At 37.5% G+C, this 144,179-nt stretch overlaps 1 non-coding gene across 1 annotated transcript; it reads left to right on the forward strand.

The window, feature by feature from the left end:
• The first annotated feature begins 36,825 nt into the window (after positions 1-36,825).
• LOC141715440 (small nucleolar RNA R71) lies at positions 36,826-36,932 on the forward strand. Its single transcript, XR_012572204.1, has one exon. It is a non-coding gene; the product is annotated as a small nucleolar RNA R71 (small nucleolar RNA).
• The last annotated feature ends 107,247 nt before the right edge of the window (positions 36,933-144,179 follow it).

Raw genomic sequence — 144,179 nt, forward strand, 5'->3', positions numbered from 1 at the left:
CATCACTGTTACATGCTAAGGGTAATAACAATGACTATTGAATAAAGTAGTAATGAAGTTATGATTCATGTGTGTTTAATATTGTTAATTCAAGTAATAATTCAAGTGTTTTATTCTCGTAGTTAATTGTAGTTAATAATTAGTTAATCAACCTTAAGTGTTATTGTCTTGACATTGAGAAGTAATCATACATTGGTGAGTAAGTGTTAATTGAACATAATTAGTCAGAGTCTCTGTGGGAACGGACTAGAAATTATTCTATATTACTTGCGAACGCATATACTTGCATGAATTATTAGGTCATGCTTTGTGCCTAACTAGTTTTTAGCACCGCTGCCGGGGACTCGGTATTAATTTGTTTAGTTTATGTACTTGCCATTAGTGGTCATTAGGACTCATTGATTAAGTCTTGTTACTTATTATTTCCGGTTGTGTTTCAGGTACTCTAGCGAGCGTTTATGCAAACACGTTCTCGCACTCGCAAGAAGACTTTAGATACGGCTGAGGAGACAGACTCAGTTCTTGATATTCCGGAGAAGATAGATTTTGAAGATTCAGATAAAGAGAGTGAGCAGAAAGAACCGGTAATCATGGGTGATCGTATAGTTCCAGCAGATCCAGCTCTTATGGACTTTTCTCGGCCTAAAATTGATGAAATTCAGTCAAGCATCCTTCATCCGGCTATTCAGGCTAATACTTTTGAAATCAATTTGGACACTATTCAGATGGTGCAGAATTCTGCTTCTTTCAGAGGTGTTGCGACTGAAGACCCCAACATGCATATCAGGAATTTTGTCGAGATCTGTAGTACTTTCAAATATAATGGTGTTACTGATGTGGCTATCAAGCTGAGGCTTTTCCCATTCTCTCTGAGGGATAAAGCTAAGGACTGGTTATATTCTGAACCAGCTGGGTCCATCACTATATGGCAAGATCTTGTGCAAAAGTTTTTGGTGAAGTTTTATCCAATGGCCAAGACTGCAGCTATGAGGAGTGCTCTTACTCAGTTTGTGCAGCAACCAACAGAATCTATGTGCGAGGCATGGCAGCGCTATAAGGAGATATTGAGAAAGTGTCCACATCATGGTATGCCTGACTAGATGGTGATCACTGGGTTCTACAATGGTTTGGGGGCCCAATCTCGGCCCATGATCGATGCAGCAGCTGGAAGCGCCTTGTGGACCAAAAGCTATACTAAAGCCTATAATCTTATTGAAACTATGGCTGCAAATGAGCATCAAAACCCAACTCAAAGGATGATGCCTGGGAAGGTAGCATGTATTCTGAAAGTTGATGCAGCCACAGCTATGGCAGCGCAGCTCCAAACGCTGTCTATGAAGGTCGATTCTTTAGCCAACTATAGAGTCAATCAGATAGCTATGGTCTGTGAGCTTTGTGCATGCTCTCATGCTACGGATCAGTGTTCTCTTGTTAATGAATTTGTTCAGTATGTGAATAATTATCAGCGACCGCAGCAGCCTGTGCCAGCTACTTATCATCCTAATAACAGAAATCATCCCAATTTCAGCTGGAGCAATATTCAGAATACTGTTCAGCAACCATATCAGCAAGGTGCAAGTAAACAGTTTAATCCACCTAGATTCACGCAACCTCAGCAATATGCTCAAAGGCAATCATATCCTCAACAAGGAGGTGCTGCTCCACCTTCTAGTGCTGATTTCGAGGAGCTAAAGCTGTTGTGCAAAAGTTAGGTTATTTCCATCAAGACCTTGGAAAATCAAATCGGTCAAATAGCCAATGCCATGCTCAATCGTCAACCTGGCACACTTCCCAGCGATACTGAAGTGCCAGGAAGGAAGGAAGCTAAAGAGCAAGTCAAAGCTATTACCTTAAGATCTGGAAAAGTTGCTAATGCTGAAAAAGCAAAAGATGGAGAAGCTGAAGTTGTAAGTGAAGAAGAAAAGCAAAAGGAGAAAGAGGTGGAACCAAGGAAGACTACTGTTGAACACACTCTGCCTGAGGGTAATACAGGGGAGAAACAACTCTATCCTCCACCACCTTTTCCTAAGAGATTGCAAAAACAAAAGCTGGACAAGCAATTCGGTAAGTTTCTGGAGGTGTTCAAGAAACTTCACATCAACATACCCTTTGCTGAGGCTCTGGAGCAAATGCCTAGTTATGCGAAATTCATGAAGGGTATTCTTTCAAGGAAGGTGAAACTGGATGACCTTGATACCGTTGCTCTAACGGAAGAGTGCAGTGTTGTGCTGCAACAAAAATTACCTCCAAAGCTTAAAGATCCAGGTAGCTTCACCATTCTTTGCACCATTGGCACGTTGTCTTTCGAAAAGTGCCTTTGAGATTTGGGAGAAAGCATCAATTTGATGCCGTTGTCTATCTTCAAAAAGCTGAATTTGCCTAATCCAAAGCCCACCTACATATCTCTAGAATTGGCTGATCGTTGTATTACATACCCACGAGGCATCATGGAGGACGTGTTAGTAAAGGTGGATAAGCTCATCTTTCCTGCAGACTTTGTGATTCTGGATTTCGAGGAAGATAAGAAGATTCCTATAATCTTGGGAAGACCTTTCTTGGCTACAGGCCGTACCTTGATAGATGTGCAAAAAGGTGAACTTTCTATGAGGGTGCAAGATCAGGATGTGATATTCAATGTATTCAACGCGATAAAATTCCCTACAGAAGATGAGGAGTGGTTCAAGGTGGATTTGATTGATTCTGCGGTAACTTCAGAACTTGATCATGTGCTAAGGTCTGATGCCTTAGAAAAAGCCTTAGTGGGGGAATTTGATAATGAAGATGAGGAAGGCAATGAGCAACTACAATATCTAAATACTTCTCATTGGAGGTGAAAGTTAGACATGCCATTTGAATCTCTTGGTAATACTGATCTCAAGAATGCTGAGGGAAAGCTCAAACCATTTATTAAGGAAGCACCTACTTTGGAGCTTAAACCATTGCCTGAACACTTGAGGTAAGCTTTTTTAGGTGATGCATCTACTTTGCCTGTTATTATTGCATCTGACCTTTCAGGTAGTGATGAGGACAAACTCTTGAGGATCTTGAGAGAATTCAAATCGGCCATCGGATGGACTATAGCAGATATAAAAGGGATCAGCCCTTCATACTATATGCATAAAATTCTGCTAGAAGAAGGTAGTAAGCCAACTGTTGAGCAACAGCGAAGACTTAATCCTATCATGAAAGAAGTTGTGAAGAAAGAAATTCTAAAGTGTCTGGATGCAGGAATCATATATCCTATTTCTGTCAATTCCTGTGTGAGCCCCGTGCAATGTGTACATAAGAAAGGAGGTATAACTGTGGAAGAAAATGAGAAGAACGAGCTCATCCCCACTCGAACAGTCACAAGATGGAGGGTATGCATGGATTACAGAAAGTTGAACAAAGCCACAAGGAAGGATCACTTCCCTCTTCCATTTATTGATCAGATGCTTGACAGGTTGGCTGGTCATGAGTATTATTGTCTTCTGGACGACTATTCAGGTTAGAATCAGATTTGCATTGCACCAGAAGATCAAGAAAAGACTAATTTCACTTGTCCATTTGGCACGTTTGCTTTTCGCAGAGTTTTGTTTGGCTTATATGGTGCCCCTGTCACTTTTCAGAGATGCATGATGGCTATATTCCCTGATATGATTGGAAATAATGTCGAAGTGTTTATGGACGACTTCTCTGTCTTTCGACATTCATTTGATGAATGTTTGAATAATCTTCGTTCAGTGCTCAAAAGGTGTATGGAAACTAATTTGGTGCTCAATTGGGGAAAATGTCACTTTATGGTGCAACAAGGCATCATTATTGGGCATAAAGTCTCTAGCAAGGGCCTTGAGGTGGATAAAGCCAAGGTAGAAGTTATTGAAAATCTTCCGCCACCTATTTCTGTGAAAGGAATCCGTAGTTTTCTTGGTCATGCGGGTTTTTATCGGCGTTTCATCAAGGACTTCTCTAAGATATCCAAGCCACTGTGCAACTTGCTCGAGAAAGATGTGCCTTTCAAATTTGATGATGAATGCTTGGAGGCATTTGAGACTCTCAAGAAGAGGTTAATAACTGTGCTAGTTATTACGGCACCTGATTGGACAGAACCTTTTGAGATGATGTGTGATGTGAGTGATTATGCAGTGGGAGCAGTTCTTGGGCAGCGCAAGAATAATCTTTTTCATGTGGTCTACTATGCTAGTAAGACGCTTAATGGAGCTCAAATGAACTACACCACTACTGAGAAGGACCTCTTAGCTATAGTCTTTGGTTTCGAAAAATTTCGATCTTATCTGCTTGGGACAAAGGTGACAGTATTCACTGATCACGCTGCCATTCGCTATCTGGTCTCAAAGAAAGATTCGAAGCCTAGACTTATTCGTTGGGTGCTCTTGCTACGGGAATTTGAGTTAGAGATCAAGGATCGAAAAGGTATTGAGAATCAAGTAGCTGACCATCTCTCTAGATTAGAAAATCCCGATTCGACTTCACATGATAAGACATTGATCAACGAATCTTTTCCGGATGAGCAGTTGTTCGCAGTTTAGGAGGAAGAATCATGGTTTGCAGACATTGTGAACTATTTGGTTAGCAATATAATGCCTCATAATATGAATGCGGTTCAAAAGAAGAAGTTTCTGCATGAGGTGAAGTGGTACATGTGGGATGAACCATATTTGTTTAGACAAGGAGCTGACCAGATCATCAAGAGATGTATCCCATTCTGTGAGATGGAGGGGATATTACGAGACTGCCATTCTACAGTTTATGGTGGACATTATGGTGGTGAAAAGACAGCAACTCGTATTTTACAAGCAGGTTTTTTCTGGCCTACGTTGTTTAAGGATGCACATCAGTTCATTTTAGGGTGTGATCGTTGCCAGAGAATTGGGAATCTTACTAGAAAGGATGAAATGCCTTTAAATGTGATGCTTGAAGTTGAGGTCTTCGATGTTTGGGGAATCGATTTCATGGGATCATTTATCTCATCCTGTACTAATCAGTACATCTTGCTGGCAGTCGATTATGTCTCGAAATTGGTAGAAGTCAAGGCTCTACCGACGAATGATGCAAAGGTAGTGTTAAGTTTTCTCCATAAGCAAATATTCACAAGGTTTGGAATGCCACGAGTAATCATAAGTGATGAGGGGTCGCATTTCTACAATCGTAAGTTCATTTCTATGATGCAACGCTACAATGTGAATCATCATATTGCTACTGCCTATCATCCGCAAACTAATGGTCAAGCTGAAGTGTCTAATAGAGAGATCAAGCGCATTCTAGAGAAAGTTGTTTGTCCGTCAAGGAAATATTGGTCTTTAATGCTCGATGAAGCTGTTTGGGCCTATAGAACAGCATACAAGACTCCACTTGGGATGTCCCCATTTCAACTTGTCTATGGTAAGGGATGTCATTTACCTGTGGAGCTTGAGCATAAGGCTTATTGGGCATTGAAGAAGTTTAACCTTGATCTAGATATGGCTGGGAAGAAGCGAATGCTTCAGTTAAATGAGCTTGATGAATTTCGACTGCAAGCGTAAGAGAACAACAAAATGTACAAGGAAAAAGTAAAAAGGTGGCACGACAGGAAACTATCTTCTAAGTCATTCGTGCCGGGGCAACAAGTTCTTTTATTCAACTCTCGTCTCCGACTTTTTCTTGGAAAGTTGAAATCAAGGTGGTCTGGACCTTTTATCGTCAAAACTGTGTTTCCACATGGAGCGGTGGAGATTTTTGAGAACGATCCGGGCCAAGCATTCAAGGTTAATGGTCAGAGATTGAAGCACTATTATGGGGACACGGCAAACCGGGAAGTGGTTAGTGCCATTTTATTGTCAACTTGATCGAAGTACTCTACGTCAAGTTAATGACGTAAAAGAAGCGCTTCTTGGGAGGCAACCCAAGATTTGAGACTATAGTAACCTTTAGAAGTTAGTACTCTATCCAAAAACCCAAAAAAAATCAGAAAAAACAAAGGCAGAAAATTATTTTTCCAGAAACCTCCCAGGCACCCGCCTGGAATCCGGGGTGGCCGCTTGGGAGCTGGGGCGCCCGCCTGGAACCCTGGGGCGGCCGCTTGGAACCCGACTGCCAGAAAATTCTTTACTGCCTTATAAAAAAAATAGTAAAACACAAAAAATAAAAACCCACAGCCATAACCCATTAACCCACGATTTTTCTCCCACAAACCCCACTCCTAATCAATTTCTAAACCTAAATCTTACCCTATATATACACAAAACCCCTCCATATACACTCCCATATACTTTCAACTTAAAAACTCTCTCCTACACACAAATCTCAAACACTTATTCTCAATTTCAATGGCCCCTAAGAGATCTCGAACTGTTGATAACAGCAGCACCATTTCTACTGCTGATTCTTCGAGGGGTACTGCTGCAAGGCCCCGTTTGGTGGACAGGGCTGCTGAGGAGGAGTATGCTTGGCTTCTGACTAAGCCGATTCTGAAGGAGAGGGGATTTTTGCCATCGGGGAGGGATGGTGAGTTATTGCCGATGATTGCAGAGAAGGGGTGGATTATCTTTTGTGAGTCTCCTAAGGCGGTTCCGATGAGTGTGGTTCACGAGTTTTATGTGAACGCCAAGGTCGACAAGAATGGGTATACGGTTGTTCGTGGGCTTACGGTTGATTATCAGGCCGAGGCAATTCGCCGTGTTATTGGGCAGCGTCAGAGGAAGCCCCAGGAGGAGAATTGGAACGAGAAGACCCCCGAGGATTTTGATCAGATTTGATTATTGCTACTCTGTCTGTCGGGCATGGTGTGGAAGTTTAAGACGGGATCTAACGAGTATCGTTCTTTTCCGGCTGTTGCAATAAACAGGTATGCCTTGCATGGACTGCCTTTATTTGTGCTAATATTTTACCTTCTTCGCATGCACATGAGGTTACAGTTGACAGAGCCAGGTTGTTATGGGGGATCTTGAATGAGGAGTATTATGTGGACCTTGGTGAGTTCATCTACCAAGGGATTTTGAAGTTTTTGAGGGGGAGGTCGCATAGCAACATCCCTTATGCCTCTATCATCACAAAGATGTGCAAGGCAGTTGGAGTCCACTGGCCTTCTTGATAGGGATAAATAAATCCTGATTATATAATTAAATATTGCAAGGTATGGGCTGCTGGGCCCAATAAGAAGATGTATGACATTCAGGCCAGAAAGGTTAACATGCTGATCAGGCCTGATGGACCAGATCAGGCCTGATGAAACAAAGAAGGCCCAAAAACCCTGATTATTAATTAATTTCATAATTAATTAATAAGGGGAAAATCAGCTATTGAGAAGAGTCCCGATAAGGATATAAGTCCTTACAGATTAGCCTCAAGGGGACCTAAAAGGATAAGGAATCAGTTTCCTACTATCTAGGACTCCAAAGTCCATTCTAATTATGAGACTTGCCCACCAAGTCTCCTATACCAAGTCCAATTCAAGGACTCCCAACATCTATATAAAGGGCATCACCCCACACATCAGAACTACGTCTTTTAGCTTGATTCTCTAATTCACAGAGATACGTAGGCATCTCGTAAAGGCAGAGGTAAGCTACGAAACACGAGAGCAGCCAAATCGAGCCTTGAAGCTCACGTTCCTTTTTATTAAATACAGCGAATAATAACCTTAGTTTTTTATCCATAACATTTAGCGCCGTCTATGGGAAAGCACAACAACAACCATGGAGAGAACACGGAGAACAATTAGAGCTCTGGAGGAAGGAACACCATCAGGGACAACTCAGGTGATTTTGTCAACCGTGGAGATTCCTCCCCATTCAACTTATGCATCTACTCAAGGGGAAGCCCAGATAGGGGCAACTCAACCTCAGCCACAAGGGACAACTCCCCCGACTATTCAAGGTACGAATCCTCAAGTTCAACAAGTACATGTACCTGTGAATTCTCGACCCGTCGGGTATGAATATTCAACTATTGTTACTACTAACCCCCCTTATGGGATGCCCCTTCACCCTGAGGTTGGAGGAAGTGGATATGCTGGGCGTAGTGAAGCACGAGGGCAGTCGCCCCCCTATATACGAGGTTTGGCTCCTATCCCCGAGGATCGAGAATTTTCTGGTCCTTACACTGAGAGAGACTCTGAATCTTCGGATGATGAAGTGGCCCCGAGAAGGAGGCATCCTGGCAAAGAGCCAATGGCCGATGGAAGGCAACGCCCTCAAAGCACCCCAGGGGCGAATCCCCAAGAAGTGCAGGAAAGGATCAGGGCTCATAAGGCTGAGATCCAAAGGCTGAAGCGTGATTTGGAGGCTCACCAGGCCACCAGACCCCAGATACCTTCTAGGGGGAGAAATCCTCCTCCTGTCATAGACCTGGATGGTCCGGTACGAAGGAGGGATGTCGTCCCAAGAACTGATCCAAGCAATCTCCTTCCCCTTGGAGATCCTGATGATCCAACTCCACCCTTCACAGAAGAGATAATGAATGCCCATATCTCAAGGAAATTCAAGATGCCCACTATCAAAGCCTATGATGGCACGGGAGACCCCGCTAATCATGTTAGGACATTCTCTAATGCACTGTTGCTGCAACCCGTGAATGATGCTATAAAGTGTCGGGCCTTTCCTCAAACCCTGTCGGGTATGGCTCAAAGATGGTACAGTCGCTTGCCCCCAAACTCTATTGGATCATTCAGAGAATTAAGTCAGGCTTTTATTAAGCAATTCATCAGTGGAAGAGTCCATGAGAAAAGTTCAGCATCTCTTATGAGTCTTGTGCAGGGAGCTAAGGAATCCTTGAGAGATTACCTGAATCGTTTCACAAAGGAGGCTTTAAAAGTCCCGGACCTTGATGATAAGGTAGCCATGATAGCACTGCAACAAGGAACTATGGACGAGTTTTTCAAGATGTCCTTGGCCAAACGTCCCCCTGAAAGCATGTTGCAGCTCCAAGAGAGGGCAGGGAAGTATATCAAGGTTGAAGAAAGTATGAGGAAGACCGTAGTAAGTAATGAGCCCACTGGAGGCAAGAAGCGGAAAACTGATTTAAAATATATTGCAAAGGACAAATATCCTAGAACCGAACAAAACCCTGATTCAACCCCCAAGAAGGGAGGACCTGGGCAAAAGTTCACTGAATACGCTAAGCTGAATGCTCCTAGAAGTCAGATTTTGATGGAGATTGAGAAAGATAGAGATATTCGCTGGCCTAAGCCCTTGAAGGCTGATCTCGCCAAGCTAGATAAGAGCAAGTATTGCAGGTTTCACAAGGATGTTGGCCATGACACCGATGAGTGTAGGCAGTTGAAAGACGAAATTGAGTTTTTGATTCGAAAAGGAAGATTGAATAAGTATACTGGAGATGGAGGGGACAAAAACAATAATGGAAGGAAGAACTTTGAAGATCGTAGGAGGGACCAAGACGATAAGGGGCGGAATCCCCAATATAGAGGGCCGGTTATAAATGCAATTTTTGGAGGACCGCGACGCCCTCGAGGACCTGTGATAAACACGATCTTTGGAGGTCCAACTGCTGCTGGATTGTCCAAAAATTCCAGAAAGGCATATACTAGGGAGGTTATGCATATTGTTGGAGAAGCCCCGAAGAGGGCCAGGACAGAGGTAACATTGGCTTTTGATGATTCTGACCTAGAGGGTGTGAAGTTCCCTCATGACGACCCGCTGGTCATAACACCGATAATAGGAAATAGCCCGATTAAGAGGGTCCTTGTGGATAATGGTGCTTCTGTGGATATCTTGCTCTACGACACCTTTCTAAGGATGGGGTATAATGACTCTCAGTTGACACCAACCGACATGCCGATATATGGATTTGCTGGAGTAGAATGTCCTGTGGAAGGGATAATCAAATTGCCAACCACCATAGGTACGGAACCAAGGCAAGAAATGTAGATGCTGGATTTTGTGGTGGTAAAGGCTAGTTCAACTTATAATGCTATCATGGGGAGAACAGAGATACATGCCTTCAAGGCAGTCCCCTCTTCCTACCATTCAGTCATGAAGTTTGCCACCCGAAATGGGATTGGAGAAGAGAGAGGAGATCAAAAAATGGCTAGAAGCTGTTATATGGCCTCTTTGAGAGCAGATGGAGTCGGGGGCGGGTTCTTCCCATTGAGGATATGGATGTCCGAGAAAATGATGAGAAGAGAGGAAAGCCAGCAGAAGACTTGGTTTCGATTCCTTTAGACCCCGAGAATCCTGAGAAGATGACTTTTATTGGAGCCACATTAGAGGAGCCCCTTAGAGGGAAGTTGGTGAAATTTTTGCAAGAAAATAGTGATGTGTTTGCTTGGTCAGCAGCTGATATGCCAGGCATAGACCCGGGGCTGATTACTCATAAGTTAAACGTGGATCCAAGCAGGAAGACAGTGAAACAAAATAAAAGAAATTTTGCCCCCGAAAGATAAGAGGCTATAAAACAGGAAGTAGAAAAGCTCTTAGAGGCTGGTTTCATTGAGGAGATTTAATTTCCGGAATGGTTGGCAAACCCTGTAATGGTGAAGAAGGCTAATGGGAAGTGGAGGATGTGTATAGACTTCACTGACATGAATGATGCATGCCCTAAAGACTATTTTCCATTGCCAAGGATTGATACTTTGATTGACGCCACTGCTGGGCATGAGATGCTGAGTTTCATGGATGGATTTAGCGGATACAACCAGATCAAAATGCATAAGGATGACATTTCAAAGGTATCATTCATCACTGACTTTGGTGTTTATTATTATCTTGTTATGGCATTTGGTCTTAAGAATGCAGGAGCCACCTATCAAAGGTTGGTAAATAAAATTTTTAAGGACCTTATTGGAAAGACTATGGAAGTCTATGTTGATGACATGTTAGTCAAGAGTCTAGTAAAGACTGATCATATAACCCATTTGAGGGAAGCTTTTGAGGTCCGGAGGTACCACAAGATGATGTTGAATCCTACGAAGTGTGCCTTCGGAGTAGGATCTGGGAAATTCTTGGGATTGATGGTCTCAAAGAGAGGAATTGAGGCTAACCCCGATAAAATAAAGGCGATCCTGGACATGGAACCACCAAAAACTGTCAAGGATGTTCAGAAGCTCACAGGAAGGGTTGCTGCGCTGGGACGATTCATCTCCAAGTCAGGAGACAAGTGTCTATCATTCTTTAAGTCACTAAAAAATATTAAGGACTTTGTATGGAGTGAGGAAAATCAGAAGGCTTTCGAAGAATTGAAGAAATATATGGTGCAGGCCCCGTTGTTGGCCAAGCCATCTTTGAATGAAGTTTTATTCTTGTACTTGGCTGTTTCAGAGAGCGCCTTGAGTGCAGTGTTGGTTAAGGAGGAGCTGAAAGTCCAGAAACCCGTATATTATGTTAGCAAAATTCTGCATGGTGCTGAATTGAATTATTCAACTATTGAGAAATTAGCTCTAGCCTTGGTAATGGCTTCAAGGAAACTGCGTCCTTACTTCCAGGCTCATCAGATTGAGGTACTAACAAATCAGCCACTAAGAAATATCATTCACAGTCCCAAGGCAAGTGGGAGATTGATTAAGTGGGCAATAGAGTTGGGAGAGTTCGATCTCAAGTATAAGCCACGTACGGCCATAAAAACCCAGACACTAGCTGACTTCGTGGTAGAATGTACCATACCCAACCAAGAAGTCGGGGGGCAGGAAGATACCATACCTCAAGATAAGGGAGTCGATAATGGGGATAGAGAGAAGGATGATAAGGAGAAAGAATATTGGGTTCTCTATTTTGATGGAGCATCAAAAACAAATTCCAGTGGAGCAGGGTTGGTTTTGCAAAGCCCTGATGGGTTCTTAATTGAGTATGCTATGAAGCTAGACTTCCCAACCACAAATAATGAGGCAGAGTATGAAGCCCTGATAACTGGCCTTGGTCTAGCTGGGACACTTAGAATCAAAAACTTAAAGGTCCGTGGAGACTCGAAGCTGATCATATCCCAGGTAAAGGGAGAATTTGAGGCAAGGGATGATACGATGGCTAAGTATGTCCGCCTAGTAAGGGCCGTGATGACCCAGTTTAATGAATGCCATGTTGAACACATTCCAAGGGAAGAAAATGCTAAGGCAGATGCGCTATCAAAGTTTGCTTCATCTGAGATTGAAGAAAGTTCAGGAAGTGTGTACTTCCATGTTTTGAAGACACGAAGCATAGATGTTAAGCTTGTGGCTCCCATAGGCCTGGGGACGTCATGGATTGATCCTATCAAGGCTCACATTCAAACCGGTTGGTTACCAAGTGATGCAACTGAGGCACGGAAGTTAACTGTTCGAGCACTAAGGTACTCTTTGATAGATGGGATTCTTTACAAAAGATCTTTCATGGTTCCCTACTTGAGGTGTCTCAGGCCCGATGAGGCACGCTTGGCTCTTGAAGAAGTGCATGAAGGCATTTATGGACAACACTTGGGGGGCAGGGCTTTGGCTCATAAGATAACTCGTTTAGGCTTTTATTGGCCAGAAATGATGGCTGATGCCAAAGAATATGTGAAGAAATGTGACCGCTGTCAGAAGCATGCACCTGTTGTTAGACAACCCCCCGAGATGCTGACCTCTATCAACTCGCCCATTCCTTTTGCTATGTGGGGAATGGATATTTTGGGGCCTTTTCCCATGGCCACAGCACAAAGGAAGTTTCTGATTGTAGCCATTGATTATTTCACCAAGTGGATCGAAGCCAAACCCTTGGCCAAGATCACAACTAAGCAGGTCGCACAATTCTTGTGGGAAAACATTATGTGCCGATATGGAATTCCCCGTATCCTCGTCACTGACAATGGAACACAATTCAACAATGAGGAATTCAAGAAGTATTATGAAGAAAATGAAATTGAGTTACGGTTCAGCTCTGTGGCTCACCTACAAGCCAATGGGCAAGCGGAAGTAGCAAATCGAATAATCCTGGATGGACTAAAAAAGAGGATAGAGAAGTCAAGAAATAATTGGGTGGATGAGATACTTCCCATATTATGGGCCTATAGGACTACCTGCAGAGTCACGACAGGAGCGACGCCCTTCATGTTGGCATATGGGGCAGAAGCAGTAGTTCCAGTGGAGATATCACATTCCTCTCCAAGGATTCGGGCTTTCAATGCAGAAGAAAATGAGGAAGGGCGGAGGTTAGCCCTGGATCTAATTTATGAAGTGCGAGATGAGGCACATGCAAAGATAGTGGAATACCAGAAAAAAGCTTCATTTTACTACAACCTAAGGGTTAAAGAGAGATTCTTCAAGCAAGGAGATTTGGTATTAAGGAAAGTGGAAGCTTCTGGTGTAGGACAGAAAGGAAAACTTGCTCCAAATTGGGAAGGGCCGTACAGAGTCAAGAGCATTCAGGGTAGAGGAACCTACAAGCTGGAGACTACGGATGGTTTTGAAGTCCCGAGAACCTGGCACGCACAGAAACTGAAGGTTTATCATGTGTAAGATAGTCGAAGTACGATTCTCACTTGTGATTGTGACAAGTAGGTTTAAAAGCACCTTGAAGCTTTGCTTGCATAGGATTTTATATTCCAATAGAATTGACATTGTCTAGTTATTATTGATTAGGGTCGAACCCATGCTATGTAAGGTTTTGGAAAACCAGACTTTATATTAAAGAGTTTGAAATTATTTCAATCTAAGAATGTTTAAAGTTCAAATGCATATTAAGTATTGTAAAGATAAAGTAGAAAGAGGCAAGTAAGGAAAGCAACATATGTAATAACCCCGAAGGGTAACAAGTCCTGACATAAACAAAGTTCACATATTGTCTAGAAAGAAGAAATACATAAAAAAAAACTTAGGTCTCGGAAGGCTCGGATTCTTCGGAACCACTATCCGAAGACTCCTCGGACGTCTCAGTCGTCCCCTCAGAAGTCCCCGTAAAGGTTCCATCAGAACCGCCTTCAGATGCTTTGGATGATGCGGGAGACACTGGATTCTGAGGTGCAGCCCTTGGAGGCTCTTCCACCCTGACCTTCTTCACAGCAGGTGCAGAATCTTCTTCGGAAGAAGTCTCCTCCTCCCCAGAGCTGGACTCGAGTTCTTTCCTCTTGAGGCCTGGGCTCCCTGAAGGGCCATCTTTGATCAAATCAACCAGCTTGTCAGTAACACCCCCAAGCTCCGGAACTCGTACAAGGCAAGGAAAGGAGGACTGCTCAAGGATTTCTGGAAATTCATCTTCGACGGCCTCCACAGCAGCATCCCAGCCTTCTTTATAGCTAACTGGGTGTAGGAGGGCATCGTGCTCCACCATCAAGTCTTTGAACTCCCGGGTGTCCATCCAGCCGTCAAAGGCTTTATCCTTCTGAGCCTTCAGAATAACAATTTCAGCCCGGGCCGTTTCCAGGTCAGAAGTGGAAGAGGCCAGTTGAGCTTCAAGGGCCTCTATTCTCTGGTTGGCCTCCTCCAACTTCTTATTAGCATCCTCTAGGCCAACCTTCCAAGCCTTAGCTTGGTGAATCGCCCCTTGGAAATGGGCGTTGGCCTGCAAGAGAAGCAGCAAAAGCATGAGAAAAGAAACGTGAAAAAGGCAAGTATAAAGGGCAATAGGAAAAGGACGTACCGTCGCTAAAGCCTGGGCTCCGAAAAGCTCATTCCCCTCTAAGTCCTGTTGAAGGACAAAGTCTTGATAGTCCACCGGGGAGATGGAATGCTTGGACCATTCCTTGGACAACGCCGTGCTGCCAACGATTGAATCCTTGCCCCGGATCCCCCAAGCAGGTTTAAAATAGGCCCCTGGCCTCTGCTTGGTGCGCAAAACCTGGCTGGGGCCTTCCTCGCCCGGTTCCATTGCTTGAAGAAGGAACTCAGGGAAGCGGTCACCAAGGCGTGGGTCTTTAAAGACCTTTCCAGCCCTCTTCATCCTGGTTGTCTCCAGGTCTTTAGGCTTGGTAGCCTCCTCAATCTTCTCAGCCACTGCAACAAGCGAAGTAAGTTGAAAAATCAGCGGAATAGAAAATGACGGAAATAAAAATGAGGTAAGAAAGGGAACTTACTTTTCTTAGGGACGGGCGAGAGGTCGCGTTCTACCAGGACGGTCTCCCGGATAAGATCCCAAGAATGGGAAGTCCCGTTATCTTGCGTAAGGAGGTTGAAAGCTCTAACCTCCTCCTCAGACAAAGTTATATCATTTGGGCTCCCATCGACGACCAGCCCAAAAGACGACCGAAATAGGGTGCCCCAATCTCCACCCTCCCGAACGACGAACAAAAAATCTTTTTCCACCCCAAGTTGTTGTCAGGGATGGACTTCCCATTCACAATGTGGGGAATAGTGGGGCGCTGGTTTAGAGAAACCCAACCCGGACTTTTATCAGGGCTGTTTTTGAACTGGAAAATTTTCCTGAAAACAGCAACAGAAGTAGGGACCTTGTGCTTGGCACATTGTGACAGGTAGCACAGAATAAGCCTCCAAGAATTGGGGGGGAGTTGGCAAGGGCTGATGCCCACATCAGCCAGTAACAAGGGAATGAATGGATGAAAAGGGAGTCTGATACCTGTCCTTAGAGTATCCCTATAGACGCATAGTGCGTCCTTTTTCCACTGGCAAGCCCTGTCAGCCGGACCCGCAAGAACCAGCTTAAAAGGTTCCTTGATTTTGAAGCAGCTGCTCAACTTTTCCAGCTCCTTGGGATCCCGTAAAGCGCTCATATGATTGTGCACGTCCAGATGCGCATCAGACGGGTACTCGTCCCCTCGAGTGTTGATCATGTCGATTAAAGAAGTGTACCGAGATCGAATAGGAAATTCATTGGACTTTCTAGCCACGTTCATCTTGGCCAGGCAAGTCATTTTTTTGTCAGCCATCTGAAAAAAAGGGGGGGCATGTAGACATGCTATCTTAAAAAGGCACACAATGGAAAAATAGACACAAAAAGCAAATGGAGGAATTTTACCTGAAGAAGCGCTCCTAAAAAAGGCTTTGAGCTCCGACTTGCTGTTATTGCTCTGAGAATCTTAGCAGGAGGAGAAAGAAGAAAACTTAGAAATGAGAAGGTGAGGAGTAGTAGCCTCTCCTCAGTCCTTTATATAATAGGAAAAGGAAGTTGAAGGGACGAAAGCCCATTAAGGACAAAGGCCCATAGGAAAAAGCCCAGAAAAAGGAATATTCCAGAATATTCCTAGGAATTCTAGAGGATTCTAAATAGGGTATATTAAGCCCAGATCAATGTTAAGCCCATTAAGATTTGGAAAAGCCCAATAAAAGAGGCCCAGTAAGATTTGGAAAAGCCCAATAAAAGAGGCCCAGTAAGATTTGGAAAAGCCCAATAAAAGAGGCCCACTAAGATTTGGAAAAGCCCAATAAAAGAGGCCCAATAAGATTTGGAAAAGCCCAATAAAAGATGCTCAGTAAAATTTAATAAGGCCCAATAAAGAAGGCCAGTCCCAAATCCAATTAGGATTTGGAAAATACAATACCCTAAATTAAAGCCAAATGAAGAAGGCTAGTGGAAGACCAGAATCCAGGTCGAAATTCAGGTCATGAATCCTGCCCGAAATCATTCGAGCAGACACCCGAAAATAACGGGAAAAAAGACCAGAATCCAGGTCGAAATTCAGGTCGTGAATCCTCCCCGAAATTTTTCGAGCAGATACCCGAAAATAATGGGAAAAAAGACCAGAATCCAGGTCGAAATTCAGGTCGTAAATCTTGCCCGAAATTTTTCGAGCAGACACCCGAAAATTACTGGAATAGCAAGACTGAATTGAGGTCGAAACCTCGACCAGGAACGAGGTCAAAGGAATCAAGCATTTTTCAAAAATGGGGATTAAAAAACACAGAAAAAACCCTGGTCGAAGATCGACTAGGATCCTGGTCGAAAACCAGGTCATGGATCCTAGTCGAAATCCTTCGACCAGGATGCATCAGAATCAAAGAGTTCTCGAGCAGGATCCAGGTCGAAGTATCGACTAGAATTCTAGTCGAAATCCTAGTCGATAGGCTCAAGTCCAGGAATAAAAAGGGGGGATGTATTCGACCTAGATCCATGTCGAAAGATCGACTAGGATCCTGGTCGAATTCCAGGTCGTGGATCCTAGTCGAACTCCTTCGACCAGGATTGCAAGGCTGCCCCTTACTTCGACTAGGATCCTATCCTGGTCGAAAAAGGGCTGGAAATCTGAAAAATCCCAAAAAATTAGGGAAAATCCAGAAATTAAGGATAAATCCCAGAAAATTAGTAAAAAATCCAGAAATTAAGGATAAATCCCAGAAAATTAGTAAAAAATCCAGGAAAATAAGGATAAAACCTAGAAATTAAAGGAAAAATCCAGAAAGTTAGAGAAAAATCCCGGAATTAAGGGAAAAGTTCCTGGGAATTAAGACAATTCCTGAATAAAAGGAACAATCGTTGTAAACGTGTAGGTCGCTCCACACTTTACGCAAAAACGAAACCCTACAAGGGAATGAACAGACTTAACTTTTGCGAAACCTAACCAACGTTTCCCAAAAGTTGGGGGCAAATGATATGGATAAATAAATCCTGATTGTATAATTAAATATTGCAAGGTATGGGCTGTTGGGCCCAATAAGAAGATGTATGACATTCAGACGAGAAAGGTTAACAAAGAAGGCCCAAAAACCCTGATTATTAATTAATTTCGTAATTAATTAATAAGGGGAAAATTAGCTATTGAGAAGAGTCCCGATAAGGATATAAGTCCTTACAGATTAGCCTCAAGGGGACCTAAAAGGATAAGGAATCAGTTTCCTACTATCTAGGACTTCAAAGTCCATTCTAATTATGAGACTTGCCCACCAAGTCTCCTATACCAAGTCCAATTCAAGGACTCCCAACATCTATATAAAGGGCCTCACCCCACACATCAGAACTACGTCTTTTGGCTTGATTCTCTAATTCACAGAGATACGTAGGCATCTCGTAAAGGCAGAGTTAAGCTACGAAACACGAGAGCAGCCAAATCGAGCCTTGAAGCTCACGTTCCTTTTTATTAAATACAGCGATGTTATGGATAAAAAACTAAGGTTATTACTTGCTGTATTTAATACTAAGATTCGGGAGCTCAAGGCCTTTAATGGCTGCTCTCGTGTTTCGTGACTCAATCTGCCTTTACGAGATGCCTACGTATCTCTGTGAATTAGAGAATCAAGCCAAAAAACGTAGTTCTGATTGGTGGGGGTGAGACCCCTTATATAGATGTTGGGAGTCCTTGAATTGGACTTGGTATAGGAGACTTGGTGGGCAAGTCTCATAATTAGAATGGACTTTGGAGTCCTAGATAGTAGGAAACTGATTCCTTATCCTTTTAGGTCCCCTTGAGGCTAATCTCCAAGGATTTATATCCTTATCGGGACTTTTTCAACATCTGATTTGTCCCTTATTAATTAATTACGAAATTAATTAATAATCAGGGCTTTTGGGCCTTTTTTATTCCATCAGGCCTGATCTGGTCCATCAGGCTTAACCTTTCTGGTCTGAGTATCATATATCTTTTTATTGGGCCTAGCAGCCCACAGCTTGTACAATTAATGCAGTATTTAATTATACAAGCATAATTTATTTATCCCTATCATTTGCCCCCCAACTTTTGGGAAACATTGATTAGGTTTCGCAGAAGTTAAGTCTATTCGTTCCCTTACAGGGTTTCGTTTTTCCGTAAAGTGTGGAGCGACCTACACATTTACAATGAATTTTTCCTTTTATTCAGGAATTATCTTAATTTCCAGGAATTTTTCCCTTATTTCCGGGATTTTTTCCTAATTTTCTGGGATTTTTCCCTAATTTTCTGGGATTTTCCCTAATTTTCTGGGATTTTCCCTAATTTTCTGGGATTTTTCCCTAATTTTCTGGGATTTTCCCTAATTTTCTGGGATTTTTCCCTAATTTTCTGGGATTTTCCCTAATTTTCTGGGATTTTCCCTAATTTTCTGGGATTTTCCCTAATTTTCTGGGATTTTCCCTAATTTTCTAATTTCCAGCCCTTTTTTTACCAGGATCCTAGTCGAAATTTCGACCTGGATCCTAGTCGAAAATAGGGGTCAGCCTTGCCATCCTGGTCGAAAGAATTCGACTAGGATCCATGACCTGGAATTCGACCAGGATCCTAGTCGAAATTTCGACCTGGATCTAGGACCTGGAATTCGACCAGGATCCTAGTCGAAAATTCGACCTGGATCTAGGTCGAAAATTCCACCTTCTTTTTTTTTTTAGCTTCTTGCCATGAGCCTATCGACTTGGATTTCGACTAGGATTCTAGTCGATATTTCGACCTGAATCCTGTTCGAAAATTCTTTGATTTTCTTGCTTCCTGGTCGAAGGATTTCGACTAGAATTCACGACCTGGAATTCGACCAGGATCCTAGTCGAACTTCGACCTGAGTTTTTAATCCCTTTTTTTTGAAAGATGCTTGGTTTATTTGACCTCATTCCTGGTCGAAGTTTCGACCTCAATTCAGTCCCGTTATTCCAGCTTCTTGCCATGAGCTTATCGACTAGGATTTCGACTAGGATTCTAGTCGATATTTCGACCTGAATCCTGTTCGAAAATTCTTTGATTTTCTTCTTCCTGGTCGAAGGATTTCGACTAGGATTCACGACCTGGAATTCGACCTGGATTCTGGTCTTTTTTCCCTTTATTTTCGGGTGTCTGCTCGAAAGATTTCGGGCAGGATTCACGACCTGGAATTCGACCTGGATTCTGGTCTTTTTTACCCGTTATTTTCGGGTGTCTGCTCGAAAGATTTCGGGCAGGATTCACGACCTGGATTTCGACCTGGTTCCTGGTCTTCCACTAGCCTTCTTTATTTAGCTTTAATTTAAGATATTGTATTTTCCAAATCCTAATTGGATTTGGGCCTGGCCTTTTTTGTTGGGCCTTATTAAATTTTACTGAGCCTCTATTATTGGGCTTTTCCAAATCTTATTGGGCCTCTTTTATTGGGCCTTTTCAAAATCTTATTGGGCCTCTTTTATTGATCTGGGCTTAATACACCCTGTTTAGAATGCTCTAGAATTCCTAGGAATATTCTGGAATATTCTTTTTCCTGGGCTTTTTCCTATGGGCTTTTGTCCTCAATGGGCTTTTCGTCCCTTCAACTTCCTTTTCCTCTTATATAATGGAATGAGGAAAGGCTATTACTCCTCACTTTCTCATTTCTTAGTTTTCTTCTTCATCTTCCTGCTAAGATTCTCAGAGGAATAACAGCAAGTCGGAGCTCAAAGCCTTTTTTAGGAGCGCTTCTTCAGGTAAGATTCCTCCCTTTGCTTTTCGTGTCTATTTTTCCATTGTGTGCCACTTTAAGATAGCCTATTTACGTGCCCCTTACTTTTTTCAGATGGCTGACAAAAGAATGACCCGTTTGGCCAAGATGAACGTGGCTAGAAAGTCCAACGATTTTCCTATTCGATCGAGGTATACTTCCTTAATCGACATGATCAACACTCGAGGGGACGAGTATCCGTCTGATGCGCATCTGGACGCGCACGATCATATCAGTGCTTTACGGGATCCCAAGGAGCTGGAAAAGTTGAGCAGCTGCTTCAAAATTAAGGAGCCTTTTAAGCTGGTTCTTGCGGGTCCGGCCGACAGGGCCTGTCAGTGGAAGAAGGACGCGCTATGCGTCTATAGGGATACTCTAAGGGCAGGTATTAGACTCCCTTTTCATCCATTCATTCCTTTGCTACTGGCTGATGTGGGCATCAGCCCTTGCCAACTTCCCCCTAATTCCTGGAGGTTGATTCTGTGCTATCTGTCGTAATGCGCCAAGCACAACGTCCCCACATCTGTTGCTGTCTTCAGGAAGATTTTTCAGTTCAAAAACAGCCCTGATAAAAGTTCGGGTTGGGTTTCTATCAACCAGCGCCCCACTATCCCCCATATCGTGAATGGGAAGTCCATCCCTGACAACAACTTGGGGTGGAAGAAAGATTTTTTGTTTGTTATTTGGGAAGGTGGAGATTGGGGCTCCCTGTTTCGATCATCCTTTGGGCTGGTCGTGGACGGGAGCCCGAATGACATAACTTTGTCTGAGGAGGAGGCTAGAGGTTTCAACCTCCTTACGCAAGACAACGGCACTTCCCATTGTTGGGACCTTATCCGGGAGACCGTCCTGGTAGAACGCGGCCTTTCGCCCGTTAATAAGAAAAGTAAGTTCCCTTTCTTATCTCCTTTATTTCCTGCACTTTTATTTCATTGATTTTCAACTGACTTTGTTTGTTGCAGTGGCTGAGAAGATTGAGGAGGCTACCAAGCCGAAGGACCTGGAGACAACCAGGATGAAGAGGGCTGGGAAGGTCTTTAAAGACCCTCGACTTGGTGATCGCTTCCCTGAGTTCCTCCTTCAGGCAATGGAGCCAAGCGAGGAAGGCCCCAGCCAAGTTTTGCGCACCAAGCAGAGGCCAGGGGCCTATTTTCAACCTGCCTGGGGGATCCGGGGCAAGGACTCTATCGTGGGCAGCACGGCGCTGTCCAAGGAATGGTCTAAGCATTCCATCTCCCCGGTGGAGTATCAAGATTTTGTCCTTCAACAGGACTTAGAGGGGAATGAGCTATTTGGAGCCCAGGCTCTGGCGACGGTACGTCCTTTACTTATGCTCTTCTTACTTATTTTTCCACGTTTCTTTTCTGAACTTTCGCTGTTTCTCTTGCAGGCTAACGCCCATTTCCAGGGGGCAATCCACCAAGCTAAAGCTTGGAAGGTTGGCCTGGAAGATGCCAACAAGAAGTTGGAAGAGGCCAACCAAAAAATAGAGGCCCTTGAAGCTCAACTGGCCTCTTCCACTTCTGACCTAGAGACGGCCCGAGCCGAAAATGTCATTCTGAAGGCGCAGAAGGACAAAGCCTTTGATGGCTGGATGGACACCCAAGAATTCAAGGACTTGATGGTGGAGCATGATGCCCTTCTTCACCCAGTTAGCTATAAAGAGGGCTGGGATGCTGCTGTGGAGGCCATCCAGGATGAGTTTCCCGAGGTCCTTGAGCAGTCTCCCTTTCCTTGCCCTGTGCGGGTTCCAGAGCTTGGAGGGGTTACTGAGAAGCTTGTTGTTATGATCAAGGACGGAGAGGAGGAAGATTCTTCCGAAGAGGAGTTCGAGCCTGTCGCTAAGAAGGCCAGGGTGGAAGAGCCTCCAAAAGCAACGCCTCAACAGCCAGCATCTCCTGCAGAGGGAACTTCTACAGGGACTTCGGAGGGGACAACCGAGACGTCCGAAGGAACGACCGAGACTTCCGAGGAGACTTCAGATAGTGGTTCTGAGGAATCTCAGCCTTCCAAGGCCTAACTTTTTGTATATCTTCTATTTGAACTTCATTCATATCTAAACTTGTCACCCTTCGGGGTTATATTTCATATGTTGCTTTTCTTCTTTCTGTTTTAACTTTACAATCTTAATACGCATTTGAACTTTAAACATCCTTAGATAGAAATAATTTCAAACTCTTTAATATGAAGTCTGGTTTTCCAAAACCTTACACAGTATGGCTTCGACCCTAATCAATAATAACTAGACAATGTAAATTCTACTGGAATATAAAATCCTACGCAAGCAAAGCTTCATGGTGCTTTTAAACCTACTTGTCAATGACAAGTGAGAATCGTACTTCACCTATCTTACACGTAGTAAACCTTCAGGTTTTATGCGTGCCAGGTCCTCGGGACTTCAAAACCTTCCATAGTTTCCAGCTTGTAGGTTCCTCTACCCTGAACGCTCTTGACTCTGTACGGCCCTTCCCAATTTGGGGCAAGCTTTCCTTTCTGTCCAACACCAGAAGCCTCTATTTTTCTCAAGACTAGATCTCCTTGTTTAAAAAATCTCTCTTTAACCCTTAGGTTGTAATAGAATGAAGCCTTTTTCTGATATTCTACTATCTTGGCATGTGCCTCATCTCGCACTTCATCAATTAGATCCAGGGCTAACCTCTGCCCTTCCTCATTTTCTACAGCATTGAAAGTCTGAATCCTTGGAGAGGAATGTGATATCTCCACGGGAACTACTGCTTCTGCCCCATATGCCAACATGAAAGGAGTTGCTCCTGTCGTGACTCTACAGGTAGTCCTATAGGCCCATAATATTGGAAGTATCTCATCCACCCAATTATTTCTTGACTTCTCGATCCTCTTTTTTAGTCCATCCAGGATTATCCGATTTGCTACCTCTGCTTGCCCATTGGCTTGCGGGTGAGCCACAGAGGTGAATCGTAACTCAATTTCATTTTCTTCAAAATACTTCTTGAATTCCTCATTGTTGAATTGTGTTCCATTGTCAGTGACGAGGATACGGGGAATTCCATATCGGCACATAATGTTTTCCCACAGGAATTGTGCCACCTGCTTAGTTGTGATTTTGGCCAAGGGTTTGGCTTCGATCCACTTGGTGAAATAATCAATGGCTACAATCAGAAATTTCCTTTGTGTCGTGGCCATAGGAAAAGGCCCTAGAATATCCATCCCCCACATGGCAAAGGGAATAGGCGAGTTGATAGAGGTCAGCATCTCGGGGGGTTGTCTAACAACTGGTGCATGCTTCTGACAGCGATCACACTTCTTCACATATTCTTTGGCATCAGCCATCATTTCTGGCCAATAGAAGCCTAAATGAGTTATCTTATGAGCCAAGGCCCTGCCCCCCAAGTGTTGTCCACAAATACCTTCATGCACTTCTTCAAGAGCCAAGCGTGCCTCATCGGGCCTGAGACACCTCAAGTAGGGAACCACGAAAGATCTTTTGTAAAGAATCCCATCTATCAAAGAGTACCTTAGTGCCCGAACAGTTAACTTCCGTGCTTCAGTTGCATCACTTGGCAACCAACCGGTCTGAATGTGAGCCTTGATGGGATCCATCCATGACGTCCCCAAGCCTATGGGAGCCAGCAGCTTAACATATATGCTTCGTGTCTTCAAAACACGGAAGTACACACTTCCTGAACTTTCTTCAATCTCAGACGAAGCGAACTTTGATAGCGCATCTGCCTTAACATTTTCTTCCCTTGGAATGTGTTCAACATGGCACTCATTAAATTGGGTCATCACAACCCTTACTAGGCGGACATACTTAGCCATCGTATCATCTCTTGCCTCAAATTCTCCCTTTACCTGGGATATGATCAACTTCGAGTCTCCACGGACCTTTAAGTTTTTGACTCTAAGTGTCCCAGCTAGACCAAGGCCAGCTATCAGGGCTTCATACTCTGCCTCATTGTTTGTGGTTGGAAAATCTAGCTTCATCGCATACTCAATTAAGAACCCATCAGGGCTTTGCAAAACCAACCCTGCTCCACTGGAATTTGTTTTTGATGCTCCATCAAAATAGAGAACCCAATATTCTTTCTCCTTGTCATTCTTCTTCCTGTCCCCATTGTCGACTCCCTTGTCTTGAGGTATGGTATCTTCCTGCCCCCCAACTTCTTGGTTGGGTATGGTACATTCCACCATGAAGTCAGCTAGTGTCTGGGCTTTTATAGCCGTACGTGGCTTATACTTGAGATCAAACTCTCCCAACTCTATTGCCCACTTAATCAGTCTCCCACTTGCCTTGGGACTGTGAATGATATTTCTCAGTGGCTGATTTGTTAGCACTTCAATCTGGTGAGCTTGAAAATAAGGACGCATCTTTCTTGAAGCCATTACCAAGGCTAAAGCGAATTTCTCTATAGTTGAATAATTCAACTCAGCACCATGCAAAATTTTGCTGACATAGTATACGGGTTTCTGGACTTTCAGTTCTTCCTTAACCAAAACCGCGCTCAAGGCGCTCTCTAAAACAGCCAAGTACAAGAATAAAATTTCACTTAGAACTGCCTTGGCCAACAATGGGGCCTGGGCCATATACTTCTTTAACTCTTCAAATGCCTTCTGGTTTTCCACATTCCATACAAAGTCTTTGATGCTCTTTAGCGATTTGAAGAATGACAAACACTTTTCCCCCGACTTGGAGATGAATCGTCCTAGCGCAGCAACCCTTCCTATAAGCTTCTGAACATCCTTAACAGTTTTTGGTGGTTCCATGTCCAGGATCGCCTTTATCTTATCCGGGTTAGCCTCAATTCCCCTCTTTGAGACCATCAGTCCCAAGAATTTTCCAGATCCTACTCCGAAAGCACACTTCGTCGGATTCAACATCATCTTGTGGTACCTCAGGACCTCAAAAGCTTCCCTTAAATGGGCTATATGATCAGTCTTTACTAGACTCTTGACTAAGATGTCATCAACATAGACTTCCATAGTCTTACCAATAAGATCCTTAAAAATTCTATTCACCAACCTTTGATAGGTGGCTCCTGCATTCTTGAGACCAAACGCCATAACAAGATAACAATAAACACCAAAGTCAGTGATAAATGATACCTTTGGAATGTCATCCTTATGCATTTTGATCTGGTTGTATCCGCTAAACCCATCCATGAAACTCAGCATCTCATGTCCAGCGGTGGCATCAATCAAAGTATCAATTCTAGGCAGCGGAAAACAGTCTTTGGGGCATGCATCATTCAGATCGGTGAAGTCTATACACATCCTCCACTTTCCATTAGCCTTCTTCACCATTACAGGGTTTGCTAACCACTCCGAAAATTGAATCTCCTCAATGAAACCAGCCTCTAAGAGCTTTTCCACTTCCTGCTTTATAGCCTCTTGTCTTTCCGGGGCAAAATTTCTTTTCTTTTGTTTCACTGTCTTCCGGCTTGGATCTACGTTTAGCTTGTGAGTAATTAACTCCGGGTCTATGCCTGGCATATCAGCTGCTGACCATGCAAACACATCACTATTTTCTTGCAAAAATTTCACTAACTTTCCTCTAAGGGGCTCCTCTAATGTGGCTCCAATGAAAGTCGTCCTCTCAGGATTCTCGGGGTCTAAAGGAACCGAAACCAATTCTTCTGCTGGCCTTCCTCTATTCTCATCATTTTCTCGAACATCCATATCTTCAATAGGAAGAACCTGCCCCCCGACTCCATCTGCCCTCAAAGAGGCCACATAACAGCTTCTAGCCATTTTTTGATCTCCTCTCTCTTCTCCAATCCCGTTTCGGGTGGGAAACTTCATGACTGAATGGTAGGAAGAGGGGACTGCCTTGAAGGCATGTATCCCTGTTCTCCCCATGATAGCATTATAAGTTGAACTAGCCTTTACCACCACGAAATCCAGCATCTGCGTTGCTTGCCTTGGCTCCGTACCTATGGTGGTTGGCAATTTGATTATCCCTTCCACAGGACATTCTACTCCAGCAAATCCATATATCGGCATGTCGGTTGGTGTTAACTGGGAGTCGTTATACCCCATCCTTAGAAAGGTGTCGTGGAGCAAGATATCCACAGAAGCACCATTATCCACAAGGACCCTCTTAACCGGGCTATTTCCTATTATTGGTGTTATGACCAGCGGGTCGTCATGGGGAAACTTCACACCCTCTAGGTCGGAATCATCAAAAGCCAATGTTACTTCTGTCCTGGCCCTCTTCGGGGCTTCTCCAACAATATGCATAACCTCTCTAGTATATGCCTTTCTGGAATTTTTGGACAATCCAGCAGCAGTTGGACCTCCAAAGATCGTGTTTATCACAGGCCCTCGAGGTCTCGGCCCTCCATAAATGGTGTTTATAACTGGTCCTCTAGGCTGGGGGTTTCGCCCCTGATCGTCTTGGTCCCTCCTACGATCCTCAAAGTTCTTCCTTCCATTATTATTCCTATCCCCTCCTTCTCCAGTGTATTTGTTCAATCTTCCTTTTCGAATGAGGAACTCAATTTCATCTTTCAATTGCCTACACTCATCGGTGTCATGGCCAACATCTTTGTGAAACCTGCAATACTTGCTCTTATCTAGCTTGGCGGGATCGGCCTTCAAGGGCTTAGGCCAGCGAACATCTCTGTCTTTCTCAATCTCCATCAAAATCTGACTTCTAGGAGCATTAAGCTTAGCGTATTCAGTGAACTTTTGCCCAGGTCCTCCCTTCTTGGGGGTTGAATCAGGGTTTTGTTCGGTTCTAGGATATTTGTCCTTTGCAATATATTCTAAATCAGTTTTTCGCTTCTTGCCTCCAGTGGGCTCATTACTTACTACGGTCTTCCTCATGCTTTCTTCCACCTTGATATACTTCCCTGCCCTCTCTTGGAGTTGCAACATGTTTTCAGGGGGACGTTTGGCCAAGGACATCTTGAAAAACTCATCCCTGATTCCTTGTTGTAGTGCTATCATGGCTACCTTATCATCAAGGTCCGGGACTTTTAAAGCCTCCTTTGTAAAACGATTCAGGTAATCTCTCAAGGATTTCTTAGCTCCCTGCACAAGACTCATAAGGGATGCTGAACTTTTGTCATGGACTCTTCCACTGATGAATTGCTTAATAAAAGCCTAACTTAATTCTCTGAACGATCCAATAGAATTTGGGGGCAGGCGACTGTACCATCTTTGAGCCATACCCGACAGGGTTTGAGGGAAGGCCCGACACTTTATAGAATCATTCACGGGTTGCAGCAGCAGTGCATTAGAGAATGTCCTAACATGATTTGTGGGGTCTCCCGTGCCATCATAGGCTTTGATAGTGGGCATCTTGAATTTCCTTGAGATATGGGCATTCATTATCTCTTCTGTGAAGGGTGGACTTGGATCATCAGGATCTCCAAGGGGAAGGAGATTGCTTGGATCAGTTCTTGGGACAACAGCCCTTCTTCTTACCGGACCATCCAGGTCTATGACAGGAGGAGGATTTCTCCCCCTAGGAGGTATCTGGGGTCTGGTGGCCTGGTGAGCCTCCAAATCACGCCTCAGCCTTTGGATTTCAGCCTCATGAGCCCTGATCCTTTCCTGCACTTCTTGGGGATTCGCCCCTGGGGTGCTTTGGGGGCGTTGCCTTCCATCGGCCATTGGCTCTTTTCCAGGACGCCTCCTTCTCGGGGCCACTTCATCATCCGAAGATTCGGAGTCTCTCTCAGTATAAGGACCAGAAAATTCCCGATCCTCAGGAATAGGACCCAAACCTCGTATATAGGGGGGTGACTGCCCTCGTGCTTCGCCTCGCCCAGCATATCCGCTTCCTCCAACCTCAGGGCGAAGGGGCATCCCATAAGGGGGGTTAGTAGTAACAACAGTTGAATATTCATACCCGACGGGTCGAGAATTCACAGGTATATGTACTTGTTGAACTTGAGGATTTGTACCTTGAATAGTCGGGGGAGTTGTCCCTTATGGCTGAGGTTGAGTTGCCCCTGTCTGGGCTTCCCCCTGAGTAGATGCATAAGTTGAATGGGGAGGAACCTCCACGGTTGATGAAATCACCTGGGTTGTCTCTGATGGTGTTCCTTCCTCTAGAGCTCCAATTATTCTCCGTGTTCTCGCCATGGTTGTTGTTGCTTTTCCCACAGACGGCGCCAAATGTTATGGATAAAAAAACTAAGGTTATTACTTGCTATATTTAATACTAAGATTCGGGAGCTCAAGGCCTTTAATGGCTGCTCTCGTGTTTCGTGACTCAATCTGCCTTTACGAGATGCCTACGTATCTCTGTGAATTAGAGAATCAAGCCAAAAAACATAGTTCTGATTGGTGGGGGTGAGACCCCTTATATAGATGTTGGGAGTCCTTGAATTGGACTTGGTATAGGAGACTTGGTGGGCAAGTCTCATAATTAGAATGGACTTTGGAGTCCTAGATAGTAGGAAACTGATTCCTTATCCTTTTAGGTCCCCTTGAGGCTAATCTCCAAGGATTTATATCCTTATCGGGACTCTTTTCAACATCTGATTTGTCCCTTATTAATTAATTACGAAATTAATTAATAATCAGGGCTTTTGGGCCTTTTTTATTCCATCAGGCCTGATCTGGTCCATCAGGCTTAACCTTTCTGGTCTGAGTATCATATATCTTTTTATTGGGCCTAGCAGCCCACAGCTTGTACAATTAATGCAGTATTTAATTATACAAGCATAATTTATTTATCCCTATCAAGCGAATAATAACCTTAGTTTTTTATCCATAACACTTCTTATGAGCAGCTGCAGATACTTGCCGCTCCTATTGATTCATCAACGCTGAATGCGATACAGGATTGGACGAGTGGAGAGCCCGAGGAGCATGGTTTGGGATATCGTCTTCCAGGGGGACGTCCAGCAACTGGTGCTATGATGTCTAGGCCCAGTGAGGCTCATGATGAGGCAGGTTCTTCTAGAGCCCAGGGAGTTGATGGTTCAGGGATGGCTGATGTCCAGTACAGGAGGCTTTTCAGGAGGATGGATGCGATGTATGAGTCGCAGAGTAGGTTTGTACAAGAGCTCACCCTAGCACTTGGGACTGCTTTCAGAGGCCTTGGAGCTGACATCCAGTGGCCAGTTTTTGGTGAGGACTCTGCTTATCCTCCTCTTGACACTCCACCCTCTGAGGTTGATGATAATGATTCTTCTGAGTAGGTATACCCTGTGTTCCTTTCTATTACCTTCACTGGGGACAGTGAAGATTTTAAGTTTGGGGGTGGTAGTCAAGGAACATATTTGTGTGTATGTCATGTAGTTGCATATTCATGATAGTTTAGTTCAAATAGTTGCATATTTTTGCCATATAGTTTTTTTATTATTATTTTATAGCTTTATTTATCATGTCATTCAGCTCATGCATATACCATGATCCCTTTTGCGTTACTTTACTGATTGATTTGTGATATTGATGCGAGTGTAGTGATAGTGTTAGAGTGATGTTGAATCTTGTAGGTTGACATGCATGCTAGAAACACTTGTAATTTCACTAAGTCTTAGATTATGCTTAAGGACTAAATTGTTTTCATGGTTTGATGGTTTTTGAGGTTAATCTATTGATTATGCTTAAAATTTATGATAGGCTCTTAATGATAAAAGGCATGAAAAGATAAAATTGGAGTAAAAAATTAGAATTCATTGCTAGTTGTGGCTAGGCGTCAATTGGCTAGTAGCCGGCTCGTATTTTATGCGAGTAGTCTAGGGTTGAGCAAGATGGAGCGAAACGTACTTGCTCAGAAATTTGAAAAAAAAGGAAAAAAAGAAGAAAAAAAAGAAAAAATATGGTTTAATGTATAATTGATCACTAGTGAGCTCTTTGGTATTCGAGTTATTAAGTTCTTAGGGGACTTTATGCCTAGTGACCTAAGGCTTTTATAGTCTGGGATCCGCTAACCTAACGCTCGTTAAATGCATGCCATTGCATAAGTCTTTTGTGGACCTCACTCATTGCACGATCAAATAAGCATTTGTTTATTGTGTTGAATAAAAACATGATTCCGTAATAAGATCCAGTGATCTTGAAGTGTTATAAATCATTTTGTGTCTATAATTTATTCTTCGTATAATCATGTGATTGCCTTGAGGGTAATTGAGTTATTATAATTGATCTAATTTCGAAGCATATCTGTTAAGCATTCGCACACACCACATATCTAATTGTATGTTAGCTTGATCTTTAGTCGCCTAATTACATTTGTTGAGATGTTATGTGTTGGTTGGTTTAGTCATTGCGAGGGGGATCGTTGCATTTCATGTAGTTTGCATTCATACATGTTTTTGTTTTGTTTTTGAGTCTGTGACGCTTGAGGACAAGCATCGATTTAAGTTTGGGGGTATGATAAGTGGCATTTTATACCACTTAGAACGTCTTATATGGCTTGAATTGATTTCTTGAAATCAAGTATTTTGTGTATTTGATGCGTTTTTCTAGTGTTTTTGCATTTCAGGGTATAACTTGCGTAAGTAGGAAGAATTCATCAAAATAAGCCCAGGGAAGTACTTGGAATCGGTTGCGTGAAGTTATGCGAAGAAATCGGCATAATCAGGTCAAGAATGAAGAATTTTCCAGAAGTGTCCTAAGCGCCCGCCTGGAGATCTGGGGCGGCCGCTTGGAAGCTGAGGCGCCTTCCTGGGAAGCTGGGACGGCCGCCTGGGGTTGAGATTTTTAATTCTGCTTTTTATAATTCATGTTCTACTGGAATTCTGAGACGGCTGATTCTTGTGGACTTCTATATAAGTAATCTTCAGAGACGTTTCACGATATGAAGTGTGGCGCCCTCCAAACCCGGGTCAGAAGTTTGGGGTCCACGACACTTACACAATATATAAACCTGTATATGGAATATTCTTTGCAATGACCCTGCTTTACATAACCACGGATTGTAACAGGTTAAAGTATAAAAACAAGCCACAACCTTAACTTTTATTACAACGTACCAAATCCCAACTAATTTAATTTACATCTGATAATGAAATTATTCTTACAATCTTACTATCTCACTACCGTAGTAAGCTCCTGCTAGCTCGATCCAACTCAATCTAAAATCCTAGCTTGTACATTGAACTGGGAAACCCCGTTATCAACCGTATCCTTCCTAACTGTAGAATACATAAAGATTCACAAGAGTGAGCTAACTAGCTCAGCAAGTCACAATAATAATAATTGAGGTTAATCAATGATCAAACGAGATGATTCAGAGGAATTAAGATTCTTGTTAAACAATCATTAGAATTGGATATTCATTTTAAATTTTAAAACCAAGGTTAGGCTACTGATCAGTCACGCACTAACCCCGAGCAAGGCACACAGCTCTACTCTACGAACTGGATCCAAGGCACACATTGGCCTAATTCAACCATGAATCTGGTCTGACCACGAATCTAGTCCACATAAAGAAAACTATCCAATTCTAAAGCAGTTCAATATGATAAACAATATAATTCAATAAAACAAGATCATAATTAACAGTAATAAAACATTTGTATAAGAGCATGGTAAAAATTCATGGGTACCATGAGGGTATGTCAAAGTATATAAAAGAAATGGCCTTCAGCCAGTAGGGGAATCGATTATTGGAGGAACAATGATTTTATAAGGTTTAGTTCTTTGATGTCACAAGGTATGGTTGAGTATAAAAGTTTCTGTATGTTTAAACAATTATGTTCCAGTGTTTGGTATATGATGGGTATATATTTGTGGAGTAGTATCGTATTTGTGTGGTTTAGTATCTGATAAACCAACAAGAAATGGTTCACAAAGAATAAGGCTTACGGCTCAAAAATCAAATGATGTGGCTCAGGTTCAAGGCTGAAGGATTCAAAGTATTTACAATATAAAACAGAGCTATTTTGAATACTTAACAATATGTTACGGGAAACTTAGAAATATTTGCATCATATCTCGAAAAAGGTTTAGAAGTACTTGCCTTATCACAATCGATTCCAATTTCACTTGTACTCGTCAAATGACTCTCTTCAACAACCACTCGTCTACTTTTCCTATGCCTCGATTCTATTTTCTGATCACTTGCTGTATTTTCTACATGTCGGTTCCATTTTCTGATCACCTGCTTTCCTTTCCTACGCCTTGCTTACTCTGCTAGGCATCATAAGTATCTATCAATATTCATCTCACATTATTCTAACCGTCACATGGACGTCATAAGGTTTTATCTACCCTTCGTTTTACCCAAATCCGATTTACGGATTAAAAGTTATGCTAAAACAAGTAAACACTGATCACATAGACCGACAGCCAAACAAATAAGTCATATATAACACATAACACGTCAAACAATCAATGAAATTTCATTTATAAGGAAGTTTGGGGTCATCAACAGTCTTTCGGGTATTTAATATGATTTTTAAAACATTTTTCGGAGTCAAAACGGGTCGTTGGATCAATTTTAAAGCAATAAACAAGGTTCGGTTTGCCAAATCTGGCTTCAAAACAATTTTATAATAATTATCGAGCCTTAAAAACAATTTAAAATAATATTTTAAAGCTCAAAACTATTTTTCGGAATTTTTAAATCATTTATAAATAATTAAATCTAATTAAATAATTAATTAAAAATCAATTAATAATTAATTAAATCAATTAATCAATTAATTTTTGAATTAATTGACCAATTAATCAATTAATTATTAACTAAAATTAATTAACTAATTAATTCAGATTTATATTTGAATTGAAAATAATTTTCGAAATTTAAATAATGATTTTAGGAAATTAAAAATGAATTTTAGAATTTAAATAATGGAATTTTTGAATTATTTATAAAAAGAAAATCCAGAAACAGGTTACTAATTTTTGATTTAGGAAAAATAGAATCAAACCCGGGTCGAAACCGGGTTGAGGCGCGGGTCAAGACAGGGAAATGGGTTGGCAAGAACACAGGCTGATTTCCAGAATCCGGCGGGTTTTTGTCAACTCCGGCGGCCTTAATCTGCCTAAAAACTGATGGGTTGAGTTCGTTTCCTAACAGAGATTCATTCAGATTCTTCCCAGAAGCACAAATCAGTCAACAAACAACATCAACAATTGCCCAGTCGAACTTTCGGCCAAAAACCGTCCAGACACGCGAAGAACTCCGGCGACAATTTTAAAAGTTAACTCCGTACTTATCAGGTATCGTTTGTGATGTGTGAACGCATGGTTCGATTGTAAATTTGATAAGGAACACAAAGCACCCATCAAGATCAACTGAAAACCCCTAACATAGATTCCCCTAAATCGAGTTGAAAACATTCAAAGCAATATAAACCCTAATTCTGAAATTCGAAAATCAAACTTAAAATTGGGCATGTTATTGAACTCCAAATCAGTCATATGACATATGAAAATCATCAGGAAAACAAGTTCTACAACATGCAAGCATCAAATCATTCAAACAATCACCCGTACAAAAATTCATAATTTAAATCATTAATAATTCGCATTAAAAATAGTTTGTAGAGAATTACCACTTGATTCTGTAGTGGTTTTGATGAAATATTCTTAAAGTACAAATCAACAGCTTCGTTTTGAGTATAAGCACGCCAAAATCCTATATCGATAACGCCTCCGGATTTGAGTTTGATTATGAAGAACAAAATATAATTATAGTATTTTATCTGTAAAAATTCTGTAAATACTATTTGCAAATGATTTCTCGTACAAAATAAAATACGGTAAAGGGTATTTATAATTTCAGAAAATTAGTATCCCGTTGGATCATCACGGATATAAAATAGTACATTTATTTATAAAAACAGATCCAAACGGTACCGGTTTTCGGGATAATTATCCAAATCAGTACAATTTGTACTGCGGTCTTGGTCTCAGCGCCTGGTTACAAGTATTACGAGATGATAATTATAGTAGTTTAATAAAAAGATCTTGTTTATCGAAAATACGGGTTTTATCGATTTACCGAAACAAATTTTGTATCGAATATATTACGCCGGGACCCGCACGGGAAAAACCGTACGCCGGATTAAAAAAGTCAAAACATGAAAAATGCTCAGAATATTGCAATTAGGTTAGGAAGGAGTTTTCGGAAGAGTTTCGGGTTATAAAAACGTAAAAACGGTTGAGGTCGGCTGGTTCCTGATTACCTAAAATAATTTGTAATTACTCGGAAAAAGAAATTATAAAGTCCATAAATGTCCAATAAAATCATAAATCATCATAAAAATAAATAGGAAGATATAAAAATTATCTATATTTTATTTTGGACATATAAAAATTAAAATACTCAAATTATATCATATTACATATCCAAACACAGATTCCACTTCACAGATAATTCACCAAAATTCATATAATAATCACATAATATTTATTTATTAACAAAAATAATTACACCTCGTATCCCCGATATTACATGAAGTAACAAGCAAGGAGCAAGGAGAGAAGATTAAGAAGACCGTTTTAGCACACCGTAACGAAGAAGAGGAAGAATACGATTTCTTGTGATTCTTTTATTCGTTGTAACAGTGGATGCTAGTTTTCTTTACTTTGAACTTATTTACTCTTGTGACGTACTCTGGTTTTAATAAGTATTTTATTAGTTTATATTGTCGTGTTATTATTATGTTTTCATATGACCATGGTGATGATGAGTTCTATCATGGGCTAATCGTGATCATGGGTCATAGCGGATTTACTATGGGTTTCTCTAAGTTAATTGTTTAATACCTAGGTGTGTGATGATTGTATGATATCTAGAATAGGTTGTGCTTATTCGTCTTATGTGCGTCGCGAACATATAAGATAGCATGTTAATCTCTTGTGAAGCGACAGTGAATCTTGAGATTTAGAACTTGCCATGCTAGCATAGGTTCATGTACGTGTATGCATGATTAGTGGGTAACTCTAACCGTTTTACTTGCCCTGTGTAATCATAATGAATAACTTGCGCTTAAATCGTTATGTTGTCAAATTCTGTAGACATATAGGGTCTCAAAATAATTGATGCCTATTCAACTTCTATCTTAATTGTTGATATTTGGTAGAATGGTACTAGTACAACGAAAGTTGGCTTTTATCAGTTTCGTGTTGTTCGATTAATATCATCACCGTTACATGCTAAGGGTAATAACAATGACTATTGAAGGAAGTAGTAATGAAGTTATGATCTCATGTGTGTTAAATATTGTTAATTCAAGTAATAATTTAATTGTTTTATTCTCGTAGTTAATTGTAGTTAACAATTAGTTAATCAACCTTAAGTGTTATTGTCTTGACATTGAGAAGTAATCATACATTGGTGAGTGAGTGTTAATTGAACATAATTAGTCAGAGTCTCTGTGGGAATGAACTAGAAATCGTTCTATATTACTTGAAAATGCGTATACTTGCGTGAATTATTAGTGCATGCTTTGTGCCTAACAGCTCCCAAGTCACATAAACACTTGTCGAATGATAAGTTTCCGATGGTGCAAGGAATAGTGAAGCTTCCAAGATCTTTAAGCTTCGGAGGCAACTTCTGTTGTAGCACAACACTGCATTCCTCCGTAAGAGCAACAGTCTCTAAGTCATCGAGCTTCACTTTCCAAGAGAGAATACCTTTCATAAACTTCGCATAGCTAGGCATCTGTTCAAGAGCTTCAGTGAAAGGTATGTTGATGTGAAGTTTCTTGAACACCTCCAGAAACTTAATAAATTGCTTATCCAACTTTTGCTTCTGCAGCCTCTTAGGAAAATGAGGTGGAGGATAGACCTGTTTCTCCCCTGTATTACCCTCAGGAGGAGTGTGTTCCACAGTTTTCTTCTTTGATTCCACCTCGACATCCTTCTGCACCACTTTTTCAGCCACAACTGCATTTTCTAAAACTTGAGATTTTTCAGGCTCTTTGTCTTGCTGAATTTGGGGGCTTGCGACCTTTCCAGACCTCAAGGTGATGGCGTTCACCTGTTCTTCAACTTCCCTCTTGCCTGGATTGGCTTCCGTATCACTAGGAAGTATTCCCGGTGGTCGATTCAATAAGGCATTAGCAATTTGCCCTATTTGGTTCTCCAGAGTCTTGATAGAAACATCCTAGCTTTGGCATATAAGAGCCTGATTTTTGCATATAAACCGCAACTCCTCCAATTCAGATTTTTCATTCGAAGATAGACCTGTACCATGAGTTTGTTGTTGAAGTTAGAGTTGTTGTATTGGTGCAAATTGTTGCTGAAAATCAGGAGAATTGAATTGCTTATTTCCAAACTTCTGGTATGGCTGTTGCATCGCATTCTGATTGTTGCTCAAACTGACATTAGGATAATTCCAGTTGTCAGGATGATAAGTGGCAGGAACTGGCTGCTGTAATCTCTGAAAGTTGCTCATAAACTGAGCTGAGTCACTGGATATACCGCATTGCTCTGTCGCAAGCGGACCTGCACACAGCTCACAAACACTAGTTATCTGCTTAACATTATAGCTAGCCAGAGAATCGATCTTCATAGACAACGCCTTTAGTTGAGCATTGATAGCCGTAGCTGTATCCACTTCAAGAACTCCTGCTACCTTGCCATATGGCAATCTCTGGGTTGGATACTGATATTCATTAGCAGCCATCAGTTCAATTAGATCATAAGCTTTCTCATATCTCTTTGCCCATAATGCTCCACCTGATGTTGCGTCGAGCATGGGTCTTGATTGTGCTCCCAACCCGTTATAGAAACAATTGATGATCATCCAATCAGGCATTCCATGATGAGGATACTTCCTACGCATCTCCTTGTAGCACTCTCAAGCTTCACATAGAGATTCTCCCGATTGCTGCGCAAATTGAGTAAGAGTGTTTCTGATTGCAGCTGTCTTCGCCATAGGGAAGAATTTAGTAAGAAACTTCTGAGCAAGATCCTCTCAAGTGGTGATAGAACCTGCTGGTAGAGAATGTAACCAGAACTTAGCTTTATCCCTCAGAGAGAATGGGAAAAGCATCAGCTTTATAACATCTTCAGAAATACCACTGAACCTGAAGGTGTCGCAGATCTCTACGAAATCCCTTATGTGCGTATTGGGATCTTCCGTTGGAGCACCCCCAAACTGAACTGAATTCTGTACCATCTGAATTATACCAGGCTTGATCTCAAAGGTATTAGCTGTGATAGATGGCCTGACAATGCTAGATTGAATGTCATTGATCTTGGGTTGAGAAAAATCCATCAAGGCTTTCGTTCGTGTTGCTGGATCTCCTATTGTAATGAATACCTGAAACACAACAAGTAAACCATGAAAGTAAAAGAGTCCGAGTCAGTGAACTTTAACAACCACTAATAATAAGCACATAAACAAAAAATTAACACCGAGTCCCCGGCAGCGGCGCCAAAAACTTGTTAGGGCAAAAACACGCGCTAAAATTATACGCAAGTATACGCGTTCGGAAGTAGTATAAGTTATAAATCAGATTCGTTCCCACAGAGACTCTTTTTAGATAACTTAAGATTATGCACCTATGCAACAATGGTATGGATATCGTTCAATGCTAAGATAAATAACAAATTGAGTTTTGATTAACTAAGAGATTATACTAATTAACATTAACTAAGAATAAAAGTGATTGAATTAACTATATGAGACAAACATGGGATTCTAACTTCATTACTACTTCATTCAAAGTCATTGTTCTTAACCTTAGTATGTGATGGTGATGACAACTAATCAGATAACACGAAACTAGTAAACGCCAACTTTCGTTGTACAAATACCCTACTACCAGACATCCACAAAAGAGATAGAAGCTGAATAGACACCAATTATGTTGAGACCCTATATGTCTATAGAATTTGACAACATAAAGGTTTAATGCGCAAGTTATCGTGATTACATAGGGCATGTAAGATGGTTAAAATTACCTACGAATCACGCATAGTAAATACACGAACCTATGCTAGCATGGCAAGTTCTAAGTCTCTATATTCATCGTCACTTTAATAGAGATTAACACGCTATCTTATATGTTAGCTACACACATAAGACGAATAAGCACAACCAATACTAGGATATCAATCAATCACCACACACCCAGATATTGAAATAAATTAACGACAGAAATCCATAAGTAAATCCATTAGCACCCCACCATAACGATTAGTTCATAACCGAACTCATCGTCACCATGGGTTCCAATGAAAGCATGATAATAAACAATATAAGAGTATAAGGTTCAAGAATAAATTGAAAACAAGCATTCAAGTATCAACTATATTAAAGAAAACAAAAATCTTCTTCTCCGTAGCCTTCTCGTGCTCTCTAGGTCTTCTTATTGCTCTCCCCTTGCTCCTTGTTGTTAAAAACGTGTTTTCATTGATATATATAGGCTCCCGGATGACCAGGACTCTCAAAATCTTCAATTTCGACTAAAATCAGGATTCTGGTGCAGAAACAGGGTGCAGGTGCGTTATTTTCGGCCGCGGCCACGCTGGAATATTGATTTCAGCGGAGAGGGCGCGCTGGTTCTGGCGCGGCCGTGCTGGCCTTCTGGAAAATTTCTGACATTTCTTTATTTGGCCACGCGAAGATAACGAGATTCTCTACAACTTGAGAATGTACTAGGCTTCCAATTCTGATAGTTTTTCAGTATAATTCTTTGAAAAGCTTCTTTCTTCCTTTAATTGATGCGTGAAATGCAATAACACGTCAAAAATACCAACAACTTGAGTCCAAAACACCAACTTAAGCTTGTAATGAAGCGTTCTAAGTAGATATAAAATCCACTTATTAGTTGTTTCAAATCATTTATATTCGGAGTTGTAAGCATCCTTTTACGGTTTAATTTTTTAATAACAAGAATTATTCGGTGAATCTCCCGTGTTTGTTTATTTCATTTTTGAGTTTTATTTTCCGTTGCAATTAATTTTAGAAAATGAATAACATACATCACCCCCCCCCCGCTGTATGTACCTTTTGGACCGAATAATTGGTATCAGAGCTTATTGATCGATATATAGATCCGATCTGTTAGATTAGCAAGTTTTGTTGTTGATTTTGGTTGTACGGAGTCTGGGAGTGCTTTCGGTGTGTAGATCTGATTTTGGATTTGTTGGTTTTGACTTGACTAGTTTGGTATTGTTGACTGACTGGGTTATCATATTTTGAGACGGTATATTACGAATTTTTCTCAGATCTAAAAAGATGAGTTCTCAGAAAGTTAGTAGTACAAGGTTCCTCAGTTCGATTAATCGAGATATAACCTATGGAAAAAGAAAATGCTATTGTATATTCGGGCGTCAAATCCAGAGTATATGAGAGCATTAAGAGAAGGAAGATATGTGTCGATGAAAGATCATCCTGAGTTGCCTAATTTGAGAATGTCATGTCCTGAAGCAGAATGGAGTGCTCGTGACAAAGAATTGATAGCTCTGGATGAAGGCCTGCAGCTTATTTTGGTAGATTCGATGGATGATGATATGAGTCACCAAATTATGGTCTGTGAGAGTGCCAGGCACATGCGGGAGACCATAGAACTGCTTATGGAAGGAACTGAAGATGTTAGGCAGAATCGATTGGATATTTTGATTTCACAATATGAGGCTTTTAAGTCCTTTCCTGGATAAAGTATCACTCAGGTCTTTGAAAGACTGAACAAGCTGTTAAATGAATTAAGTATTCATGGCAAGACTTATCCTCAGAGAGAAGTCAACATGAAGTTTATGCTTGTCCTACCTCACCATCTAGAGAACAAGGCTTCATCTGTTCGTGAGCGTGTTGACTTTGAAACCATGACACTTGAGAAGTTGTATGGTAAGCTGAAGAGTCATGAAATGGAACAAGAAAAAGGAAGATCATCTATGGTGGTGGTATAGTTGATAGCAAAAATTATGAACTACTCAAGACAACTGCTCTTGTAGCCAGTGGAATCAAAGAGCTTGACATTACTGCTGAAAAGCCTAAGACTAAAGATGAAACGCTCTTTGAAGCTGAGATGGATGATGGAAACCTCTCTAGGAATCCAAGTGACTACTACACCACTGAGGAGCTACAAAGTATGGAAGATCCCACTATGGCCAACTCAGTTGGGATGTTCAGTAACATCAGGTTTAGAAGGAAGCAAGGCTTTAGAGGTTCTGGAAGCAGCAACCGTGGTCATAGGTTAAGTTCATCTTCTGGATCAGGTTACAAGACAGGGATGGTTTATAGAAGCAAGTTCAGATGCTATAATTGTGATAAGGTTGAGCAATTTGCCACTGAATGTAGGAAGTCTCAACAAACAAGGGATAAAGGCAAAGCTTATCAGAAGAAGGACTCAGGTACCTCAAGGAAGTATCTAGTGAAATCTTACATAGCTGAGGGGAAGAGCTGGGATGACACTAAAAATGAAGAAGAACAATATGGAAATATAGCATTGATGGCAAAATCTTCTTCTCATGTAACCTTTCCAAATATTCGTGCTTTACCTCCAGATAACTTGTGTGAGAATGAACACTGTGTCGCTTTCAGGAAGACTGTCCTAGTTTATGGAAAAGTTGTTTCTCATCACTATCTTAAAGCACGATGCAATACAAAGGAATGCATTGAACAACATGATGTCATAAAAGAAGTGTATAAATATGTTAGTACTACACTAAGATGTACTATGCGTGATGTCGAAGACCTTAAAGTAGAACTAAAGAAAGTTTAAGATGAAAATGATAAGTTAGTTCTAGATAGGGTCAGTGTTGAGAATTTTAAGCAAACCAATAGATATTTAGAGCTTAAGATTACTAAGCACCTTGAGACAGAGGAAGAGCTTAAGAACAAGAATGCAGAATTAGAAACTAAATTGCATGCTTTTGCTGATTCTGTAAATCTTGCTAAGAAGCTCATAGCTGATGAAGTAGTAGGTGGAAAGATTGGGATAGGCCTAGAATACGATGAACTTAGAAAAGCTTCTAAGAAACGAGTAGTTGAAAATGAGCCTGTAGAAAAATTTGTTAATCCCTCTGGTACACCTCATGTTCTTAAGGAAGCTAAGAAGCCTCTATTTAAGAAAGCTATTATTGAGCCCTTTGATGATAATTAATATTTATATTCATCATGAGATCCTTGTTAAGGATCTCGAGCTCTCAAGGAGACAAAAGGCAAAGAAACCTATGTCTGTTGCTAGTGACTCTGACTTATCTTTCGTCGGACTAGGTTTTACTTCCAAGACTAAGAAGAATAGAAATAGAAATGGAAGGATAGGAACTAATGGCCCTAGGAAGTTATGTAATAACTGTGGTTCTGCTGGTCACCTTACTCATGCTTGTAGATAGGTTAAAGTAGACAATGTTAAGAATGCTTATGTGCATAACATGACTAACATGCCTAAAGTTTCTAACTGTGATAAATCTGTTTGCATGCCATGTGTAGTATCTTTCATGCACACTTATCTTGATTCCACACACTCACATAATACATCTCATGATCACGATAAGCATGTTAGTAAGAACACTGGTAGATCAAAGACTGTAAGCCCTCCTAAAGCTAGGAAAGTGGCACCTGTCACCAAGCTCAAAAGCAAGTATGTTGGTGCTTCTGAAAGTGACAAGGAAACAGTCAATGATAAAGCAAAAACTGTTAAGCCTGTCAATCCTGTTAAGAGAAACGTTATATATTCAAATGCTTCTAAGTCTTCTGGACCCGTCTTAGTTTGGGTAACAAAGAAAACTTAATCACTTTTGTTTTCAGGGCATTAAGTGTTAGGCGGAAAACAAGCGCTAATAATTCACGCAAGTATACGCATTCACAAGTAATATAGAATAATTTCTAGTTCATTCCCACAGAGACTCAGACTAATTATGTTCAATTAACACTTACTCACCATGTATGATTACATCTCAATGTCAAGACAATAACACGTAGATTTGATTAACTAATTATTAACTATAATTAACTATGAGAATTAAACACTTAATTGACACTTGAATTAACAATATTAAACACACATGAGATCATAACTTCATTACTACTTCCTTCAATAGCTATTGTTATTACCCTTAACATGTAACGGTGATGATATTAATCGAACAACATGAAACTGATAAAAACCAACTTTCGTTGTACTAATACCATTCTACCAAACATCCACAATTAAGATAGAAGTTGAATATGCATCAATTATGTTTAGACCCTATATGTCTACAGAATTTGACAACATAACGATTTAAGCGCAAGTTATTCCTTATGATTACACAGGGCAAGTAAAATGGTTAGAGTTACCCACTAATCATGCATACACATACATGAACCTATGCTAGCATGGCAAGTTCTAAACCTTAAGATCCATTGTCGCTTCACAAGAGACTAACACCCTATATTATATGTTCACGACGCATATAAGATGAATAAGCACAACCGATACTAGATATCATACAATCATCACACACTAAGGTATTAAACAACTAACTAAAGAATTCCATAGTAAATCCGTTACGACCCCATGATCATGATTAGCCCATGATTGAACTCATCGTCACCATGGGTTCATATGAAAACATGATAATAACACATAAAAATAACTAATAAAATTACTTATATAAAACCAGAGTACGTCACAAGAGTAATAAGGTTCAAAGTAAAGAAAACTAGCATCCACTGATACAACGAATAAAAGAATCACAAGAAAATTATGCTTCCTCTTCTTCGTTGTGATGTGCTAAAACGGTCTTCTTCCTTCTCTCCTTGCTCCTTGATTGATACCACGATTCTTCACACGTGAAACATCTCTGAAAACTACTTATATAGAAGCCCCACAAGTCCCAGCTATCTCAGAAGTCGGAAGTCCAACAGAAATAGAACTCTCAAAATCATGATTTTATTTCACGACCCGGAGCGGCCGCCCAACAATTCTGAGTGGGCGCCCAGCTTCCTGAGCGGGCGCCCAGCCAGGCTGAGCGGGCGCCCAGCACATCACTGGAAAATTAATTATTTTGATCCTGTTTTCTGCTGCGTTCTGCTCCTAACTTCCCACTTGCAATGCCAAGCACTCCCTTAGGCTTATTCCTGATGAAATCTCTCCACAAATGCAAGTAATACCCTGAAATGCACAAACACTAGAAAATCACATCAAATACACAAAATACTTGATTTCAAGACATCAATTCAAGCCATTATAAGACGTTCTAAGTGGTATAAAATTCTCTGGAGTCAAAGGCTTACAGAGTGTATGTGATTAGTGATCAAAAGGTTGTGGAAAGCCTTAAAGTAACAGTTGATAATACCAAGCTCCCTAGTATTCAAAAGGAAGATGAAAGTGATAATCTTGATGTTGAAGATCTTTCTAATGAAGAAGATGAACCTGAAGTTGTTCCAGAAAATAATCAAAATGGTAATGATCCTGATGATCATAATTCTGATGCAGACTCTGAAGGTAATGGTCATGAGATAAGTAATGATAGTCTCACTATCTCAAGTAATAGTCCTCAAGCTTCATATTCTGGAGATCAAGCTAGCAACAACTCAGGGGAAGCAGAACAAGGAGAAGAACAAGAATCCAGTAGTCAGACACAACACAATTCTGGAAATGCTGAGTCATCGAGGGGTAGTCTATCAAGACATAGAGTATGGAGTAAAGACCACCCTCGGAACTTGATAATTAGTATCCTGATAGTGGAGTCAAGGCTAGAAGAGTAACAGCAAATGAATGTTTCTATTCTGGGTTTCTATCTCAAATGGAGCCAAAGAAAGTAGATAAAGCTTTTGGGGATCCTGATTGGGTGATTGCTATGCAAGAGAAACTCAATCAGTTCGAAAGACAGAAAGTGTGGAAGCTTGTACCCAGACCTAAAGACAAATCAGTGATTGGCATAAAATGGGTTTTCAGAAACAATCTTGATGAAGATGGAGTAGTAATAAGAACAAGGCGAGACTGTTGCTAAGCGATATACTCCAGAAGAAGGGATTGACTACGATAAAACCTTCGCACCAGTTGCTAGACTTGAAGCCATCGGGATGTTCTTAGCATTTGCACAATATTCAAACTTTAAGGTATATCAGATGGATGTGAAAAGTGCTTTCTTGAATGGTGAGCTTGAAGAAGAGGTCTATGTGGAGCAACCCATGGCTTCATAGATCCCGAGTTTGAAGATTTTGTCTATTTTCTCTTCAAGGCTCTTTATGGTCTAAAGAAAGCGCCGAGAACATGGTATGACACTCTCTCAGAATTTCTACTTGAAAATGTTTTCACTATAGCTGTCATAGATAAAACTCTGTTTCATAAGAATCATAAAAATAATATCATACTTGTGCAAGTCTATATTGACGACATTATATTTGGGTCTACGAATGATGCACTTTGTGCAAGGTTTGCTAAGCTTATGGAGAGTAGGTATGAGATTAGTATGATGGGTGAGATGAACTTCTTTCTTGGACTACAAGTGAGTCAAATTTCAGATGGTATCTTCATTTGTCAAACGAAGTACATCAGAGATCTTTTGAAGAAATATCAGTTGGAAGATTTAACACCTGCTAAGACTCCGATGGCAACTGCCACAAAACTTGATCAAGACATGTCTGGTAAGAAGATGGACATCACTTATTATCGAGGCATGATTGGATCATTACTCTACCTGACTGCGAGTCGTCCAGATATTATGTTTGCTACATGCTTATGTGCATGGTTCCAAGCTGATCCAAAATAATCTCATCTGATAGCCGTCAAAAGAATTTTCAAGTATCTGAAAGGTACACCTAATCTAGGTATCTGGTATCCTAAAGATACGAGCTTTGATCTTATTGGCTATACAGATTCTGATTACGCTGGTTGTAAGATTGATCAGAAGAGTACTTTATGAAGCTTTCAGTTTCTTGGGAGAAGATTGGTTTCTTGGTTTAGTAAGAAGCAGCATTCAATTTCTAATTCTATTGCTAAAGGTGAATACATTGTTGCTGGAAGCTGCTGTTCTCAAATCCACTGGATGAGAAACCAATTATGAGACTATGGACTTTATTTGAAGAATATTCCCATCTATTGTGACAACACAAGTTCCATAGCAATCTCAAATAATCATGTTCAGCATTCAAGGACCAAACATATTGATATAATGTATCATTTCATTCGACAGCATATAACGAATGGTATTGTGGAACTTCATTATATTCCCACAACGGACCAAATTACAGACATTTTCATGAAGCCACTTGATGAAGTTACCTTCAATAAGTTGGTTAGTGAATTTGGCATGTTGAATTTGTCTAATTAATTGGAAATCAACAAATGTAATTTGGTGCGGGTAAACTTACCACCCCTATGATGATGCTTTGAGGGGAAAGTATGTTTACATATCTATTTCATTATATATATATCCATGTTTGTAAACTTGTTTTGAAGCTAACTGATTACCATGTGTTACATGTTATATGCTAGTGGTAAGTAAGTTAAAATTTTTGATGCAATATATGAGTTGTTTGAATATTTACATGCTATATGTTTACTCTGACGTAAATACTCATGATATAGATATTTATTTTAGCACACACACACATCTCAATATTGTTTGCACTCTGATTTAAGATCCTGTAATATCTTTTATGATTCTATCATAACTCTGATTTATAGGTTTAGATCCTGCACAACTAGCTTGAGTACTATGAACATATTCTGCGTGATTGTATCATGTTTTCTGAGTAATTCTGTATGATTTTTGAGTTTCAGACCCTAGGTAACTCCGACAACAAATTCCTTGGTCACTCTGATTCTCTGTTTATACTAGAATAACTATGTTTATCTTGTGCTAAAATAAATATGCAGCATAACTAGTGATAGTTGTAATTTGATTGTGTTAGGAGTAGATTTTAATTGGTTTAGTCTTGTGATTGACTAATCAAATGGTGCATACTTGTTGGATATACTATTGGCATAAATGATTGATTGTATGACTTATGTGTTGATCATGTATGTAACTCTTATGATCTTGCTTGCGTATACTCTGTTCTGGATATTAAATCTTGATATATTTATTATACTCTGATTATCTTATGCAAGTTTTACAAGTTTGGAACAATGTTCACTCCCTTTCCTCTATAGTGTTTATTTGTATTGGACAAACTTGAACTATTTTGAGCTAATGAGATTTGATTGAGTAGCATTGTCAAAAGAATCAGAAAGCCTGATCATATGAGACATCCTTCATAAATCCATATTGTTGTAAGTAAAGGTAAAAATCTTTGGTTATGAAATCACTCTGTTCTTGATCATTAAATTCTATGATATTTTACTTCGGATGTTTGTAATCTTCAACACCCTCAGTGGTTTTAGGAACTGACTATGAGCCTATCATACCTTATAGGTTCTAGCCAAAGTCATTAAAACCAAACACTTCCCAAACAATATTCCATTACCTTACTCTGATATATTCCCCATATTTTATTCTGATTCACTTAATTTTGTTGAGATATCAACTCAGTGATTAGACAAAATTACCATTTGGTATTGGAGTTGTGTTGAGAATGAGGGAGATAGTGCCAAGAAGAACCACATAAGGAAGGAAAGGTCGAACCTACAGCTTTGTCTCTCATAAAGAAGTGGATTATTTATAACCCGAGACATCTGTTAGTCCATCTGTATTCTCTCAAAAGAATATAGAGCTGAAAAAGGCATATAAACAGTTACTAGGTACATTCTCCCAACAAAATGTTATCTATTGAAAATTCGCTTGTCAGCCAGGGCATCTGTATAAGAGTCACTACCCCTTGATTAAAATATTTCCAATGCACACGTGAGATTTACACACACAAGGAAGGTATTGACGTAACAATCGTTGTTAAACCATATCAAGGTCAATGGCAATGGTTGAATCCTGGATCATGTTTTTGCCCTTTATCTCTGATCATTAATGAGAACATATGGTCCTGGAAGTTGCTCGATCTTAATTCTCAGATCCCAGTCTATGATATGTGAAATGATCTTAGACTCTGATTTTTGGGTTAAGATCTTAGAGACTCTGATAAGTCCTCACAGACTTTAGAAGAAAATCTTTGATCCCTAATGGCATATCGTTGATCATTGGTTATCTTCCCAGAATTCAAATCTGGAAATAATTTTGACTTTGTCAAAATTGCAGCTCGTAAATAAGGACTCAGATATTATCTGACGAGTTTATGAGGTATACTTCTTCATGGAAGTTGAGGGATATCAGGAATTCTACCACTTAAAAGAATCTTAATTTCCCCTCTCAAAAGGAACATTTATAAATCTCTTGACTGAGAGTTTCCATCCTTGAAGGTGGAAGGCTACTTTTCTATGAAAAGGATTTTCTCGCAGGTACACTTGGATGTTTGGAGTTTTGAGTGAGTGACACACTGTGAGACTGAGTGACAAACACTTGAGTGTAGAGTGGAGTGAAACACAATGTGAGATCACTAAACAGAAATTACACACTTGCACTGTGAGAAATGGTTACCAAATAATCTCTTCACTTGGTTGGTTGATCTTAAGGTTTTACTCTGAATATATTTTAAAGGATTACTCAACTAAGGGGGAGAGATTATAAAGAGATTATGGTCTAATAGTCTTTCTGAAACTAAGAAGAGGGATTTCTAACTTTATTGTACTAAGGAAGGGATTCTTCATCTTGGGGGAGAGATTATTGGGTTTCGATTCTAAGTTCCAAAATGTTTTCTATGTGCTTTATGTGTAATATCCGGGATATATCATGTAATTATTTTGCTATTAAATAATTATTATATGTGTTCAGTATCTATTCTGTGAATTAATTATTAAATGTTATCTGTATTTGGCTATTCAAAAATAATATTAATTGAGTATTTTAATTTTTATATGTCCAAAATAAAATATAGATAATTGTCATATCTTCCTAATTATTTTTATGATGATTTATGAATTTATAAGAATCATATGAAATTTATAAAATCTTTTTCCGGGTAATTAAAATCTATTTTATAAAAACGGGAACCAACCGACGTCGCCCGTTGTTACCTTTTTGGAACCCGAAACTCTTCCGAGAACTCCTTCCTAACCTAATTGTAATATTCCAGGCATTCTCCATGTTTCGACTTTTTCGATCCGGCGTACGGTTTGTCCTGTGCGGGTCCCGGCGCAACATTTTCGATACAATATTCGTTTCGGTAAATCAATAAAACTCGTATTTTCGATAAACGGGAGCTTTTTATTAAACTATCATAATATCACTTCATAGTACGTGTAACCAGGCGCTGAGACCAAGACCGTAGTACAAATTGTACTGATTTGGATAATTATCCCGAAAACCGATACCGTTTGGATCAGCTTTTATAAATAAACGTACCGTTTAATATTTGGAATGATCCAACGGGATACTAATTTTCCGTAAATATAAATAGCTTTTACCCGTATTTTATTTTGTATCAAAATCATTTGCAGACACATAATTATATAATTTTCAGAGAAAAACCCTAATTTCATAAACTGTTCAAAGAATTAAACAAGCTTTTGGAGGTGTTATTGAATTCGGTTTGGAAAGCTCGAGTAACCAATCTGAAGGTCTTGAAGAGCTCTACCAGATTCTGTAATCCATATACCTGCAGAAATCAAGGTTATTTTTCTATAATTTTATTTATTTTTGAATTAATTTTAGTAAAAATATGAATTTTTGTTCGGATGATTGTTTGTATGATTTGATAATTGCATGTTGTAGAGCTTGTTTTCCTGATGATTTTGATATATTATACGTCTGATTTGGAGTTCAATAACATGTTCAAATTTGAGTTTGATTTTCGAATTTTAAAATTAGGGTTTATAACCCGTATGAATGTTCTTAATTGAAATTTGGGGGTTTCTTATTCTGGAATAGATTGATGTTGTGATATAGTGGGTTGTGTTCTCTGTGAAATTTGCAATCCAGTCGTATAAGTTTCATGAATCAACGAGGTCTGTAGAGAAGGGAGTTGTGTTTTGAATATTTCCGAAGTTCGCCGGAAACTGGCAAACTTCACGGCCAAATTCCGGCCAATTCAGGGACTGTTAGGTTGATTTGTTGGCATGGGTGTGTTCCTGGTGAAGTGTAGTTGTGATCTGGAGGTGGTGGTGGCCTGAGCACCCCTGGATCGTGTTCTCCGGCGAGACAGTGTGTTTTCCGGCGACCCCCTGTAAAAATTGCAGTTTGGTACCTGAACTTTTAGGGACAATATAGTTAGGTCCCGGAAGTTTCCAGACTGTGCAAATTTAGGATTCCTGTTTTAAAAATGTTTAAAAATCATATTTCCTATTTATTTTTATTAGAAAAATTTGTTTTTAATTTCTGAAAATTCTAAAAACTATTATTTTAATTCCGGAAATTATTTTTAATTCAAAAATAAATCTGAATTATTTAGTTAATTAATTTCAGTTAATTTTTAATTGATTAATTGATCAATTAATTCGAAAATTAATTGATTAATTGATTTAATTAATTATTAATTGATTTTAATTAATTATTAATTGATTTTAATTAATTATTTAATTAGATTTAATTATTTAAAAATGATTTAAAAATTCTGAAAAATAGTTTCGAGCTTTAAAATATTATTCTAAATTATTTCCAAGGCTCGATAATTATTATAAAATGGTTTCGAAGCCAGAATTGGCTAACCGAACCCTGTTTATTAACCCGAAATTGATCCAACGACCCGTTTTAATTCCGAATTTTTTTTTAAAATCATTTTAAATACCAGAAAGCCTATTTATGACCCGAAACTTCTTTATAAATGATATGTCGTTGATTATGTGATGTATTATGTGTTATATGTGATTTTTTGGTTGACTATCGGTCTCTATATTCGATGTGTACTTGTTTATTGCATAACTTTCAATCCGTTAATCGGATTTGGGTGAAACGAAGGGTAGATAGAAGTATGTGTTGAATAGAATCGTATGAGTTGATTATTGATAGATGCTTATGATATATGAGCAGAAGAGGAAAAATGTAGGAAAGGGAAACAGGTAGTTGAGGAGTAAGGCAGTTGAGATTGGAAGCGAGTACAGTGTAGTAAGCTAACACCAGGCAAGTGTTCTGAACTTTCTCAAGATATTGTAGTGATTGATAGTCTTGTTCTAAATTGCAAGTGCTTTGAAGTACTAAAACCCAAACCCTGATTCCAGTTTTGATCTTGAGCCGTAAACCTAATTCTTTCTAGACCATTGATTGTTGTATACCTAAACCCGAACCACAAATATAAAATATCATTCTGCAAATACATACAAACTATATACCAAACCCTGAATCGAATTATCTTCACACTCAAACCATTGTATCCTACGCTTTGAAAGGAAAAATCCTTGAAACCTTGAAATACTGATTCCTTTGTTATCCAATTCTTTCATTACCCAATAGCTAAGCTTTGAAAATGCCATATTGATCCTCATGAACTCTGAAACCATTTCATTATGAAACATCCAATGTTGTTAATGATTCTATTTATTGTTTATTATTTCTTATTCTGTTATTATGCTAGAATTGGATTGATTTTATAAAAATTGTGGACCAGATTCGTGGTCAGACCATATGATGGTCAAATTAGGCCAATGTGTGCCTTGGATCCAGTAGTTAGAGCAATGCTGTGTGCTTTGCTCGGGGTTAGTGCGTGACTGATCAACAGCCTAACCTTGGTTTTTAAAATGAAAGTATAATGTCCAATTCTAAATCATAATTCATTGTTCACTTGATATCGTAACCATTTTCACCTGATGATCATTATTCTCAGTTTTGTCATTGTGACTTGCTGAGCTAGTTAGCTCATTTGTGCGATGTTGTTTATGTTCTTTTCCAGTTAAGAAGGAACAGGTTGGTAACGAGGATCCCCAGTCCAGCACGAGAGTTAGGGGTTCAGGTTGATCGAGCTGAGCTAGTAGGCTTCTTTTGGGATAATATAAGTTTGTAAAAGTTTATAATAATGTTTAATATTCAGTTCTGAGTTTGGATAGTTGGGATTTGAACGGTTTGTAATATAAGTGTGTGTTCGGCTTGTGTGCATACTTTGACCTGTTGCGGTCCGTGGTAGTTGGTAAGTAGGGTCACTGCATATTATTATTATCTTTATTATTATTATAAGCAGGTTATAAATAAGGTGTGTGTGTGGACCCCAAACTTCTGACCCGGGTTTGGAGGGCGCCACAGGTTTGGTATCAGAGCTACAGGTTATAAGTCACTGACACAAGCCTAGGTTGACGGGAATGGGTAGAGGGTTAGGATTAGGAGTAAGGAATAGAATGATAGAACATCGAGAGGTTGAGTGTTACGGTATAACCGGTATTAGTATAATTCGCGTCGTGGTTCGAGATTCTTATATTGTGATATGATTTCAGATAGCAGCGATGGCTGACTCTTTTATTCCCGTATCAGCTGATCACTCAAAGCCTTCAGTTGGAGCACCATCATCGGATCCACATCCTGTTATTCCACCAGCATTGGCTATTCTACCTCCACCGGTGTTGCAGCCCGTACCACTGCAGGCTATTCCACCCCCAGGCTTGAGGCCACCTATCAGAGGACCCCCACCAGCTGATTCAGATTCCACTGGGCACTCAGTTGCGAGTTCCCCATTTCAGTCCACATTGCCCCCAGTTCCTTATTACCGGTATGAGGCTCTTCTATTGGAGCGTGATTCCTTGTTGGCTCAGATCAGAGAGCTACAGCATATCATCAGGACTACAGATGTTGACCGTGGTGTGAGGGAGCTTCGAGAGGAGATTCATGTGACATGGAGGGTTCTTGAGGCTAGGCTACATGGAGCTACACTACCTGGAAGAGGCCCTGATGCACTGATGGGCTGGGCTACTGAGGTGATGGAGGACTTTGAGAGGCTGACAGGACCAGAGTTTCCTTGGAGCTGAGTCAGAGATTCAGAGATGGAGATACTGGGTAGTGTTGTATGGTTGTATAGTATGTACAGTAGTGTGTAGTGTGTATCAGTAAGCTTTTGAGTTGTATTTACAGACTAGCTATGTTGACTAGTGAGTAGGTTGTTGTACCCTTTTGCTTTTACTTTCGAAGCGTCTTTACGCTTGTACTACCCAAAACTTTTGATCTATATATATCAGTACCTTTTTCTTTCCATTACTGTCATTTCCTTTATTGCACCTGTTTTACTTTACTTTATTTATTGCACCAGTTATACCCTGTAATACCATGTACCCTGTTTTCCATAACTGCTTATATTCTGTAAAGAAGCATGCAATTTACTTAGTTATAACTGTTTTCAAAAAGAGATATTTCTGTTTTACAAAACTTTTCTTTTATGCAAAAGATTTGATTCAAAAGCTAAATAAGTTGTTTGATTCTATACAGAAAATGCCTTCCAGAAGAAATACCCACACCAACACCCAGAATGAAGAAACCAACAACAACAACAATAACAACCAAGATGATACAAACCTGAATGTGAACCCAGGACCCATAGACCCAGCAATAGCCCATATTCTTCAAATTTTGGCCCAACAAACAGTTCACCTGGCACAACAACAACAAAGGCAGACCAATCCCCAGGTAACCTTCAAAACTTTTTAGGCAGTAAACCCACCAGAATTCAAGGGTTCCTTGGAGCTGATTGAAGTAAATGTGTGGTTAAAGGAAATAGAGAAGGCATTTACCTTGGTAAAAGTGAAAGAGGAGCAAAAGGTTGAGTTTGCAAGTTACTATTTGAAGAATGAGGCCACCTATTGGTGGGAGATGTTGAAGACATTGGAAGGTACAAATGCTATTACTTGGGAGAGGTTTAAGGAATTGTTTCTAGAAAAGTATTTTCCTCAATTTGTCCAGGGTCAGTTGGAGCTGAAGTTTTTAGAGTTGAAGCAAGGAACTATGTCGGTGGCAGATTATGAAAGTAAGTTTGAAGAATTGTCAAGGTATGTGCCGTCGTATGTGGATACTGACAGGAAGAAAGCTAAGAGATTCCAGCAAGGCTTGAAGCCATGGATCAGAGGGAAGGTAGCTATTTTTGGAATTGGAGACCTATGCAGGAGTGGTACAGAAGGCCATGATCGCGGAGACAGAGAGTGAGATGTCACAGAAGGAGAAGGAAAGTAAGAAAAGGAAAGTTGAGGGAAGTGAGGGTCAATTACAACAAGGGAAGTTTCCAAATTTTAAGAAGGGCAAGTTTCAGCCAGGGAGAAATTTTAATTTCAGGAGACAGAATGCAGGCGACGGAGGCCAAGGCAACCGTCCAGTTAATGTGAATCAGCCAAATCAGTAGAGACTAACTTTTCCAGATTGTCAAGTTTGTGGAAAGAAGCATGGAGGAGTTTGTAATAAGTTGAATGTGGTATGTTTCAAATGCAACCAGAAAGGGCACTATTTGAGGGAGTGCCGAAATCAGCCAGCAAAAGAGCCAGCAAATAAGGATCAGTCTATCCGGAATCCAACAACGAAGGTTCCAGCCATTGGATTTACGTGCTTCAAATGTGGAAAGCCAGGACATATGGCCAGGGATTGCAAGACACCAGCCCCAGTCAGTAATGCATTGAGGATTATGGGATCTACCCCAATAGTGAATGAGACTCCAAGGGCTAGAGTTTTTGACATGTCTGTGAAGGATGCTATCCAAGATATGGATGTCGTGGCAGGTACGCTTAATGTGAATTCTTTATGTGCCAAAGTGTTAATAGATTCGGGAGCAACTCGATCGTTTGTTTCACAGGATTTTTTTAGTAAGTTAAATTGTCCAGTTGAGTATTTAAATGAAATAATGACTGTGGAATTAGCAAATCAAGAATGTACATCTGTTAATCAAGTTTGTAGGAATTGTGAGATTGAGATCTCTGGTAGTAAATTTTATGTAGATTTGATACCATTTAAGTTAGGAGAATTTGACGTTATATTAGGGATGGATTGGTTATCTAAGCATGATGCCCAGATAGATTGTCGAAATAAGAAGGTAATGGTAAAAATGCCAGACGAAAGGGTAGTAACGTTCAAGGGCCAGAAGCAAGTAAAGAAGTTCTTAACAATGATTCAAGCTAAGAAGTTATTACGGCAAGGATGCGAGCATTTCGTAGCATATGTGATCGATAGAAGTCAGGAACCAGCAAAAATTGAAGATATTCCAGTAGTAAATGAATTTTGAGACGTGTTTCCCGACGAATTACCAGGACTTCCTCCAGATAGAGAAATTGAATTTGTGATCAACTTAGCACCTGGAACAGAACCAGTATCCAAGGCCCCGTATAGAATGGCGCTCGTTGAGATGAAAGAGTTAGCAAAGCAATTGCAAGAGCTGTTAGAGAAAGGTGTAATCAGACCCAGTGTGTCCCCGTGGGGAGCACCGGTATTATTTGTCAAGAAGAAAGATGGAAGCATGAGACTGTGCATTGACTATAGGGAGCTCAATAAGCTTACAATCAAGAACAAGTATCCGTTACCTAGAATCGACGATTTGTTTGACCAATTGAAGGGAGCCATGTATTTCTCCAAAATTGATTTAAGATCGGGATATCATCAACTGAAGATCAAGTCAGAAGATATACCAAAGACAGCTTTCCGAACAAGGTACGGACATTATGAATTTTTAGTAATGTCTTTTGGATTGACCAATGCCCCGACAACATTTATGGACCTGATGAACAAAATTTTCAAGGAATATTTGGACAAGTTCGTTATTGTATTTATAGACGATATTTTTATCTATTCAAAGACGGAAGAGGATCATGCGGAACATTTAAGAACAGCTTTGGAGATTTTAAGGAAAAAGAAGTTATATGCTAAATTCTCGAAGTGTGAGTTTTGGCTACAGGAAGTTTAGTTCTTAGGACACATAGTTAGTAATGAAGGGATCAAAGTGGACCCGACAAAGATCGAGGCAATTACGAATTGGAGAGACCGAGAACACCCACCGAGGTAAGAAGTTTCTTGGGATTGGCAGGATATTATCGACGATTCGTCTAGAATTTCTCAAGAATTGCAACACCATTAACAAAGCTTACACGAAAGAATGAAAAGTTTATATGGAACGATAAGTGCGAAGAGAGTTTTCAGGAGTTGAAGCGAAGATTAATCACGGCACCTATTTTGTCACTTCCAGACGATCAAAGGAATTTCGTAATTTATAGCGATGCTTCTCACAAAGGATTAGGATGTGTTCTAATGCAGCACGACAAGGTGATTGCGTATGCGTCAAGGAAATTAAAACCAGACGAACAGAAGTATCCTACTCATGATTTGGAGCTAGCAGCCATAGTGTATGCTTTAAAGATCTGGAGACATTACCTTTATGGAGAGAAGTGTGAGATTTATACGGATCACAAAAGTTTGAAGTATATATTCACCCAGAAGGAACTTAATATGAGGCAAAGGAGATGGTTAGAATTGATCAAAGATTATGATTGCTCGATTAATTATCATCCCGGTAAAGCGAACGTTGTAGCGGACGCGTTAAGTCGGAAGGAAAGGTTAAATGAGTTATCAGTACCTGAAGAGATATATAAGGAATTTCAGAGATTGGAATTGGAGATTAGAGTTTGCAAGCCTGAAGAAGTGAAAGTGTACAGTATGACTTTCCAGCCGGAGTTGCTGGAGAAAATAAAGAAAGGTCAGAAAGATGTAATGGATCAAGACATAAATCGTTTGGTAGGTGAAAAGTTATGCACGCAAAAGGATGATCAAGGTATTCTGAGGTTTTCATCTAGAATTTGGATTCCACCACTGACGGAGCTGAAAAATGAAATTTTACAAGAGGCACATAGTTCAAGATATTCCATCCATCCAGGGAGTACCAAAATGTACAGAGATTTAAAGAAGAATTATTGGTGGCCAGACATGAAGAGGGAAATTGTGGAATGGGTTAGCAAATGTTATACCTGTCAGAGAGTTAAAGCAGATCATCAGAGACCAAGTGGATTGTTACAGCCATTGGAGATTCCAGAGTGGAAGTGGGAACATATTGCCATGGATTTTATAGTTGGATTACCAAGGACAAGGGCTAATCATGATGCCATTTGGGTTATAGTGGATAGACTTACCAAGTCAGCTCATGTTTTGCCTATAAATGAAAGATTTTCGCTCGACAAGTCAGTCCATATGTACCTGAAGGAAATTGTAGTTCGTTATGGAGTTTCTGTGTCTATCGTATCTGATCGAGATCCAAGATTTAACTCGAGATTTTGGAAGAGTTTTCAAGAATATTTGGGAACAAGACTGAATATGAGTACGGCCTATCACCCCCAGACGGATGACCAAAGTGAAAGAACGATCCAGACAATCGAGGACATATTACGCGTTTGTGCTATTGATTTCAAAGGAAATTGGGACGAACATTTACCCCTGGTAGAGTTTGCTTATAACAACAGTTATCACGCCAGTATTGGTATGCCACCCTATGAAGCCCTTTATGGACACAAATGCAGATCTCCAGTATATTGGGATGAAGTAGGAGAACGCAAGATACTTGGACCTGAACTGGTACAGCAGACAAAGGAAGTTGCTGAAATTATCCAGAAGAGATTGATAGCCGCACAAGATCGTCAGAGGAAATACGCAGACCAGTCAAGGAAAGACATGGAATTTGAAGAAGGAAGCTTGGTATTACTGAAAGTATCACCGTGGAAATGACTAACAAGGTTTGGGAAGAAAGGAAAGCTAAGTCCAAGATATGTCGGACCTTTTGAGATCCTAAAGCGCGTTGGCAAAGTAGCTTACGAGTTGGCATTACCACCGCATATGGAGCATATTCACAATGTTTTTCACGTATCAATGCTTAAGAAGTACAATCCAGACTCCAGGCATATAATAGAATATGAGCCAATAGAGCTTCAGGCGGATTTGTCATATGTAGAAAGTCTGATAGAGATTCTAGAGGAGAGAGAGAAAGTATTAAGAAATAAAGTGGTAAAGTTAGTAAGAGTTTTGTGGAGAAACCCAAAGGTTGAAGAGTCAACCTGGGAGTTAGAAAGTGATATGAGAGAAAAGTACCCTCATTTGTTTTCTTAGGAGATTCTGAGGATAGAATCCTTTTAAGGGGGAAGGATGTAATATCCGGGATATATCATGTAATTATTTTGCTATTAAATAATTATTATATGTGTTCAGTATCTATTCTGTGAATTAATTGTTAAATGTTATCTATATTTGGATATTCAAAAATAATATTAATTGAGTATTTTAATTTTTATATATCCAAAATAAAATATAGATAATTGTCATATCTTCCTAATTATTTTTATGATGATTTATGAATTTATAAGAATCATATGAAATTTATAAAATCTTTTTCCGGGTATTTAAAATCTATTTTATAAAAACGGGAACCAACCGACGTCACCCGTTGTTACATTTTTGGAACCCGAAACTCTTCCGAGAACTCCTTCCTAACCTAATTGTAATATTCCGGGCATTTTCCATGTTTTGACTTTTTCGATCCGACGTACGGTTTGTCCTGCGCGGGTCCCGGCGCAAGATTTTTGATACAATATTCGTTTCAGTAAATCAATAAAACTCGTATTTTCGATAAACGGGAGCTTTTTATTAAATTATCACAATATCATTTCGTAGTACGTGTAACCAGGCGCTGAGACCAAGACCGCAGTACAAATTGTACTGATTCGGATAATTATCCCCAAAACCGATACCGTTTGGATCAGTTTTTATTAATATAAACGTACCGTTTTATATCCGGAATGATCCAACGGGATACTAATTTTCCGTAAATATAAATAGCCTTTACCCGTATTTTATTTCGTATCAAAATCATTTGCAGACAGATAATTATATAATTTTCAGAGAAAAACCTTAATATCATAAACTGTTCTAAGAATCAAACAAGCTTTTGGAGGTGTTATTGAATTCGGTTTGGAAAGCTCGAGTAACCAATCTGAAGGTCTTGAAGAGCTCTACCAGATTCTGTAATCCATACACCTGCAGAAATCAAGGTTATTTTTCTATAATTTTATTTATTTTTGAATTAATTTTAGTAAAAATATGAATTTTTGTTCGGATGACTGTTTGTATGATTTGATGATTGCATGTTGTAGAGCTTGTTTTCCTGATGATTTTGATATATTATACGTCTGATTTGGAGTTCAATAACATGTTCAAATTTGTGTTTGATTTTCGAATTTTAAAATTAGGGTTTATAACCCGTATGAATGTTCTTAATTGAAATTTGGGGATTTCTTATTCTATAATAGATTGATGTTGTGATATACTGGGTTGTGTTCTCTGTGAAATTTGCAATCCAGTCATATAAGTTTCATGAATCAACGAGGTCTGTAGAGAAAGGAGTTGTGTTTTGAATATTTCCGAAGTTCGCCGGAAGCTAGCAAACTTCACGGCCAAATTCCGGTCAACTCAGGGACTGTTAGGTTGATTTGTTGGCATGGGTGTGTTCCTGGTGAAGTGTAGTTGTGATCTGGAGGTGGTGGTGGCCTGAGCACACCTGGATCGTGTTCTCCAGCGAGATAGGGTATTTTCCGGCGACCCCCTGTAAAAATTGCAGTTTGGTTCCTAAACTTTTGGGGAAGATACAGTTAGGTTCCTGAAGTTTCCAGACTGTGCAAATTTAGGATTCATGTTTTAAAAATGTTTAAAAATCATATTTCCTATTTATTTTTATTAGAAAAATTCGTTTTTAATTTCTGAAAATTCTAAAAACTATTATTTTAATTCCGAAAATTATTTTTAATTCAAAAATAAATCTGAATTATTTAGTTAATTAATTTCAGTTAATTTTTAATTGATTAATTGATTTTAATTAATTATTTTATTAGATTTAATTATCTAAAAATAATTTAAAAATTCCGAAAAATAGTTTCGAGTTTTAAAATATTATTCTAAATTATTTCCAAGGCTCGATAATTATTATAAAATGGTTTCGAAGCCAGAATTGGCTAACCGAACCCTGTTTATTAACCCGAAATTGATCCAACGACCCGTTTTAATTCCGAAAAATATTTTAAAAATCATTTTAAATACCAGAAAGCCTATTTATGACCCGAAACTTCTTTATAAATGATATGTCGTTGAATATGTGATGTATTATGTGTTATATGTGATTTGTTGGTTGACTGTCGGTCTTAATATTCGATGTGTACTTGTTTATTGCATAACTTTCAATCCGTTAATCGGATTTGGGTGAAACGAAGGGTAGATAGAAGTATGTGTTGAATAGAATCGTATGAGTTGATTATTGATAGATGCTTATGATATGTGAGCAGAAGAGGCAAAATGTAGGAAAGGGAAACAGGTAGTTGAGGAGTAAGGCGGTTGAGATTGGAAGCGAGTACAGTGTAGTAAGCTAACACCAGGCAAGTGTTCTGAACTTTCTCAAGATATTATAGTGATTGATAGTCCTGTTCTAAATTGCAAGTGCTTTGAAGCACTAAAACCCAAACCCTGATTCCAGTTTTGATCTTGAGCCGTAAACCTAATTCTTTCTAGACCATTGATTGTTGTATACCTAAACCCGAACCACAAATATACAATATCATTCTGCAAATACATACAAACTATATACCAAACCCTGAATCGAGTTATCTTCACACTCAAACCATTGTATCATACGCTTTGAAAGGCAAAATCCTTGAAACCTTGAAATACTGATTCCTTTGTTATCCAATTCTTTCATTACCTAACAGCTAAGCTTTGAAAATGCCATATTGATCCTCATGAACTCTGAAATCATTTCATTATGAAATATCCAATGTTGTTAATGATTCTGTTTATTGTTTATTATTGCTTATTCTGTTATTATGCTAGAATTGGATTTTTTTTATAAAAATTGTGGGCCAGATTCGTGGTCAGACCATATGATGGTCAAATTAGGCCAATGTGTGCCTTGAATCCAGTAGTTAGAGCAATGTTGTGTGCTTTGCTCGGGGTTAGTGCGTAACTGATCAGCAGCCTAACCTTGGTTTTTAAAATGAAAGTATAATGTCCAATTCTAAATCATAATTCATTGTTCACTTGATATCGTAACCATTTTCACCTGATGATCATTATTCTCAGTTTTGTCATTGTGACTTGCTGAGCTAGTTAGCTCATTTGTGCGATGTTGTTTATGTTCTTTTCCAGTTAAGAAGGAACAGGTTGGTAACGAGGATCCCCAGTCCAGGCGCGAGAGCTAGGGGTTCAGGTTGATCGAGCTGAGCTAGTAGGCTTCTTTTGGGATAATATAAGTTTGTAAAAGTTTGTAATAATGTTTAATACTCAGTTCTGAGTTTGGATAGTTGGGATTTGAACGGTTTGTAATATAAGTGTGTGTTCGGCTTGTGTGCATACTTTAACCTGTTGTGGTCCGTGTTAGTTGGTAAGTAGGGTCACTGCATATTATTATTATCTTTATTATTGTTATAAGCAAGTTATAAATAAGGTGTGTGTGTGGACCCCAAACTTTTGACCTGGGTTTGGAGGGCGCCACATTATGGGAAGATCTGAAGATTATTGAAGACAATATTTGGAAGACGTATCTATCTGCAACTTTACATAAGGGAGAGAAGAATCTATTCTCTGCTGAAGCTGAATGTGTATAGAAGATGCGGTAGATAAAAGATAGCATTATTTCCAAGTCTATGATTGAAAGTTGAAAACTGATTGAAGATTTTTGGTTATGGTTAGTTGAGTTATCCTCCAAACAGTTGCTTCTCCATTATTATTTGACCGTCAGGTGTAACAGTCAAATAGGGGGAGATTGTTGAGCAAGATTGAAGCTGTATGTATAACCCAACAATACTGGTTTGGATAACTCAACATAGAACAAGGACTTTGAAATAATCTATGTTCCACTAGAATCACTATATATTGTCTATTGGTCATATACACAAAAGGTTTTGTTAACTGCAGTGAAGAAGACGTCAACAGTGATCCGTATGAAGTTCATTAATATGTTCAGGCATCAGAGGAATAAGGTGGAGTCATTCGAAGCAGTTATCAGAATCAATGTGAAGACCTCAAGGGTTCCTAGTGAAGTTGGTTATATTTGGTAGAAGACTTAATAATGGTTTGCGGGTATAATACGAAGGCCTGAGAGCGAAACTAGTCGTCTGTGAACCAGACCCGTGCACTAAACGTCAGTGATCCATGAAAGGAAACGGAGTATTATTTTTAGAAATACTGTTAAGTGGTTTTTGTACTCGAGAAGACTGAAATATTTTAAGGTACAAAATCCCGAAGATTAGAAGGCATGAAGATTCAAAGGAGTACAACCCAAGGATTTACAGGATTTATTTTTAATTAATGGCTGATTTTTTATTAAATAAATAAATGAAAATTAATTCATTTATTTATTTAATTTTATATCACAATTAACTTTAAAATAAATAAATTAATAATTGTTTTTTATTAAATGAATAAATGAAATTCAAATCATTTTTTTATTTAATTTAATATCAATATTTTTTATGAAAAATAAAATAATATTTGATTTTTAATCAAATACATAAATAAAATCAAATTTTATTTATTTATTGATTTTTAAATATCAAATATTTAATTATTTTTTTAATCCTACCAGATTTTTAATTTGCATGCATGTTCTCTCGGGTGTTGTTGTTTGTAAATAAAAGAAAATAAAAAAATACAACGAATTGAAATCAGAAAATGGCAGCTCGGGAATTGCATGCATGTAGTAGATGAGATTCATTTGAACAAAAGAAATGAACAAACAAGTACAAAAGAAGACAGAATTGGCAGGTTTGTGCGGATTTAATCTGGTGCAAGGACCTGCGCGTGGCAAGCACTCTCGTGCTGATTGGTTCTCAGCCGTGCGTGACTCACTACTCCTGGATGCACCATTTTGTTATCTCGCGTATAGGACCTATGTGAACTCAGAGTTGTTATTTGCAAGCGTACGAGGACCCACGTGAACAGATTGGTGTTCTTCTAATACACATTCGCAAGTAAAAAGATGGAAGGAAAGGACTATCTACTTCAACAGGGTCGTACTAAATAAGGAGGAGAAAAATTCCTAAGTGTTGTACTATTAAAACACGAGTCGCAAGTAACTAAAATAAATTTAAGGAAATATACTCTCTTGAAAAACAAAGGTCGCAGGTAATCCTTTGCCTTCATTTGTCTTGCCTTCATTTGTCTTGCGTAAAGATCACTTTATTTTTTCTAAGGCATATACATGGAAATATTGGGCGCAAGTAAATTGATATCCTAGGGGTCGCAACTAAGTATATTGTTGTTAGTCCCTTAACAATATAACAAGAATTACAGAAGGGGCGTTGAATGGAATTCTTGAACTTTTTTCTTAAAATAAAAATGTTCAAACTCGAATACAAATATAACTATTTTGATTAGCATAATGCGGAATAAAAACTTAAGTGAATCAAAACATAAGTAATTAAAAACAAGAGTTTTTAAAAACTTTCTGGTGGATTTAAACAATTCCACCAGAGATATATATTATATTGAGAGAACTCTGTGTGCAAGAATGCTCACAGCTGCTTACAAATTTTAACTACTGAGAATACAGAGAAATGCTAATAATTCTGCTTACAAATGTTTCTCACTTTATTTTGTATCTCAGATCTTAGTTTCTATTTGCTACTTCTTGGTTTATATATTACTAAGATTACAAAGTCAAAAGATAGAATCATTATAAAAACTATCATTTTTTATGCTTTGCTACTTTGTTCTCTATTACCCAGTTAATAGACTTCCTCATTCCATTTGCATACATCTCGACGCATGTGACCAGTTGTCACTGTCAACTGATGTTTGAATTCTTTATCCGTTAGGTTCATGATCATCCGTCGAGTTAATGATCATCCGTTGGATTGTTGATCATCCGTCGGGTGCCTTGTAGATTATCCGTCGGGTAGCAATCAGGCACTTGACTTCATTTCACTTATGCGGAATTACAAGACATCATCTATGTACAATTAATCAACCTATTATGCATATCTAGTTAAAGTCAACATGACTTATATGCTACTACAGAATCTATACAAAGGTGTATGCAGAAATGTGCTACAGACTCATTATTACATAAGCTACTCACTCGATGGATAATAAATCATTATCCGTCGGGACTATAAAGATTTATTCGTCGGGACTAAAATTCTTATCCGTCGAGTGCTACATTATTTCACTAAGTAAAATCTACTTAGGTGTTTTGTTTGTGAAATCATCAAGTACACAACATATGCACAACAATCTCCCCCAATTTATGTCTACTGGAATTGTAGCCATAAATTAAGAGATACTTGATGATAACAAAACATCCTAAACATACAGCTTTAAAGAAAAGTAGATAATACTGAAAGTGCTTCAATTAATCAAAATGTACAAAGTTCGGCTTACAGTCATTTTCAAGATGCTCCTCTAGCCTGAGCAGATTTATCTAGTTCCTTGAAAGTCTGGATCTTCTTCCAAGCTTTCTGTTGTTTTCATCAATCTGATTTTGGAGCTGCCTGTGGAATTCCAGTTCATCAGATTCTGAGAGATTTAGCTTTTCTTGCATTTCCAAGAGAGTCTCATTGCTAGAGATGCTCAATTGGTCTTCTAATATGAAGAATCTTCTCACACCTTTGTCATCCATGAACTCCATCAGCCAGTAGGGCCTTAGATGCACTCTTCTCCCTGTGTATGGGATGATTAGAGTCTTTGGGAGTGCATCTTTAGCTCTAACACTCCTTAGTTCTTCAATCTTCTTCAATACTAGTCTTCTTGCAGTGACATTGAATCCAAAGTTCTTCTCGAAGGATGAATAAACTTTAATCAGTACAGCTTGGCTCTCTTGAAGAATCCTGTGAAGTGGCCACTGAATCTCCCTTCCTCCTTTGTACTTGAACACTAACCTTTCAGGTAGGTTTCAGTATGCATCAATTCCCCTCACTTCATCCAGTTCATCCAGATAGAGGTTTAGATCAGAAAATTCTTTGATGTCACACAAGTACAAGTAGTCTCCCATGTTGACTTTGGGTTGAGCTTTAACTACATATTTGGATTTGAGAGGTGACAGCTTCACTTTCTTGACTGCCCTTGACTTTGTTCTTTTTGGCTTGCTAAGGATTGGTAGACTGAAGTCAGGAATTGGTATGTTATCCCATTCTATTGGCTCATCCTTGGGCACAATAGGTTCACCATGAATATTCCTGTAGGGATCCACCACTCTTATATCTTCAAATACCACAGAGGGCTTTGATGTTTGAGTTGTAGCTGGTGTGGGTTCCTTAGGAAATTGATCTTCCAATTCCTTGTCAACAGTATCCAGTTTCCTTTTTGTTCTTTTAGCCAATTCTTTCTTTCTTGGAGATTTCTTCAGTTCTTCAACTTGCTTCCTTGATTCAGTAGCTTCAGATGGTTGTGAGGGAATTTGTTGAGATGAATTCACAGCCTGTAGCTTGGCCAAGATAGCAATCTGCTCTTTCTTTTGTTTAGTCTTCTTTGCATCTAGAGCAACTTGCTTCTTTTTCTGCTTCAATCTGGCTTTTTCTTCTCTCTTTGCTTGAGCAAATTGTGGATGTCCAGCTACCACACAAATTTCCTTCCCATTTTTGAATATCTTAGCAATTCTTACTTTTAAAGCTGAATCAGCTGGATCTTTATAGAAGGCAATTGATCTTGACATAAGCTTCTTCTCATCAGGTTTGGGTGTCTCATACACAGTTTCCAAGGGGTTCTTCAAGGATGATTTTGAATAGTTTGCCCTTGGTTTAAGAATCATTTCAGCCTTTGGAGACTTGATGCAGGAAGATTGTCCTCTTTCCAGATAGTTCATGCTCATCTCATTCACACTGATTTGCTTGACATGAGAGTGATGGATGGCTGACTTAACTGGCTCCTTGACAAGTTGGAATTTCTTCTGTATCTTCTCATCAATCTTTTCCCAGTTAATCAACCTCAACTTTTCTTTCTCAGCAGCTTTCAAGTTGGCTGCTGCTGCTTGAATCAGATCTATACCATCTGCAACTGGTGGCTTTGAGACAGTAATTGTAGGCATAATTACTTTAGTGATTTATATCTGAAGCGTCTCCCCCTTACTTGGTCCTTTCTCCCCTTTTTGTTATCATCAAGTTGAGGAGTCAAGCCTTGTGCTTTAGCCAGTTGCATTAGAAGATTGGTCTGAGACTGTTGATTTTGAAGAATGGTGGCCACATAGTCTTCAATAACTTGAACTCTATTCTCCAATTTGGACAGCTTCTTTTCAGCATCAGATTCTCTTCTCAGTCTCAGTAATAGATCCTGCATGGTACCATAGGGCATGATTGAATCCAGCTTCTCAAAATTGTAGGTCTTCAAGTCAGCTAAATCTTTTTTGAGCTCATCCACACTTAGATTCTGTCTTAATTATTGCAGCTTCATGAGATGTAGAGAATCTAGGTGGGCTTGAAGAATAGCCTTGGTACCAGCATTTGAGGTGTTCTGAATGGTCTTTTGGATAAACATGATTTGTTTGACTAAGGATACATTGAATTGTCCTGGTGTAGACTCCTTTGTCAATGCCCATTCAGGTAGATCTGGAATAGAACTTGGGCCTTCATCTCCCTCTAAGTTCATGCTTCCATCAAATGAAATAGAGTTATCATCATTAGAATTTACTCCAAATTCCTCAGATGGCTCACCAACTGTAGGAGGCATCAAATTGACAGCAACTTTATTCCTTTGTAGAGATTCTGAAGTATGGACTAGATTCAAAGTCTTTTCTACCTCCTAATTGCCCTGAGCAGCCAACAGTTGATAGGCTGACACAGGATGAGTAAAAGTGTCAGCATCGAAGGAAATGTTATGAATTACAGCTTTATAATGTTGCTGAAATTATCTTTCCTTTTCAGCATCATCCACAATCATTGACTCATGAGCAATGGTTGGATCCACCCTTATACCCTCTGTACCTGCTTTTTTCTCATGTTCTCTCTTTTGTTGCATCAGGGTCTCACCCTGGCTCCCCACCCTCACACCCTCACCTTCACCTACTAAGGTGGGACTCCTCTCACTCCCTTTTGCCAATCCTGAAGAAATGGATTGCAGATTTTCAATCATTTCCTCTCTTTTTGCCTGGGAGCAACCCAGCCTCTCACTCAAGACACTCTCCTCTCTCAATCCTAAGAGTGACTGTACAACCACTAAATCTTCTGCACTTGAAATAATTGAAATTTGAAGCTGTGCAGAGATACTCGACGGATGAGTGATATCCGTCGAGTGAGTGGTAATGTTATCCGAGGGATAACTACTGTTAGGCTTATTCGTCGGGATACAATCACTACTCGGCGGATGAGCAATATCCGTCGAGAGAGTAGAAATGAATGAGTTAGGAAGAGAAACTATTATTGACTATGTGCTGATTAAAGATATTTTGGTCACAGATGTCACATTAGTTTCTGAAAGAATTGGCAAGTGAGCCAACAAATCATCTAAAAGATGATGCTCACTTGCACTAGATTTTGGCTTCCCCAACAGAGTTAAAGAAAGGGAATCAGGAATTGATGTGTTTATCATATCCACATCCAGAGAGTTTGTTGGTGAGTATGGTGTATGAGGTGCTTCTATAACTAGAGATTTTGGCTGTGACTCCACATTTATTGGAGCCACATCAAACTGAACTTGAGAAGGTGCAGTGACTGTGTCTTTAGCACCAGTTTGCACAATGTGTGTACCCTGTGCATCCCCAGAGATTTTAGATTTCTTCTTTCTTGTATAAGTTTGGGGTGAGCTTGTGTCCCTAACCCTCTTAGCCTGTGCTCTTGGTTGAGAGCTTTGTTCAATAACTACATCCTTTTGGGAAGATGCAGCTAGAAGTGAGCTTTTATCCTTTTAAGCACTGCAGTTTTTTGGGAAACTGCAGTGTGGCTAGGCTGGGATTCACTCAACTCTCCAACCTTATTCTTGGGGTTTCTTTGATGTTCACCCCTTCCCTCACCTGACTTTCCCTCCTTCACACTCCCCTCTTTTGCTTTTGTGGATTTTTCAACTGGCATCTTTTGAGAGATACCTGAGGGGGTTTTCTTTGATTTAGATTTGGAAATTGTAATAGGTTTGGCAGCTTTGGTAGGCAACTTTTTGGTCATTGGTACAGTTGCCATAGCTACTCCTGAATTCAAAGAAATTGTGGAGGTTGGAATAGTTGTAGGGATGGATGAACTTACCTCACTTGCCTGAGGTGCCTGCATTACAGGAAAGTAGAACATTGGCACATCCTTGTGATGATTGGCCCTGTTCAAATCTGCAATGACTCTTCTCTCTTGAACCCAACAATTCAATTTGCTGTTAGGGTTCTCAAGCACAATCTCTTCACAGAGGTGGTTAGCCAATAACATGAAAAATCTAGCATAATACACATTTTTGCCTCTTTTAGCTAACTCACCCAATTTAAAACCTAACTCAAATAGGACAAGGTCACTAAAATTGTAAAATTTATCTGTAACTAGCATGTATAGCATGTTAAGCATGGAAATATTCACTTAATCAAAATTACTGATTTTTCCAGAGAAAACCTTAGTAACTACATCACACATGAAACTCCACTCCTTCCTAAGACCCATTCTCCTAATATCACTCAGTTTAGAAGTAGGAAGTGCATAATGCATGAAATTAAGAATATTGATAATATCAGTGTCATTGTGTGGTGAAGTCACATTGTTATCAGGAATTTTGAAACATGCTTTATCACATCACTATTGATACATAATTCTTTACCTTTGATGGTTAGAGTGATGGTCTTGTCAATAGAGTTGTAGATAGCAGTGGTCCACATCTCTTCAACAACTTCATAGAAGATTGTGGGTGATTCCAGCATGGCGTAATTGAGCTTGCAATTCTTCACGAAGTCCATCATCTTGTGGTAGTCCTCTGATTGCTGAATACCCTTATTGACTAATGTAGTGAAATTATTCTTCTCATAAATGAACCCAGTTTGAGACATAATCTTTACTACAGGTGCCATTGTTAGAGAATGAAAGCTTGAAGAGAAGGAGAGTAAGTGCTTGAGAGAGAATGAAATAAGAGCAGTGGAATTTGAGAATGATAAAAGAAAAAACAATTGCAATGAAATAAGCTTTTATACTATCTCAAAAATAACTGATATAAATAATAAAGTAAAATAAAGTAACCAATAGAAATTGCCTAAAATAGCCGTTTTAAAAATAAACTGTAAAAATTCCAACTATTATTCGTCGTGTAATGCTTACAAACTGTAAGTATACTCGATGGATAATGTACAGGGAATTAACGGCTGAGATTAAGATAATTCGACGGATGAGGATAAACTGTTATCCATCGAGACATAAAATATTCCAGAAAAGAAATTGATTTTTATTAACAAATTGTATATCGACGGATGACCAAACTCGATGGATAAGGGTCATCCGTCGAAATGTAAATTTTGACTTAGCCAAAATTTCATCCAAGACTGAAGAATCAATTAAATTTCAGGCTGCATATCAACTTGCAAAATAACTCAGATAGATTTAAGAGTAATTAAGCATACCTAACTCACTTACCAACCTTGAAAAGGTGGATTCATCCAGTGGCTTGGTAAAGATATCTGCAAGTTGCTTCTCACTTGGAACAAAATGTAGTTCCACAGTACCATTCATTACATGTTCCCTTATGAAATAATACTTAATATCTATGTGCTTTGTCCTTGAATGCTGCACTGGATTTTTAGTGATGGCAATTGCACTTGTGTTATCACAGAAAATTGGAATCCTCTCAACTTGCAAACCATAGTCCAGCAATTGATTTTTCATCCATAAAATATGTGCACAACAACTTCCAGCAGCAATATATTCTGCTTTAACTGTAGAAGTAGAAACTGAATTTTGCTTTTTACTGAACCAGGACACAAGCTTGTTTCCTAGGAATTGACAGGTTCCTGTTGTACTCTTTCTATCAATTCTACAACCTGCATAATCTGTATCTGAATAACCAGTTAGATCAAAACCAGAGTCTCTAGGGTACCAAATGCCAAGGTTTAGTGTTCCTTTGAGATATCTGAAAATTCTCTTAATAGCTATTAAGTGAGATTCTCTAGGATCAGCCTGAAATCTAGCACATAAACATGTAGCAAACATTATATCTGGCCTACTAGCTGTTAAGTATAGAAGTGAGCCAACCATGCCTCTATAACTTGAAATATCCACAGACTTTTCAGTAGTGTTTAATTCAAGCTTAGTTGCAGTGGCCATGGGAGTTTTTGCAGATGTGCAATCCATTAGATCAAACTTCTTTAAAAGATCAAAAATATATTTAGTTTGACTAATGAATATTCCATCACTAACTTGCTTAACTTATAAACCAAGAAAGTAAGTTAGTTCTCCCATCATACTCATTTCATACTTACTTTGCATCAATTTGGCAAACTTTTTGCAAAGTTTCTCATCTGTAGAGCTAAAAATAATATCATCTACATAAATTTGAACAAGTATACTAGAGCCATTAACATATCTGAAAAATAAAGTTTTATCTACAGTACCTCTTGTGAAGTGATTTTCCAAAAGGAACTTTGATAAAGTATCATACCACGCTCTAGGTGCTTGCTTTAGTCCATAAAGTGCTTTCAAAAGATAATAGACATATTCTGGAAAATTTGGATCTTCAAAACCAGGAGGTTGACTGACATATACTTCTTCCTCCAAATCTCCATTCAGAAAGGCACTTTTGTTATCCATTTGATAGACCTTGAAATTGGCATGGGCGGCATAGGCTATGAAAATTCTGATGGTTTCAAGTCGTGCAACAGGAGCAAATGTTTCATCAAAATCTATTCCTTCTTGCTGACAATAGCCCTTAGCAACCAATCTAGCTTTGTTCCTGACTACTATGCCATTTTCATCCATCTTGTTTCTGAATACCCACTTGGTGTCTATTGGATTCTTTCCTTTAGGCTTGGGTACCAGCTTCCATACATTATTCCTTTCAAATTGGTTTAGCTCCTCCTGCATAGCTAAAATCCAATCAGGATCCAACAAAGCTTCTTCTACCTTCTTTGGTTCTTCCTTGGAAAGAAAGCTGCTGTATAGACATTCTTCCTGAGTTGCTCTTCTTGTTTGAACTCTAGAAGAAACATCACCAATGATAAGCTCAAAGGGGTGATATTTTGTCCATTTCCTTTGTTGAGGTAGATTAGCTCTAGATGAAGAAACCTCATTGTTGTCTTGATGTGTGATTGAGTTTTGATTGTCAGAAACTCCCCCTGAGTTTGTGGATCTTTGATTTGAGAAAGGGGAACTTTCTATAGGTGATCTGTCTTGACCTCCTGCTCCTTTTGATAACCCGACGGATGGTGAATTTTGAGTACCGACGGATGGGGCAGGTTGTCTCCCGACGGATAACGCAGATTGCCTCCCGATGGATAAAGCATTATGCAACTCGACATATGTTGAGTTTTGTGCTTCATTGGTAGTAGATTTATCTGCATTATCCTTAGACACTGTTTCCTGATCACTTTCATCATCACTGTCATCACTAACCATCTCCACATTGTCAAATTTGAGGCTCTCATGGTAATCTCCATCTTTCAGTCCTTCAATCTTTTTATCATCAAACACAACATGTATAGATTCCACAACAATGTTTGTTCTTAGATTGTAGACTCTATATGCTTTACCAACAGCATATCCAACAAAAATTCCTTCATCTGCTTTAGCATCAAACTTCCCATTTTGATCAGTTTGATTTATCAGAATATAGCATTTACAACCAAAGACATGAAGAAAGTTTAGAGTTGGTTTCTTGTTCTTGAACAATTGATAGGGAGTCATGCATCTTGCTAGATTAACCAGAGAAATGTTCTGAGTGTAGCATGCAATATTTACAGCTTCAGCCCAGAAATATGTTGGTAGTTTAGATTCTTCAAGCATTGTCCTTGCAGCTTCAATAAGTGATCTGTTCTTCCTTTCCACTACTCCATTCTGTTATGGAGTCCTTGCTGCTGAAAACTCATGCAGAATCCCATTTTCCTCATAAAATGCTCTCATGACAGAATTCTTGAACTCAGTTCCATTATCACTCCTGATTCTTCTAACTTTGAAATCAGGATGATTGTTGACTTGCCTTATGTGATTGATGATGATTTCACTAGCCTCATCTTTAGACTTTAGGAAATATGTCCAAGAGAACTTTGAGAAATCATCTACAATTACTAGGCAAAATCTTTTCCTTGAGATGGACAATACATTGACTGGTCCAAACAAATCCATGTGAAGCAGTTGCAAAGGCTCTTCAATTGTTGAATCAAGTTTCTTCCTGAATGATGCTTTAATCTGCTTCCCTTTTTGGCAGGCATCACATAGTCCATCCTTTGAAAACTCCACTAGAGGAATGCCTCTTACCAGTTCTTTCTTTACCAGCTCATTCATGGTCTTGAAGTTTAAATGGGATAGCTTCTTGTGCCATAGCCAACTTTCATCTTGACTTGCTTTACTGAGAAGACAAGTTACAGATTATGTATTAGATGAGTAGAAATCAGCTAGATACACATTTCCTCTTCTCACACCAGTGAGAACCACTTTGTTGCTTCTTTTATTAGTCACAACACAGGCTTCTGAGTTGAAGGTTACTGAATTGCCTTTGTCACAAAGCTGGCTGATACTCAACAGATTGTGTTTGAGACCATCCACTAAGGCAACCTCCTCAATGATGACATTTTCCTTTGAAATCAAGCCATATCCCACAGTATAACCTTTGCTATCATCTCCAAAAGTAATACTTGGGCCAGCTCTCTCCTTGAACTCTGTGAGCAGGGTAGAATCACCAGTCATGTGTCTTGAACAACCACTATCCAAGTACCAAAGATTCTTTCTGTTTCCCTGCACACATCAAAATCAAATCAAGTTGATTTTGGTACCCAAGTTTCCTTGGGTCCTACCTTGTTAGCTTTCTTTTTCTGTTTCTTAGGTCTTATCTCATTTGACTTAGGAATTTCAGATTCATCCCTAGTCATTTGGGTTGGACCTTTGAAACCATTCATTGTAACAGAATTATCATGCATATTATGACTAACAGGAAATGGCATGCTTGGTGTAAACATGTTATTCCAGTAAGGCATGCTAAATGGCATTTGTGGCATACTATATGCAGCATAATAAGGATTAGGTGCAAATGGCATATTAGCAAACTGTGCATTCATGTTCTGTGAGGCATAGCATTAACAGGCATGGGAGGCATGGCGTTCATGTTAGGAAATTGAGACTGAACAGACATGGGAGTAGGCATGGCAGATTTGCAATTAATAGATAAATGATTTACACTACCACACTTGACACGGATTTTTCTAGGAGCATATTTATCAGGTGTGTAGTTATTGTGTTTGTTAATCCCTACTTTACCATTCCTATTGTTTTTCCTTTTAGTCTCTGTTTTTACCTCAATTTTCTCAACTCTGTCACTTAACTGTTTGACAGTCATGTGACCAACATTAGCCTTTTTCCCTTTCTTAACTTGATTGACTCTCCTGAAACAAAGTTCTTGGAAATAGATCCATACTTCTCATTTAGCTTAATTAGTTTGGCTTTGCTAATGGGCTTGCTCACAGCCGACGGATGAGGATTTTCATCATTCGACGGATAACACTTTTTGTTATCCGACGGATAGTCCTCATCATCCGTCGAGTCTACATCTGTTAGCAGTCCATCTACCAAATTAGGTTCTAGTTTCTCTTTTTTCTTTTTCCAGGCTTCATCACAGAAAGACTCAATTCCTTGAACTTTGGTGATTTGAGCATGGACATCCCTGGATGTTTTTCATGCTTTAATCACCTCTTGTTCACGCTCGAGCTGCTTCTTTAAAATCTCTTCCTTTTTCAAGGACTCAGTTAATTCCTCCTTGGCAATCTTACACTCAATTCTTAATTTCTCAAAATCAATAAACTGAGACTCAAGCACATTATTCCTCTCACTTAAAAACAAATTGTTTTCTTTGATTTTAGCATTTTCTTTAGTAAGAGACTTAAGTGTAACACGTAAATGATATAATTCTGTAGACATGTCATTTATGGCATCATTACACTCAGCTTTAGATAAATGTGCAAGGTTTGTAGTAATTCCCTGATTGCTTGAGGAACTTGTCTCTGTCTCATCAGACTTGGTCATTAGGGCTAGATTGACATAGCTGACATCTTCATCTTCATTCAGACCATCTGCTGCCCAGTCATTTTCTTGTGTAATAAAAGCCCTTTCCTTTTGTTTGAGTAGATCAAAGTATTTTTGCTTATAATCCACAGACTCAAACTTTTTCTTACTGGAATCTGACTTTCTACACTCATTGGCAAAATGCCCTGCCAAGCCACATTTGAAACATTTGAATTTTGACTTATCCACCATGTTTCTATTTGGCTTGGCTGCTCCAAAGTTCTTCTTGAACTTGAGCTTGGAAAATCTCCTGGAAAGAAATGCTAGGTGCTCATCAATGTCCTCCATGTCATCTTGGCTCAATGAATCTTCACTTTCTACTACAAGCCCCTTGCCCTTGTTCTCACAGACCTTTGAAGTTGACTCAACAACTTCCATCTTCACTTCCTTCTCCTTTTCCAACTCAACAACTAGTGCAATAGATCCTCCTTTCTTCTTTCCTCTCTCCATCCTTTTATCCTGCTCTATTTCAAGCTCATAGGTTTTCAGGATGCCATACAGTCTCTCCAAAGTAAACTCCTTATAATCTTGTGAGTTTCTTAATGAGACTATCATTGGTTTCCATTCCTTTGGAAGAGATCTAAGGAATTTCAGATTAGAGTCTTTAGTCTGATAGACTCTTCCATGCAACTTAAGAGCATTTAGTAGTTTTTGAAATCTACTAAAAATGTCAGTGAGAGACTCACTTTCCTCATTGTGAAAATGCTCATATTGTTGAATCAAGAGCTGCATCTTATTTTCTCTAACTTGCTCAGTGCCATCACAGATTATCTGTATAGTATCCTAGACTTCCTTGGCAGTTTTGCAGTTGATAATGTTGTCAAACATGTCTGCATCAACTCCATTAGACAGAATATTCATGGCCTTTTTATCCTTCCTGACTTGTTCAATGTCAGGATCAGACCATTCATGCCTTGGCTTGGGGACTGATGGCTTGTTTCCTCTTGCAGCTCTCATTGGAACATGAGGGCCTCTTTCTATGCAGTCCACATAGGCCTCATCTTGAGAAAGCATATGAAGATGCATCTTTACCTTCCAATGATGGTAATTATCTTTATCCACAAAAGGAATCTTGACTCCAACATCCTTCTTGTTCATCTTGCTGAATTGTTTTGATCTTTAAACTCTTTATAAGTTAAGAGCTTGCTCTGATACCAATTGTTAGTCCCTTAACAATATAGCAAGAATTACAGAAGGGGGGTTGAATGGAATTCTTGAACCATTTTCTTAAAATAAAAATGTTCAAACTCGAATACAAATATAAGTGTTTTGATTAGCATAATGCGGAATAAAAACTTAAGTGAATCAAAACATAAGTAATTAAAAACCAGAGTCTTTAAAAACTTTCTGGTGGATTTAAACAATTCCACCAGAGATATATATTATATCGAGAGAACTCTGTGTGCAAGAATGCTCACAGCTGCTTACAAATTTTAACTACTGAGAATACAGAGAAATGCTAATAATTCTGCTTACAAATGTTTCTCACTTTTTTTTGTATCTCAGATCTTAGTTTCTATTTGCTACTTCTTGGTTTATATATTAGCAAGATTACAAAGTCAAAAGATAGAATCATTATAAAAACTATCAGTTTTTATGCTTTGCTACTTTGTTCTCTATTACCCAGTTAATAGGCTTCCTCTTTCCATTTGCTTACATCTCGACGCATGTGACTAGTTGTCACTGTCAACTGATGTTTGAATTCTTTATCCGTTAGGTTCATGATCATCCGTCGAGTTAATGATCATCCGTTGGATTGTTGATCATCCGTCGGGTGCTTTGTAGATTATCCGTCGGGTTGCAATCAGGCACTTGACTTCATTTCACTTATGCAGAATTACAAGACATCATCTATGTACAATTAATCAACCTATTCTGCATATCTAGTTAAAGTCAACATGACTTATATGCTACTACAGAATCTATACAAAGGTGTATGCAGAAATGTGCTACAGACTCATTATTACATAAGCTACTCACTCGATGGATAATAAATCATTATCCGTCGGGACTATAAAGATTTATCCGTCGGGACTAAAATTCTTATCCGTCGAGTGCTACATTATTTCACTAAGTAAAATCTACTTAGGTGTTTGTTTGTGAAATCATCAAGTACACAACATATGCACAACAATTGTGCAGCCAGTGGTCGCAAGTAAATCAAATGTAAGCTATGCAATTTAAATTGCTTGGTCCTGGTGTTGCCACGTGTCCTTCTTCTCTCTCCAACTTACCACTCTATATTATATATAGAAGCAAATTGAAATTGAATCTCTCCATTTTTACAACAGTGCGGAGATTTTGCAAAAATTATCTCAGCACTCTTGAAAGCTTAATTTGATAAGGAAAGGTCATGTCAAATTTGTTCCACACCATTTAAATCCTTACAAACTTATAACAGTCATTATTTAAAGCTTCTTTGATTGTATTTAATATCATTTGATAAGAGTTTTATATTCTTAGACTGATAGATAGAACCCTAGATTGATAGTTATTGTTCTTGGTTCTCTCTATATTTGTTGCTTCAAATCATTTATATTCAGAGTTGTATGCAAACTTTTACGGTTTAATTTCTTAATAACAAGAATTATTCCGTGAATCTCCTTGTGTTTGTTAATTTCAGAAAATGAATAACATACATTCACCCTCCCTCTGTATGTACCTTTTGGACCTAACAGATTGGGTTAGTTAAGTTCGAGGATATCAAGCATGTCAGTATAACTAATTAGGTTATTCTATTACTGTAGATCCCAGTTGAAGTTGGCGAGGACTAAAGTCAGTCAAACGCAACTACCCTAGGAATCCCGAGAAATCGGCGCAAGGCAAGTACCCCTGACCATACTATTATGGTTCAGTATATATGAATAAACTGTTGTTTTATTATCAAACAGGAACATAAACGTTTTAAGTTATGTATCCCCCTGTAGTTATAACTAAATGTTTTAAATCTGTTTTGGGGAAAAGTAACTTCAAAAAGGTACCTATCTCTGAATGAAAATGATTTATGAACCAATTTTATGTGTGTTGTTAAATGAACAGTTTTAAACTGAGATAGGTACAAGTGATTTGAAAGCTGGATAAAAACGATCAGATATTGGATACATAGGGGCCAGAGTGGCCTATTGAAGTTGCATAAGTGACTAATTTGGTTGCGCGAACTACATAAAGATTAGTCCAGCAGGTTAGAGACCTAGCTAGTCTCCGAGTTCCGGAACAGGTTTATGGGATGGCAGTTGGAGCCGTCTGATGTTGATAGCCTGATCATCTGTCTTCACATATCCACTTCGTATCTGATTTGGCTTTGTGATTCCCGTAACGAAGCAAGTGATATATACAGTTGATTTATAAATGTGAATAGCATGCTAAAATTGGACTCTGGTATTTACACAGCACATAACTACGTTGTTTTATTAAGAGCATGCTAATTAGTGATATCCAATCTTATTATTATTTTGACAGAGATTTGAAATGATTTACAGGCTATTGTTTTCATATTGTTTTATAGTTATGTTCCTATAATTGTTTACATTACTGTTTTACTCTGATATTCATATGTTGGTACTGCTGAGCGATTATATGCTCACCCTTGCAACCTGTTATATATATATCGTAGATGCCTAGAAGATCTATCAGACCTGGTCAGAACAGAGTTTTAGCCCCTTCCGGTCCCGGCTCCTCTGAGGTAGTTTGTATCAAACCATGTGCGGTCTGATGAGTTGCTGAATAAGTTAGTGTGTCAGACTTTTTAATAAATGGTTGTGTAATAGTGGGAAGCCTAAATCATATTTGAACCTGGATCGGATCTTGGTTTTGGGGTCGCGTTAGTGTAATAATAATAATTTCTTAGTTTATAATTATGATTTGTTATATTTGGTGACATCAACTCCTGACCCCGGGGTTGAGGTCATCACATAAGAGATGTTTGCGGTCATATTGTAACATCCCCGAATCCGGGGTCAGGATTGGGTGTCACCAAACAATATTTACATAATATAAACCTGTATATTAAAGAAAATATGCAGATGACCCCTCAATTCCGGATCGTTTACAAGTTATGGTATGAAGCAAGAATCTAACCTTCTAAAATTTATATCAACTAATTACAATTTTATACCTCTTTACTAACTTCCTTGTCTTATTCATTCTGACATCTCCAACTTCTCGCAGCTGGGATTTCTCCAATTTTGTTATCTACTAAGAGTTATTCACTTTAATCCTCATTTGAAACTGAAAGAAATAAGAATTCACAAAGCAAGAGTGAGCTGAAAATGCCCAGCAAGTAACATAACTAATTTCCAGGTATCAATATCAAAAGAAATTTTCGGACACAATCTTTAAATAATTTATAAACATTTTGATATATTTGAAGTAGTCGAGCGAATAAAACACTGGCCTTTATTTACCCTCGATAATAAATCAAAAGTAATGAGTAGTTCACTGATTGATTACCTGAAATAATTCTTTGTCCGGTTTTGTAATCATAAAACTTTTCAAGAAGGAATGCGGTTGTTAGGTCACACAACACTGTAGAAGGGGGTTGAATACAGTGTTTATACAATCAAATCGATTTCAACATAAGTATGTAACAAAGATCAAGTATATTCAATAAACTCTGTTATAATATGAATTGTTGTTCTCTCTCAGTGATGAACAAATATCACTACGAGCTGCTAGGTTACAATGTATAATCTTCTCGATAATGATAACACATATAGTGTAAATCCTAAGACTGTGTTTATATAGTACACAGTTACAAGATATATTCTAATTGATATGGAATATAATTTTGTCTCCTAAAATATATCAATCATATATCTTCTACAAGTCTTCTAGTCCTCTAACTCTTTTAATGCATATCTTCTATTGTTTTAGTCTCGATCTTCTCCTGTAAATTAGCTTCATTCCTTAACTGAAAGTCTTCCCGCACTTAAGTACTGATATGTATCTTAAGTTTTGATATTAAGCTCTGACTTCAGTAAGTCCTGATTTCAGTAAGTCCTGATATGTCCTGTTGTTAAGTTCTGAAAACTAAACACAAATCATATTAGACATGACATCTCAAATATATCTAACAATCTTCCCCAACTTGTAAATTATGTAAAATATACAAGTTAATAGATTTGATGATGTCAAAAACATTTGAAGTACAAATACAGTAAGAGTTTAACTAGATAACTAACTACAACTTACAGTCCTTGTAGCTTTTACCAATCTCACTGAGTCAATCTGAATCCAAAGTGATTCTTGACAAAGTTTGATATCAGCTTTTCTTCTTTATTCCTCAGGACTTGAGCTATTGTAATCTTGACTTGCTTTATCTCTTCATCTTGACTTCCAATCTGGTAGATTGCAGTCCTTAAAGCAGAGATATGGTTTCTTTCTAAACCATCACCCAGTCTTATTACCCTTGGATGAGAATAATCTTCATTGTAGCATAGACATTTCTTTTTCAGTATCACTTCTAGTTTAGCAGAATCCTTCTTCATTGGAATTTCACTTCCATCATCTTCAACTATGTTAGGAATGAATTATGTAACCCTTGAACCAAAAATTCTTGCTTTATCTCTTATGGTCTTCAATATGAAATTTGACCATCTCCTGGTAATATCAGACTTTACCTCTAAAAGATAATGAAAGAATTGAAGTTCTTTCAGTGATTTGTTTAGCATATCTGATTCTGACATTTGATATGTCCTTCCATCTTCAAGAAATAGAATCAGATTTTCTTTGACATTATGCTTATCATGAGCATCCAGTACCACTTGAACAGAGATAACCTTATCAAGGTATTTCTGTGTAACATCTTCAAGAGGTCTGTCAGTTAATAAAAATGGATCTCTAGTAGCAACTTCAACTCCTGTCTTGATCTTAGCTTCACCAGAACCTAGTCCAGCCCTGTTTCTTGGTTCTCTAGCATTTAACCCAATAGTCATGAAATCAGACAGTAATTGGCTTTTCTTTGGATCTGATGGTTTGACATTTTTCCATAGAAGTTTCTTTTTGTCAGCTACTTTCATCTTGTCTAAATCAACTTGAGCTATGTCAGAGGTTGATGTCTTGATGACTTTATCAGAACTTGCTGTTTCTTCTGTAGCTTGCTGTCCTTCACTCTGAACAACTTGAGCCTTGTCAGAGGTTGTCTTGGATTCTTCAGTTATCTTCCTTCTTTTCAGAGTTTGAACATCTTCATCTTTAACAAGAGTATCATCATGAACTTGAACCAGTTTGCACATAGGTTTTATCAGGATTTGAGGAATTTTCATCTTTTGTGGCTTTATTGTTTCATCAACTTTTCTCTTTCCTTTATATTTGGGATCAATCTCAATCTGTGATCTTGTTTTGGGCTTTGATGCCTCAGTATTTGATTTCTCCTTGATCACAATGCCTTTTTTCTTAGGCCTTGGAGGTTTCTTTGCAACAGAAGCTTTAGACTTTAGATTTGTCTTCTCAGCTTTAAATATAGCTTTTTCCTCCTTGAGATTTTCTAAATCCATTCCAGGATTATGCTTTAGAAATAATTTTCTAGCAATCTTTTCATCAAGTGTCTGAATCTTGGGATCTTTGTAGTAGACAGTAGTCTGCTTTCCCTTGAGCTTCAGAGTTTGCAAAAACTTCTGAGAGTCTTTACTTCCTCCTTGAATCAGAACATCAGAACTTGAATCAGATTTTGAGTATCAGTACTTGCTATCAGATTTTGAGTTTGAGCAGCTTCAGAACTTATCTTCTTTTGAGTAGAAGATTTTCTTGCATCAGAGATTTGTTTCCTAGAAGAAACCTTGCTGCTTTGCCCTTGACCTTGATCTTTTCCATGACCTTTACTCTTATCATAGTTTCCCTGGTCATCACCTTTGTCATCCTTCTTCTTCAGTATTAGAGTAGGTGAGCATTTAGACTTAACTACCTTATCCCCCTTTTTGGCATCATCAGGTAGTACAAGAGAGAGAAGAAGTTCAACTGAAGATTGAATTTCATCCAATTGAGCTTGTTGAGAAGCTTGATTTTTCAGGACATCATTAGTTTGGGCATGTTGCTTCTCCTAAACTTTCTCAATTGCTTCAACTTTTTCAGAAATAGGTCTGATAAAACTCTTTTTATCAAGTTTGGTCTCCATATCCAGCTTTTCAGCTTTTTCAAGAAGTTTGTCAACCTTTTTATGAGTTGTAGAGTGCTGACCTTGAAGAGTCTTGACACTTAGAGCTGTGACTTTGAGTTGAGTCTTGAAATCAGAATTTGTCATCAACTCATCAGCTTTAGCAAAATGCTCTGTCAGAACTTTAGAGCTAAGAATGAAATCAGTTTCATTCCACTTCTTGGTCCACTCAACACCTCTGTGATTTTCTTCCCAAGAAACAAGAGCATCCTCTTTTGCAAATTTTTCAATGAGTGCTTCCTTTCCAAGAATAGGAGCTGGAGTATCTACATAAACACTGTCTCCAAAACTAGAAGAAGACTCATTATCATTTGATAACACAAGAGTGTGTGAGGCTATTGGAGATTCTGGAACAACTTCATCTAAATTCTGAGCATCAGAATTTATATCCAGAATTTGTGTTGTTGGTGTAGATGCTAGCTTAGCATTTAGGATTTGAGAATTAACTGTAGATGGCTGAGCTGCTGTTGGAGCTTCCAAATAAAAAATAGTTGGAATGTGCAGCCTATGGATGTCAATTTCAGGACTTAATCATGAATATTCAACTGTTGTCGCTTTGACTGGAGAGGCAGGAGGTGTGATCACTGTTTCAGGATCAGTGTCTTCAGCCTGTGTTGGAGGTGGAAAAGATTCAATCACAATTGGCTTTGAGATCAGAGATTCCCGATCCCCCTCCTCAGCTTCTTTAGTGTCCTCAGATGGAGGCTTAGCCATGTGCCTTCCTGCCCTCATTTTCTTTAATCTTCTAGATAGTGAAGGAGTTTCTTGATCAGCATCAGAACTTATAGTTCTCTTTCTCTTCAAATTACCAGAACCCTCAGCTTCAGTATTTATCTGATGGGTTGACCCTTCAACTTCTATTTCTTTCTGAAAAACCACAATTTCAGCTTCCACAGTCACAGGTTCTAATGCATGAACCTGTGCTTCTTCATCATCTGATTCATCCCTTAAAATCATCCTTCTTCTCCTTGATGGAGATGTAGGAACAGATTTAGCTCTTTTAGGCTTTGAGGATGAAGGTCTGATGGTAGGTGCTGATGGTTGTTGTTGTGAGGATTGAGCTGGTTGGAAGTATGTTCTGATGGTAGGTTGAGTTGGTTGAGGTTTAGAGGTGGTTGGTTGTGTAGGTGCTGATGGAGGTTGGGATGGTTGGACATCAGGATATATGGTAGAATAGGTGATTGGGTCAGAGTTTACTAAAATCTGTTTGACTGATTGTGGAATTTGGAGGGGTCTCAAAAAAGTTTTCTTATTATCAGTAGATAATAAGTCAGTCAAAGCTCTTTTAGCAAGTTTAAATGGTGAAATCAACTCACTTGCTAATTTGGGTGCATCAGAGCAACAGAAACTGTAAATAAGTTGACAGAATCTAGAAAAATAAAGTGTATTCCTATCTTTTATCATCCTATCACCTATGAATCCAAGTACAGTATTAGCATAATCAAAATGAGATTGAGTAATTAGAGCATACCCAATTTGCTGACTAAGGATTGGAATAGCATCAAAGTTTGAGCACTTGTTGGCAAAGGCTCTTGTGATGTAGTCAAAGAAGAAACTCCACTCCCTCCTGATATGGGGTCTCTTTAGTTGTCCAAGCTTTGCCAAAGTCTTTTCATAGCCCAGATTGCTCATCATCTGTTGAAGAGCAGGCTCCTCAACTGTTGAACTGTAAACACAGTTTTCTGGCAGATGGAGTGCTTGTCGAACTGTGGCCAAAGTCACCACATATGTGCATCCTCCCCTGTTGTAAATATGATGCTTGGGGACCAATTAGCACCACTATCATCATAAACTCCCGACCTCCAGAACTCCAGTACCTGAGTCCCTGAGATTACTTCAGGTTGGGTCAAAGCATACCCAATCTCACTTCCAGATAGAAAATCTTGGATGAAGTGAAGTTCTGATGGTGCTTCATCCTTGCTCAGAATAGCCAAGTAGTTGTTAGGAACAAACTTAGCTCCATTGAAAATGATATCTTTGGGTGCCATTTCTGTAAGAAATAAGTGAGAAAATAGAGTGTACACAAGGTGTTTGATAAAAGGCCTGTAAGAAAATAGCTCAGAGAATATTAGAGAGAGAGAGAGAATAAGAGAGATTAAACATAAGAAAAGTAGGTAAAAGATTGTAAAATCTTTTAACTCTCATATATACTCTCTCCACTCAACAGCTCTTTTTGGAAGTAAAACAGACCCTTTACACCAGTCAGCCAGTAAATAGTTAAAGCAGTAATTAGTGGCCACGAGAAATAAGCAGTAATTAATGTGCACATGTAGTGTTTCAAAACAAATACGTTTCCCACTAACCAAATGATTATGACTGTTTTTATCTCACTTAAATATATTCTGATAAAATATGACCATTCAGTATTACCACAAATAAGTCAAGTAAATAAATAATGCCACGTAAACATCAGAGTTTCCATCAGGATTTAATATCAGCACTTGACTATTATCATAATTTAATGGTCATCAGAATATGGCTTCTGTACTCAAAAAGTGAATGTCTGTTTCTGTGATTCTTCATACAAATGCTGACTTGTTTCTTCAGAGTTTAATCATCAGAATTTCCATCAGAACTTGTCCTCAGAATTTATGCAAATGATACTTAACTGTTTATCTAAAACAACTTAATCACCGCAGTAATTTTCATTATTCATATGGAGTGAGAGTGTGTGCATTTAGAAAAATATCAGATAAATATTTAAGTCTGATAAACTTCAGTTGATCTTAGAAATAAGGCATAACTAAGAAAAGTGCTTAAAATATGTCATTAATTATGAAGTCTACTATAGAACAAATTTATGCAAGAATCCTCCTCAACTGTTTGTGCTCATTTTATGCATCTTTTAACATTCTTTTTACAGTGGTTTCTCAGTGTAAGTGAGTCACAACTGCTATCAGAATTTATGCTATTATCAGAGTATTTCTCTAGTAATCAGAGAATGTGAAAAGTCACCAAGAAAAATTTATTTGCTTTTCTAATGCATATAACTTAATACCAGCAGTGCACTTGGGTCTTCCCTTCCACATATTTACTCTAGATCTCAAAGGAGTACCTAACTTCAATTTTCTTTTCTTTTCTTTTCTTTTCTTCAGATAAGTGAGGCTTATCAAGCATGTAGTTCATCCTTAAGATTTACTGACATCAGAATTTGACAGATAAGAAGCAAGAATCTAGTTTGTGACTTAGTAATAAGATATACACAGTAAATTTGACTAAGCTCAAAATCAGAGTTTGCTTGTGTTAAATAATTTCCACATAAACAACTAATTCAAATATGGGATTTCTAGTATGTTAAAGACTACTAGGTCAGCATCTAGCACAGTAATCCTCATAGGATTGAATAGTCACAGAACATTCAAAACACTATCAGAGTATATAGAATCACATCAGATAACAATCAGTATTTAATGTATTAAAATTTAAGCACAGATTACATGAAGATAAGACAATCTGTAAACACTGATAAAGTGTGATGCAAGAGAACAAAAACTAAGCAGATGTTGAGAAAGAACCTGAAACCATTTCAAGTTCATTTACCAGTCTTGTAAAAGTAGCTTCACATAGTGGTTTTATGAAGATATGTACTAGTTGTTGATCTGTTGGAACAAAATATAATTCCACTTTACCTTCCATCACATGTTCCCTTATGAAATGGTACCTAATGCTGATGTGCTTTATCATTGAGTGTTGAACTGGATTACCTTTCATAGCAATAGCACTTTGATTATCACAGTAAATAGGTATTTTAGAAAATTCTAACCCATAGTCCAGTAACTGATTCTTCATCCAAAGAATTTGTGCACAACAGCTTCCTGCAGCAATATATTCTGCTTCTGCTGTTGATATGGAAATTGATTTTTATTTCTTTCTAAACCAATAAACCAATCTGCCTCCAAAAAATTGGCAGCTTCCACTAGTGCTTTTCCTCTCTATTTTGCATCCTGCATCTGCTTCCACTAGACCTGATATCATGTATGTTACCTGTCTATTAGATGAGGTTCTCTTGGATCAGCCTAAAATCTTTCACAAAGACAGGTAACATACATGATATCAGGTCTACTTGCAGTTAAATAGAGTAAAGAGCCAAATTATACCTCTGTAGTTAGTAATATCTACTGATGAACCAGTATCTTTATCTAACTTGGTTGTAGTGGCCATGGGAGTGGATGAAGTTGAACAATCTTGCATTCCAAATTTCTTGAGTAAATTTATGATATAATTAGATTGACAGATAAAAGTACCTTCTTCATTTTTCTTGACTTGAAGTCCCATAAAATAGCTAAGTTCTCCCATCATACTCATTTGATATCTTGACTGCATTAGCTTTGCAAACCTTTCACAGAGTTTGGCATTTGTAGAACCAAATATGATATCATCAACATATATCTGTACCAAAAGTAAGTACTTTCCATGGTTGAGGTAGAACAATGTTTTATCAATTGTGCCTCTGTTAAATCCATTTTCCAGAAGGAATTGAGCTAGAGTCTCATACCATGCTCTTGGAGCTTGCTTAAGGCAATAAAGTGCTTTGTCAAGTCTGTAGACATGATTTGGAAATTTTGGATCTATAAATCCAGGAGGTTGTTCAACATATACCTCTTCTTCCAATTCCCCATTGAGAAAAGCACTTTTCACATCCATTTGAAAGACTTTGAACTTTTTGTGAGCAGCTTAATCCAAAAAGATTCTTATTGCTTCCAATCTAACAACTGGTGTAAATGTTTCATCATAATCAATACCCTCCTATTGAGAGTAGCCTTTAGCAACCAGCCTTGCTTTGTTTCTTGTAATTATGCCATCACTGTCAGTTTTGTTTCTAAACACCCATTTTGTGCCAACAATTGATCTGTTCTTTGGTCTTGGCAATAGGGTCCAGACTTTATTTCTTTCAAATACATTTAACTCTTCCTGCATTGCTTGCACCCAATCAGCATCTTGAAGAGCTTCATCCACTTTCTTTGGTTCAGTCTGAGATAGAAAGGAATGATAGAGACATTCATTTGATGTTGCAATTCTAGTTCTAACACCTACTTCAGGATCTCCAATTATTAAGTCAGGTGTATGTGATTTGGTCCACTTCCTTACAGATGGAAGTTGTTCTCTAGAACTGGATCCTCCCCCATGTTTTATGCTATCTCCATCAGCATTTTATGATGCTCCCCCTGTAGATATGCTCTCTGGGACTTCAGAATTAGAGTTGGATCCTTCAGGATTTGAACAATCAGAGTTTCCAAAATTATCAGAATTTGGCTCATCAGAACTTGATGAATCAGAACTTGAAGAGCCAGTGACAGGTTCTGATGCTTCTTGAGAGTCTTGAGTTGTGGTAGGATCTTCAGCTTGCTCCCCCTAAATAGGTGCAATTTCCCTTGGAGTAGTTACCACAGTTTCAATGACATCAGAGTTTAACCCGTCAGAACTTACAAGACCAGGATTTAAGCCATCAGAATTTACAGAATCAGAATTTAGATCTTCATTTTCAAATCTCAGCTGATCATGATCATTGAAATCTTCAAGTCCAGTAATCTTCTTATCATCAAAAGATACATTGATAGATTCCATGATAACCCTTGTTCTTAAATTGTAGACTCTGAAGGCTTTTGTGGAAAGTGGATATCCAACAAAAATTCCTTCATCAGCTTTTAGATCAAATTTTGACAGCTGTTCAGGATGAGTATTAAAAACAAAACACTTACATCCAAATACATGAAAGTATTTCAGATTTGGCTTCTTTTTCTTCACCATCTCATATGGTGTTTTTCCATGCTTGTTTATAAGTGTAGCTTTTGGTGTAAAACAAGCAGTCTGCACAGTTTCAACCCAAAAGTAGGTTGGTAGCTTTGCTTCATCAAGCATAGTTCGTGTAGCTTCAATGAGAGTCGCTGTGGAGTTCCAGGTGCAGAAAATTCCTGCTTTATTCCATGCTCTTTGCAGAACTCTTCCATGATTGAATTCTTGAACTCAGTGCCATTATCACTTCTTATAATTTTGACAGAATCTTTGACCAATTTATCCAGCTGTCTGACATGATCAGTTAGAGTAGATGCAGTTTTATTCTTCTTGTGCAACAAATACACCCAAATGTATCTTGTGAACTCATCCACTATAACCATAGCATATTTCTTCTTTGCAATAGACATGACATTGACTGGACCAAATAGATCAATATGTAGTAGGTGATAAGGCTCAAGAATTGAGGATTCAGTTTTGCTCTTGAATGAAGATTTTCTTTGTTTTGCCTTTTGACGTGAATTATAAAGGCCATCAGGAGCAAATACTGATTTTGGCAGTCCTCTCACAAAATCTTTCTTTACTAGCTCATTTATGTTGTTGAAATTTAAATGAGAGAGTCTTTTGTGCCAATTCCAGCTTTCTTCAATTGATGCTCTACTCAACAGACAGATTGTAGAACCATCAGAACTTGTTAAAAGTCTGGCTTCATAAATGTTACCATGCATGTAACCTTTCAGAACTACTTTGTCTGTAGAATTACTTACAACTTCATAGTGTTCTTCAAAGAAATCCACATGATAACCTCTATCACAGATTTGACTCACACTTAGCAGATTATGTTTAAGTCTTGAGACAAGAGCTACTGATTCAATGTTGGCATTCCCAAGATTGATATTGCCATATACCAGAGTTTTTCCCATGTTGCCATCTTCATAAGAAACTCCTGGGCCAGCTTTCTCCACAAAGTCCAAAACTAGAATGTTTTTCCTGTTGCCCTACAATCACAAAGACCACTATTGGTTAGTTTTAAGGACCCAGACTTGCTTGGATCCTTTGTCCTTTTTAAGTTTGTCAGCATTTGCAGCGGATTTAATTTCAGAGTTTATGCTAACATGCTGTTTATCATAATTTATATCAGACTTCGCATCAGACTTTACACTAGAAGGAATAATACTAACTTTCTTCAAAGAAGGTTTTATTTGATAATAATCATAGTATAAACTATGATATTCCTTACAAGTATAAATGGAATGCCATAAACTACCACAATGAAAACAAGGATTTTGTGGCTTAAACCTAAAAGACTGACTCTTAACTCCTGATCTATGAGGTAAAGAGTTTATATCTTTATTTTTCTAGCAAAAAGAAGCAAGATGGTTAGAGTTTCCACAGTTATAATATTTCTTTCTAGGAGCATTAGGAACAGGCATATAATTATTGCTTTTTTTTACACCTTCCTTTCCATTCCTATTTTTCCTACTTTCCTTTACCTTGTTCACATTTCTAATCTCTTTCAGCTTATGCTTAAGCTGCTTCTTTGTCATTAAGCCTATGTTAACTTCAGTTGGTTTTTCCTGTTTTAATTTGTCAGAAGTTGACTTTTATTTGACTTCTGTCCTAGACTCTTTCATCTTTTCAGAATCAGACTTTTCAATTTTTGCTACAAACTTAACATGATTTACCTTTGGCTTAGCAGTCTGTTTAACAACAATTGGCTCAATTTGCACAGTTCCTTTCTCACTTTTATCATCTCCATAACCTAAGCCCTCTTTTCAGTTTCCACTGCTTAGTAAATTCTGAGTTGTTCTGCCAGAGTTAGTCCAAGTTCTGATAATCTCTTTTTCCTTTTCTAAGTCAGCTTTTAGAGATTAATTCAATTTTAACACTTCATCTCTAACATACAAAGCATCATCTCTTTCTTTCTTAGTTTGATGAAGAAAAACTAACTCCTTTACTAAGTAGTCATTTCTCTTTTTTAAAAGCAAGATTTTTATATGTTAATCTTTCACATGTTAAAGTCCGATCTCTATAACTAATGAACATGGTTTTAGGATATAATCTCAACTCAGTAATATCATCAGTATGAAAAGCATAAGTTGTTTGAGGTACCTTCAATTAAACGCTTTCAGTATTGCTATCAACATTTGCCATCAAGGCATAGTTCACCTCATGTTCAGAATCTGAAGTGTCTGTCCAGCTTTTCTTCTTTGTGATAAGTGCCTTGCCTTTATCACTTTTTCCTTTCTTGCAGTCAGGAGATATGGCCTCTTTTACCACAATTGAAGCATTTGACATTTGAGTTGTCTCCTCTATCAGATTTTCCTCCTTTGCCTTCAGACTTTCTGAACCTTTTCTTATCAGAACTTCCACTTTTCCTGGAAAACTTCTTGCCCTTTCTGAATTTCCCGTAGGCTATCTTTGTGATACCCTTCACCATAAGAGCACACAGTTGCATCATCTCTGCATCAGCATCCATTTCAGGTAAACTTTCAGTTTTTGAATCATCATCATCAGAATATGATGACTCTGAATCAGACTTTATGATGAGAGCCTTTCCTTTGCCCCTTTTTGAGGCAGCCACTTTAGGAGATTCCTCCTCATCTTTAAGAGAAACTGTTCTTGACTTTCTTCCATGCCTCTTGTTCCTTTGATCCATATCATGTTCATGAGTCTTGATCATACCATAAATTTCATCAAGTGTAGTTTCACTAAGGTCATAGTTGTCTCTTATGGTAGTAGACTTCAAATCCCAATTTTCAGGAAGAGCTAAAAAGAATTTTAGATTTGAATCTTCAAGATCATACTCCTTGTCCACCAGTGATAGATCATTCAAGAGTTTGGCAAACCTGTCATATAAATCAGTTAATGACTTATCAGCTTTTGAGTCAAAGTGCTCATACTCTTGAGTGAGTATAGTCCTCCTATTCTTTTTGATTGCATCAGTTCCCTGACATCTTGTCTCCAAAGCATCCCATATCTCCTTTGCATTATTGCAATTAATTACCCTGTTTGATATGACATTATCAATGGCACTATGCAACAAATGCCTTACCCTTGCATCATTGGCAATAGATGAGATATCTTCAGTTGTGTAATCACCTTTCTCCTTTGGTATGGACTTTGCTGGTTGATCAACATCTGTAACAGAGAGCTCGGTAGGCTTATATGGTCCTTCATTAATTCTGTCAAGGTATTCTGGATCTGTAGCTTCCAGAAACATAGCCATCTTCACTTTCCATATGGCATACTCAGAAGGTCTCAGTATGTGAACCCTAATAGTCTCATATCGATTGTGGGTTTGAATGTTTTGTGTTTCTTCAGTTTTGGTGGGCTTGGTTGGGGTTTATGTTTCTTCAGACATGATTGTTTGGATCTTTACAGTATGTGTGTTAACAGAAAAGCTCTGATACCACTTGTTAGGTCACACAACACTGTAGAAGGGGGTTAAATAAAGTGTTTATACAATCAAATCGATTTCAACACAGGTATGTAACAAAGATCAACTATATTCAATAAACTCTGTTACAATATGAACTGTTGTTCTCTCTCAGTGATGAACAATAAACTCTGTTACAATATGAACTGTTGTTCTCTCTCAGTGATGAACAAATATCACTAAGAGCTGCTAGGTTAAAATGTATAATCTTCTCGATAATGATAACACATATCGTGTAAACCCTAAGACTGTGTTTATATAGTACACAGTTACAAGATATATTCTAATTGATATGGAATATAATTCTGTCTCCTAAAATATATCAATCATATATCTTCTACAAGTCTTCTAGTCCTCTAACTCTTTTCATGCATATCTTCTATTATTTTAGTCTCGATCTTCTCCTGTAAATCAGCTTCATTCCTTAACTGAAAGTCTTCCCGCACTTAAGTACTGATATGTATCTTAAGTTCGGATATTACGCTCTGACTTCAGTAAGTCCTGATATGTCCTGTTGTTAAGTTCTGAAAACTAAACATAAATCATATTAGACATGACATCTCAAATATATCTAACAGCGGTTAATGGCGATCAACAATAAATTAGACTGGACACTAAAACCAATATTCACACACATACCCTGCTGATCAGCCAGGATATAGTGCATATCTATACCTACTTGTATAGATCTATTCGGGTACCCAGGCTCTATGGCCCAATAACCAACGGTCCGGTCCATTCCTAGACCATAGGATCCAGTCCATCCCTAACCCTCATCGTAACCATCTAGTATGTAGAGTATTTTGATATCAAATCATTTTAATTTCAAAACATCCTGATTCAGGGTTCGCAAATAATCCGGAATAATAGGTATTTGCTCAAGAGATCAATCAATAATAAAGGAACAATAATGAAGGGTAATTGTATAATTAAGAGTAATTGCAACGAAATACAAAACATCTAACTATTCTGAACTTAGAATAGGAAAGAAATACTTGCAGTATATCACAAGAAAGTTCAGGGATACTTGCCTTTGGCGTTTAGCAATAACACGATCATTTCAGTCTGACGTCTCATGATCTCATTGTCTTTCTATTTCAATATATTGCCCCTGCAATTGTTAGAAGCTAGATACTCCATACTTCGCATTCCACTCTTATCCGACATCTGGTTCCTATCGTCTTAAACAATCCACATCTTGCAGAGCTTTTCCTACCGAACACTAGTTTATCTTTAAACCGATTTTGGGACTTGGGTCTTTCGTCTGGATCCTACAGAATCGAAATACCCTTAATTAGGCGGTCGCTTATGATTAATATAACCTCACTATCAATTCTACCCATACGATTTCATAACCCGACTCGTATTTATACATATTAATGTATTACACAGAACACTAGGGTTCACGTACTTAAAATTCGTTTCGTACTTGTTTTCTGGAAAATACTTATAACCGTCGTTTCGGAAAAGTAAGTTCACCGAACTAGTTTGTAAAATATTTCACCACAATACGAAAGTAGTTTTCGCAAAATATTTACAATTCGATAATTATACATATTCGATTAGTATTTCCGATAATTATACATATCCAATCATTACGGTCCACCGTCAGCTCATCAAAATTCATCGCTAACAGCGGTAAAACCCAGAGGTACCCGTATCGGATTTCCAATAACGAGTTTCACCGAATTAATCTTGATTAAATAAAGTAACTATCCAATTAACCACCAAAAATTCATTCGAATTTTCAGAAATAATCCGAATAAATAAAGAAAATAATCATCAAACAATTTCAACAAGAATTCATGAACCAACAATTCGGACATAACAGGAGGCATACAATCAAACCAAAGGCAACAACAAGCAAACCAAATAAACCCACTACTAACACACGTATACAAGCGTAGAAACAGGGGGAGGGGCGGTGACAAAGTCACCAGAAATAGGATAAGGGAAGCGGTGGTGATTACCGGAAAAACGGAACCGTATCAGAAGCACAGCGGCAAGAGGCGGCGGCAATCATCACCGGAAAACACAGAAACAAGGCGGCGGCAAAGGGAAAAACAGGGGGAGTGGGAGAGAGAAAGATGAGGGAGAGATATAGGGAGATTCAAGAGAACCGGGAGAGATTACAAGAGAGAGGATCGATAGATTTTAAGAGATAGAGCCAACATATTTATGTTGCAATGGAAGAGAGAAAAAGATAATTAGGGTGAAAAATTATTCACAGGACAGGTATAATTCAATTCGTCACGCGTCCTTTTTCTGACTGCATCCTGAATTTGACACTCACATTTCGAATTTAACGATACCATTCGAAGATAAAAACAAATCGAAATCATTCCAAAATATTATTAAAAATCTCGGAATGTTTAAAAACTAGTAAAATAAAACTTTCATAATTTTTAAGGAATTTTTGAAACGCGTGACATACCCGCATTTAATGATTTAACGAACCAACGTGCGGGTGAATTTAATCCGAAAAAATTCTAAAATAATTTTAAAATTCTCGAAATATTCCAAACTTAAGAAAATTAGAGTTTCATAATTTTTGAAATATCCCTGAATTTAATACTGAATTTACTCTAAAATATAATCAGAAAATCATTTAGGGATTAATTAATTGATGAAATAATGTTTTCTAAATTTTATAAATTTCTATAAATAATTATTGAAATTATAAAGTCATAAAAAGAATTTTAAAGATAATTCCAATATTTATGGAAATAAATTTTCCATAAAATCACTTTTAAAAATAGAAACAAACCATACAATTAGATACCAGATTTGGATAATTATCAAAATCGAGCTTCTCATAAAACCCCTTACGAGAAAATAGTATAAAAATATCCCGTCTCTCGAGAATACGAATTTTATTGATCTACTAAAATAACTATCGTATCGAAAATTTGGCGCCGGTACTCGTACGGGTCAAACTGTACTCCAGATCGAAAAAGTCATAACACGGAAAATGTTCAGAATAATCAGATTAGGTTAGGAAGGAGTTTTCCGAAGAGTTCCGGGTTGTAAAAATGCAAAAACGGTTGAAGTTGGACGATTCCCGATTTTATAAAATAGTTTTATAATTACTCAGAATATAATTATTAATCCATAAATCTTTATAAAATCATATAACAACCTAAAAATTACCAGAAAGATACCAAAATTATCTATATTTTATTCTGAACAATTAAAAATTATAAACATCCAAATATCAATTCCAACTATCAAATAATTCTCCAAAAATTCACATAAAATCACATGACAATTATTTATTGATAAAAATAATTACACGATATTTCTCGGATATTACACACATGACTAGGGGTACCCTTTTTAGAAGGACTAGACATGATCATACCATCAGGATTTAAGTGTGAAGTAAATGTTGACAATGTAATATCAATATTTAAATTTAAAGTTGATAAAGAAAAGACATTACTTATACCTTGTGTACCTAAAATATCAGCTTATAGGATATCATCCAAAAGTGGAACTGAAAGAACTTCAATGGATTTTGGAGTAGAATGTTTCCTTCCTTCAGTGTCAAATGCTAAGATTACTACATCAGGAGTCAAGCCTGCACTACCAGTTTGAGGTAATGGTTCTTGTGTGGCTGGAGATATAAGAGCTTCTAGATTAATTTGAATCCAGGTTCTTGTGTATTCCTCTTCTCTATTCAGATTCAGAATCTAACTCATGTGCATGACCAAGCTGCAACCCAGCTGTCTTCTTAAAAGTATGAAACTCAACAGTCTTGCAGAAAGCTTTGACCTTTGTAATAACCCCAATTTTTGGAATTTTTGAAACCCTTATGAATAGTGTTTTGCTGATTATGCTGAATAAGAAAACTTTTCATGCCACACTATGTAGGGGTTCTTTTATTGATCTTCTGGGATATTATCAGTACTCTATGTGGTATATAAGTGTATGTAAAGATCGTCAGAATCCAAATCCGAACACTTTGATTTTTCCCGAAAATCCACCAGATATCAAAAGAATTGAGTATAAGGTAATAGGATAAAAAGGATTTAAATTCAAGGATGTTAATAGAGGATCATAAAAGGAATATAATGTATTGAGAAAGGTTAAGGGAACCTAAGTAATAAGATCCCGGGTATGATCCCTCAAACGATAAACGAAAATGAAAGTTAAGCGAACCGTATAACAGATCAGCGGTCATTAGCCAAATAATTAAAAGCTAATCAAAGAGATTAGTGGGGATGATGTCATCAAACCAATGAGAAGAGGACAAAGAATGGAGGGTGACATCACATGGTGACTTAAGCATGACCAAGCAAGTGTGTTGTTGGTTGAATTAGAACCACACAAAAGTTACCATGGTAAAAGGTAAGAAAACAAAACAAAACAAATCAAAAGCAACCAACGAAGCCAAAACATTTCATTTTCATTAAAAAACACAAAACACCTCCATTTTCAAGAAGAGCTCTCATCTTTTCTTCTTTTTCAAAGAGGAAAATTCCAAAATTCAAGATCCAAGCCTTGTTAATTAGTGAGGTAATTATCTAAGACTCTTTATGCATAGTTATGGATATCCTATAAGTTTGAGCTCCTAAATCATTCACAATCTCTTCCTAAAAATTATGGAAGAAGATGGTGAATAGTGTTTTTCAAGAACTAAAATTTTTGTTCTTGAAGTTTTGTTTAGTTTAAGCTTGGATAAGGACTTTAAGGGTGATTCCAAGCCATTCTCTTGATTCTCCACTCTCCAAGGAAGGTATAAACTCCAAACCCTAGCTTTAGTTTTGAGTAATTAGGAATGAATATAATTGATATAGTATATGTGAAGCATGATGCTTGTTTGTTTAAAGTTTGGTTGAGTTTGTAGAGATTAGTTGGTTTTGTGGTGTTTTTGGAGTTGTAAATCTTGATAATTAGTTAAAGAACTTAAGTAAAGCTTTTAGTTCATGTGGGGAATAAGTATAAATTGTTAATATTGAGTTGTTGGGGCTGTTATGATGTAGTATGGATGGGGTTTTGATTTGGTTGTGATTGTGGATTGATTGTGGGTTGAATTGGAGTGTTTTAAATTTGGGTAATCGCGTAAACATAGCCGTCGTAATGTCTGATTTACTTTAGGCTGTTTTTGTTCTTAACATTACGACCCGGGAACTCACTTCTATGTTTTTACCATTGCCATGATTAGATAGTTCATGTTACGAGCTTCGTTTTTATATGTAGTTCATTTGATTCCGATGTACGGTTTAGGAGAAACGACCGTTTTAAGTAACGGCATTTCGCGACCGAACCATTACCCCTCGCCTTACTTTGAAACCTTGGTTAAGGACCTTAAATGACTAATTGGGGTATGAAACATTTATGTAAAGTGGATTAGGCAGTTGGTAAGGTACTCCCGAAAGAATCGCCTTAAAACTCGTAATGATTAATTTATTAAATATGGTGGAGCCGTGGATACTCGAGCGACTTAAGAGAATCATTAAGCGCAAAGCGAGCGTTAGAGTCTAAATTGGTTAAAGTATAGATTTATAAGTGACTTTGGTTTAATTCCAACTTATATATTGTTTATAGGTTACTAGACTCGTCCCAAGCCATTTATAACCCCCAGTCGCTCAGGCAAGTTTTCTACCTGTTATACTGTTGTTGTGATGTATATATGTATATGCATTATCTTGTGATAAGTGCATGATTGTTATTAGTAAATTCTTGCGATATATTGGAGCATGTTGATATGTTATATATGCATGCCTGTTTCGTATTCTTGATTTATATATCTGTTGGTTCAAATGCTTATTAGTTGCATAATACCTATGCTAGAGATAAGCAGTAGTTGCGTATACCCTGAGTGTAGGGGACCCAAAGGTGAACCCTTTTCTAAAACCGGGAGTAGATGTTCCCGAGTATATTATATATAATATATATATATTGATATAGTTTTCAAAACTATTAATCGAATAAGGTTTATTCGATAACTTTATATTATTTAATGAATATTACATGAATATTCATTCGAGGACTTATGACTCACTTTATATTATTTAATGAATATTACTTGAATATTCATTCGAGGACATATGACTCAGTTTATATTATTTAATGAATATTATTTGAATATTCATATGAGGACCTATGACTCCGATTATTTTCTGAGATATATTCTTTATTTTATTAAAGAATAAGGTGTCGATAATCAAACTTATTTTTGATTATTCAAATAAAGATAGTACTTTCGTATAAGTATATCTTTGGTTATTTAATACTCATTTCAAGTATAAGTTTTACAACTTCTGCTTCAATTATTTGTATAAAGATTATCCTTTATGGGAATATTATTTAATAATAATATTCAGATATTTTCTAATATATCGGGACTGATTTATTTCATTAAATCAGTATTACTCCAAACATTCTTAAAAATGTTTTGGAGTCTTCAAAATGATTTTTAAATGTTAGAGCGGATCCCAAAACTCATTTTGATATTTAAGATCTTCCTTTCGAAGGGGATTTAAATACTTGCTCAAAACCTGAGGGATCCGGCTCAGTGGTGTATTTTACATTCGCAACGAGGTTGCTGTTTTGAGAAAAAAATCTTGATTACTTACCCATCGTTCGGGAAGTAAGTTCATCTATTTGAGTCGGCATAAGCAACATGGGCTCAGTGGGCATCCATGAAAGTGTAAGTGGCTCAGTGGGAGTCCATCAAATGCGTAAGTGGCTGAGTGGCAGTCCAACATAAGGTCCTATTGCGGCCAGGGTGATGACCAGTGGGGAATTCGTCCATCTACTAGTAGAAAAGGTTACTTATTGGTATCTTTGCCTGATCAGCAAGATATCAGGTTTATGCCAAGGTTTTCTCCTTTCCAAATTCATTGGATATTGCTACTCTGTTTATTATTTTCATAACAGAGGTTTTAAAGGAGTGTATGAAATGTATATATATATATAGGTGTATATATATACATCGGGACTTAATGAAGTATCTTGTAACTTCATTATTTATAATGATTTTTCAAGGATTGAATCTATTCAAATCTTGTCGTGTAGTCTCTTCTATGTGATGAACTTTTGAAACTAATTATAACTTGAACGGTGGTAGTTCAAGTAGTATTCGGAAAAGATATAAGCATATTGGAGTATCTTGTAACTTCATCTTTTAAACTTATATCTAGTTAATGATTGACTTGAGAATGACAAAGATTTTCAGAAAAAATGTTGAGACAAGGTTAGATATATGAGATCACCTTGCAACGATATTTTTATAAAGTTATAAACTGGAACTTTGTGTATATTATACATGTCAGAGGATTTCAAAGATTATGAAAAGTATATATGTATATATATACTGAATATTTTGTGACTTGGTCGCGTTAAGATATCAGCTTGGTTCATTTCTTCTTGACCAAGACTTTCATGAGTACTATGAGAATGCTCATATATTGTTAATCATTATACATATTATTTTGGTGGGCTTGTTGCTCGCCCTTGCTTTCTTCTTTCATCACACAACAACTGATAGAAAAGATGAACAAGACCAAGCTTCCAATTCGCAAGCGGTTAGGAAACGTTCCGCAGTTTTCTGGAAGCGTTGATGCCGCCGTAGCTGAGGTAGGAGCTACCAATAGGCTAGGCTTTCAACTTTTGATGTACCAGACTTATGTATCTTTATCAATTGTAATAATGGCAAAGAAATGTAAATTTATTCAGAAACCCTTTTAAGGTGTAATGGCATATAATTTTGGAATAAAATGACTCGTGTTATTTTTGGATATTCATCTCTGAGACTATAACTTGTGGCGTGTGTGTTTATTGTGGGGTCACAGTACAGAGTAGTTGATTATTTATTAAGATTGGGTGTTATTAAGGGAAATGGAACTCGTGACAACCCGGATCCCCGACCCCGGATTTGGGGGTGTTACAGAAATGGTATCAGAGCGAAGCGTTATAAACCTCAGAGATGATGTGGCGTTAAGATAATAAGCTCACTAAGATAATAAGAACTCTTGCCAAGTTCATAGTCGGGCTACCTAACGTAGTACTGACAGTTAAAACCCTTATGGGAACCCTTATAAATATCATGATAGAGGCGTAGTTCGTTATCGTATATGGTAGCGGGACTCCGAACCTTGAGGTTGAGGAGCAACAGCGCGATGATGTTTTATTACTAATTGGAGATCGGATTGTGGATCCGATGGAGCGTCCTAACGCAGGACCGGATGATGTTCATATTAAGGATGTAGCGGTTGAGGATGTTGTCCCAGAAGGGATCGTTGTTGAGAAGGATCTCGTGGAGGATCCTAACAAGACTGAAGAGATGACCGCTGAGGAATTGATAACCATGGTTAGGGCGTTTACCAGAGGTAGGATTGGCCGGCCACTGCCAGAAGTTCGTTCGAGTTTGTAAAGATAGTAGCCCCTTTAACGCGGCTTACTCGTAAGGCTGAGAAGTTTGAATGGACAGAGAAATGCGAGAACAGGTTTCAAGAACTGAATCAAAGATTGGTGATGGCCCCTATGTTTGCATTGCCGGATGGAAAAAGGAGATTTTGTGATTTGTATTGATGCTTCGCATAAGGAATTAGGGTGCTCTTATACAGCACAACAAGGTACTCGCGTACGCGTCAAGAAAATTAAGGGAATATAAAATTCGATATCCCCACCCATGAGCTTGGGCTCATGGCAATAGTTTTGCCCTAAGGATTGGAGGCACTACTTGTATGGAGAGAAGTGCGAGAATTACCTAAGCCATAAGTGCTCTAGTACATTTTTAGGTAGAAAGAGCTCAACATATGCCAGAGGAGGCGGTTAGAGCTAATCAAGAATATTGATTGGGAGATTCTTTATCATTCGGGGAAAGCCAATGTGGTGGCTGATGTCCTTAGTAAAAAGGAGAAACTCAAGATGATAATGTCTTTGGGAGAGTTTATAAGAGATTTTGAGAAAATGGAAATAGAAGTGAAGGTAATCGGAGCCGGTATCGAAAAGCTGTTTGAGATTGCAATACAGCCCGAATTATTGGAAAAGAACATATTGTGCCAGAAAAAGTGATGAATGAAGGCAGAGAGCCAACAAATAGATAAGAGATTAATACCGAGAAAGATGATAAGGGAATAATGAGGTATTCCTACAAAATTTGGGTTCCAAATGTTCAAGAGCTTAAAGATGAAATCTTAGATGAAAGCTAGTTTGAGAAATAAGATTTAGAGCAAACCATGAACGTGATAGTCAGGGAGGTCGCCATCAAGATAGAAGGAACCCATAACATAATGGAGTGGAAAATGAGGATTTTAACGTATAAGATAACCCCAAGTATGGGAGAAGGATGAAACATTTCATGCTAAGGAAACAGAAAGTCGAGTAAGGACATGGACCTGTCTAAACAGAACTTATACTTTTATTCCCAACCACCACCTTGAGGAAACAATGCGGTGAGAAATTCTTTCAGGACCTTTAAGTCGCTAAGTTCTCAGAGTTCCAAGGAGCAGGTTGACCTAGTCGAGGCAAAAGCCTGGCTAAAGGAAATAGAGGAATCATTTGAGATTCTAAATGATTGACGGAGTACAAAAGACTGTTTTTATCACTTACCTTCCTAAGAGAGAGGCCACCCATTGGTGAAAGGCCAAGGAAGGCACGGAGCAAGAGATTATAATAAACTGATTAAAGTTCAGTCAATTGTTTTGGGGAAAGTAATTCCCAAGGTTATGGAGAGAGTGTAAAAGCTTTAGAGCCAGAACAAAGGCAGACGAGTATGATGAAATATGAAGCTAAGTTGTAAAAGTTGTCAAGATTCGTTCTGATGATAAGAATCCCAGAACGATGTGATGTTTGAAGTCAATGATTAGTGGGTTCATGAAATAATGATAAGAGAAAGGAAAATAAAAAGAAACTGAAGTGGAAAGGAATATAAAGGCAATAGAGTTTGAGGAATGATAAGGGAGTTGGGTATGAGAAAACCCTAAAGACTCGTAGTAATAGAAATAGAAAAGTATATGATCGTCACTATGAGGATGATTTACCATGAGTTAAAGTTGATGGTTGAAGGCATAAGAGATATATATGTTGTACCCCTTCAAGTTGGAAGGATTCGGGGAAACCTTGAGATAGTTCGAAGGATAAATAATGAGACGCGGATAGACCGAGGAGACAAGAAAGTAAGAAATTAAGAAAATTGGATGAAGGAAGTGACCTTCAAGAAAGTGAAGTGTAAGACCGGGGGCATGATACCCAGAAAGGGAGACGCCGGGTATGAAAGATATCCCAACATTGAGATGACTGATGAAATAAAAAACAAAAGTAAATACGGAATTATTAAGAAGAAGTTCACGTTGAACACGGCCAATATCTTCCAGGACATCCTTGTTATCGTTACGAAATTAGGCAAGAAAAGCGGATAACCATTGTTATCTTTTGGAGGCCATATTGATTGACCTCATTTTGAATACAGATGTTATTGTGAAATTAGGTATAGACTATCGAGGTGGGAATGATGAATAAGATAATCTATCAAGGATATGAAGGTTGGCATCCACCCTTAATAGGGACAGCATGAGTTTTGACAAGTATGAATTGGAAAGGATCAAGGTAACAACAACCTTTAAAGATCAGTAAAGAAATTTTTCAGAAGTACATAGACAATGGTTCTAGTATTAGTAAATTGTATTTTGATATGCCCTGTATCTAGGGGATACAGGAGGAACGATTTAAAGATAACCTTAGAGGTTTTACAAGGAGAAAGGTAATATTCTAAATTCTCAAGAATAGAAATGTTGATAAAGGAAATATGACGTAATTATAATGATGCCAAGTGGGGCACGTGTTAAACCACGAGAAAGTATAGATTGAACCCAACGAAGGTCAAGAATGGTGAAAATAAGAAGGACCCAAGATAAGAGACGTCCTAAGTATGATCGAGAGTCAGTCATAACAATGATTAACCTCTAAAAACTGAGGCAATAACTTATGGAAAAATGGTGATATTTTTTTTACTCATCAGATTTTAAGGAAAACATCTTCACACAAGCAGTGATGGGAAATGAGGTAGAAAATTTAGTGAAAGTGGTTAAGATGACATTGATTGTAAGGAAATTTTACTATCAGGAAAGGCCAAAGAGGTGACCGACACTTTAAAGGTAAGAGGATAATTATAGGCGCTTGTGCCAAAGGAATACAGTGATGATGGCAAAAGCTGTGAAGGTTGTATTATGGTTTGGAAGATTGACATTCCTTCTGATGACTGTGCAATACCCAACCGTAATAGTAGTTTGGTAAAGGTTTAATTCGTGTAATCGCCATGAGCGGGCTATCTATCCTAGAAGGAACTATCTTGAGAATAAGCCAGGACCATGTTTCAAAAAGGACTAAACGAACCTTTGAGTTAAGTCTTCTATTAAAGGCATATGATTAAGAATGGTATTAACCTGCTATCGTTGCTTTGATTGAAACTCTTCTGCAATTTTATCTACTTCATGTCATGAAAGTACGTCAGGATCTGGAGTGTTCTTCATGAATTATGAATGGTAATTATGTTAACTCCTTAGAAGAATTTGATACGACAGGTATGGACTACGTATGGTTAGCTATTAAGATTCCAAGGAAAATGAATGACGACAGTAGGTCAGTGGTGGACCATAGTAATGCAGTAACGATTCTTTGAATAATGAGCCGATTACAACCGTGAGAGTTGTAGTGTAATGGATGTTGAGATTGGGTACCCCTAATCGGGTTGTGGTGATGTATAAGTTATCGTTGAATAGACTGATTAAGTAGATTATCTACCTATTGAATATTTATTCCTTCTTATCAATAGAGAGTCGTATTACTATACGAGGAAGGTTGCGGTGCAAGCATAGAATTCTAGTAACGATGATGTATAAAATGAGATTTCAGATTCGATTTTCGATGTCGAGGGAGTTTCAGAGGTGATTGAGTATAAGCTCGAGGAAGAGCATGGGTCCATAGAATGATGGACGGACAAACCTCTATAGTTCAGAGGTAAATTCCATGCCAGATATTTTGTGGTAGCATAATTTATATATGTACAATTCTCTTCAATTTATTCTTTTCTCTCCTTTTCATTTTGTATAAGCTGAGAAGAACAACCCTTCCAGAAGGGGAGGTATTGCCGAATGACTATCTATCTGTGTGATAGAAGCCTAGTAGGATACCACATGTTGTTTAATTACTTGTCAAGTACTAAAGGCTGGCCACCTTCTGTACTAACTATGCAATGTAACAAGTGTTCATGATCATAGTGATCTCTCAACAAATTCCTTTACTTCTATACGATGGATCAAGCTTTCAAAGATGGAAGCAGCTAAAGGAAGTAGTATCAGTACGATGGTATTCCCATTCTAACGCTTTAGTGATACTAAGGTTGACGTGGTTATTAAAAGGTTATAGAACGCTAACGAGCAAAAGTATAACCAGTATAATATTAGGAACGGAAGGTAGTAGTGATTACGAACTGGAAAAGAATGGGTATTGAGAAGCAAAAGCTCTAATGCTAAAAGCTATAATGAGAGTATGTGCAATAGACTTGAGAGAATTTGGAATGATCACTTAACGCGGATTGAGTTTTCTCACAATAATAGATCGTATGTCAGGTATCGAGATGTCGTCTTATGAGATCTTTGAGGGAAGAAAATGTCGATCTCCCTTATGTTAGGATGAAGTTGTAGAGCGCAAGATGCTCGGACCAGCAGTGGTCCAAAGGACCAAGGATATGATAGATCTAATCAGAGGACGGCTGGTAGTAGCCCAAGATGGACATGAGAAATATGTTAATTTGACACGAAAGGACAAAGAATAGGAAATAGGGGACCTAGTAATGTTAAAGGTATCCCTTGGAAAGGATTGATGAGGTTCAAAGAGAAAGGAGAGCTAAGCCTACGAATTGTTGGACCCTTGAATATATTAAGACGTATTGGGAAGTTAGCATATGAGCTATCCCTACCCCCGAACATGTAGCAAGTCATAACGTGTTTCACGTATCAATGTTAAGGAAGTGTAATTCAGATGACAGATAAATAGGGGCATATGAGCGCATAGACATGCAACCAGACGTAACCTATATGGAGCAACCAGAAAGGGTTATAGACTGAAAAAGGGACAAGTGCTTAGGAGAAGAGTTCTCAAACTAGTCAGAATTTGATGGTAGAACCACAATGTGGGAAAATTACGTAAGAGTTAGAAAGTGCAATGCTAAGAAAGTATCCCTACTCATTTTCTATCTGATTCCAGGACGGAATCCTTTTAAGGAGGGGAGACTGTAATAACCCCAATTTTTGGAATTTTTGAAACCCTTATGAATAGTGTTTTGCTGATTATGCTGAATAAGAAAACTTTTCATGCCACACTATGTAGGGGTTCTTTTATTGATCTTCTGGGATATTATTAGTACTCTATGTGGTATATAAGTGTATGTAAAGATTGTCAGAATCCAAATCCGAACACTTTGATTTTTCTCGAAAATCCACCAGATATCGAAAGAATTGAGTATAAGGTAACAGGATAAAAAGGATTTAAATTCAAGGATTTTAATAGAGGATCATAAAAGGAATATAATGTATTGAGAAAGGTTAAGGGAACCTAAGTAATAAGATCCCGGGTATGATCCCTCAAACGATAAACGAAAAAGAAAGTTAAGCGAACCGTATAACAGATCAGCGGTCATTAGCCAAATAATTAAAAACTAATCAAAGAGATTAGTGGGGATGATGTCATCAAACCAATGAGAAGAGGACAAAGGATGGAGGGTGACATCACATGGTGACTTAAGCATGACCAAGCAAGTGTGTTGTTGGTTGAATTAGAACCACACAAAAGTTACTATGGTAAAAGGTAAGAAAACAAAACAAAACAAATCAAAAGCAACCAACCAAGCCAAAACATTTCATTTTCATCAAAAAACACAAAACACCTCCATTTTCAAGAAGAGCTCTTGGCTTTTCTTCTTTTTCAAAGAGGAAAATTCCAAAATTCAAGATCCAAGCCTTGTTAATTAGTGAGGTAATTATCTAAGACTCCTTATGCATATTTATGGATATCCTATAAGTTTGAGCTCCTAAATCATTCACAATCTCTTCCTAAAATTTTTGTTCTTGAAGTTTTGTTTAGTTTAAGGTTGGATAAGGACTTTAAGGGTGATTCCAAGCCATTCTCTTGATTCTCCACTCTCCAAGGAAGGTATAAACTCCAAACCCTAGCTTTAGTTTTGAGTAATTAGGAATGAATATGATTGATATAGTATATGTGAAGCATGATGCTTGTTTGTTTAAAGTTTGGTTGAGTTTGTAGAGATTAGTTGGTTTTGTGGTGTTTTTGGAGTTGTAAATCTTGATAATTAGTTAAAGAACTTAAGTAAAGCTTTTAGTTCATGTGGGGAATAAGTATAAATTGTTAATGTTGAGTTGTTGGGGCTGTTATGATGTAGTATGGATGGAGTTTTGATTTGGTTGTGATTGTCGGTTGAATTGGAGTGTTTTAAATTTGGGTAATCGCGTAAACATAGCCGTCGTAATGTCCGATTTACTTTAGGCTGTTTTTGTTCTTAACATTAGGACCCGGGAACTCACTGCTAGGTTTTGACCATTGCCATAATTAGATAGTTCATGTTACGAGCTTCGTTTTGATATGTAGTTCGTTTGATTCCGATGTACGGTTTAGGAGAAACGACTGTTTTAAGTAACAGCGTTTCGCGACCGAACCATTACCCCTCGCCTTACTTTGAAACCTTGGTTAAGGACCTTAAATGACTAATTGGGGTATGAAACATTTATTTAAAGTGGATTTGGAAGTTTGTAAGGTACTCGCAAAAGAATCGCCTTAAAACTCGTAATGGTTAATTTATTAAAAATGGTGGAGCCGAGGGTACTCGAGCGACTTAAGAGAATCATTAAGCGCAAAGCGGACGTTAGAGTCTAAATTGGTTAATGTATAGATTTATAAGTGACTTTGGTTTAATTCCAACTTATATGTTGTTTATAGGTTACCAGACTCGTCCCAAGCCATTTATAACCCCCAGTTGCTCAGGCAAGTTTTTATCGCCTTAAAACTCGTAATGGTTAATTTATTAAAAATGGTGGAGCCGAGGGTGCTCGAGCGACTTAAGAGAATCATTAAGCGCAAAGCGAGCGTTAGAGTCTAAATTGGTTAAAGTATAGATTTATAAGTGACTTTGGTTTAATTCCAACTTATATGTTGTTTATAGGTTACCAGACTCGTCCCAAGCCATTTATAACCCCCAGTCGCTCAGGCAAGTTTTCTACCCGTTATACTATTGTTGTGATGTATATATGTATATGCATTCTCTTGTGATAAGTGCATGATTGTTATTAGCAAATTCTTGCGATATATTGGAGCATGTTGATATGTTATATATGCATGCCTATTTCGTATTCTTGTTTTATATATCTGTTGGTTCAAATGCTTATTAGTTGCATAATACCTATGCTAGAGATAAGCAGTAGTTGCGTATACCCTGAGTGTAGGGGACCCAAAGGTGAACCCTTTTCTAAAACCGGGAGTAGATGTTCCCGAGTATATTATATATATATATATTGATATAGTTTTCAAAACTATTAATCGAATAAGGTTTATTCGATAACTTTATATTATTTAATGAATATTACTTGAATATTCATTCGAGGACTTATGACTCACTTTATATTATTTAATGAATATTACTTGAATATTCATTCGAGGACAGATGACTCAGTTTATATTATTTAATGAATATTATTTGAATATTCATATGAGGACCTATGACTCCGATTATTTTCTGAGATATATTCTTTATTTTATTAAAGAATAAGGTGTCGATAATCAAACTTATTTTTGATTATTCAAATAAAGATAGTACTTTCGTATAAGTATATCTTTGGTTATTTAATACTCATTTCAAGTATAAGTTTTACAACTTCTACTTCAATTATTTGTATAAAGATTATCCTTTATGGGAATATTATTTAATAATAATATTCAGATATTTTCTAATATATCGGGACTGATTTATTTCATTCAATCAGTATTACTCCAAACATTCTTAAAAATGTTTTGGAGTCTTCAAAATAATTTTTAAATGTTAGAGCGGATCCCAAAACTCATTTTGATATTTAAGATCTTCCTTTCGAAGGGGATTTAAATACTCGCTCAAAACCTGAGGGATCCGGCTCAGTGGTGTATTTTACATTCGCAACGAGGTTGCTGTTTTGAGAAAAAAATCTTGATTACTTGCCCATCGTTCGGGAAGTAAGTTCATCTATTTGAGTCGGCATAAGCAACATGAGCTCAGTGGGCGTCCATGAAAGTGTAAGTGGCTCAGTGGGAGTCCATCAAATGCGTAAGTGGCTGAGTGGCAGTCCAGCATAAGGTCCTATTGTGGCCAGGGTGATGACCAGTGGGGAATTCGTCCATCTACTAGTAGAAAAGGTTACTTATTGGTATCTTTGCCTGATCAGCAAGATATCAGGTTTATGCCAAGGTTTTCTCCTTTCCAAATTCATTGGATATTGCAACTCTGTTTATTATTTTCATAACAGAGGTTTTAAAGGAGTGTATGAAATGTATATATATATAGGTGTATATATATACATCGGGACTTAATGAAGTATCTTGTAACTTTATTATTTATAATGATATTTCAAGGATTGAATCTATTCAAATCTTGTCTTGTAGTCTCATCTATGTGATGAACTTTTGAAACTAATTATAACTTGAACGGTGGTAGTTCAAGTAGTATTCGGAAAAGATATAAGCATATTGGAGTATCTTGTAACTTCATCTTTTAAACTTATATCTAGTTAATGATTGACTTGTGAATGACAAAGATTTTCAGAAAAACGTTGAGACAAGGTTAGATATATGAGATCACCTTGCAACGATATTTTTATACAGTTATAAACTGGAACTTTGTGTATATTATACATTTCAGAGGATTTCAAAGATTGTGAAAAGTATATATGTATATATATACTGAATATTTTGTGACTTGGTCGCGTTAAGATATCAGCTTGGTTCATTTCTTCTTGACCAAGACTTTCATGAGTACTATGAGAATGCTCATATATTGTTAATCATTATATATATTATTTTTGGTGGGCTTGTTGCTCACCCTTCCTTTCTTCTTTCATCACACAACAACAGATAGAAAAGATGAACAAGACCAAGCTTCCAATTCGCAAGCGGTTAGGAAACGTTCCGCAGTTTTCTGGAAGCGTTGATGCCGCCGTAGCTGAGGTAGGAGCTACCAATAGGCTAGGCTTTCAATTTTTGATGTACCAGAATTATGTATCTTTATCAATTGTAATAATGGCAAAGAAATGTAAATTTATTCAGAAACCCTTTTAAGGTGTAATGGCATATAATTTTGGAATAAAATGACTCGTGTTATTTTTGGATATTCAGCTCTGAGACTATAACTTGTGGTGTGTGTGTTTATTGTGGGGTCACAGTACAGAGTAGTTGATTGTTTATTAAGATTGGGTGTTATTAAGGGAAATGGAACTCGTGACAACCCAGATCCCCGACCCCGGATTTGGGGGTGTTACAACCTTGGAGACCTCACTTGTGATTTTGGCTGTGACTGCAGCATGCCACTCTAGGTCTGACTTGGTAGGAAGGGGTGCAATATCTACAATGTCTGTTACACCACTTTGAGGTGTAGGTTCTTATGGGACTAGATCAGTAGTAGCTGATACATTCCTTTGAGATAGAGGTTCTTGTGTGCTTGATCCATAAAACTTTCCTTGTTTCTGTAGCCTCTTAGTTATCCTCTCAACTTGCTCATGAGTAACTTCCCTTACTCTTCTTTTTAGCTTCAGTAGAGAATCAGAGATTATAACAGGTGCATTAGTGTTTGTGTCATCGTTATGACTCCTTGGCTTTTGAGGAAAAGTGAATGCATCATATCCCTCAACTATTTCTTGTTACAGTTTCAGCTTTTGTTGAGAAAGATAAGTTTTGACCAACTTCCTTTTCCTTGGTCTAGGGCTTTGATCATCAGTATTTACATCATCAATGTTTTTTGTGCCCTCTTTAGTTGGTAATACAACTGGAACTTGAGTAGAATCATGATTTAATTTTTTGAACTTGGATGATAAGGTATCATTGCCCTCGTCATAAGGATCAATAATGGACAAAATTCAAGATTGCTCTCTGACCATAAGGCCTAGCATAATGGACAATAATGTCATGTGGGTTTCCTGAAGGAGCATCAGACTTTTTAACTTCTTTCTTTTTACAACATGTGTCTTTTGGGAGACACCTGCGGTGGATTGTGTTTGAAGATGTGTTTGTGTTGTTGTGCTTGGGTTAGCTACAGGAGGTTCCCAATAGTTAATGCTCGTAGTTTAGCACTCTAGATTCTGTAGACCATAGGTCTCAGGCATCCTTGCAATGATCAAGTTCCTGGCAGCTAAAGGTAACCAAATAGCAGGTAAATTATTTCTCTCTTTATCCTTGTTATTGAGATCAAAAAAGCTCTTTTAGTCAGTTTTAAAACTGATATGATCTAACTAGAAGGGACGGAGACATTGGGAAAACAAAAAAATGAAAATAAGCTGACAGAATCTAGCACATTATACATTGTTAGGATTAGCTTTTATTCTATCACCTATAAAACACAACAAAATTCTACCAAAATCATAATTTCTAAAGTGAATCAGGGAATACCCAATTTGCTGAGACATCATGGGCAGAGCATCAGAATTTGTGCATTATTGTTGAAGGCCCTGGTGATAGAATCAAAGAAGAAATTTCATTCCTTGCTTAGCCCAGGCCTCTAGAGCTGACCCAAGTTCTTCAGCTCCTTATCATAGCCAATTTGGGCGAGAAACCTTCTCATTTCATCATCATCCACATAGCCATCATAGGAATTGTGGGCAGGAATATGAAGAGCACTTCTCATAGTTGTAGGAGTCAGAACCCTTGTCTCTCCATTATGCTCAAATGTAATGCTTGGAGTTCCTCCATTGGGGCCCCCATCATTAAAAACTCATGTTCTCCAGAAAATGAGAACTTGAGAACCAGAAATCACAGCGGGACTTGTCAAAGCATATCCCTCTTCACTTGAAGCTAAGAAATCCTAAACAAATATGAAAATCGGGAGTTACACCAGCTTGTTTAAGAAAACCAGCATAATTTTTTGTTACAAATTTGGCTCCATTGTAAGTGAAGGGTTTGCTTGCAACCGGTGAAGTAACCGTGAACTGTTGTAAGAAAAAACTCAAAAACTGATTAGGGTTTCAGAGTTTAAACGAGAGAGAAGAAAAAGTAAAAGAGTGAAAAGAGTTTGATTAGAGATAAAGTGATAATTTAAAATCAAAAATTGATTTAGTTAAACTCTGTACTCTATTACTCACAAACGATTCAACTTAGTGGGACACGTGGTAAGTTGTTATTGTATAGAAAAATAATCATGGAACAAATAATAAGGTGCAGTAAATATGTGCACAGTTACACAAGGTAATGTTGTGTAGATACTCAATCGTTTTTTCTAAACATACGCCACCAACTATACACTTTTAATTATTTGCATAAAATCACCCACTAAACTATATCTCAGTAATTTAATTAAAGTACTGATTTAAAAATATGCTGAAAAAATTTAAAAGTCATCAATTTTTAACAGTCAATTAGTGTAATATCTGGAATATAGTGTGTAATTATTTTTATGAATAAATGATTATTATATGATTATTATGTGAATTTTTATGAATTATCTGATGATTGGTATTGATATTTGTATGTTTATATGTGATTAAATGTGAGTAATTTAATTTTTATATGTTCAGAATAAAATATAGATAATTGTAATATTTTTCTGGTAATTTTTAGGTTGTTATATGATTTTGTAATAATTTATGAATTTATTAATTATTTTCTATATAATTACAAAACTATTTTATAAAACTGGAAATCGTCCGACTTCAACCGTTTTTTCGTTTTTACAACCCAAAACTCAACAGAAAACTCCTTCCTAACCCAATTTGATTATTCCGGACATTTTCCGTGTTTTGATTTTTTGATACGGAGTACGGTTTGACCCATACCGTCCCGGCGCAAAATTTTTGATACGATAATCATTTTGATAGATCAATAAAACCTGTATTCTCGAAAGAAGGGATATTATTACATTATTTTCGTATAAAGTGTTTTATAAGAAGCCCGGTTTTAATAATTATCCAAAACTGATATCAAATCGGATCGTTTTTGCAGTTACTTAGCGGCTAAGTAACTTATTTTTTGATCCAATACGATCCAACGAGTATTAATATTATATAAATATAAATAGCCTTTTTTCTTATTTCATTTTATTCGTATAATCATAACCGAACAGTGAAAATCGAGAAATTACAGAGAAAAACCCGTAAAGCTGTCGGGTTCTTGAGAATCGAACTTAAAGACGAAATTATCCAACTCGGAATCAAGCGTGCCATATACCGAATCGAAGCTCTCGAAAAGCTCTTTCAGAATCAATCATCAATTTCAGTGCAGATATCAAGGTTAGTTTCCTATTTATTTATTTATTTTAGAATTAATTAAAGATTAATATATGATATTTTGATTTTGATGTTGTTTATATGATTTGATGATTGTATCTTGTAGGTAATTTGATCCTGATCGTTTTGGTACATTATATGATGAATTTGGAGTTTAATAACATTTAGAAAAGTGGGTTTAATCTTTGAATTATTTAAATTAAGGTTTATAGCTATGAATGTTTGCAATTGAAATTTAGTCGTTTCTTTATTAGGGGTTATTAGTTAAAATTGATTGCACCAACTTATAGATCATTTAAAAACGAATCAAATGATGTATGTGTGATGTATGGAGGGTTCCTGAAGTGTGCTCTCCGGAATCCACCGCGTGGCGGCATCGGGAACTTCTGCCAGAGTTTCTGGGAAATATAACGATGTTTTTCTCAAATGGTTTGCATGATTATGTTGGTGGGAACGAGGGGAATAAACCCCGTTGATTTGGTGTCAACCTAGGCATTTTTCCGGCCGCCGGAAAAGCTCCATGGCGGCGTCCATAGAGTTCCGGCCGACGTTGTGTAAGATGACAGGGGGAATTACAGTTTCCACCCGTCATTTGCAAAATTTGCAAATTTAATATTTCTGTTTTAAAAACTTTTAAAAATTGTATTTCTGTTTTAAAAATTTATAAAAATCATATTTCTACTTAATTGATTTTCAAAAAATTAGTTATAAGTATTTTAAATTCCAAAATTTAGTATTTATTATTCAAAAAATTATTTTAATTAGAAAATAAATCTAAATTATATTATTAATTAACTTTAGTTGATAATTAATTTTTTAATTAGTCAATTAATTTAAATATTAATTGATTAGTTAATTAGTTAATAATTAATTTTAATTGATTGTTCAATTGGATTTAATTATTTATTTGGATTTAAAAATTCTGAAAAATAGTTTCGAGCTTTAAAATATTATTTTAAATTATTTTAAATTATTTAATTATAAAATGATTCGGAGACCCGTTTTAATTCCGAAAAATGTTCAAAAATTCGTATTAAATACAAGGAAAATCATTTTTACCCCGAATCTTCTTTGGAAAATTATTTTAATTAAATATCTTACGTGTTATGTGCTATACGTGATCCGATTGATGTATAATATGCTTGTTTGACGATTTTTATCGTAACTTTCAATCCGCAAGTCGGATTTGGGTGAAACGAAGGGTAGATAGAAGCTTGTAACAAATAGAATGATATGAGAAATAGTATTGATAAATACATGTGATGTCTAACAGAGGAAACGAGACGTAGAAAGGGAAAACAAGTGGTTAGTGAGTGGGAACCAATTGACGAGTGCAAGTAAAGTAAAATCGGATTAATAAGGCAAGTATCCCTGAACTTTCTGGTAGTATAATTGCAAGTATTTCCGAACTTTCCTCACGTATGTTGTTAAGTATTCCAAGTAGTTCTTGTTTTATATTGCAAGTGCTTTGATGTACTTAACCCTAAACCCTGATTCTTGCTATTGATCTTGAGCCATAAGCCTTATTCTTTGTAAACCATTGATTATTGATTCTCAGATATGAACCACACATATACGATACTACTCCACAAATACATATATACAATATATAGATCCCTGATACGGAAATCCTTGTCATAAAAACCTTCATACTTTGTATAATAGAAGACCAACCCTTATAACTATTAAACCTCTGGTCTTCTACTTTCTGATTCTTTCCCAGGCTGGAAGCCAATCTTCATATTTACCTTACTTTCATGATATTACGAGTCACCCTATGCTTCAAAATAAATGTTGTTTATGGTTCAGCTTATTGATTTACATTGTTTATCATGTTGTTATTATAAAATTGGATTATTTTTATATATGGACCAGATTCGTGGTCGGACTAGATTCGTGGTCATAATAGGCCAATGTGTGCCTTGGATCCAGTATATAGAGCAAAGCTGTTAGCCTTGCTCGGGGTTAGTGCATGACTGATCAACAACGTAACCTTGGTTTTTAAAATAAAAGTGAATATCCAATTCTAATTGTTGCTTATCGGGAAACTTGATTCCTTATATCATTTTAGTTGATCATTGTTTAATCTCAGTGTTTTCATTATAACTTGCTGAGCTAGTTAGCTCATTCTTGCAAATCTTTTTATGTTCTTTTCCAGTGAAGAAGGAAACTGCTGGTAGCGAGGATCCCCAAGAAAGTACGCGAGTTAGGTTTCCAGGTTAAATGGAATAAGCTAGCGGAAGATGTTTGGCTTAGTTTGTGTTGAAAGTTGTAAGACTATTTTAAATTTAGATTGTAAGATAAATATTGAGATTTGGTACGTTTGTAATATAAATAAGATTGTGACTTGTGGACATACTTTAAACTATTGTGATCCGTGGATACGATAAGTAGGGTCATTGTAAACATATTATTTCATAAACAGGTTTATATATGTTGTGTGTGTGTGTTATGGACCTTAAACTTCTGACCGGGTTTGGAGGGTGCCACAGGTTTGGTATTAGAGCCACAATTTAAAAGTCACTACCACAAGCCTAGATTGTCGGGAATGGGTAGAGAGTTAAGATTAGAATTAAGAAATAGAGAAAATAGGACATCGAGAGGTTGAGTGCGAATAAATAGTAAGTTTTAGTATGATTCGTGATGAGATTTGAGATTCTTATCTAGCAACGTGATTTCCTTTATCCCGATATCATCTGATCATTCAGAGCCTTTAGTCGAAAGACTGTCATCTGATCCACTTCATGCTCTTCCACCAGTGTCAGCTATAATTCCAGTTGTGACGGTTGCACCATTGCGAGCTATTCCACCTTCTGGTGTGAGACCACCTATTCGAGGACCCCCACCTGCTGATTCTGACTCTATCGGACATTCAGTTGCGGGTGCATCTTTCCAGTCTACTCCATACCCCACTCCATACTATAAGAATGAGGCTCTTCTTTTGGAACAAGAGGCCCTGTTGGCACAGATTCAGGAGCTGCAACACATTATAAGGACTATAGATGTTGACAGAAATGCGAGGGAGCTTCGGAATGAGATTCAGGTGACCCGGAGGATACTCGAGGCCAGACTTCATGGAGCTACTTATGAGTATGTGGCCCCAGATGCTCATATGGGGTGGGCCGGAGAAGTATTGGAAGATTTTGAGAGGCTTGGTGGACCATAGTTTCCTTGAAATTAAGAGACAAAAATGATGTGACAACTGATATATGTATAATAGTATGTAGTTTGTACTATCAGACTTTTGTGGGCATATAAATAAACTAGACTTGCTGAATAATGGATAGGCCTGTTGTACATTTACCGTTAATAAAACGTTTTGCGCTTGTACTACCAAACTTTGACATATATATTACTACCTTTTCTTTTCCAGCATTGCCATTTATATTACTGTACCTGTTTTACCCTACTTACTGCACCAGTTATAAACTCTTGTGATAACATGTACCTTAATTGTTTACATTCTATAAAGAAGCATGCAATTTACTTTATTTAACAATTGAAAATGTTTTCAAAAAGAGATATTTATGTTCTACAAGAAAACTTTTCATAAATAGGATTTGAATTAAAGGCTAAGTAAGTTGTTTGATTCTTTATAGAAAATGCCTCCCAGAAGAAATACCTGTTCCACCAACCAGAATGAAGAGACCAACAATAACAACCAAGATAACAATAACCAGAATGCCAATCCAGGTCCTATAGACCCAACTATAGCCCATATTCTTCAGATCTTGGCCCAACAGACAGTCCACCTGACTCAACAATAGCAGAGGCAGACTAATTCTCAGGTAACCTTTAAGACTTTTCAGGTGGTGAATCCACTGGAATTTAAAGGTTCTGTAGATCCTATTGAGGCAAGAGTCTGGTTGAAGGAAATTGAGAAAGCATTTGCCTTAGTCAAGGTGAGAAAGGAGTAGAAAACTGAGTTTGCAAGTTACTACCTGAAAAATGAAGCCACCTACTGGTGGGAAACTGTTAAGACATTGGAAGGTACAGATGATGTTACATGGAATAGATTCAAGGAGTTATTCTTGGAGAAGTATTTCCCTCAGTTTGTTCAGGATCTAATGGAATTGAAGTTTCTGGAGTTAAAATAGGGAAATATATCAGTGAAAGATTATGAAAGTAAGTTTGAGGAATTATCTAGGTTTGTACCACCATATGTCGACACTGATAGGAAGAAAGCCAAGAGGTTCCCGTAAGGTCTTAAGCCATGGTTTTGAGGGAAAGTGGCCATATTTGAATTGAATACGTATGCGGGAGTTGTGCAGAAAGCTATGATCACGGAGAAAGAGAGTGAAATGTTTCAGAAGGAGAAGGATATTAAGAATATGAAGTTTGAGGGAAGTGAAGGACAATCACAAGCAAGGAAGTTTCCAAATTTTAATCAGAGGAAAGCCAAGTTCCAGCTCGGAAGGAATTTTAATTTCAAAAGGCAGAACGCAGGTTACGAAGGACAAGGTAACCGTCCATCCACTGGGAACCAGCCAACCCGGCAGAAGCCAGCTCTACCAGACTGTCAAGTCTGTGGAAAGAAACATGGTGGATTTTGCAACAAGCTGAATGTGGTCCGCTATAGATGCAACCAGAGGGGGCACTATTCAAGGGAGTGTTGTAATCAACCGGCCAGAGAGCCAGTCAACAAAATTCAGCCTACCAGAAATCAAGCAGGCAAGGTTCCAGTAATTGGGTTTAACTGTTTCAAGTGTGGAAAGCCAGGACATATAGAAAGGGATTGCAAGACTTCAGTTCCAGTTAATAATACACTGAGAATCATAGGAGCTACTCCAACAGTGAATGAACCTCCCAGAGCTAGAGTTTATGACATGTCTGTAAAGGATGCTATCATGGACATGGATGTTGTGGCAGGTACGCTTACTATAAATTCTTTATGTACTAAATTGCTAGTAGATTCGGGAGCAACTCGATCATTTATTTCTCAAGATTATGATGATAAGTTGAATTGTTCAGTTGAATTGTTAAGTGAGATTATGATGATAGAATTAGCCAATTAAGAGCGTGTATCTATTAACCAAGTGTGTAAGGACTGTGAGATTGAGATTTCTAGTAAAAGTTTGGTTCTGACTTGATACCATTTAAGCTACGAGAGTTTGACGTTATTTTAGGAATAGACTGGCTATCTAAGCACGACGCTCAGATAGACTATCGTAATAGGAAGGTAATCTTGAAGACGCCGGACGAGAAAGTGGTAACGTTTAAAGGTCAGAGGCAAGCAAAGAAGTTCTTAAAGATGATTCAAGCTAAGAAATTACTACGATAAGGATGTGAGCATTTTATTCCTTATGTGATAGATAGGAGTCAGGAGCTAGTAAAACTGGAAGACATTCCAGTGGTAAATGAATTTCTGGACGTGTTTCCAAATGAGTTACCAGGACTTCCTCCAGATAGAGAAATCGAATTTGCGATCGACTTAGCACCTGGAACGGAACCAGTATCTAAAGTCCAGTACAGAACGCCTGTTAAAATGAAGGAATTGGCAAAGAAATTGCAAGAATTGTTAGAAAAATGAGTGATTAGACCCAGTGTATCCTCATGGGGTGCACCAATATTATTTGTTAGGAAGAAGGACGGAAGCATGAGGTTATGCATCGACTACCGAGAACCCAATAAGCTTACAATTAAGAACAAGTATCCGTTACCTCGAATCGACGATTTGTTTGATCAGTAGAAAGGAGCTAAGTATTTCTCTAAGATTGATTTGAGATCTGGATATCACCAATTAAAGATCAAACTTGAAGATATACCAAAGACGACTTTCAGGAAGAGGCATGGTCATTATGAATTCTTAGTGATGTCTTTTGGATTGACCAATGCCCCAACAGTAATTATGGACTTGATGAACAGAATTTTTATGGAACATATGGACAAGTTTGTAATTATTTTTATCGATGATATTTTGATCTATTCAAAGTCAACGGAAGATCATGATGAGCATCTAAGGATATCTTTGGAAATTTTAAGAAAGAAAAAGTTATATGCCAAGTTTTCAAAGTGCAGTTTTGGTTATAAGAAGTTTAATTCTTAGGACACGTCGTTAGTAATGAAGGAATCAAAGTGGACCCAACGAAGATTGAAGCTGTTATGAATTGGGAAAGGCCAAAAACACCAACAGAAGTGAGAAATTTCTTAGGATTAGCGGGATAATATCGAAGATTTGTCGAAGATTCCTCGAAGATTGCGACGCCTTTGATGAAGCTTACCAGGAAAAATGAAAGGTTTATATGGAATGAGAAGTGTGAAGAAAGTTTCCAGGAATTGAAAAAGAGATTAATCACGGCACCTATTTTGTCACTTCCAGATGATCAAGGAAATTTCGTAATATATAGTGATGCTTCTCATAAGGGATTAGGTTGTGTTTTGATGCAGCATGATAAAGTTATTGCATATGCATCTAGACAACTGAAACCTCATGAACAGAAGTATCCTACACATTATTTGGAACTTGCGGAAATAGTATTCGCCTTGAAGATTTGGAGACATTATCTATATGAAGAAAGATGCGAAATCTATATGGATCATAAGAGTTTAAAGTACATATTCACGCAAAAGGATTTCAACATGAGACAGAGAAGATGGTTGGAGCTGATCAAAGACTATGATTGCATGATTAACTACCACCGAGGAAAAACAAATATGGTGGCAGATGTGTTAAGCAGAAAGGAAAGATTGAACGTGTTAACAGTACCTGAAGAGTTATACAAGGAATTTCAGAATTTGAAATTGGAAGTCAGAATTTGCAAGCCTAATGAAACAAGGATGTATAGTATGAATTTTCAGCCAAAATTTCTAGAAAAGATAAAGAAATGTCAAGAGGAAATAATGGATCAAGATATTAATCATTTGGTAGGAGAAGAGTTATGCACTCAAAAAGATGATTAAGGTATTTTCAAATTTTCTTCCAGAATTTGGATTCCACCAATGACAGAATTGAAGAATGAAATTCTACAGGAGGCTCACCATTGATGGTATTCCATCCATCTAGGAAGTAACAAGATGTACATAGATTTAAAAGAGAATTATTGGTGGCCAGATATGAAAAGAGAAATTACGGAATGGGTTAGCAAATGTTACACGTGTCAAAAAGTTAAGACGGAGCACCAGAGACCAAATTGATTATTACAACCGTTAGAAATTCCAGAATAAAAGTGGGAGCACATTGCTATAGACTTCATAGTTGGCTTGCCAAGGATGAAAGAAAACCACGATGTCATTTGGGTTATAGTGTATAGACTAACCAAATCAGCTCATTTTCTGCCTATCAATGAAAGATTTTCACTGGACAAGTTGGTTCACATGTATTTGAAGGAGATAGTAGTTCGTCATGGAGTCCCCGTATTTATTGTATCTGACCGAGATCTACGATTCAATTTAAGATTTTGGAGAAGTTTTCAAGAATTTTTAGGAACTAAATTGAATATGAGTATGGCTTATCATCCGTAGATGGACGGTCAAAGCGAAAGAACGATTCAGACAATTGAAGACATGTTACGTGTTTGTGCCATTGATTTCAAAGGAAATTGGGATGAACATTTGCCCCTAGTGGAATTTGCTTACAATGACAGTTGTCATGCCAGTATTGGAATGCCTCCATACGAAGCTCTTTATGGACGCAAATGTCGATCACCAGTATATTGGGATGAAGTCGTAAAATACTTGGACCCGAGTTAGTGCAACAGACAAAAGAAGTTATCAAAGTTATTCTGGAAAAGGTTAATTGCAGCACAAAATTGTCAGAAAAAATATGCGGATCAATCAAGAAAGGATATGGAATTTGAAGACAGAGATTTAGTATTACTGAAAGTGTCACCGTGGAAAGGATTGACTAGACTTGGAAAGAAAGGAAAGTTGAGTCCCAGATACGTTGGACCTTTTGAAATTTTAAATGTGTCGGCAAGGTAGCATATGAATTGGCGTTACCCCCGCACATGGAACACATTCATAATATTTTTCACGTATCGATGCTTAAGAAGTATAATCCAGATTCTAGGCATGTAATCAAGTATGAGCCGATAAAACTTTAGACAAATTTATCTTATGTAGAGAATCCAATAGAGATTCTAGAAAGGAGAAAAAAGGTATTGAGAAATAAAGTTGTAAATTTAGTAAGAGTACTGTACAGAAACCCAAAGGCTGAAGAGTCAACCAAGGAACTAGAAAGTGATATGCGAGAAAAGTACCCTCATTTGTTTACTTAGGAGATTCTGAGGACAGAATCCTTTTAATAGGGGAAGGATGTAATATCTGGAATATTGCATTTAATTATTTTTTATCAATAAATGATCATTATATGATTATTATGTGAATTCTGGTGAATTATTGATAAGTGGCATTTTATACCCCTTAGAGCGTCTCATAACGGCTTGAATTGGTGTCTTGAACTTGAGTATTTTGTATATTTGACGCGTTTTTCTAGTGTTTTTGCATTTCAGGGTATAACTTGCTTAGATAGGTGGTTTTCATCAAAATAAGCTTAAGGAAGTGCTTGGAGTCAGTCCCGGGTTGATGTGCAAAGAATTCAGCAAAAATAGAAGCAAAATAATATTTTTTTTCCAGAAGGGTTGCAGGCGCCCGCCTAATGAGAGCAGGCGACCGCCCGGTAGCAGGCGCCCGCCTGAAAGGAGGAGGCGGCCGCCTGGGTGCGGATTTTCAGAATCTGATTTTTAGAATTCGAGTTTTATTGGGCTTCTGTTAGCGCTGGTTCTTTTGGGCTATTATATAAACAATCTTGGAAGACGTTTTCGATAAAAAGTAATCGGGAGAGAAGGCAAGAAGATCAAGAAGACCGTTTTAGCATGCAACAATGAAGAAGAGGAAGCATACATTTATCTTGTGATTCTTTCAATTCGTTGTAACAGTGGATGCTAGTTTTCTTTATACTTTGAACCTTAATACTCTTATGACGTACTTCATTATTTATTAAGTATTTTTATTAGTTTATATCGTTGTGTTTTTATCATGTTTTCATATGAACCCATGGTGATGATGAGTTCTATTATGGGCTAATTGTGATCATGGGATCATAGTGGATTTACTATAGATTTCTTTAATTACTTGTTTAATACCTTGGTATGTGATGATTGTATGATATCTAGCATAGGTTGTGCTTATTCGTCTTATGTGCGTCGTGAACATGTAAGATAGCCTGTTAATCTCTTGTGAAGCGACAGTGAATCTTGAGATTTAGAACTTGCCATGCTAGTATAGGTTCATGTATTGTATGTATGATTAGTGGGTAACTCTAACCGTTTTACTTGCCCTATGTAATCATAATGAATAACTTGCGCTTAAATCTTTATGTTGTCAAATTCTGTAGACATATAGGGTCTTAACATAATTGATGCATATTCAACTTCTATCTTAATTATGGATGCTTGGTAGAATGGTATTCGTACAACGAAAGTTGGCGTCTATCAGTTTTATGTTGTTCGATTAATATCATCACCATTACATGCTAAGGGTAATAACAATGACAATTGAATGAAGTAGTAATGAAATTATGATCTCATTTGTGTTTAATACTGTTAAATTAAGTGTTTGATTCTCGTAGTTAATATTAGTTAATGAACCTTAATTGTTATTGTCTTGACATTGAAGAATAATCATACATTGGTGAGTAAGTGTTAATTAGATATAATTAATTAGAGTCTCTATGGGAACGAACTAGAAATAATTCTATATTACTTACGAACGCGTATACTTGCGTGAATTATTTAGCGCATGCTTTGTGCCTAACAAGATTTTAGCACCGCTGCCGGGGACTCAGTGTTAATTTGTTTAGTTTATGTACTTTCCATCAGCGGTCATTAGGATTCATTGATTATGACTTGTTACTTACTACTTCCGGTTGTGTTTCAGGTACTCTAGCGAGCGTTTATGCAAACACGTTCTCGCACTCGCAAGAAGAATCTGGATAAAGCTGAGGAGACAGATACAGCTCTTGACTATTCCGGAGAAGATAGTTTTTGAAGATTCGGATAAAGAGAGTAAAAAGAAAGAACCTGAAACAATGGGTGATCGTATAGCTCAAGCTGATCCAGCTCTTATGGACTTTTCCCACCTAAAATTGATGACATTCAGTCAAGCATCATTCATCCGGCTATTCAGGCCAATACTTTTGAAATCAAGTCGGGCACTATTCAGATGGTGCAGAATTCTGTTTCTTTCGGAGGTGCAGCAACTGAAGATCCCAACATGCATATCAGGAATTTTGTCAAGATCTGTAGTACTTTCAAATATAATGGTGTTACTGATGAGGCTATCAAGCTGAGGCTTTTCCCATTCCCTCTGAGGGACAAGGCTAAGGACTGGTTACATTCTTTACCAGCTGGGTCCATCACTACTTGGGAAGATCTTGCACAAAAGTTTCTGGTAAAGTTCTATCCAATGGCCAAGACTGCAGCTATGAGGAATGCTCTTACTCAGTTTGCACAATAACAAGGAGAATCTATGTGCGAAGCTTGGGAGCGCTATAAGGAGATGTTGAGAAAGTATCCACATCATGATATGCTTGACTGGATGGGGATCACTAGTTTCTACAATGGTTTGGGGGCCCAATCTCGGCCCATACTCGATCCAGCTTCTGGAGGCGCCTTGTGGGCCAAAAGCTATACTGAGGCCTATAATCTCATTAAAACTATGGTTGCAAACGAGTATCAAAACCTGACTCAAAGGATGATGCATGGGAAGGTAGCAAGTATTCTGGAAGTTGATGCAGCTACAGCTATTGCAGCATAGTTTCAGGTGCTGTCTATGAAGGTTAATTCTTTAGCCAACTGTGGAGTAAATCAAATAGATAGTGTCTGTGAGCTTTGTGCAGGCTCTCATGCAACGGATCAGTGTTCTCTTATTAATGAATCTGTTCAGTATGTGAACAATTTTCAGAGACCGCAGCAGCCTGTGCTCGCTACTTATCATCCTAATAACAGGAATCATCCCAATTTCAGCTGGAGCAATAATCAGAATGTTGTTCAACAACCATATCAGCAAGCTGTAAGTAAACAATTTAATCCACCTAAATTCCAGCAACCTCAGCAATTTGCTCAAAGGCAATCATATTCTCAACAAGGAGGTGCTGCTCCACCTTCTAGTACTGATTTGAGGAGTTAAAGTTGTTGTGCAAAAGTCAGGCTGTTTCTATCAAGACCATGGAAAATCAAATTGGAAAAATAGCCAATGTCTTGCTCAATCGTCAACCTGGCACACTTCCCACTGATACTGAAGTGCCAGGAAGGAATGAAGCTAAAGAGCAAGTCAAAGCTGTCACCTTAAGGTCTGGAAAAGTTACTGATGCTGAAAAAGCAAAAGATGGAGAAGTTGAGGTTGTAGATGAGGAAGAAAAGCAAAAGGATAAAGAGGGGGAACCAAGGAAAACTACTGTTGAACACACTCTGCCTGAGGGTAATATAGGGGAGAAACAGCTCTATCCACCACCACCTTTTCCTAAGTAATTACAAAACAAAAGCTGGACAAGTAATTTGGTAAATTTCTGGAGGTGTTCAAGAAACTTCACATTAACATAACTTTCGCTGAAGCTCTAGAGCAAATGCCTAGTTATGCAAAATTCATGAAAGGTATTCTTTCAAGGAAGGTGAAATTGGATGATCTTGATACCGTTGCTCTGACGGAAGAATGCAATGCCATACTGTAGCAAAAGTTACCTCTAAAGTTTAAGGATCCAGGTAGCTTCACCATTCATTTCACCATTGGAAAGTTGTCATTTGACAAGTGCCTTTGCAATTTGGGAGCAAACATCAATCTGATGTCGTTGTCTGTCTTTAAAAAGCTGAATTTGGCTGATCCGAAGCCCACCTACATGTCTCTACAATTGGCTGATCATTCGATTACATACCCACGAGGCATCATGAAGGACGTGCTAGTAAAAGTAGACAAGCTCATCTTTCCTGCAGATTTTGTCATTCTGGATTTCGAGGAAGATAAGAAGATTCCTATAATCTTGGGAAGACCTTTCTTGGCTACAGGCCGTACCTTGATAGATGTGCAAAAAGGTGAACTCATTATGAGGGTACAGGATCAAGATGTGATATTCAATGTGTTCAATGCGATGAAATTCCCTACGGAAGATGAGGAGTGCTTCAAGGTGGATTTGATTGATTCTATAGTTACTTCAGAACTTGATCATGTGCTAAGGTCTGATGCCTTAGAAAAAGCCTTATTGGGGGATTTTGATAGTGAAGATGATAAAGGCAAAGAGCAGTTACAATATCTAAATGCTTCTCCTTGGAAACGAAAGCTAGACATGCCATTTGAATCTCTGGGAAATACTGATCTTAAGGATGCTGAGGGAAAGCTCAAACCATCTATTGAGGAAGCACCTACTTTGGAGCTTAAACCACTGCCTGAACACTTGAGGTATGTTTTTTTAGGTGATGCATCTACTTTGCCTGTTATTATTGCATTTGACCTTTCAGGTAGTGACAAGGACAAGCTCTTGAGGATTCTGAGAGAATTCAAATCGGCCATCGGATGGACTATAGCAGATATAAAAGGGATCAGCCCTTCGTACTGCATGCATAAAATTCTGCTAGAGGAAGGTAGCAAGCCAACTGTTGAGCAACAACGAAGGCTTAATCCTATCATGAAAGAAGTGGTAAAGAAAGAAATTCTAAAGTGGCTAGATGCAGAATTCATATATCCTATTTCTGACAGTTCTTGGGTGGGTCCCGTGCAATGTGTACCTAAGAAAGGAGGTATTACTGTGGTAGTAAATGAGAAGAACGAGCTCATCCCCACTCGAACAGTTACAGGATGAAAGGTATGCATGGACTACAGAAAGTTGAATAAAGCCACGAGGAAGGATCACTTCTCTCTTCCATTTATTGATCAGATGCTTGACAGGTTGGCTGGTCATGAGTATTATTGTCTTCTGGATGGCTATTCGGGCTACAATCAGATTTGCATTGCACCAGAAGATCAAAAGAAGACTACTTTCACTTGTCCATTTGGCACGTTTGCTTTTCGTAGAGTTTCTTTTGGCTTATGTGGTGCACCTGCCACTTTTCAGAGATGCATGATGGCTATATTCTCTAATATGATTGGAAATAATGTCGAAGTGTTCATGGACGACTTCTCCATCTTTGGACATTCGTATGATGAATGCTTGAATAATCTCCGTTTGGTGCTCAAAAGGTGTGTGGAAACCAATCTAGTGCTCAATTGGGAAAAATGTCACTTCATGGTGTAGCAAGGGATCATTCTTGGGCATAATGTCTCCAGTAAAGGTCTTGAGGTGGATAAAGCCAAGGTGGGCGTCATTGAAAATCTTCCGCCACCTATTTCTGTGAAAGGATCCGTAGCTTTCTTGGTCATGCGGGTTTTTATCGGCATTTCATCAAGGACTTCTCTAAGATATCTAAGCCATTGTGCAACTTGCTCGAGAAAGATGTGCCTTTCAAATTTGATGATGAATGCTTGGCAGCATTCGAGACTCTCAAGAAGAGTTTAATCACCGCACCAGTTATTACGACACCTGATTGGAGAGAACCTTTTGAGATGATGTGTGATGCAAGTGATTATGCAGTTGGAGCAGTTCTTGGGTAGTGAAAGTCTAATATCTTTCATGTGGTCTACTATGCTAGTAAGACGCTAAATGGAGCCCAACTGAACTACACCACTACTGAGAAGGAGCTTTTGGCTATCGTTTTTGGTTTCGAAAAATTTCGATCTTATCTACTTGGGACAAAGGTGACAATGTTCACTGATCATGCTGCCATCCGCTATCTGGTCTCAAAGAAGGATTCGAAGCCTAGACGTATTCGTTGGGTTCTCTTGCTACAGGAATTCGAGTTAGAGATCAAGGATCGAAAAGGTACTGAAAATCAAGTAGCTGACCATCTCTCTAGATTGGAGAATCCCGATTCTACTTCACATGATAAGACATTGATCAATGAATCTTTTCTGGATGAGCAGTTTTTCACAATTCAAGAGGAAGAGCCATGGTTCGCAGATATTGTGAACTATCTTTTTAGCAATATAATGCCTCCTAATATGAATGCGGCTCAAAAGAAGAAGTTTCTGCATGAGGTGAAGTGGAACATGTGGGATGAACCATATTTGTTTAGACAAGGAGCTAACCAGATCATTAGGAGATGTATCCCATTCTATGAGACGGACGGGATATTATGAGACTGTCATTCCACAGTTTATGGTGGACATTATGGTGGTGAAAAGACAGCAACTCATATTCTTCAAGCAGGGTTTTTCTGGCCTACATTATTTAAGGATGCACATCAGTTCATTTTAAGGTGTGATCGTTGCCAAAGAGTTGGGAATCATACCAGAAAGGATGAGATGCCTTTAAATGTGATGCTTGAAGTTGAGGTATTCGATGTTTGGGGAATCGATTTCATGGGACCATTTATCTCATCCTGCAATAATCAGTACATCTTGCTGGTAGTCGATTATGTCCCGAAATGGGTAGAAGTCAAAGCTCTACCGACTAATGATGTAAAGGTAGTGTTGAGTTTTCTTCATAAGCAGATATTCACAAGGTTTGGAACGCCACGAGTTATCATAAGTGATGAAGGGTCGCATTTCTGCAATCGTAAGTTCACTTCTATGATGCAACACTATAATGTGAATCATCGAATTGCTACTGCCTATCATCCGCAAACTAATGGTCAAGCTGAAGTGTCTAATAGAGAGATCAAGCGCATTCTAGAGAAAGTCGGTTGTCCGTCAAGGAAAGATTGGTCTTTGAAGCTCAATGAAGCTGTTTGGGCTTATAGAACAGCATACAAGACTCCACTTGGGATGTCCCCGTTTCAACTTGTCTATGGTAAGGGATGCCATTTACCTGCGGAGCTTGAGCATAAGGCTTATTGGGCATTGAAGAAGTTAAACCTTGATCTATATGCAGCTTGGAAGAAGCGAATGCTTCAGTTAAATGAACTTGATAAATTTCGACTTCAAGTGTACGAAAACAATAAAATGTACAAGGAAAAGGTAAAAAGGTGGCATGATAGGAAGCTATCTCCTAAGTCATTCGTGCCAGGGCAACAAGTTCTTCTATTCAACTCTCGTCTCCGACTTTTTCCTGGAAAGTTGAAATCAAGGTGGTCTGGACCATTTATCGTCAAAACTGTGTTTCCACATGGAGCGGTGGAGATTTTTGAGAACGATCCGGGCCAAGCATTCAAAGTAAATGGTCAGAGATTGAAGCACTATTATGGGGATATGGCAAACCGTAAAGTGGGTAGTGCCATTTTATTGACAACTTGATCACATTACTCTACGTCAAGCTAATAACGTAAAAGAAGCGCTTCTTGGGAGGCAACCCAAGATATGAGACCGTAGGAACCCTTAGAATTTAGTACTTTATCCAAAAACCCAAAAAAAATCAGAAAAATGTTGGCATAATTTTTTTTTCCAGAGACCTTGCAGGCGCCCGCTTGCTAGGACCAGGCAGTCGCACGCTAGCAAGCGCCCGCCTGCTGGTGCCAGTCGACCGCCTGTGGACCTGATTTTTGAAAAAAACATTTTTCAGCCTATATAAAAAAAATAAAAAAATAAAAAAACAAAAACCACAGCCCACAATCCCCATTAACCCACGATTTCTTCCCCAATATTAGCCACAATACCCACTCCTAATCAAATTCAACCCCTAATCTTACTATATATATACATACAACCTCTCCATACACATCCCATATACTTTCAACTCTACAAAATCTCTCCTAAACACCAAACACAACTCTCTAACCCTTATTTTCAGTTTCCATGGCCCCAAAGAGATCACGAACTGTAGGGACCAGCAGCACCATTCCGACTGCTGATTCTTCGAGGAACACTGTTGCGAGGCCCCGATTATTGGATGGGGCTGCTGAAGAAGAGTACACCAAGCTTCTGACTAAGCCTATTATGAGGGAGAGGGGGTTCTTGCCATCAGGGAGGGATGGTGATTTGTTACCGATGATTGCTGAAAAGGGATGGATTACATTCTATGAGTCACCTGAGGCGGTTCCGATGAGTATCGTTCGCGAGTTCTATATGAACTCCAAGGCCGACAAGAATGGGTTTTCTGTTGTTCGTGGGCTTACTGTTGATTATCAGCCTGAGGTGATTCACCGTGTTATTGGGCAGCGATAAAGGAAATCGTAGGAGGAGAATTGGAATGAAAAGTCCCCTGAGGACTTTGATATGGACTTGATTATTGCTACTCTCTTTCAGTCGGGCACAGAGTGGAAGTTCAAAAGGGGAACCAACGAGTATCGTAATTTCCCTGTTGTCGCGATGAACCGGTGTGCTCATGCTTGGAATGCATTTATGTGTGCTTATATTCTTTCTTCTGTGCATGCACATGAGGTTACAGTGGAGAGGGCTAGGTTGTTATGGGGAATTCTGAATGAGGAATATTATGTGGACCCTGGTGAGTACAACTACCAAGAGATTTTGAAGTTTTTGAGGGGGAAGTCGCAGTACTTTATCCCGTATGCCTCTATTGTCATGAAGCTTGGTAAGGCATGTGGAGTCCAGTGGCCGTCTTACGAGCAACTGCAGATGCCGTCCGCTCCTATTGATTCATCGACATTGAATGCGATGCAGGAGTGGACGGTTGGAGAGCCCGAGTCACATGGTTTGGGATATCACCTTCTAGGAGGAGTTCCAGCAGCTGGTGCTACCATGGCTAGGCCCAGTCAGGCTCGGGGAGAGGCAGGTCCTTCGAGAGCCTAGGGAGGAGATGGTTTGGGATTGGCTGATGTCCAGTACAGGAGGCTTTCCAGGAGGATGGATGCGATGTATGAGTCGAAGAGTAGGTTTGCGTAGGAGCTCACCCAAGCACTTGGGACTCCATTTAGAGGCCTTGGAGCTGACATCCAGTGGCCCGTTTATGGTGAGGATTCTGCCTATCCACCTCCTGACACTCCACCCTCTGAGGGTGATGATGGTGATGATGATGATTCTTCTGAGTAGGTATACCATGTGTTCCTTTCTATTACCTTTACTGGGGACAGTGAAGATTTTAAGTTTGGGGTGGTAGTTAAGGAACCTATTTATGTGTGTGTCATGTAGTTGCATTTTCATTTTAGTTTAGTTCATATAGTTGCATATTTTTACCATATAGTTTTTTTCATATATAATTTTTTTTTTATTTTTTTTTTATTTAATAGCTTTACTTATCATGTCATATAGCTCATGCATATACCATGATCCCTTTGTGTTGCTTTACCGATTAATATGTGATATTGATGCGAGTGTAGTGATAGCGTTAGAGTGATGTTGAATCTTGTTAGGTTGGCATGCATGCTAGAAACACTTGTAATTTTACTAAGTCTTAGAGTATGCTTAAGGACTAGATTGTTGTCATGGTTTGATGGTTTTTGAGGTTAATCTATTGCTTATGCTTAAAATGTATGATAGGCTCTTAATGATAAAAGACATGAAAAGATAAAAATTGGAAAAAACTGGAATTCATTGCTAGTTGTGGCTAGGCGTCAAATGGCTAGTAGCCGGCTCGTATTGTATACGAGTAGTATAGGGTTGAGAAAGATGGAGCGAAACGCACTTGCTCAGAAATTGAAAAAATAGAAAAAATAGAAAAATAGAAAAAAAGAAAAAAAATATGGTTTAATGCACAATTGATCACGAGTGCGCTCTTTGGTATTCGAGTTATTAAGTTCTTAGGGGACTTTGTGCCTAGTGACCTAAGGGTTTAATAGTCTGGGATCCGTTAACCTAACACTCGCTAAATGGGTACCATTGCATAAGTCTTTTGTGGACCTCACTCATTGCACGATCAAATAAGCATTTATTTTATGTGTTGAATAAAAACATGGTTCCGTAATAAAGTCCAATAATCTTGAAGTGTTATAAGTCATTTTGTGTCTAGAATATATTCTTCGTATAAGTTTGTGATTGCCTTGAGGATAATTAAGTTATGGTGATTGATCTAGTTTCGAAGCATATCTGTTAAGCATTCGCACACACCACATTTCTAGTTGTATGATAGCTTGCGTGATTTGATTGATCTCTAGTCGCCTAATTGCATTTGTTGATATTTCATGTGTTGGTTGGTTTAGTCATCACGATGGGGATCACTGCATTCATGTAGTTTGCATTCATGCATGTTTTATTCTGAGTTTGAGTCTGTGCTGCTTGAGGACAAGCATCGATTCAAGTTTGGAGGTGTGATAAGTGGCAGTTTATATCACTTATTAGAGCGTCTCATAAAGGCTTGAATTGGTGTCTTGAACTTGAGTATTTTGTTTATTTGACGCATTTTTCTAGTGTTTTTGCATTTCAGGGTATAACTTGCTTAGATATGCGGATTTCATCAAAATAAGCTTAAGGAAGTGCTTGGAGTCAGTCCCGGGTTGATGTGTGAAGAATTCAGCAAAAACAGAAGAAAAATAATAATTTTTTCAAGTAGGGTTGCAGGCGCCCTCCTGATGAGAGTAGGCAACCGCCTGGTAGCAGGCGCCCGCCTGGATGGAAGAGGTGGCCGCCCGGGTGCGGATTTTCAGAATCTGATTTTTAGAATTCGAGTTTTATTGGGCTTCTATTAGCGCTGGTTCTTTTGGGCTATTATATAAATAATCTTGGAAGACGTTTTCGATAACAAGTAATCGGGAGAGAAGGCAAGAAGATCAAGAAGATCGTTTTAGCACGCAACAATGATGAAGAGGAAGCATACATTTATCTTGTGATTCTTTTAATTCATTGTAACAGTGGATGGTAGTTTTCTTTATGCTTTGAACCTTAATACTCTTGTGACGTACTTCATTATTTATTACGTATTTTTATTAGTTTATATCGTTGTGTTTTTATCATATTTTCATATGAACCCATGGTGACGATGAGTTCTATTATGGGCTAATTGTGATCATGGGATCATAGTGGATTTACTATGAATTTCTTTAGTTAATTGTTTAATACCTTGGTATGTGATGATTGTATGATATCTAGCATAGGTTGTGCTTATTCGTCATATGTGCGTCGCGAACATGTAAGATATCATGTTAATCTCTTGTGAAGCGACAGTGAAACTTGAGATTTAGAACTTGCCATGCTAGCATAGGTTCATGTATTGTATGCATGATTAGTGGGTAACTCTAACCGTTTTACTTGCCCTGTGTAATCATAATGAATAATTGCACTTAAATCGTTATGTTGTCTAATTCTGTAGACATATAGGATCTCAACATAATTGATGCCTATTCAACTTCTATCTTAATTGTGGATGCTTGGTAGAATGGTATTCGTACAACGAAAGTTGGCGTCTATCAGTTTCGTGTTGTTCGAATAATATCATCACCATTACATGCTAAGGGTAATAACAATGACTATTGAATGAAGTAGTAATAAAATTATGATCTCATGTGTGTTTAATACTGTTAAATTAAGTGTTTAATTCTCGTAGTTAATATTAGTTAATCAACCTTAATTGTTATTGTCTTGACATTGAAGAATAATCATACATTGGTGAGTAAGTGTTAATTAGATATAATTAATCAGAGTCTCTGTGGGAACGAACTAGAAGTCATTCTATATTACTTGCGGACGCGTATACTTGCGTGAATATTTAACGCATGCTTTGTGCCTAACAATTATCTAATGATTGGTAGTGATATTTATATGTTTATATGTGATGGAATGTGAGTATTTTAGTTTTTATATGTCCAGAATAAAATATAGATAATTGTTATATTTTTCTGGTAATTTTTAGGTTGTTATATGATTTTATAATAATTTATGAATTTATTAATTATTTTATGTATAATTACAAAACTATTTTATAGAACCGGGAATCGTCCGAATTCAACCTTTTTTGCGGATTTACAACCCGAAACTCTTCGAAAAACTCTTATCTAACTTAGTCTGATTATTCCAGATATTTTCCCTGTTTTGACTTTTTTGATCCGGAGTACAATTTGACCTGTACGCGTCCCGCCGCAAAATTTTTGATACGATAATAATTTTGATAGATCAATAAAACCCGTATTCTCGAAATACGGGATATTATTACATTATTTTCGTATAAAGTGTTTTATAAGAAAGCCCGGTTTGAATATTTATCCAAAACTGATATATAATCGGATCATTTTTTCAGTTACTTAGCGGCTAAGTAACTTATTTTTTGATCCAATACGATCCAATGGGTATTAATATTCTATAAATATATATAGCCTTTTTCTTAATTCATTTTATTCGTATAATCATAATCGAATAGTGAAACCGAGAAATTATAGAGAAAAAACCCGTAAAATTTTCGCGTTTTTGAGAATCAAACTTAAAGATGAATGCGTTATCGAACTCGAAATCAAGTGTGCCATATACCAAATCGAAGCTCTTGAAAAGCTCTTTCAGAATCAATCATCAATTTCAGTGCAGATATCAAGGTTATTTTCCTATTTATTTATTTAATTTCAAATTAATTAAAGATTAATCTATGAAATTTTGATGTTGTTTATATGATTTGATGATTGTATCTTATAGATAATTTTATACTGATCATTTTGGTATATTATATGATGAATTTGGAGTTCAATAACATGTAGAAAAGTGGGTTTAATCTTCGAATTAATAAAATTAAGGTTTATAGCAATGAATATTTGCAATTAAAAATTTATTGGTTTTTTTATTAGGGGTTATTAGTTAAAATTGATTACACCAACTTATAGATTGTTGAAAATGAATTTCTGGCATCGGGAACTTCGGCCAGATTTTCTGGGAAATTTAACGATGTTTTGCTCAAATGGTTGGCATGATTATGTTGCTAGGAACGAGGGGAATAAACCCCGTTAATTTGGTGTCAACCTAGGCGTTTTTCCATTCGCCGGAAAAGCTCCATGCCGACGGAAATGGAGTTTCGGCCGCGTTGAGGAAGATGTCAGGGAAGGGGGAATTACAGTCTCTACCCCTGTCATTTGCAAAATTTGCAAATTTAATATATTTGTTTTAAAAACTTTTAAAAATTATATTTCTATTTTCAAAATTTGCAAAAATCATATTTCTATTTAATTTATTTTCAGAAAATCAGTTTTAATTATTTTAAAAATCCAAAATTTATTATTTATTATTCAGAAAAATATTTTAATTCGAAAATAAATCTAAATTAATTAATTAATTATCTTTAGTTGATAATTAATTATATAATTAGTCAATTAATTTAAATATTATTTAATTAATTAATTTAAATATTAATTGGTTACTTAATTTAATTAGTTATTAATTAATTTTAATTTATTATTTAATTGGATTTAATTATTTATTTGGATTTAAAAATTCTGAAAAACAGTTTCGAGCTTTAAAATATTTTTTTAAATTATTTTCAATGCTCGATAATTATTATTAAATTATTTTGAAGTCAGATTCGGGTGTTCAAACCATGTTATTTAATTATAAAATAATTCGGAGACCCGTTTTAATTCCTAAAAATGTTCTAAAATTCATATTAAATACGTGGACAATCATTTTAACCCTGAATCTTCTTTAAAAAATTATTTTGATCAAATATCTTATGTGTTATGTGCTATACGTGATCTGATTGATGTATAATATGCATGTATGTGCATTGTTTGACGATTTTTATTGTAACTTTCAATCCGTAATCGGGTCTGGGTGAAACGAAGGGTAGATAGAAGCACGTAACGAATAAAATGAGATGAGAAGTAGTATTGATAAATATATGTGATGTCTAACAGAGGAAGAGAGACGTAGTAAGGGAAAGCAAGTGGTCAGTGAGTGGGAACCAATTTACGAGTACAAGTAAAGTAAAAGCGGATTGATAAGGCAAGTATCCCAGAACTTTCTTGTAGTATAATTACAAGTATTTCCGAACTTTCCTCATATATGTTGTTAAGTATTCCAAGTAGTTCTTGTTTTACATTGCAAGTGCTTTGATGTACTTAATCCTAAACCCTGATTCTTGCTATTGATCTTGAGTCATAAGCCTTATTCTTTGTAAACCATTGATTATTGAATTCTCAGATATGAATAATACATATACGATACTACTCCACAAATACATATATACCATATACAGATCCTTGATACGGAAGTGCTTGTCATACGAACCTTCATACCTTGTATAACAGAAGACCAACCCTTGTAACCATTAAACCTCTGGTCTTCTATTTTCTGATTCTTTCCCAGGTTGGAAGCCAATCTTCATATTTACCTTACTTTCATGATATTACGAGTCACCCTATGATTCAAAATAAATGTCATTTATGGTTCAGCTTATTGATTTACATTGTTTATCATGTTGTTATTATAGAATTGTATTATTTTTAAATATGGACCGGTTTCGTGGCCAGACCAGATTCGTGGTAATAATAGGCCAATGTGTGCCTTGGATCTAGTATATAGAACAAAGTCGTTAGCCTTGCTCGAGTTAGTGCGTGACTAATCAGCATCATAACCTTGGTTTTTAAAATAAAAGTGAATATCAAATTCTAATCATTGCTTATCGGGAAACATGATTCCTTATATCATTTCAGTTGATCATTATTTAATCTCAGTGTTGTCATTATGACTTGCTGAGCTAGTTAGCTCACTCTTGGAAATATATTTATGTTCTTTTCCAGTTAAGAAGGAAACTGGTGGTAGCGAGGATCCCCAGGCAAGTACGCGAGCTAGGTTTCCAGGTTAAATGGAATAAGCTAGCGGAAGATGTTTGGCTTAGTTTATGTTGAAAGTTGTAAGACTTTTTTAATTTCAATTGTAAGATAAATAAATTGAGATTTGGTACGTTTGTAATATAAATAAGGTTGTGGCTTGTGGACATACTTTGAACTGTTGCGATCCGTGGATATGGTAAGTAGGGTCATTGCAAACATATTATTTCATAAATAGGTTTATATATGGTGTGTGTGTGTGTGTTGTGGACCCCAAACTTCTGACCCGGGTTTGGAGGATGCCACAATTTGAGTTTGACCATTATCAGTATTTAATTAACTACTCTTAGAATTTATTAGTCAACACATAAGTTTGACCAATATCAGTACTTAACTACACAATCAGAGTTTATCATACAACTATTGTTAGAGTTTAAACATTAGGATTTAACTCTCTATATGTAATTTTAAACTATAAGTAGTAAGAATACATGTCATCTGTGTTTAACACAATTATCAGATTTTAAGAAATGTTGATACATATAATAAGATGCCAAACTCTGAACTCATTTTCCTAGTACTGAATACAACTTATACATCAGTGATTGAGAACTATCCTGATATTATTCCTAATTCATTCACCAATCTTGTAAATATGGCTTTATAAAGTGGTTTGTTGAAGAAGTCCGCTGGTTGTTGATCTGTAGGCACAAAGTGCAATTCCATTGTACCTTCCATCACATGTTTCCTTATGAAATGGTACCTTATGCTGATGTGTTTTGTCATAGAATGTTGTAATGGATTTCCTGTCATTGCAATATATTACGACCGGTATTTGATTACTCAGAGTTGAGCTGTATTTAAATATTTGGATGTAAATTTTTAAGACTTGCATGAATATGTGTCAAATAAATGTTTATGTGACCAAGTATAGCAGAATATTACAAATAAATAAGCGAAGTGCTTTATTTGAAATTTTTGTGTGTGATTTTTAAGATATTATTAGTTGATGAGAATTACTTTTCAAAGATATTTTACTTTAAATTATAAAATTTCTAAAATTCCAAGTTATTTTATGGAATTATATTTCTATTTATAAAAGTAATTCTTTTAAATGATATTTGAAAATGTAAATAATAATTTGTTGATTAATAATTTGCCCATGCATGCGATTGATCATCCAAAAGGAGAAAAGGATACTAATGTCATTTCCAACCCCAATAACACCTTTTATACTAGTCGAATCCCTAGAATACCCTTGCATGCAAACTTTAGTAGTGTTACCACAAAGACAAGATGGTAAATTCTCAATTCCACTTCCAAAAACAAAACCATAAAAACTCACCAAATTTTCAGATGAAATCATTGTGATCACTCCACTCAACCAACTCATTTTATTTTCTCTCCCTCCCATCTCATCTCTCCCTCTCGGCCGAACACACACACACACACACACCATCCCTTTCATTTTTAATTAAATTCCTTTAGATTCTTATGTAATCCAACTCTCTAATCCTTTTCTAACCCATTCATATATGTTTTACATGAAATTTTGAGTTTTTAAGTGTTGCATGTCAGAGATAATTCCAAAACTCAAGTGAAAGGCCTTGATTCTTATGAATTTAAGGTCCAAACCATGAGTTACAATATTTTTGGAGAAGGTTATGGTCGATAAAGTGATTATACTCCTGCCATTTCCCTCCTCACCATTCGACAATGGATTTTTAAGGAGCCGAATGCAACCAATTTTAGTTACCTTGTTTGCATTCAAAGGTTTTAGTGTAAAAATCACGTTTCAAAGAATATGTCTTGATTTAAGCTCTTGCATGTCAATGATCTCTATAGTTTTAAGTCTTGCATGTTAGAATAAAATCTTGCATACCATGTTTTTCTTAATATATAATGATATAAATGCTTGCATGTTAGTTTTAGGATGTAAACTAAAAGTGTTAGTAGAGCATTTTTGAGTATAGATGATATTGTGGCTACGTGCTCAAATTTGTGAAGTCTTAAGCTTGAAATTTGATTTGCATGTAAATGATAATGACTTAATTTTATAGATTAAGGTATTACAAGATGTTAAATGAGTTTATTTCATGGGTATCATGATTTTACTTGAGGAAAAGATTCGAATATATGCATGTATATTCGAAAGTGTGATTAAGTCTCATGTGTGCCTAGTTATGTTTATATAATGATTTATTTTGATAATTTTGGATTATGTAATGATATCATATGTGGATAATAGGAAGAATAAGAGGGTTAATGATTTAGTTTTGATTTTCCTTGTTGTGAAGTGGGCTTAAGTCGAATGGAGTAAAGGAGAAAAAGGGTAATGTAGTTCGAGTGTTGAGTTGAGAATTTGTCTAAAGTTTGGAGTGTTTTGAGTGAGCATTCGTGAGGCCCTAGGAGGCCCAAGATACAGAGTGTTAGGAATTGATATAATCTTGAGTCCAGTAGCCATAGATTGAGAAAAACATTGTGTTTTGGTAGGTGCATTGGTGTAAAACCTTGAGCAACCCAAAACAGGGACAGTTTTGGAGTTCGTGTGTTTAGGGTCCAATTTAGGTTGGTTTATGGTAATTAAACCATGGGACTTGATTGATAAAGATGTAATGGAGTATCGTGAAGGATAATAAGCCATTATAATCGACCTTGGAGTTAAATTAATGGGTTTTAAGTTGGGTAAAACAGGGTAGTTTGTGAAGTTGCAACTACAGAATTGTGTCAACTTCATAGGAAGCCATAGGTGATCCCAAGTGAGGCCTTAGTGTCAAACCAAGTTTAGGAGTTATTTATATAAGCTAGGGGTTAGGAAAAGTTAGAATTGAGTGAATTCACTAAGTAGAAAGGTTCGTTTTTTCCAAGGCACACAAGGTGGTGCCGAATGGTGCACTCGGGAAGGTTGAGTTTGTGTGAGGTGTTTGTGAGTCCAATTAGGTGAGGCCTAGGTGTGACTTGAATTTTATAAGATAGGAAAAGGTCAGTAGAAGAGAATTTTCTAAGAAGAATTAAGAGAATTGGATTTAAAGTACTTAGGAATTACAGAGTTTGGTGATTAAGAATAAGGAATAGGAAGGATCGAGTGATCAAGGGAAGAGTGTCTCGAGATCATTGGATACTCATATATTTATGTGAAATATATGCCATGATGCCATGTGACTACTTGTAATGATACATGATTCTGTGCACTAAGTGATTATGTGATATAAATGCATGATAATAAGTGAACTCGTGTAAGTAATACTTATGTGTTGTATTAGAGTTGAGTAGTATATAAGAGTCCTTCGAGTGGTGTATGGAACCTTTAGTACTGAGGTTATATTATATGTGTAGGTTCAAGAGGAGATAGAGGAAGGAATTTTTCCATCAAAGTCGAGTAGGGGAGCTCAAGGTTGCTTTTTTGATAACTAAGATCGTTAGGAGAGGCATGTGCCCCTTCTCTTTCAAACTTATATTATGCAAGTACCCTATTTCCAACTTATGGTCTTTGCAAGTTTTCTTCCCTTGTAAAACTTATTCTATGCATGTATTCTATTTTCCAACTCATGTTTATTGAAAGTCTCTCAACCTTATTGTTCTTTATTTCAACTTTATTCTCACAAGGAAATGCGTATACTTATCAATGCTTTTAAATTTTCATATGCAACTATTTTTCCTTAACCTATTGATAATTGATATACTTCTTTCAATAATTTCTTCCTTAGACATTGAACCTTATGATACCATGATATTGATTCTTGACCTTGTGAATTATGCGATATTCCCATGATTAGTTATTCCTACTCTTGAATGATTGATCTTTCGTCTCTAATGACCCCTCTAGTAAGATGATGATTCTTTCCTTGATAAGATCCTTAAACTTCTAATCCTTTAACTTTTGATTGTAATTTCTATTGTCTAGAAGCCCTTGAAAATGGAACAATTGATATCCTTGATTAGAATCTTTGTAATTTCCCTTTGGCATCATTTTTTTAAAAGATAATTGCTTAAAAGAGATTTTCACACAAAAGAATGTTTTTCTTGAGATTAGTGGATTGGACTAAGACGCGAGTCCCTTTCACATTTATTACATTAGTCTTAAAAGTTTCATAGGGATCCCAATTAAAATTTGTTAGAACCCAGCGAGGTTCGGGATTACTTCACGGCTGATCACCAATTGTAATCTGTAGCGTCGTAAAATGATTTTTGATCAGCGATTGATTTAAAAAGGATTTTGACTTTAATAATGATTCCATCTACCTTAACTTTGAATTATGAATTACTATATTGTTAATTTATGTCTCATTATATATCTTGATGAGCATTTAGCTCACTCTTGCTATTTATTCATGTTATTTCAGCTAGCAAGTATGGTTAGATTCAAGCAGAATGCTCGTAAGTCTACTAGCGGAGATGTTGAGGCATATGTGAGAGCTCATGTAGTATAGTTCATGTGAGGACCGGTAGTTATGTAAAAGTTGTGATAGTTGTTAGTGTTGGACTGTTCAAACACTGGACCTTTGCGATATTGGATTATGTTGTAAACAGCCGTTTATGTTTATCAATTTTATCTTTTAGTTATAATTTCATGCTATGACAGGTTTTGGTATCAGAGCTAAGGTTTAGGGTCACCGAACAGTCCAAATAGGTTATAGAATATTTATTTATATTAATATATATAATACGAGAGAGTAGGTAGATATTATTCGAGTTAGTCGCTAATATTCCCTTCGTATATATATATTATTTTTCATCAAATGATGCATTCGTCCTCGTCCTAGGAGTCATCCGATACTATTCCTTTCTCCATATATGCTGACTTGAGGCTTCAGTTCGATAGGCTCCAAGGGAAGTATGACCGACTTATGGAGCGACTGAATGTAGCTTTTCAGGATGATTCATGACTTAGAGAGGAACCTAAGGCACAGTTGATTGCGAGACTTGAGTCCTTGACGTAGTTTATTAACACTAAGCTCGGGGAGATGCCAGCACACTGCGACCGCAGCAGCCAGTGTACCATCCAGATGGTAGCAGATGAACTCTAGGGCATCGTGAAGATACTTCAGGGGGAGCAGTGGGAGGAGATCCCAATAGCTCGAGACGATAACGAGGAACCTTAGGAGGAGAACTATTAGGCTGAAACTAGGAACCAGATTCCTATTTCTTTTTCAACTGGCTATCTTTTATGTTGTTGTATCTTTCGAACTATGTAGTTTCCTTATCTCCCTTCAGAACTATGATGTTGTCTTTTAAATTCAGACCTTGTTCGGTTTTGTGTAAGCTGAAACCTATTTTAATAATTATGCACTATCGTTTTGTTTCGGTTTCGCTTTCGTTTCTATACCTAGAACTGTACATCACCTTTTTCGCTAATAATCAGAATCTAAATGCATGTGATCACATTAGCTTCGTAACACCTTAACTTTGAAATATTTACAATATTCACAACTGTTTTGTTATACCTTCTATTTCAGAATCATGCCACCTAAAAAGGCGAAGCAAACCAGCACTTCTACTACAACCCCAACAGATCCCAATATCCTTCGAATATTGGAAACCCCGCAACAACAAACCAATGCAATAGCTCAACAATAACAAACTCTTCAACAACAATTCCAACAACAACAATTTCGAATACCAGATAATCATGATCAACACCAACATCAACAAGATCCACCAGTACCTCCTCAACCAATTGTGACTTTTAAAGCTTTTCAGAATGAGCGTTTGAGTTAGTTCAACTAGGAGAAGAATAGAAGATGGTATATGCTAGTTATTTCCAGAAAGGCGAAGTTACCTATTGGTGGGATTCAGTTCGAGCTTTGGAGGAAACTCAAACGATTGCTTGGGAGTGATTTAAGGAACTATTTCTGAAGAAGTATTACCCTAAGTATATGCATAATCAAATGGAGATAAAATTTCTGTAATTGAAGCAAGGAAGTATGACTGTCTTATAAATATGATAAGAAGTTTAGGAATTTATCGAGATTTATAATGAATTATGTGAATACTGAGGAAGAGAAAGCCAAAAGTATGTGATGCATGTCAGAAAGGAAAGCAGATCAAGGCATCATTCAAGAAGAAGCTTGATTCAACAATTAAAGAACCTTTACAATTACTACAAATGGATCTTTTTGGACCAGTCAATGTGTTGTCCATCTCAAAGAAAAGATATTTCCTAGTAATTGTGGATGATTTCTCAAAGTTCTCTTGGAAATATTTTCTCAAATCCAAAGATGAAGCTAGTGAAATCATCATCAATCATATAAGAAAAGTCAACAATCATCTTGACTTCAAAGTTAGAAAAATCAGGAGTGCTAATGGAACTGAGTTCAAGAATTATGTGATGAGATTGTTTTGTAAAGTAAATAGGATCATGCATGACTTTTCAGCAGCAAGAACCGCACAACAAAATGGAGTGGTGGACCGAAGAACAGATCTTTTATTGAAGCTACAAGAACAATGCTAGAAGAATCAAAGTTACCAACATACTTTTGGACATAAGCTGTAAATACTGCATGCTACACTCAGAATATTTCTTTGGTCAATCAAGCAAAATGCATGACACCCTATCAATTGTTCAAGAATAGGAAGCCAACATTTAACTTTCTTCATGTCTTTGGTTGTAAATGATATATCTTAAGGAATCAAACTTATTAGAAGGGAAAGTTTGATGCCAAAGCAGATGAAGGCATTTTTGTTGGATATGTAGTTGGAAAAGCATACAGAGTCTACAATCTCAGAACCAACATTGTTATGGAATCTGTACATGGTGTGTTTGATGGTAAGAAGATTGAAGGACTACAAGATGGAGATTTCCATGAAATCCTCAAATTTGACAATGTTGAGATGATTTGTGATGATAGTGATGATGAAAGTGATCAAGAAATAATATCTAAGGATAATTCAGAAAAATCTATAACAAATGAAGCACATAATTCAATATCCATCGAAAGACCAAGTGCATTATCCGTTGAGAGACAATCTGCATCATCCGTCGAGAGGCAAAGATCAACATCCATTGATCCATCAATAGAAGTTGAAAACCAATACAGATCATAATCAGAAAGAACCCCAAATTCAAGTCAAATATCCACAAACTCAGGGGGATTTTCTTCTAATCAAAACTCAGTCACACATCAAGACAACTATGAGGCCTCTTCATCTAGAGCTAATCTATCACAACAGAGAAAATGGACTAGAGCTCACCTATTTGAATTGATCATTGGTGATGCATCTTCAAGAGTGCAAACAAAGAAAGCATCTCAAGAAGAATGTCTATACAGCAGATTCCTGTCTCAGAAAGAGCCTAAAAAGGTAGAAGATGCCCTGTTGGATCCTGATTTGGTTTTAGCAATACAGGAGGAGCTAAACCAATTTGAAAGGAATAAAGTTTGGAAGCTGGTACCCAAGCCTAAATGAAAGAATCCTATTGACACCAAGTGGGTATTCAGAAACAAGATGAATGAAAATGGCATAGTGGTTAGGAACAAATCTAGATTGGTTGCTGTTAGGGCGGAAACACGCGCTAATAATACACGCAAGTATACGCGTTCGCAAGTAATATAGAATACCTTCTAGTTCGTTCCCACAGAGACTCAGACTAATTATTGTTCAATTAAACTCACTCACCAATGTATGATTACTTCTCAATGTTAAGACACTAACACTTAGAATTGTTGACTAAATATTAACTACAATTAACTACTTAATTAACACTTCGAATTAACAATATTAAAACACTCATGAGATCACAACTTCATTACTACTTCCTTCAATAGTTATTGTTATTATACTTAGCATGCAACGTTGATGATATTAATCAAATAACACGAAATTGATAAAAGCCAACTTTCATTGTACTAATACCATTCTACCAAGCATCCACAATTAAAATATAAGTTGAATAGGCATCAATTATGTTGAGTCCCTATATGTCTACAGAAATTGACAACATAATGATTTAAGCACAAGTTATTCCTTTTGATTACACAGGGCGAATAAAACGGTTAGAGTTACCCACTAATCATGCACATCATACATGAACCTATGCTAGCATGGCAAGTTCTAAATCTCGAGATCCACCGTCGCTTCACAAGAGATTAACACCCTATCTTATATGTTCGCGACGCACATAAGACGAATACGCACAACCAATACTAGATATCATACAATCATCACACACTAAGGTATTAAACAATTAACTACAGAATTCCATAGTAAATCCGTTACGACCCCATGATCACGATTAGCCCATGATAGCACTTATCGTCATCATGGGTTCATATGAAAACATGATAAACAAACACAACAGAATAATAACTAAACTAATTATATTAAACCAGAGTACGTCACAAGAGTAAATAGGTTCAAACGCAAGAAAACTAGCATCCAACATTACAACGAAATAAAGAATCACAAGAAAATATGCTTCCTCTTCGTTGCGGTGTGCTAAAACGGTCTTCTTCCTTATCTCCTTCGCTCCTTGCTTAATACCGCTATCCTCCTTGTGAAAACGTCTCCAAATATACTTATATAATAGTCCCATAAAACTCAGATTACATAGAAGTTAGAAGCCAAACAGAAGTAGAAGTCTTAAACAATTTATCTTTTTTCCCGACCCTGCGCGGCCGCTCAGCACAGCTGAGCGGGGACTCAGGACCCTACTGGAAATTTCCTGAGTTTGCTCCGTTTCTTCGTTGTAATCTGCCTCTTTCTTTCCTCTTGTAATGCTGAACACATGCCAAGGCTTATTCTTGATGATTACTCCTCCGAAATGCAACTTGTAATAACCCCAAAATTTTTCAACTTTTTGTAACCCTTGTGAATAGTGTTTTAGCTGAATGAGAAAAACTTTTCACGCCACACTATGTAGGGGTTCTGTTATGGATATTCTGGGATTTTATTAGTACTCTATGAAGTATATAAGTGTATGTAAATATCGTCAGAACCCAATTCCGAACACTTTGGTTTTTCCCGGAAATCCACAAGATACGGAGAGAATTGAGTATAAGGTAACAGAATAAAAAGGATTTAAATTAAAGGATTATAATAGAGGATCATAAAAAGGAATATAATGTATTGAGAAAGGTTAAGGGAACCTAAGTAATAAGATCCCGGGTATGATCCTTCAAACGATAAACGATAAACGAGAACGAAAGTTAAGCGAACCGTACAACAGATCAGCGGTCATTAGGCAAACGATTAGGGAGCTAATCAAAGGGATTAATGGGAGTGATGTCATCCAACCAATAGAAAGAAGACAAGGAAGGAAGGATGACATCATGAGGATGAGGTAAGCATGACATGGGAAGAAGGGAGGTGTGGTTGATTAAGGACCACACAAATTCAAGGGCAAGGTAGTAATTTGCTAAATCAAAAACAAAACCAAGCCAACCAAGCTAGCAAATCATTTCATCAAAAATCAAAAAAATCAACCAAGGCATTTGTTCATCACCTAGCTCTCGGCTTTTTTACATTTTTCAAAGCTTAAATTTTCAAAATCAAGATCCAAGCATCCTTAATTGGTAAGAAAATTCCCTAACCATCTTTATGCTTAGTTATGGCTATATCATGAGTTTAAGCCATTAATTCTTTCTCTAGCTTCTTCATTTAATCAATGAAGAAGACAATGAATAGTGTTTTCAAGTTTTTAACTTGAACTTTTTCTTATTTTTCTTGAAGATCCAAGCTTTCCTAAGGCTTCTCCAAGCTTCTTAAGGCTTCCTAGCTCCACCCACCAATCCAAGGAAGGTATACCATTTTCAAACCCTAGGTTCATATATATTATAAGGTGATTTTGATGAGTAGGATGTTATTGTAGTTGTTGTTATGATTAGAGTTTGAGATTTGGAATGGTAGTGAAATGAAATGGTAATTTTGTGGTTTTGATTTAAAGAAACTTAAGAATGATTAAAGTAAAGTTTAAGCATAAGTATGAATGGTTAAATTGAATTGGTTGGGGTTGTTATGATGTGATAAGGATGGAGGATGGTTGTATGTTGGATTTGAGGTTGATTTGGGTTGTTTGTGAATGGGTTGAAATTTGGAAATCACGTAAACATAGCCGTCGTAACGTCCGATTTTCTTTAGACTGTTTTTGTGCATAGCATTAGGACCCGAGAACCCCCTGCTAGATTGTGACCACTGCCATGTTTAGATAGCTCATGTTACGAGCTTCGTTTTGATATGTAGTTCGTCCGATTCCGATTTACGGTTTAGGAGAAACGACCGTTTCAAGTAACGGCGTTTCGCGAACGAAACTTTTTCCCTCGCCTTACTTTGGAATGTAGGTTAAAGATCAAAAAGGGTTAAATAATGTGTGAATCATTTATGGTAAGTGTGTTAGGCAGTTGGTAAGTCATTCGCGAAGGAATCGCTTTAAAACTCGTAAAGATTAAATTATTAAAAATGATGGAGCCGAGGGTACCCGAGTGACTTAAGCAAATCGGTGAGCGCAAAACAAGCGTTAGAGTCTAAGTTAGTTAAAGTATAGATTTACAAGTGATTTTGGTTTAATTCCAACTTACTTGTTGTTTATAGGTTACCAGACTCGTCCCGAGCCTTTCTCACCCCCAAGTCGCTCAGGCAAGTATTCTATCCGATACACTGTTGTTGTGATGTAAATGTATGTTTATGCATTATCTTATGATATTGCATGATTGTTATTTAGCAAATATTGCGATATATTGTAGCATGTGATATGGTATATATGCATGCCTGTTTTATATTCTTGAGATATATATCTGTTGGTTTATCTGATAATACCTATGCTAAAGGATAGTTGTATCTTGCATATACCCTTAGTATAGGGACTCAAAGGTGAAAATATTTTCTAAAAACCGGGAGTCGAGGATCCCGAGTAATCTTGTATATATGGATATGGATATATATATATATATATATTTTTATATATATATATGGTTATAGTTTTCCAAACTATTAATCGAATAAGGTTTATTCGATAACTTGAAACTTTATTTTATTATTGAATATTATTTCAAATAGTATTCGAGGATTTATGACTCCTTTTATTTTATTTAATGAATATTATTTATAATATTCATTCGAGGTATTATGACTCAGCTTATTTTATTTATTGAATATTATTTGAATATTCATTTGAGGATGTATGATTCTTTTATTTTATTTAATGAATATTATTTATAATATCCATTCGAGGTATTATGACTTAGCTTATTTTATTTATTGAATATTATTTGAATATTCATTTGAGGATCTATGACTCCGATTATTTGCTGAAATATATTCTTTATTTTATTAAAGAATAAGATGTCAATAATCAAACTTATTTTCGATTATTCAAATAAAGATAATACTTTCATATAAGTATATCTTGGGTTATTTAATACTCGTTTCAAGTATAAATTTTAATACTTCTACTTCAATTATTTTTATAAAGATTATTCTTTATGGGAATATTATTTAATTAATAATATTCAGATATTTTCTAATATTCTGGGGACTGATTTACTTCATTAAATCAGCCTTACTCCAAACACTCTTTAAAGTGTTTTCGAGTCTTCAAAATGATTTTTAAAAGTCAGAGCGGATCCCAAAACTCATTTTTATATTTAAGATCTTCCTTTTAAAGGGGATTTAAATACTCGCTCAAAACCTGGGGAATCCGGCTCTGTGGTGTATTTTATATTCGCAACGAGGTTGCAGATTTGGTAAATGAATTGATTACTTGCCCAACGTTCGGGAAGTAAGCCCATCTCATTGAGTCGGCA

The sequence above is a fragment of the Apium graveolens genome, chromosome 3 (assembly GCF_009905375.1).
Source record: "Apium graveolens cultivar Ventura chromosome 3, ASM990537v1, whole genome shotgun sequence".
Lineage (NCBI taxonomy): Eukaryota > Viridiplantae > Streptophyta > Magnoliopsida > Apiales > Apiaceae > Apium > Apium graveolens.